Below are 112888 nucleotides of genomic sequence, written 5' to 3'. Positions count from 1 at the left end.
GAGGAAACCTTACTTAGAGGATACTGTTCACGATTTACCAACACCACATGAGGAAGGTCTGGCTAAGGCAATTGCTCCTCCTCAATATTGGATCGCCAGAATGGTTTGGTTGGCAAACGTTTTGCCTGGAATACAAATGACCGAATTTCGCCTCCTTAATATAAAAAAAGACATTGGGTCTAGGTCCACTTCATGTTTTCAGCAGAACAAAACAGGTTACATCACAAATGGCCTACAAAAAGAGAACATGCTCGTACCATCCGAAAAAAAAGTACGTTGTCGATATTTCCCACAACCAAATAGAAGGACTGGTTAGTCACAGAGCTTCGGGATTTCACTCAAGCATATTTTTGTTTTCTATTTTACAGATCTCTAGCAAGATATAAATACGTAAACCGGCAAACCGCAGCAAAAACTAAACTCTGCTTGTCATAGCCATGTTGTACACGTGTTCAACATTCCCCTGGGTATTTCTAGAAGACTTTTGAGATTGTACTTTGATAGAACGGAGGGGAGGGGGGGGGGGGGGCTTCGGGGGGTGGCTAGTGAGTTTGGCAACTGTTAGTCTGGTAGATCGTAGAATGAAAGGCATTAGTTTTCCTTTGAAGCTAGGCATGTTTCCCCGTGTGTCATGAACACAAGCTTTGGAGGGTATGGCTTTTTCCTATTCATTGCCCGTCCTCGATGGGACTTTGCCGGAACCCTTTCTTGGGCACTTGGATCTCCCCTTGCACTCCCTTTAGTATTACCCCGCTCATAGCACTAACAGGGGATGATATTTAGAAAGTTAAAATTTTCTAACTGAATTTGTGATAAAATTTAACATGCTCTAGATGATATCCACATGGCCTTTAATGTTCACTTGCTCCAGGGCAAATGATGTCTTTTGTTGGGGGCATTTTGCATTTTGTTTTACACAAAGCCGTACTTAAGTGGTATGCACATTTTTCACTTATTTAAAAAAAAACGTTGTCATAAAAAACACCTTAAAAGTTTCAAGGATTAAAAAAAGTGCCCATATGGGCAAAGTGTAGCTATCCAGGTTCAGTAGTGCCAAGAAGGAATGCATTACCACATTCCTAGCGACAGTTCCTCCTTATGCTTCTTTCTTGTCAAATTTTAATCCTTGATGTATTGTGTACAACTCATATAATACAGACGAGCCCAAAAAAGTTCATGACACTGTTGTTGTCCTTCAGGTCAGGAAGTTCGACATCATTTATTCAATCTCCTGTTACAGACCTAATTATACCGAGGAAGTTCGATGAATTGTCGAGCAGCTTGAAGTTCATAGTGCAGCTTTTTGTTGTGGTCCCCTTACTTCAGCCGGGAAGTTTTCTTTCCTCAGAATGATTTCTATTTACTCTTTTGAGGAAAGTAGTGCGAGTGGATGTAGGGAATTCCACACTAGTTTGTAGAGTTGCGAATCTTCACGAAATTAAAGGATGCATGGGGGGTCTCTTTCTGAAGTTCCAAATCTGTATCACTAAATTAACTAGCTCAGTATAAACCACTATATTAATAAATTACTTAATTTTTTTTACTTGTTTTGCTTGTTGCCCGATAGACTATTTGCGAAAATCCGGTGCCGGTTCCGGTGCCGTCATGGAGGTGGGATGCTTACGGGTTCTCGCTCTTCAGTTTATGCAGGCCCTAGCCGTCTCTTGCGGCGCTGAGTTCACGCCCTTTTGGACTGACGAGTCATGGTACGACGAAAGATTCCCGGCGATTTCAACTTGTCAGCGAAGTCATTCTTCGATGGATTTGACGCTACTACACCCGGACTCGGCTTTCTTCAAACATCACATCAAGCAACAGCGCTCGACATCATGTGACTACGAACTACTTAAGAGCCTGCTCTACCAGCAACGGATGGGTTCCGGTGCCGTCATGGAGGCGGGATGCTTACGGGTTCTCGCTCTTCTGTTTATGCAGGCTCTAGCCGTCTCTTGCGGCGCTGAGTTCACGCCCTTTTGGACTGACGAGTCATGGTACGACGAAAGATGCCCGGTGATTTCAACTTGTCAGCCAAGTCATTCTTCGATGGATTTGACGCTACTACACCCGGACTCGGCTTTCTTCAAACATCACGTCAAGCAACAGCGATCGACATCATGTGACTACGAACTATTCAAGAGCCTGCTCTACCAGAAACGGATGGGTTCCGGTGCCGTCGTGGAGGCGGGATGCTTACGGGTTCTCGCTCTTCAGTTTATGCAGGCCCTAGCCGTCTCTTGCGGCGCTGAGTTCACGCCCTTTTCGACTGACGAGTCATGGTACGACGAAAGATGCCCGGTGATTTCAACTTGTCAGCCAAATCATTCTTCGATGGATTTGACGCTACTACACCCCGGCTTTCTTCAAACATCAGGTCAGCCAACAGCGATCGACATCATGTGACTAAGAACTATTTAAGAGCCTGCTCTACCAGCAACGGATGGGTTCCGGTGCCGTCATGGAGGCGGGATGCTTACGGGTTCTCGCTCTTCAGTTTATGCAGGCTCTAGCCGTCTCTTGCGGCGCTGAGTTTACGCCCTTTTGGACTGACGAGTCATGGTACGACGAAAGATGCCCGGTGATTTCAACTTGTCAGCCAAGTCATTCTCCGATGGATTTGACGCTACTACACCCGGAATCGGCTTTCTTCAAGCATCACGTCAAGCAACAGCGATCGACATCATGTGACTACGAAATATTTAAGAGCCTGCTCTACCAGCAACGGATGGGTTCCGGTGCCGTCGTGTAGGCGGGATGCTTACGGGTTCTCGCTCTTCAGTTTATGCAGGCCCTAGCCGTCTCTTGCGGCGCTGAGTTCACGCCCTTTTGGACTGACGAGTCATGGTACGACGAAAGATGCCTGGCGATTTCAACTTGTCAGCCAAGTCATTCTTCGATAGATTTGACGCTGCTACACCCGGACTCGGCTTTCTTCAAACATCACGTCAAGCAACAGCGATCGACATCATGTGACTACGAACTATTTAAGAGCCTGCTCTACCAGCAACGGATGGGTTCCGGTGCCGTCATGGAGGCGGGATGCTTACGGGTTCTCGCTCTTCAGTTTATGCAGGCTCTAGCCGTCTCTTGCGGCGCTGAGTTCACGCCCTTTTGGACTGACGAGTCATGGTACGACGAAAGATGCCTGGCGATTTCAACTTGTCAGCCAAGTCATTCTTCGATAGATTTGACGCTGCTACAACCGGACTCGGCTTTCTTCAAACATCACGTCAAGCAACAGCGATCGACATCATGTGACTACGAACTATTTAGGAGCCTGCTCTACCAGCAACGGATGGGTTCCGGTGCCGTCGTGGAGGCGGGATGCTTACGGGTTCTCGCTCTTCAGTTTATGCAGGCCCTAGCCGTCTCTTGCGGCGCTGAGTTCACGCCCTTTTGGACTGACGAGTCATGGTACGACGAAAGATGCCTGGCGATTTCAACTTGTCAGCCAAGTCATTCTTCGATAGATTTGACGCTGCTACACCCGGACTCGGCTTTCTTCAAACATCACGTCAAGCAACAACGATCGACATCATGTGACTACGAACTATTTAAGAGCCTGCTCTACCAGCAACGGATGGGTTCCGGTGCCGTCATGGAGGCGGGATGCTTACGGGTTCTCGCTCTTCAGTTTAAGCAGGCCCTAGCCGTCTCTTGCGGCGCTGAGTTCACGCCCTTTTGGACTGACGAGTCATGGTACGACGAAAGATGCCTGGCGATTTCAACTTGTCAGCCAAGTCATTCTTCGATAGATTTGACGCTGCCATACCCGGACTCGGCTTTCTTCAAACATCACGTCAAGCAACAGCGATCGACATCATGTGTCTACGAACTATTTAAGAGTCTGCTCTACCAGCAACGGATGGGTTCCGGTGCCGTCATGGAGGTGGGATGCTTACGGGTTCTCGCTCTTCAGGTTGGTACACCTTACTTCCACGAAACTGTCGTGCGTTACGCACAACCTTGTGACGCGGCACCGGGACCAAACTTTCTGTTTCTTTTGAAGTGTTCCTTTGAATGCGTTGTTGAAGTGCTCTCTTTGAAATGTCGGGTTGTTTTATCCCTGATCATAAAACGCTTAATGCTGTCTGGCGACGTAGAAGAAAACCCCGGCCCGCTTACAGCGGAGCAGCAACAGGAGCTCCTTGATGCCCTCCGTGTTATACCGATGATACAGCTGGGGCAGACAAAGGTACTTTCAGAATTGAAGGAGATCAAAGAAAATCAGCTGGTCGCAGAAGGGAAGCTTGGTGCACTTACAGCTCGTATTGGTGGGATTGAAAAAAAGCTACTGTCTGTAAAGGAAATGGACGGAGAGATACGACGTTTTAAGGAACAAAATGAAACCGTGACTGCGCAACTTAGTTCACTCAAGATGCGACAGGATGATCTAGAAAATAGATTCCGAATAAATAATCTGATTTTCTATGGGCTTCTAGATTCCGTCAACGAGACGTGGGATGAGTCCGAACGAAGTGTTATATCGCTATGTAGCGATAGTCTTGGGATTCAAGTCGGTCCTTCGTCAATCGAAAGCGCTCACAGAATTGGTCGTTTTTCTACAGCCGAAAATAGGCCGATCGTTGCTCAGTTCTGTTCATTCAAAGATAATCAGAACATTCTTTCTAACGCGCACAAACTGAAAGCCAGTGGCTTGTCTCTTAGCGAAGACTTTTCGTTACGTGTAAGATCGGAAAGGAAGAAACTTCTTGACTTTGCTAAGGAACATAATGAAAAATTTAAACTACGCTTTAATAGGCTTATCATGGGGACAAAGACATTTGCCTATGATGCAACAACGGACCGTGTCGTCGAAAATATTCAATAGCAATCAAACACCCCGGTCAAATACCGCAAAAGTAAGCCGCAAGAACTTGATTTTATTGTTGTAAACTGTCGCAGTATCAAGAATAAATCGGATGAGCTCGCCGACCTTATTACTGTTACTAATCCTGACATAGTTATAGGTACCGAGTCGTGGTTGGATGGCACTGTTTGCGACGCGGAAGCATTTCCCTTTAATTACAATGTATATCGGAGGGATCGCAACGCTCATGGAGGTGGCGTTTTTGTACTTGTCAGCCGTCATATCAAAAGTATTGCGTTAAATTTCAATGACCCCTCCTGTGAAGCTGTCTGGTGCAGAATTGAACTGGCAAATGCAAAACAGCTAGCCGTTGGTTCCTTTTACAGGTCTCCTGGGGGCAGTGATACAAAGCCACTCGAGGCGTTATCTAATGCTTTGTCAGTACTGACCTCTGATTATGTCGTCGTAGGTGGTGATTTTAATCTTCCCAAGATTGACTGGCAAGATAAACTTCCTGTTACACGGTGCAAATCTAACCTTTACACGACTTTAGAATCACTAATTATCGAAAACAGTCTTTATCAGTTCGTGAATGCTCCTGCAAGATTTGGCGGTACGAGAGCATCTACTCTAGATCTTGTGTTTAGCAACCACCCTACGTTTGTACAGTCGGGAGGAAAAGTTTGCGGGGCACGGGAGCGCGTGCCGAAATGCATCGCCGCGTCGTCCGACGGCGCGCCGCCGCATTAAGGAGACGCGCTTTGCGCATGCGCGTCTTTCGTGCTCGGAATCATCTCTATTTCGCACGTTTCTTTTCGACGCACTCCTGATAACAGGAGTCGGCGTCAGGGGCGCGAGTTAGCGCTTCGCTGGTTGTCATGCTGTGCGTCTTCTTCAACCGCCTCAGCCACCGCGCTTTGTCATGGAGGTCGCGTAGGAGGAAGAGGGGGGGGGGGGGGGGGGGGGGGGGGTGACCAGGCGCTCCGTCACCCAGCGCGGCTGCTGAGGCAGCGCGAGGCATGACAGCCAGCGAAACGGCAACTTGCGCCCCTGGCGCCGACTCCAGTTATCAGAAGTGGGTCGGACAGAAACGAGCGAAACATACATGACTGCCTGCACGAAGGGCGCGCATGCGCAAAGCGCGGCTTTTTAATGCGGCGGCGATGCATTTCGGCACGCCCTCCCGTGCCTCGCAAACTTTTGCTCCCGACTGTACGTTCTGTTACAACAATTACGGGGATTAGTGATCACGAGGAAGTCGTCGGTAGCATTCGCTGTGAACCACTTGACATTTAGAAACCGCCCTCGAGGAAAGTATTCTTTTATGATAGAGGAAATTTTGAAGGCCTCTCGAATAACCTATCTTCTATCCTTCCAGAGCTTGAAGAATGCTCCTTACATATGAATATTAACAGTTTGTGGAATTTTTCGAGAGCGAGCTTCCTGAATTGGTTGATCGTCATGTACCGTCCAAAATTATCACCGGAAAACGTAGAGTTGATAAACCTTGGGTAAATAAAGAGCTGCGCTCACTTATCAATAAGAAACGTCGTCTGTATCAACGTTACCGCAAAACACAGCATGGTGACGTACGCGATCGGCTCGAGAGGGTAGGCTCTTATCTAAAGATACAAATGAAAGAAGCAAAATTACAATTTTTTATTTGCCTTAAAGGGCCCCTGAAAAGAAAAAAAAAAGTTTTTTTTAAACAGTCTGGTTGGAACACGCGTGTCAAAAAATGAATTTTACGCGAAAAAAAAAATTTTTAGAGCAATATTGATGGCGAGAGATTTATTTGAAGTTTTGCGCGTAAATTCCATGGTCATTCAGCTCGGCTTCTCATTGGTAGCGATGGTCATTCAACTGAGCTTCTCATTGGCCAATAGAATGAGTGACAGCTTAAATGTTGGTTTTAAAATCTTCGTGATTTTTTTAAATCGCCTTTTGAATTACATATTTTTAGGTTTAAGAAACAATCCATCGAATGAATGTCGCAATTGTTTACAAACGTTTTACAAAATCGTAACTTCCGTTCGGATACCACAACAAAACAACAAACAAAAGCTTCGCCATTTTGTTTTCTGTCGTGGTCGCCGTCTTCGCGTTTCGCGTTCTGAAGAGGGCTTGTTGCTTGTGTTAGTTAGTCAGTCATAGTAAGTACTTAGGAAGTGGCGCGGGGTGACAGGTTTTTGTTTTTCTGCTCTTCTTTGCGCGATTCGTGTGTCCCGTTTACCTCATCTTTTGTTTGTTTTCTGGCGCGCGCCAGTGTCAATGTTTGTTTAGATGTCGGTTCCCGTGGTTCCCGTAAAGAGTTTAGTGAGGCACGCGGCACCGCACTCAACGTTTAATAAAAAAAAAAATCAGTTACCACTGCGTGTCCTCGCGGCGGCTTGAAGGATCGTGCGGCTCGAACGAACTCGTCGAGGCACCCGCTTCGCCGCGGCGAAGCGGGTGCCTCGCGGCGATCGGAGCGGACGCCTTCCGGCTGGCGAGGCGTGTCCTCGTACGGGCGAAGGCCCAGCTGCTGGCAGCGTTGAAGCAACCGACGCTTCAGGTCGGGGTCCACCGCGACGACTATGTACTGTGTGTACGACCACGGTGACCACGGTACGTGCACGATACGACGCGGTATGTCGTTCGACCGGCAGACAGCCGGCCATGGGCTGTGTTCGAAATCTCCAAATGGATCCGAGTTTCTCCGGCGGATCGTATCACGTGACAGCACAGATTGAAAAACGCGGTACGCGGGTAGGTTTTAGAACGCCAAGAGTACAAAACCCTCACCCTGGGGTAAGATCGAGTCAATTTTGGAACACGGCCAGGAAGTAGCAATGGCTCTCGTGCGGGGCGCAGCCAAGCCAGGAAAGCAGCCAAGCCGATCCACTACGAAGAGGCGGGGACTACCTCTCCTCCACGCGCCCGAGATGCCGAGAGAGAGAAAAGTGGAAAGGAGGTGACTGCCGACTAAATTGCGTCTGGCGCAGTCAATATTGCTCTAAAAAAATTTTTTTTTCGCGTGAAATTCATTTTTCGACACGCGTGTCTCAACCAGACTGTTTTTGAAAAACTTTTTTCTTCTTTTCAGGGGCCCTTTAAAGAAAAATTGGTGAGTAATCCAAAAGAAGTGTGGAAGTATGTAAAATCTAATAGAAAAGACGAAGTTGGTATTCCCGCGATATCTGACGGACAGGGCACTGTCTCTGACGATCTCGAAAAGGCGACATGTTTCAACGCGTATTTTCATTCGGTCTTTTCACAACTATTTAACGGGGCTATGCCAGCCGCGGCGGAGTCTATCTCTAAGGTTATGCCGGACATTGTTATACCAGAAAACGGTGTTTTTTCTTTACTTCAGGGTCTGAATCCGGGGGCTGCGCCCGGACCAGACGGTATTTCTAACCATGTTCTGAAGAATTGTGCCCGTGCATTGACCCCCTTTTTGGTTATACTGTTTAATAAGTCCTTAGAAGCCCGTGAACTCCCTTGTGAATGGAAGACTGCCAATGTTGTTCGAATACACAAATCCGGTGCTAAAGACAGTGTCAAGAACTATAGGCCTATTTCACTAACAGTTTATGCTGTAAAACCTTGGAACATGTTATTTATTCTAACATTGTGAAGCATCTCGAAGCTAACAAATTTTTCACACCTCACCAACATGGTTTTAGGTCTGGCCTTTCTTGTGTCACCCAGTTGAGTGAGTTCACCCACGACATTTTGGCTTTTACGACAAAGGTTTACAGGTTGATTCTGTATTTTTGGATTTTCAGAAAGCGTTTGATGCAGTTTCTCATGTTCTTCTTTTACATAAATTGTCGTTTCTGGGGTTACCTATGTATGTTCTTGAGTGGCTAGAGAATTACTTATCAGACAGAAAACAGTGTGTAATTATTAACGGTGTAATGTCATCTTACGTCAACGTAACCTCAGGGGTCCCACAAGGTTCGGTCTTGGGGCCATTGCTCTTTCTCGTTTATATTAACGATATCACAAACAGAATAACGTCTAGTATAAAGCTTTATGCAGACGACTGTGTCATTTACCGTAGTTTCTGAAATGCATCAGATGTTGCGGCCCTCCAGTATGACTTGGATCTTGTCTTAGCATGGTGTGACAAGTGGAAAATGAGTTTGAACAAAAAAAAGTGTTGCTTTATTAGTTTTACCAGAAAGCCTAAGCCTTATTTATCGAACTATCATCTGGGTCATCACTTCCTTGATCGCGTTAGGAATTTCAAGTACTTAGGTATATAATTTTCATCTGATCTGACCTGGAATAAGCCCATAGACTACGTGACTAATAAATCAAGCGGTGTTCTAAACTTTATCAAACGCAATTTCAAAACTACGCCAGTCTCCTTCAAGTAGGCGCTCAATACAACAAATGTGCGACCGATTTTGGAATACGCATGGGCAATATGGGACACTCATTTTCAAAATTTAATTTATAAAGTGGAATGGATCCAGAACCGTGCAACTCGTTTTGTAACCAGTAACTATGACTTTCGTTCGGGCATCAGTAACTTAAAAAGCTTACTTAATTGGAGTCTCCTTTGCCAACAAAGAAAAATTTTACTGTTAAAGCTATTTTACGCTATTTATAATGACCAAACCGGAATCGATAAAAGTATGTATATGCAGGCTCCAAATTACGTATCATGAAGAACGGATTACCAGATGAAAGTTCGAGAAATTAACTGCCGAACGGATGTTTTTGCCCACTTTTCTTTTCCCCATACTATTTCCTAGTGGAACCGTCTGGACAGCTCAATTGTCAATTCTCCTGAAAACATGTTCTCAGTTTTACAAAACTTTTGTTTCCAATAGGTATCTGGAACTTCTATGTTATTTTAGGCTTTCTTGTTATTTCACTTGTTTGTCATGTATTTTCTTTCATGTAACCCCCCAACAATTATGCCCCATGGGCGATGTAGGTATGTGCATAAATAAATAAATAAATATGGGCGCATCCTGCGTGGTCCTTGTAATTCCTCTGTTTTCTGCTACCGCCAGTTTTATAGGGTCGGTTCTTGGCATTTTCTTTGGCTCCGTGGAGGGTGCACCATTGTTTGCGAAAAGTCGATGACAATCGCCTTTGTCCGATTGCCAGCCCCTCAGTTGAATGTGGAACGCACAATGTATCGTTGCTCGGAAACTCCGTGTTCCGAGTAGTGATACATTAACAGACTTAATCTCTGATGCCTCTTTTAGTATCGTTAACGTTAGTAGTTTGATTGTTGATGTCAGGAGTGGAGATAGAGTTCAAAATCTCCGCGTTGTGCAGCACGAGCTTTTCCTTAACTTGCTTCGAGCCGTAGTGGGTTAACACACATTGCCACCGATTCCTAATTTGAATACCGTTGCGCTTTCATGCATATTTTTATTTATGTTTCCAGCGTCTCCTTGCCCCCTTAACAATCGTGCACTACACTGACAGGTGACCTCTTGCAGTAATTTATGAGTACTAGGATCATATGAGTTTCACTGACATCAATATCAATACCATTAAAGCTTAAAATGTCTGATCTGAGATTTGTAAGATACATAGATGCATCTCACTGAAGTAGAATCATATGTGCTTGTTTGTTTTGCAGTGATTTGATGATCATGTCTCATATTATCTGATTTCAGGAGTCCAAATAACTTTTCTTAGAAGTCCAAATAACTCTTCAGTTGTATTTAGTTTGCTCGTAGTTTCCTACGGTGATTTCATTGATTGACCACCTGTTGCATATATTGAATACCCGAGCCTTAACACAGCAGTGTCGTGGTGACAGCAATGCAGAACTTACATGGCCAATAAAGTCAAATAGAGGCAGAAGGCTAGACTTGCACCTTGAGAACAGTTCATACTAAACAGCAAAGACAAGAAAGAACTCTGACTCGTGAGTAAAATATCAGGTATTGAATATGGCCACGCGCGTCGCCGAGCGAACGCGTGCGTGGCCGAATGGTTATCGCGCTTGACGTCCAGCCAGCGGAATGCCATTTTATACACGTTTGCAAGCGCAATCATCATCAGTACCGACTTAGCCTCGAACCGCGCGATGGGCGCGCCGAATGGAGGCCTACTCTCAAACTAGGACGATCGCTCCACTCTCACGATTATCGTTAGCGAGAGGTGGCGCAAGCTACCGCCTGTTACAAAGAGTACAACGGTACAGCTACTATTTATCCATCCACCGAGCATCGTCTCAAACGAGAGTCAAGGTTCCTGGTCTGTGGCGTTGCTCAGAGGTTGTCGAGGTCTTTTTCGTCGTTCTTTTGTCTGGTGGTTTTGTGTCTCTGGTTTCGCGTTCTGCCGGTTCTGCGCTCTTCCCGCTTGTGCTCGTTTCAAGGCACTTCGTGTAGACTGCACGATGGATAACTTAACTAGGTTGTCGGGAGTACACTGCGCTGTTTTCGGATGTTCAAACAATCATCGAAAGAGAAAAAAATCAAAGACAGCAGTTGTGCGCTGTCCACCAACAAACGTCATGTAATTGCGGGGTGGTGAAGTTCCACCGCTTCCCCAAGGATCCGGTATTGAAAGGAAGGTGGCTCTCCGCGCTGAACCGCAAGCATTTCACGCCCACAGAACATACTCGGGTCAGTAGAACATGTCTTTATCGTGGAACGTAACTTGATCGCTGTCGTTACCTGTTGCGTAACATTCATGCCCGATTCCAGGTATGTTCGGCCCATTTCGTGGCTGGAGAGAAGACGGACGAAAATATCGTCCCGCAGCTCTCTCTCTGGTATGCGCGTAAGGTAAATGTGACCCTAATAACACTAGTGTCTCAGTTCTGATACACACAGTACGCCCAAAACGCTTATGCTCTCTGACAGGTTGTCGTTGTCGTGATGCCAGTTGCGAACCACTGACCACAAAGGTAAGCGCTGACATGACTGAATACTGGTTCTTGGCTTTCGTCTGTGATCTGAACAAACATACTATTATAATTTTCGTTGCAGAGGAAGAAACTGTCTTCTGGAGCTGGATGTGGAATTGTGAGTTGATCCTTAGAACACACACGGGCGGATGCAGGAATTTCCTGAGGGGGGAGGTCAGGTGTTGGTCAGCGTACCATATGTTTAGGAACCCCCTCCCCCTCTCCTTCGTTTTACGCCCTAAATTTTACACACACAGAAATCAAGATGGGGGTCAGGACATCCGGACCCCCCCTCTAAATCTGCCCCTGAGAACACACATGTATTGCCTCCAGTGCCACCCCGCAGGGGGCACCTGTGAAAACAGGTGTTTGGAGAGTGGCGTCTCCACGGACCCCGAGCCATGCGGGTTCGCCCGCCCACGTCTGGCTGTGCGTGGCTTTCCCGTGTCCGGGGAAAAGGGCATCCTGGTGGTTGAGTCGAACCCGGGGCAGGTTTGGACCCTTCGGGGCCCCCCGGGGGAGGCAATACACCACTTCGGCCCCCGCTTCTCGTAGACGGGAGTCCTGGTAAGGCCCGGCCAGGATGATTCAGTCTAGCCGCCACTTCTACTATCCCCTCTCTACTTTCACTTTTGTCTGCTCCTCCTTTTCACTCATCTCATTTCTCTTCTTTCCTTTTTCAACTCCTTTGGCGGCAAGGGCTAACCTTGGGTGGCGAAAGTCCTCTTGTCCAAAACCACACTTGGTTATAGAAACTTGGCAGCACTAATAGAGTAACGTCTTCAGCCAAGCCCATCTTGTTATGAAGCGTTACCTATTCCCTTGTTGGGCTCGGTGGTGGGCGGTGCACCACAGTTTCCGAAAACCATTCCCCTCTTATGGGTTCTAAGCAAAAACGACCTGATCGGCCTCCGAAAAGAGGCCGGACCGAAGCACTATCCACATTTCTGAAACGAGACAACTCAAATGATCACTTCACAAGATTTTTCGTTCTACATTCCGATGACTCTTCTATGCCACTCTCAAGACTGTCTCCATTCTTTGTTGCTAAAGTTCTTCAAAACACACTCGGGGCAAAATATGAAGCGAAAAAGCTTTTTTCCGGTGATCTTCTTGTCAAGATTTATGAAAGGTATCGGGCTACTGCCCTCCTCAATCTGAATATGATTCATGATCTCAAAGTGACCGTATCTGCACACCGTACGCTAAACACCATTCGCGGTGTGATATCTGAGGACGATCTCATAACCAGTTCCGAAGAGGAAATCGTGGAGGGTCTAAGCACTCAAGGTGTTGTGGCCGCAAAACGAATTAAAATCCGTAAGGACGGCGAGGAACGACCTACGAAACATGTCATACTGACGTTCGAGAAAAACTCGTTGCCCCCTACCGTAAAGGCGGGTTACATTAACTGCAAAGTGCGGCCATATGTCCCAAACCCGCTTCGCTGCTTTCGCTGCCAGCGGTACGGTCACGGTTCACGAGCTTGCCGTGGTCGTGAAACCTGTGCCAGGTGCAGCGGCTCTGATCATACTGCTGACGACTGCAACCTCGACTATAAATGTGCAAACTGCAACGCCAACCATCCTGCCTACTCTCGATCATGTAACCACTTCAAAAAGGAAAATGAAATACTTGCTCTCAAGGTGAAAGAAAACATTTCCTACCAGGATGCAAAGCGCCGCCTCTCTGCTTTCCAGAGAGGATCTTTTGCCGAGGCGGTGTCCAGCAGAGGACCTGCACCGTCTAAGGTATCGGTGGCGACCCAGGTGTCTTTTTCAGACCACGGGAAGCCACTGCAGTCCTCTACGCGCAGGCTGAAGCTTGCACTTCCTGGGCATTCTATCTCAGCTGCGAAAGCAGCAAATCCACATAGTCGCACCAAGGACATAGGTGCCGCAGCAGCGACGGAGGTTACACCTTCGTCCCCGCCTCCTGGTCCCTCCCCTCAGGCAACGGAGCGAGTGTCTCGCTCCTCCTCACTGGGGAGAACTTCCCCGTCTAGGAGGCAGCACGTGCCACGTGCAACAGACGATACGGCGGGACAACGGGCCGTAGAGAGGTGTGCCGTAGAGAGGTGGCAGAATTTTCGCGAATGGACTGAGTACTGTTCATGGGTTTCGTAACTCGCAATTTTTTATTTCTATTTTATGACAATGGCTACTAACGCTTCTTTCTTGTTTGGTGATGTTGACGATACTTTTAGTTCGCAGTCAAAATGCAGTTATTATGATTCGGATACTTTTAAATACTTCAATCAACTCCGCGATAAAAGACAATTTTCTTTGTTTCATTTGAATGCGCGAAGTTTAAGAAATAAACACGAAGGTGTTGACATGTTACTCGATCAGTTAAACCATAATTTTGATATTTTAGCTTTTACTGAAACCTGGTTTTCAAACGACTACGATGTCGTTCACTTCGCGGGATATGAGTGCACATCAATATCCCGGGACAATATGAAGGGAGGGGGTGTGGCGCTGTACGTAAAGGAACACCTAGATATACATGTCGTGTCAGAATTCTCTATAATTAACCCCCATTATGAGTCTCTCATGGCAAAGTGTGCAGGTACCATAGTTGTCGTTGTGTATAGACCTCCTTCGGGTACAGTAGCCACGTTTCTAGAATTCCTGGAAAATATGCTGGAATGGTGCGCCCAAATCGGTGAACATGCTATTATTTGTGGCGACTTTAATATAGATGTGTTATCAGCAGATCCAGCCAGACAAAGGCTATTTGATGTTTTTCATTCTTTTGGTCATGAAAATGTAATTCATGTCCCAACCAGGGCGACGGAAATGTCTCAGACCTTGCTTGACCTGTGCTTTACAAACTATCAGGTGAATGAGCTAGAGGCGGGTGTTCTGCTATCGGATCTAAGTGACCATTTACCTATTTTTATTTTTTTACCCCCTTGTTCAACACAACGTAAAGAACCCACAAGTCATGCACCCATTATGTATAGGGTCATTAACGATAAAAATATTACGTTGTTTCAAAGTTTAGTCGAGGAGGAAAACTGGAGCTTCGTTCTTCGGTTGGATGATCCCGTTGCAGCATACGACTTATTTTCTACAAGAATTAAGATACTATATGATCAAGCGTTTCCTATGGTTCCATTTAAAAGGAACAGGAAGTCTAGAAAGCCTTGGATTGATGCCGCACTTCTTAGGAGAATAAAAGAACGAGATAAGCTCTTCGTCCTTTTTATAAAAACAAAACATCCGGATTATCTAGCTGAATTTAAAAAGAGCAGAAATAAACTAGGCGCTGATATTAAACGAGCACGAAATGTGTATCATGAAAATAAGTTCGCAGATATATATAATAATCCCAGAAAAGTGTGCAAAAATGTAAACGACCTACTTTCTAAGAACGAAAGAAAAAATATTTCTGAGCTTATATTTGAAGGCATGTCCTGTACAGGGGCTAAGCTTGCTGATAAATTTAATGCCCACGTTTTGATGTCCGGTGCTTCCCCTGGCAATATTATTAGTAGTTGTGATTACGAATCTTACATCTCACCGGGTATTGAGAGTTCAATATTTTTGTTTCCTACTACTGAAACCGAAGTATACAGCCTAATACACAAACTTAAGAATAACAGTGCTTGTGGTGAAGATGGTATAAAATCCCAGCCTATAAAATCAGTTGCTCACTTAATTAGTGGGCCAATCTCACATATATGTAATCTAATTCTGAGTACCGGCATATTTCCCGATAAATTAAAGATAGCAAGAGTGTCGGTGATTCACAAAGGAGGTGATAAAAATGGCCTAAATAACTACAGACCAATCTCCGTTCTTCCCATTTTTTCCAAACTCATAGAAGGAGCTATTAATGCACGACTAATACATTTTTTTAAACAAAATAATGTTATAGCTGAACAACAGTACGGCTTTCAGAAGCAAAAATCGTCTGAATTGGCGCTGCTAAACATCAAAAATAAAATAATTGACAATTTCGAGCAGAAGTTATATACAGTAGGAGTGTTTCTTGACTTCAAAAAGGCGTTTGATTCAATCAAGCATCATATTCTTTTCGGCAAACTGTCCAAATATGGAATTAGGGGAATCTCACTTAGTTTAATAAAAAGCTATTTATCGAATCGTTCACAATATACAGACATAAATCACGCGAGGTCAAATATGGGTCAAATAGAATACGGTGTCCCGCAAGGGTCCATTCTTGGCCCTCTCTTATTTTTAATCTACATAAATGACATTATAAGAGTACCTCAAACACCAGATATAATTTTATATGCTGATGACACAAACATATTTTTTTCTGGAAGAAGCGTAGAAGTACTCGAGCACGAAACGAACGCATGGCTTGAAAATTTATCATCGTGGCTTAGAGCAAACCAAATTCAATTAAACACGAAAAAAACAAAGTATATTATATTTCGACCGCGAAATAAATGTATTCAGCAGGAGATTCAAATTCAATTTCAAAGCGAAATCATCGAACGTGTTATATCACATAGGTTCTTAGGTGTTCTTTTTCATGAAACTCTAAATTGGTCTTTCCATGTGCAGAGAATAAGAACGGAAATCTCACGCTATATCGGGATTATCTATAGACTTAAAAATGTGCTGCCTCACTGGGTAAAAAAACAACTATATTATACCTTAGTTCATTCACGTCTTCACTACTGTCTCCTTGTATGGGGGACCACAGTAAAAACAAATATAGAAACCCTGCACATATTGCAGAAAAAGGCCCTGCGCTTGGTCGAAAATGCCCCGTACCGGAGTCACTCTGCTCCGCTCTTTAGAAAGCACCGAATATTGACTATTCAAAATGTTATAAATAAAAAATTGTCTTTATTAATCTATAATCAAATCAAATTAGAACCAACTGTCTTTTTCAGTACGTATCTTTGGACAGATCATCCCTACAATTTTCGGCACACCAGCTACAGAAGGCAAAAAATACGCACAAACTATGGCACACAAAAATTAGATTATCAAATACCTGTACTTCTGAATGACCACCCTGATCTCATGACCATTATTCTGGGAGGTATGTCTATACAAGCTTTAAAGAAAAACATAAATGTCTATCTATTGTCCCTTCAAAAATAACATGTTTTTTTTTTTCAGTATTTTTTTTTTTTTGTGCGCGAATGTTGTTTTTTGTGCAGCATCTCTTTGTAGAGATGGCTGGCTGGCTGCACTATGTTGTTGTTTGTGGCCCCTTTGTTTGTCATGTTTGTGCAGGCATAAAAATTGATGTGCCTCGTTGTTGTTTGTCTTACGTGGGGGAGAGTCTGGTTTTAGTTCATTGTTTTCTCTTTGTTTACAGTGTTCTGTACCGCTTATGGGATTTTATGTTTGATCTTTCATGATCAAGTAGTTTTCGTCATCTAAGTCTTTTATTTTGTCTGGACGTGGAGATGGCGGGGGGCTGTCGCCTTGTCAGGCATGTCGATGCCTTTTGTGACGGCCCCCCAGACAGCTGTATTCCTCGACGGTTGTCTAAATAAACTTTGATTTGATTTGATTTGACCTAGCACGTCGACCGCTGGCCCATCAGGTCAATGCAAGGGCCGTGGGTTGCCCCTACGATCCCTAGACAACTCTAAGGCCTCCAGTAGGCCTGCCAAGAAGTCCCTAGAAGCAGAAAAGACTGCAGAGGCAGGCGACCTTTCTGCCCCAGAACCAGATTCAGAGGATATGGAGCGGCAGACCCAGAAACCAAAACATAAAGGGAAAACACCAGTTTTCCCTCCTAAATGAAGCATCACATACATCACCCCTTTTTCCATCGCTCCTCTGATAGTTAAATTTCTATAAAGAATGACGGCGATCATTCAGTAGAATTGCCGAGGTCTACTTAGGAACTTTGATGATATCGAGTTCCTCCTGGAGCAACACCGCCCACATGCTTTATGTTTACAAGAAACGCATCTCAGTTCAAAGCATACTAACTTTCTTAGACGCTACCATATTTTTAGAAAAGACCGAGAGGATGCGTGTATTTCTGCAGGAGGAGTTGCAGTGATTGTCCCAAGGCACCTTCCCTGTTCCGAAATCGTTCTTAATACTGCGCTAGAGGCAGTAGCGGTGCGTCTCCTCCTTCACAAAGTAGTGACTGTTTGTTCCTTATACATTCCTCCTTCTTTTACATTTTCGACAAATGATTTTAATGATCTTTTACTCCAACTTCCGGAGCCCTTTCTTTTACTTGGAGATTTTAATGCCCACAACTCTCTATGAGGTAGCGACCACGTTGACGCCCGTGGTCGACTGATAGAATCAATTTTAACGTCTCACTCACTTTGCCTTTTTAACACGGGAGAACCAACCTATTTTAGCCCATCCTCATTATCATCCTCGTGTATTGATCTTTCCATCGGTAGCGCTTCCATTTTTACTTCTTTTACGTGGGTCGCAGACACTAACCCACATGGAAGCGATCACTTTCCAATTTTCTTGAAAAACAACTTTTCCCCCAAGTCCGTGCCGATGCGGACTGCCCGTTGGAAGTTCGAGAAAGCAGATTGGTCTGTTTTTACCGAGTCAACGCAGCTTGCCTGTACATCATTTGATAAAATCTCGGTGGACCAAGTTACAGAACTGTTAAGTGAGTCTATTCTTTATGCAGCATCTCTTGCTATTCCTATGACTTCTACGCATCTCCCTCGGAGACCCAAGCCGTGGTGGAATGAAGAGTGCACTGAATCGAGAAAAAAACAAAACAGAGCGTGGGGCATTTTTCGACGTTACCCCACGCAGAGTAATCTCCTCGCGTTTAAACAAATGAAAGCTCGGGCAAGATACATTCGCCGCCAATCTAAGCGAGACAATTTCCAGGGGTATGCGTCTTCAATTAATAGCACTGCAACACTAAAAGAAGTCTGGGATAAAGTTCATCGGATCGAGGGGCGATACCATGCTTTCGCAGTCCCACTTCTTTCCCACAATGGGATCTGTCCAGAGAGCCTAGAGGGTCAGGCCAATCTTCTTGGTCAGCATTTCGCTCATGTATCAAGTTCCAAGAACTCTTCCTCTGCATTTCTTCGATACAAAGAGCAAGCGGAAGCGCATGCCGTGAACACCTCAGGTGGTGTTCGCGAGGCTTACAATCAACCCCTCACACAGCACGAGCTCGAAATGGTCCTTCGCTCAACTAAGCCTTCATCTCCTGGACCTGATGGTATCCACTACCGGATGCTTACTCACCTTCATCCTTCTACGCTACTCTTTATTTTGTACCTCTTCAATCGCGTCTGGCAAGAGGGTAGATTCCCACTAGCATGGAAGGTAGCCACAGTCATACCACTTCTGAAACCCGGGAAGGACGCTTCGTCCGCATCTAGCTACCGCCCAATTGCCCTCACCAGTTGCCTAAGCAAGACATTTGAACGCATCATTAATAAAAGGCTCATGTACTTCTTAGAAAAACAAAACATTTTAGATAAAAATCAGTGTGGTTTTCGTTCCTGCCATTCCACTGTTGACCACTTGGTGCGTCTTGAAACCACAATTCGTGAGGCTTTTGTTAATAAACAACACTGCGTATCAGTGTTTTTCGACTTGGAGAAGGCATACGACACAGCATGGCGCTATGGAATCCTTCGTGACTTGTATGAAGTAGGGGTACGTGGCAGGTTGCTTGCTATCATAAAGAGCTATTTATCTGAGCGAACCTTTTTTGTGAAGTTGGGCACTGCTCTCTCCAGAGAATTTGTTCAGGAGGCTGTAGTTCCGCAAGGCGGTGTCTTGAGTGTTACTCTCTTTATAGTCAAGATGAACTCAATAGCCCGGTCTATACCTCCATGTGTGCAATATTCTCTTTATGTGGACGATCCCCAGATATCCGTTTCATCATGCAATCTTTCCATTTGTGAACGTAGACTCCAAGTTGCAGTCAACAACCTCTTGAAGTGGGCAGACGAAAATGGTTTTAGGTTTTCTCCTGATAAGACTGTGTGTGTCTGCGACTCTCGGAGAAGGGGAATCTCCGTAGAGCCTTCCTTACGAATGCACCAGACTCCCATCCCGGTAAAGAAGGAGCATAAGTTTCTGGGTCTTATTTTCGACCGTCAACTGTCCTTCATATCTCACATAAAGAATCTGAAGATAAAATGTCAGAAATCACTGAACCTCCTTAAAGTTCTGTCCCACAAGACATGGGGCTCTGATCGTCTATGTCTTTTACAAATTTATCGTTCTGTGATTCGCTCACGTCTGGACTACGGTAGCTTTGTATATGGATCTGCTAGGCAATCAGCTCTTAAGGCACTAGACCCCATCCATCATCAGGGACTTCGTTTAGCACTTGGAGCCTTCAGAACGTCGCCTGTGCTCAGTCTCTATGCTCAAGGAAATGAGATGTCCCTTGACAGACGGCGTTTCTCCCTAGGGTTTATGTATTCGTTAAGGATACGTTCAGTCGCTCAGCATCCAGCCCGGGAGGTTGTGGAGAGCACTAGATACCAGAAGACATTCGAAAACAAGCCTAGCATTATCCCTCCATTCGTGATGAGAAACAGGAATTTGGCAGAATCTATTGGGATAGGCAGTAAGCTCCCAGTTGATACAGTTGCGAGGATGGTGGCTCCATGGGATTTTAACTGCATACGTTGTGATTTTTCATTAACAAAGTTCAATAAGAAGGATACCCCAACTGAGGTCATGCGACAAGAATTTTTCGAACTCCACAAGGAACACAATTCTCATTCCCACTACTACACAGACGGCACAAAAACTGAATCATTTGTTGGCTGTGCCATGATTGGCCCTTCAGTAAGAAGTGTTCGTAGGCTTAATTCGTCCGCTACTGTTTTCACTGCTGAACTGCATGGCCTTCTGCTTGCAGTAGATCACATCATCCAAACAAGTAACTCTCGGTCAGTTGTATATACAGATTCGCTGAGTGCTTTACGGGCTCTGACATCCCTTGAAACCCCAAAGAATGCCCTCGTTGTTTTATTACAAAACAAAATAATAACGGCAACCAGGAAAGGATGTAATGTTCTATTCTGCTGGGTACCGAGCCATGTTGGAATTCCAGGGAACGAAGAGGTAGATCGTGCTGCGGGCACTTCTGGCTCCCGTGCTGTAGACATTAGGAGCATCCCGTACAGAGATTACTGTGCCCTAATTAAATACCATGTTAAAGCCCAGTGGCAAGCAGAATGGAGCCTACAGGTGTCAAACAAACTGCACATGATTAAGCCTTTTCTTAGTGAGTGGCAGAGTGCTAGGCACAGAGACAGGTTTTATGAGGTAGTCCTTTGTCGACTACGCATAGGACACACGCGGCTCACGCACGGACACCTCTTACGTGGGGAGGACCCTCCTGGATGTGAACATTGCCAGGAACCGCTGAGTGTCTCACATATCCTTCTAGAATGTCCTGCGTATGAAGAAAAACGCCTCCACTACTTTTTCCAACTGTACAAAGAGCATGTTCCTTTACACCTATGTGTGTTACTTGGAAATGAGCCACTACTCCCACCCACCCAGGTTTTTAAGTTTTTAAAAAGCGTTGATCTTTTGCACAAATTGTAGCATTATTTATAATGTATGGTCTTACTCTTATTTTATACATTTTGCAAATTACCAGCTACTAAAGCTCTTTCTTCTCCAAAATCCTCTTCTGCAATAGTATCATTTCTTGGCGCATCATAGCCTTAGCTGCTTTTGCGCCACAAAACCCCAATCTACTACTACGACTACTGCCTCCAGTGCCACAGGGGTTATGCAGGACACGATTTCTCTTTAGTTTTAGAGCTCGAACTTCGCATGCCTAAAATTCGACGTCCAGCACTATTTTGTCAGACTCCTTGCGGAGCATTTCTAATTTCCTTCTTTATGTGGATAATTACGATACATGTAAGTGGATTTTAGATTAGATCTATGTTATCTTATCAAGACACACACCTTCCAAACACCAAAAGCATTGCTGTTTCCTCCGACAAGCAAATGTCATAAGAACTACTTTGCACCGCATGTGAACAATGCGCAAAACCTGCTTTTTTCTTGAGGTGAAAACGGGTATAGTCATATGCTGGTATATTTTTAAATGTCATCTATCTATGGCCACAGTATCAGTTGTATCCTTCATACTCTAAGGTCATACCAGTCTATTTCTGAGACCATATTTTCAGTTGCATCTTTGTTATGCTGTTTAGTTATGGACTGATGGACTGTTTTATTGTTTTATTTACTCCTTTTATGTGGGTAATCACTGGTCAAGTTGCAATGACTATTTAGAAGATTTTTTTTACATGCTGCTTAGACAGATCGTTTTATTTACTTCCTAATATAAAAGGTCATCACTGGGCCAAAATATAATAAAAACAAAATTATTCGCTTGTTCGTCTTTTTTTTTTCATTTTTCCATACTGCTCACATATTCAATAATCAGTATAATATTCGGAGGTGCTTTCCCTTGATATTCGATTCGAATTCGAGATTATCAATATTTGCATACCCCGAATAAAAAGCTGTTGCATTCCTTTCAGAGCACCGACTCCACTGCCGAGCACAAGATCGCTTTGGCATCAACATCAGGGCCAGGTGCTCCTGAACACTCGGCAAGTTTATTACACAACCTAACTAATGCAAGCTGCAGCATGGTCTGCTTATTAGGATAAACATATGTGGCATGGTAACTTACATTATTGGTAGGGTTCTGTGTTTTGGGATAAATTCGAAAAACTCAGAACATTACCCGCCAGTAAAATTCTGGTCAATTGGGATTTATCCGATAAACACCGAATTTTTATGTGTCAATGCCGCTCCCCCCTTCCCGGAAAAAAAAAAAAGAAAATAGTGAAAAAACTTTTTTTTTACAATTTCATCAGCGCAGGGTCCATGTTCCTGGGTAAATGCCACCATAATTATCTTTCAAATTTCGAACCGTTGTCAAATGGGGTCTTACTGCTTGCCTCGTCAAGGTTGATTCAGGGCAACAGGTCATTGTACATACGGGTCACGACAAAAGCCACTCTTTTGGTTTCTGGTTTGAGCCATGCGATTTGTGATTTAGAGAAAGGAGAGGATATGTTTTTGTAACGGTGAAAGCTATGGACCATAAAGATTGTATAAAATAGGGAAGAGGGGCAGTTGAAACTTCTCTATTACATCCTTAACCACTCTACCTCGCGCGGCCGCGTTCTAGATTGATGAAATAGGTGGGTATGACTACGAGCTTCCTAGCCACTACCCCCTGGACTTTATTGATTCTAAGGTACCGACGTTTATCGAAGCAACACTTGTGTGCGACTTTTGTGGTGGGACAAATTAGTATTGCCAATGGCAATGGCACCTGCGCCAAACTCAACTGAAGAAATTTTAAATGATACAATCGCGTTTTATTTTTTATCTGGCACATGTTTACATCTGGTTATTATTTATTTATTTGTTTTTAATAGGAAACACTGCAAAATTAAGCTCAGAATTTCCGAGAATTGGGAATCAAACAAATATAAACTCAGAATCTTCGGCAAAAAATAAACTCTGAAAACCATCCTTTGAATTTAATGAAAAATAAACTCCGAAAACAAGGAACCCCAATTATTGGGCATAAAACATTGTTGCATTTATTTCAGAGCACCAGCTCCACAGAAGAAGTCGAGTGCATCATCGCCTTGGCCTCCATATCAGAGCCAGCTACTTCTGAACACTCGGTACGTTTAATACATACTTCAATTAATGTGAGCAGCAGCGTAATCTGCTTAAAGGGGCCCTGCAATCATATTTAAGCGTCTAACTTTTTTGCGGTTTCCACGTCTCTTGGGGTTCGGGCAAGCCAGCGGGCACGGATAGAGTTACTTAATATCATTGCGTCCTATTTTAACGGGACGACGCGGAAACCTCCTCCACATACGGGGGCGACCCGCGGTGCCGAAAGCGCGCGATATGTGAGGTCTTTGGTCCTGGCCTAACTACTGGTCAGAGCCACGAAAAGCTTCTTTTTAGTCGAAATACAAAATATAAGTGGCGCGAACCGTTTCAATTATTTTGTGAGAGTAGTTTTTGTTTAGTATTTTAGATCAGAAAAGAAACCAATGCAGTTTATAAAGTACAGAAACAAGAAATGACCCGTCGACATACCCGCCACCAAGCGGTGGAAAAGGCGGCGCATACTAGGAAGGGGTAGTGGGATCGGGCATTGACGAGCGGCGAGCGTAGAAAGGTCCCGGATGTACGCGGTGGCGCTACGGTCGTAACCGGCTTGAGGATCCTACCGGTTCCGAGCATTCCGAAGGCCTTCGGCACAGGTTTGGCTTGCGATTTGGCCGTTTGGCGGTATGGCAGCGCGAAGTGGCTCCTGTTCTGAACCGATCTTTACCCCGTATTTGCTGTCATTTGTGGCCAATGAAGTGCCGAATGAGTCTTTAATTGCGCAGCAGATGCAATGCAAGCCGCCCTGAACGCCCGCTTCATACAGCCTATCCAACACATGCTTTAGTGGCGCCCCCTCGAGCTGTTGACACGGAGTGCGGCAGCCGTGAGGGCTCGCTGAGCTCACTACCTCTCCTCTAGTTCACAATCACTCAAGCCACGACCAACGACGTCATGAAGGAGGTTATTTTTTTGCTTGTTTTTGTAATTTTAATTTGCCTATAACTTCTAAAATAAAGCGAAATTCGAGAAAAGAAAAGTTTCATTAAGTTACTACGTTCAGTCCGCTCAGGTTCGGTGCAAATTAAAAACCAGTGAAAAAGTTGTTCCAGGGCCCCTTAATGTAATAAACATATCAAGCATGCTAACTTATTTTAGTGGCCATAAAATGCTGTTGCATTCCTTTCAGAGCACTGACTCCTCGCAAGAGGTCGAGCAGATCATCTCTTTAGCCTCAACTTCAGGGCCAGCTGTTCCTGAACACTCGGTAGGTCTAATACATAATCTAAGTGACGTAAGCAGCAACAGGATCTACTTAATGTGAGAAACATATCTTGCGTGCTGGGGATGAAAAGTTGTTCCTTTCAGAGCACCGACTACATGCAAGAGGTCGAGCAAATTGTCGACAGCGATTTGGCCTCAACATCATGGGAGTCTACTCCTGAGCACACAGTAGGTTTAATTCAAAACCGAATCGATGTGAGCAGAAGCCTGGTCTGCTTAACGCGATAAGCATGTTGTCTCAATTGATAGACTGATTTTGTTTACAGGCAACTGATCATGGCTGCCAAATTCGGTCAGATGTGTGCCGCCAGGGGATCCAGCGGGAAGACACATGCCATCGCGACCACGCCTACTCGAAACCCAAAGCTCCAGCTGCGACTCCTGCTCTTCATAGTGGCTATAGCCTTGAGGATCGAGACATTTTTTTTTATACCGGTCTCCATGCAGACGTCTTCAAGGAGTTGGTGAAAGTTGTGCCACAGTTTGCTACAACAAATTTTATGATGCCTGTTGAGCAGCAGCTTTTGCTCACGCTAATGAAGTTGAGGCTCGGCCTTATATATGGCGATCTGTCGAGGAGGTTTGCGGTTTTGGTTTCAACTGTAGGGAACATTTTTCGCGCCATGCTTGCTACACTAGGGCAAGTCCTAAGGAATGTAGTGGTGTGGCTCTCTCGAGACACTATCTTCAGAAACATTCCGCGATCCTTTGAGGAGAATGGTTTTGCAGGCACTACTTGCATCTTGGATTGCACTGAGGTGTTCTTGCAGCGACCGAAAAAATTGCTCGCTCGGGCACAGACGTATAGCTCATACAAAGGCCACAACACTGTGAAGTTTTTGGTGGCTATTGCACCCCACGGATCGGTGATGTTCGTGTCCAAGGTCTACGGTGGACGAGCGTCTGACAAGCATATTGTAAAAGACTCTGGAATCATTTCACACTTTGAACGTGGCGATCATGTGATGGCCGACAGGGGTTTTTCTCTTGATCCCGAGATGGAACCGAAGGGAGTAGCACTCAACACGCCAGCCTTCACTCGAGGGAAGGCTCAGTTATCCGAACAAGAGGTGACGGAGACTAGGAGGATTGCGTCTGTCCGAATTCACGTAGAGCGGGCAATAAATAGGATGAAATCCTACAGGATTTTGAAGCAAGCACTCCCCATACAGCATCGCAAGGTTGCAAGCGACATAGTTTTTGTATGTGCAGGGTTGTGCAACCTGAAGGGGCCTTTAATCAAAAAGTAATGTTCTCCCCAACACTTTGCCCATATGAAGGTGAAAAGGTGATTGCTGACAACTGTATACTGGCAGCACCCTGGAGAAGTGGCCATGGCAGCTTACTGTCCTCATTCCACGCCTTGTCACGTGTCGTTCACAAGGCAAGCAAGCAGCTTTGGCCTTCACTCCATGGTACTGCAGTATGGGGCCGTCGGCAATCACCTGTTCAACTCTATATACTGTAAATAACTTATTTTTTGCGGGCTCAATATTTCGCTATTCAGGTCAAACCTTAAGTTTTGGAATAATTAGTGGGTTCCAATTTTCACGGCGCGGTGGGATTTCAATGTATATTTTAATCTACATTGAGGGACGAATAAGGGAGCGGACGAGCGGCTTGCATGCTTTCGCATTCACAACTCATAAGGAATGCTTAAGTGTACCTCTATCTTTTGATCAATCAAACTTGTTACTGCCAAAACTTTCAAGCATCACACATTGTATAAAAAAATAAAGAATACTGCACTGCCTGTCCGCCTCGGTCCATTACATACGTGCAAGCTGCTTGTACTCATTTGAGAGCGTTATCTTTCCAGAGTTAACGTCCTCCACAAATGCCGGCAACAGGCTCTTGAAGTAGAAGTTCTTCACTCTTTGTAGGTAGCACTTCATGAAGTCCTTGTTGTAGGGGACAACTACAACCTCGTCATGGCCCTCTGACCACACATAGAGGTGGCAGACGGTCTTTCCAGTGCAGTGCATTGCAAACTGAACTTGATAATAGAACTTGTTTCTTCCCTTTGGTTGCAGCTCGAAAATGCCATTGCCATTCTTTTTTATGTCGTATTTTCCGGAATTTAGAAGGTCTTCACAGTTCAATACATTCGGGCACTTTATCTCTAAAAGCAAGTCAATTCCATCAATGATGCCATCGGGGCTGGCTGCGAGCCATGGGAGCTCCGGACAAACAACCAGGCCCGTTTGTCGCACGGTGCAATGGTGGTCAAGCATAAATTTCCTCCTAGCTTTGGGCTCACTGCGGCGGCCGTGCTCCGTCGCTTGATTCCCTCGAAAGGATGGGTGAAGTATGTCCTTCACAGCCTTGGAAGGGTCAGTTGATGCCAGTATTGGTATTCTTTTAACCATCGACGACGTTAACCGCATGCGGCGGCTCTCGTGCCAGAGTGTGCAGTTGCCTTGGTCCGTTGTTTTTTTGCAGAGCAGGTCCATACTAGGTGCACTGATGGCAACAAGCTCGTTCTATGCCTCCCAGCAGGCAGGACAGCTGCTTGGAAGGGTGGTCGCATCTTCGTGGCTGCTGTGAGCAAGAGGTATTGCGTCGCATTGAACTGCTGAAGGGTCTTGTGCTGCTGGAGGGTCTCGTGGAGGTGCCATCAGTGTCTGATGAAACAAGGTCCCTGGTATTTTCATGAGCCCTGCAAGGGGGCCGTCTTCAATGTGATGAAGGTACTCTTCATGTGTGTGAAACTGCAGCACATCTACGGTCCCAATAATTTCTGTGTTTTGCTCATTCTTTCCAAATGAAGTGTTGTCGAGGCTTGTTGGCGTTACGTTTTTCTTGGTACCTCGGTTCCAGGCGGCAGCTTCGTCGGTGCAAGCTGTGCCCGTCATTTTGTTCACAAAGGCATGCTCCATCTTCCACAAGATGGCCCCAACATGGCTACACACCTTTGCCTGGCCAGCCATGCAGGAACAGCCTCCTGTAACTACCCGACCAGTGGTGTGCACGCATGCCCATGCCTTGTGTGGAGCAGCATTAAAGGACTGGGATCTACCCACTTCTGCTTTGAAGTAGCCCAGCTGGTCGCTTATTCTGTGGTGAAGGACAGTTCCCACGAGGCCGCTTGTCAGGTAGAGATACGACTCTAGGCTCTTGTACGCTCTGACCTCCTGAAGATCGCAGGCCTTTGAGTGGACCAAGTAGAAGACGATATCCGGCTTCTCTATGGGTGGCCACGACTTCATATTGTCCTCCCACATTGACACCTCCTTAGGATGCACGTAGGACATCGATTCTGAAAGGAATAAAAAAGACGATCCATGCTTACGACTCGTGTATGTCCAAATGTCGGTCAACATTGAATTCTCGATATAGGACAAAGAAGCTATTTTTAGCAATATTTCACTTTGTAATGAAATTTTGTTCCTAAACAGAATTAGCATAGTTCATGTTTTTCCAGACACTGCTACTCAATAATGCGTTTGTGCCACTCGTGATCACATGGGGCAGAGTTAATTAAAGCTGCATTTTAACAGTTCGTGCTCATGATTGACATTATTGAGAACGGCTTGTATTGTAAAGCGAAGTCGTTGAAAGAATTCCTATATTGAGTCTTTCTTTCTTTCTTCGCCACTGGGCGGTTTAAAGGGCAGTGCGCCTGGCACATTTTTTGCTTACCCGCATTGTAATTTTACCGAACTAATGGCAGTAAGCTCTAGCGCAAGCGAGCACGGTCATGTCTACTTAGAAACCTGCCCGACTCCCTGACTGCTGTGATTCCTGCCAGCCGAGAGGACATTCGCAAACTACAGCATAATGTAGCGCATGCCATTTAAGGTTGTTTAACTTGTCGTCTTGTGTAAAATGATTGTTGTAGTCATCCTTCTTCACCCCCCCCCCCTTTATTTTTATTTGTTAGGGCTATGATAGGTCAGTTCGGTAGGCACACCAGATGCATGGGCCCAGTGATTTCCCTACACCCCCCCCCCCCTTGTTTTCTAAACCTCAATGCCGCCTCCCGCCTCGCCAAGCCTGCCCCTCCATCTGCCTCTGCTCTGCAAAAAAAGAAAAACAAATTTCTAGACACCACATTTAATTTTAATTCCTGGGGGGACCGCTGCATGGGCCTCCGCCTTTCCACCGCACTAGCGCAGCCAGCAATAACGCTATGCTCCAACTCCCCGAGGTCCGAGTCGCGCCGAGGTCCGCGGCATGACGGCAGTTCAAAGCATGAACGGTTCGATCTCGCGGTCCTAACGTCTTGATAGGTTTTACTAATGTGAATGCTACAATTAATTATACTACATTTCTGTAAACAAAATGATTACATAAGCTTACCGTCAAGTACCAAGAAATCCAAAGAATCCCAGGCGTCGCTCGTCGAAACCATCGCCACGGCTCGCAAAGGAAAACGAGCTTGAAAAAATATATGGGTGATTTCAGATAAGATCGACCAAAGGGTGGCTGGTCGACATTTTTAAATCAACTGATGTTTTTATATGACATTGTCTAGTGTCTGGTATAAACGAATCCACACTTAGTTTTGACCAGAAAAAAAATTTGGAGACAAGAAAAATCGTAAGGCAGGGAGAGGTGGACAGTTGCAATAACGCGCACTGATGGAGGGGGCAAGTTTGAAAGTGAATAATTAAAACAATAAAATTAGGAGAATTTTAAAACTTTTTACAAACAAACTATGGGTACAACTTGCTTGTAATATAAAGTAATCATATTTATTTAAAATTTATTTAGTTTTCTAAAAATTGCCAAACATGCCTGCCCGAACGACAAATGGCAAACTTTGGAAATCTTTATCTCATGAAATAATTTAATCATTATTACATAACTTGCAGACATTATTTTACTAATATATGGCTATTATTGAAAAAATAAATAAGGTATCTGAGTGACACAATATTTACAATATATTTAGGCAAACATGGGAAAAAAATGAAACAAAGAAAAATTCCAATGCGAATAAAAAAAAAACACCACCTTCGATTTTTTTAAATTTTGGGTACCCTGTTATACTCTATTTCGGCATTCATTTCTATTAAAAACATGTTGCATCGTTGCACTGTGAAAGAAGAAACAACTCCCCAAAGTAGGGTCCTTTTTCAAAGCCTACACTTAGCAGTGTCCTATACAAGAAGTGACTCTGAGTTCCAGTTTCATGAAACTTGCACAAATCTTTTATATACATTTATTCAGATGAGGTCATTGATAAAAAGAGCGATCGGTCACACAGTAAAAGGGAGGAGAAACTATATACAGCATTTTACATAAGCGTACAAAGTGGTATCATATTAGAGACTAATGATTTGAGAAAAGATGATGCAGTGTGAAGTTGTACCTTCCGGTATATTTTACATCTAGAGTAAAATAAATAACTTTACTTCCACACACGAAAACAAAGATATAATAGTAAGATATTTAGGTTGGCTGTGTATTTACGATTACAAACAATTTCAGGTGACGGATGCCATAGTGCCTAACTGGAGCAGCTTCGATGCTCTTGGTGTGTGAATGAATCGTGGCAAGCCGATATATTTTATCCTGCTCGAGGATAATATTTTGGGATTTTTTTTATAGTGATCAGATAAAAATTATTAGTAACCACCAACAAAAACAGTAGGTTAAATACCCCGTGAAGAAAAATGTGATAAATAAGATGTCCCTGCATTCAAAATGAGCAGTCCTTGGGAAATCAAATTCGGCACTTTACGCTAAGGTTTTCCTCGCTGTACCCATTTAATAAAGTTGCTTCCAAGCAGATCCGACTGTCCGTGCTACATATACGTCACAGGTCCCTTCTGTTGATGACTTGCTGAGCCGCCACGCGTGCCAAGACTGAATGCCAGGGAAGGCGCGCACCGTCAGCCACTCTTCTTTTTTTTGTTCACGATACCGAACAACCTCATTTTCGTCCAGATATACAAGATGCACGCCTTTCAGTTTCTTTGATAGAACGCTCACCATTGTCCTGGCCGTCTGAATTGCGCTTACTGAACGTTCTCTCAGGTTGTTCAGCGTGGCCTGGTGCTTCACGAGTCCGCCAACTCCGTCACATGCATTTTTCCCATGTCCAGATGCAGAAAATAACCACTGGGCTTGGGGGCAATCGTCCTTTGCAAATTGGTGAAGCTGGTAGCGATTCTTGAAATGACTGGCGGCGCCGTCACTTACGTACGTCACGTACGAGTATACCGCAACGTTGTCTTCAACCCACTCCTTCACTTTTTCTAGAGCCAAGCAAGCGTGAGCGGCGTCGTGACACAGGTCCTCACTGATGATGGCAAAGCTGTTTGTAGATTTTCTTGTCGTCACTACACATGTAAATATCGAAACTTGTTTTTCTTTTCCAGTGATATGCTTGCACTTCGTCAGGAAGCACGATGGTCCAGTTTTCAGCAAAGTCAAAATGAAAGACAATGCTCCCGCGTTGCATGCACTGTTTTTCATCGTAGATCGCATTACCTTGCGTTTGCCGGATATGGTTGTGAAGTACCCAACTTCCAACCGTCACTTGGATGACTTTTAGGAAAGTCTCAGGTTCCAAAGTTTTTTTCACAAGGTCGCCGGACTCCCATGTTGCAAGCATAATCTCTTCATCCTCCGGGATATCAAGTTCCTGGAGTGTAAGAAACTGGCCTTTTGGGCAGTGATCACAGTCTCCTTGAAGGCACAGTTCTGTTGCTGGGTCGCACAGAAATGCCGAGTTCATTTCACCAGTGTTGAATGTTGAGCCTGTAACGTTCTCTAGAGCGGCAATACAAAGATAATAATTGGCGCAGCGCACACAAACGCACACTTCTTGGTGTGGAATACATTGGACCCATCTAGGGCGCAACGAATAAAATTTCGTTAGCCCAACGCCGGAATCGGGATGCTTGTCTTTGTATATACGGAAGGCCTCTCGTATTGAGCGTGTCATGAAGCGTTTTGGCACGAACGTTTTCTCTCCGTTGAGCATGACAGAGATGACGTCCTTCTGGTTGGGACTTTGGCGCGAACATTGTAGCTCGTCTTTCGTGAAGTACTCTAGGGCAGCAAACAGGTTCTCAGGGCTCACCTTGCACCTCGTGTAAGGATCCGGCTCATACCACACGCCATGCTTTTCCTTGAGTTTTCGGGATTTACTGATGAGGTACATTGAGGCCTGTGGAATCATCTTTTGAACCTCATTCTTCGTCAGTGTTGACGGCAGGAGTGTAAGCAGTTGACAGCGTTCCCGGAGAGAGGTGGCGGTTTCAAAGGCCTGCCGAAAGTTGTCCACCCACTCAGTGCATGTGGAGCATGTTGGTTCGGACGACCCCGATAGTGCGTCCCTGTCGTACGCAATACGTAGCCTTGAGCGTATATTCTTGACAGCAACCTGCTACAGTTCTGTCTGCTTTCTCTTGACATAGGCAGGCCTGTCCCGACTTCTTACGACGCTTGGTTGTCTCAGCGGCGACACATCTGAAGGTAGTATGCTGCGATTTAGATCTTCAATTGCTTCTTCAGCTGGCACAAATATGTCAGGGCACTGCTCTGAGCTTCGCATCGAGATCTCCTTAGTGATGTGCATGAAGCAATGGTAGCACAGGTAGTCCGTCGCACTCACTTTGGTGGAACAGTCGGGCGGAAGAATTTGCTTCAACGAGTTTAGGTCCAACTCGCCAACACTTCGAAAATTCCGCTGCTTTGGTATAGTCTTTTTGTGTTTGCAAAAGTAATCTGCACAAAACACTCGTTCGGAGCTCCAGGACGTCTTCATAATGTATACACAAATAATAGAAGTTAAACCCCAACTGATGGCATATAATTGCCAAGTGAAAGAACTACTGGGTGCACAAGTGACAAGTCCGAGGCTGAGGAGCTCACTCACTGCAAACGTACATTTGAAAAGAGAGGTCACAACTGAGGCTGTCGGCAAAGCTTGATCCACGTCAAAGGAAGAAAGAGGGAAAGTCTCCAGACAAAAAATTGTGGTCAGCGGCCTTCGAAAAAGACTTTCCGGAATCGCACTGTCGTCCCTCGACGCGCTGATATGAAAGCACCCGAGCTTCTACCACGTGGTTCATGACACAGCCTGAGCCATGTCGGCGACCGGTTCGCGAGGGGTTGGAGGTGGGGTTACGTTGATGGTCACTCGGATTAGCCCTTGCTGTACTGAGCTACCGCCTGCAGTGCCTTATCGCCGGCTGGTGTCAACAACGAGAACACACACACCCTGTCTACACCAAAACTACAAGCGTTCACCGCACACGCGTCGCCGCCGCTTTTAAGCTTTTGTGAAATTGCTTTCTTTTGCCGCGGAGAACCGCCTTATCTTAACTACGCGCCTGAAATCCTTCCAGGCGGGCGTACACAATATCAAGCGTTTCGAGAAATGCCCGTGGAGTAGAACTATGGGAAAATTCGGAGCCCGCGATGTCGATATCGTCGCCGTTGTGTTAGTACGCCGTCGCGTACTGCAGTCCCCCGGTGGGGGAGGGGGGGGGCGGTCTTACTACGATAACATGGCGACAGCGTTTACACTCTATGTATTTACGCGAGGCTCGAGTATTTGGGGATAATGCTGCCGGTTGGTGTGCCCCTTTGTGCCTGATATTATCGCCCGTGACGCCAGCGAGTGAGATGGCGACAGGCATGACTGCTCAGTAAACAGGCGTCGGCGGCCATGTTTTGCTGGTTGAAGCGAACCCCCTTGTCCTTGACAGCGAGCGGGGAAATGCGAAAAAAAGATTGTATCGGCCGTTTTGCCAGAACTAGCGACGAGTGTCGTCTGCGGTTTCCGGCAACTATTTTGCCATAATCGTGAGCTTAGCGAGGAAATGATTTTTGCTAGCCACAGAACACTACCATGCAGAAAGGGAATGCTTGAACATGTTTTTGTTCTGGATATATATCAGGGATATATATGAGAGAGAGAGAGAGAGAGATGAAGGTAGAGCGGAAGAGGGAATAGCATATAGTGTCGCAGGAGAATAAAGTAAACAAAGTTCCTAGTGGCCGATGGCTGCATGATCTTTTCTCGGATCACTAGTCCGTAATATGATACCTCTTTGTACACAGTAGTTTCTCCTTAATTTAAGTGTGTGAACGATTTCTTTAGTTATCACTGGCCTCATTTGAATAAAAATATATAAAAGATGTGTGTTGGTTTCATGAAACTGGAACTCAGAGTCAGTTCTTGTATAAAACACTAAGTGTAGGCTTTGAAAAAGGACCCTACTTTGGGGAGTTGTATCTTCTTTCTCAATAAAATGATGCAACATGTTTTTAATGGAAATGAATGCCGAAATAGAGTATAACAGGTTACCTAAATTTAAAAAAAATCGAGGGTGGTGTTTTTTTTTTTTTTATTCGCATCGGAATTTTTCTTTGTTTGATTTTTTTTCCATGTTTTACTAAATATATCCTAACAATTGTATCACACTGATACCTTAATTATTTTTTAAATATTAGCTATATATTAGTAGAATAATATCTGTAAATTATATCATAATGATTAAATTATTTCATGAGATACAGACCTCCAAAGTTTGCCATTTGTCGTTCGAGCAGGCATGTTTGTCAATTTTTAGAAAAATAAATAAATTTTAAATAAATATGATTACTTTATATTACAAGCAAGCTATACCCATAGTTTGCGCCTAAAACGTATTAGAGTTCTCCTAATGTTATCGCTTTACTTATTCACTCTCAAACGGGCCCCCTCCATCAGTACGCGTTAATGCAACTGTCCACTACCTCATGCCTTACGATTTTTCCTGTCCCCAAGTATTTTTTCTAGTCAAAACTAAGTTTGGATTCGTTCATACCAGACACTAGACAATAACATATAAAAACATCAGTTGATTTGAAAATGTCGACTAGCCATCCTTTGGGCGATCTTATCTGAAATCACCCATATATATGGCTCGTTCACGGTCGCAAAGGCGCACGAACGGATTAAAAAGGCTTCGGGATAACTACCCACCAACTAAAAGCGAAAACATGTTACTAAAAGTCAACAAAACACATAAAAGCGGAAATCGCTCACAGCATTCACATTGGGTTTGCTGGACGATTGGCAAAGTTACCCACACCAGCCCCTCGGAGACACGCCGCACGCTAGGCGGCGCCACGATCATTCAAGATGGAAGCGCCCCGTAGCCCATCTTGCAAATGTGTATATATTCTTTAAACTCGGCGTTCTTGTAAGTTCTAGAACATCGTCGTCTGATCGAGTTCCGAATGTTCTACGTGCCGAAAGGTCTACGCCGAATGTTCCAGAAATCTACGAGTGTACATAAGGGACTCCGCATGGCAAGCGGAGTCAGTCTCGCCCTAGCGTACGATGCTGCTATTACGCCGACATCGACACCCGCGGCGCTCTACTCTTATCGTCTGTTTCATTTTTGTATTGGGCACAAATTCTTCCATTCAACGTTTAGTTTCTTCAGTTATCATTGTCTCATCAATTGTCATTGGTGACAATATAAGCTCACAAGCCTTCATAGTTTGATAGGCATATGTTGACAAGAAATAAAAAAAAAATTTAACAGCTCTTAGGATGACATCGCAGTTCCCAAGCCCTATGCGATTCCAATGGCAACTTTTTGATATTTTTTCTCAGCAACCACCAAACGGATTGAACTCGGAATGATTTTATTAGAAAGATAGTAAAAAAACTGGGTAATGTTGTGGCGCTACATTTCCCGATTTCAAATTGTTTTACGGGAACTTAAACTTGCTTGTAAAAGCCTTTTTTCGTTCCGTTCTTCATGAACATTTAAAAATAAACCAGGGCCTAAATACAAATTCAGGCGCCACAATATTGAAGACCAAGACTTTTTGAACATATCTCCTACAAGATATTTTTGCCAGAGATTTTTATTGAGATAAAATTTAACTAAGTTTGTGGTCCATCAAAATGCCAGAAATCGAGCTGTCAGCTGGCGCCTCTATGAGCGTGTCGCTAATAATACCTCTTGAAATTGCGCAATGTGTTAATGCGCCCCGGACTATTTGCATCTTCAAGGTCGTCGGGTTGACGGTCGGGATTTCGAGGGAAAATTCCTCTCAAAGCATCTTTATTTTATCTTTTTTTGGCGGGCGAAGACATTTTGCGCGTCATCGCGATAGTGTGTAGAAGGTTGTCCATCGCCCCAGCGCGTTCTGTGCTTTGTTGGTGTTTTAGGGTCGCACAAATGCGAGTGAAAGTTTTCTTGTTTCTCTTTTTTGTTCGGCGGCGAAGATATTTTGTGGGTGGGTGGGAGTCATTACTTTTCAATCGCCAGAACGCGTCATTGGGAGGATGTTCCGTTCTTTGTTGGCGTTTTGGGTCGCGAAAATGGAGGGGAAACATTTCACGCTTCAAGCGGTCCTTGCGTGAGTCCTGAAGTTACCAAATGTAGGCAGAAAAAAGCTACTGAAGCGTCAAAGGCTCGATACTGTCGTACCACTTCTTTCTGTTCGAAGTAGGAGAGGTGATTTGATTTGGCGATTTCAAATATTCTGCAGAGATGCATTTAAGATGTTTACATATTTTAAATGCGGAAGAAACATACGTGAGTTCGTCGATTTTGTTTTAATTTCGACATCCGCTTTGCATATCAGCTTGTGGAGGCTGATTTCTACTGTAATAAGACAAACATTGCGAAAATTCCTTCAGTGAAGCTAAAAACAGAACAAGCATTTTGGTAGTAGCGCGTCACACGTTTCCACTTGGAAGTTGTGAAAGTCTCGAGCTGAAGATTTTTTGTTTAACCCGAACCAAAACATTCTTGATTCAGTATTTTATGAAATAAAGACGAATGTATTAGACAGTTACCCGCACACCTTTTAATATCGTGTTCGTCGATTGCACGTCTTGGCTGCGATGAGCCCTTGGTCGTTGTCACTATGGGGCGGCCAAGAAAATCTCACTGCAGAAATGGCGGCGTAGAAAAGCTCAGCGGAGAGAAGCTTCCCGGTGAAATGCTCACCGCAAAACCGACAAATGCGGAGAAAAGCTCATTTACGAAATAATTTGTTCGACATTTAAAATTTAAAATTCTCGTCATTGTTTGCACTGCGGTGTTTATATTTAAAGCTCACGTCCACACTTTGCTCACCGCTCATTCTGCGCTTTTTGCGTGTTCGTATTGCTGTAAAACAAGGGTTTCTCATTCAGTCTCAGAAAAATAGCTTACTTTCTAAAACAAAATCGGCAAGATGCAGACGAATCCACAGTTTTGCAGAACGCGTACAATTAAACAAGTGGGGAACTCATTTTTTAGTTATCATTTACATGTAGACAGGACATTGCCTCAAAGTTGAGCACTACGAACAGCAACAATTGCGGACCTCCGTCTCGGCACCGCCCAAGTAGCACAACACGCCGGGTTGGGGATGGGGCGGTATTGGCCTGCCGGGATACCGATACCGGCCAGTACCGGAAACGCCCCAAGGGGCGACATCGGCCGGGCCCAATGCCGGAATCCGGCCGGTACCGGGAACTTATTGGGAAACCGGGATGCCGGGAATACGGGATGTTCCCAGCGAGCTCCCGACACAGATCCCCGGCATGGAACCGGTGGTACGGTAGGAAACCATCAGTGTGCCAGCGTGTTTCCGGGTCAGAGCCAGTCCAATTGCGGATTAGTCCCAGCGTAAAATCAGATCAGTGCCAGCGTAATTGCGGGTCAGTGCCCGAGAAATTGCGGATCAGCACCAGCGTATGCGTCATTCAGTGTACCCAGCATAGAACCAGCAGAATGCTAGCTGTGTCAGGCTTTAAAGCCCAGGAATGACATCCTACTGAATTTTTGAACAGCTAACTTCTCAGTAGATCAAATTGACTTAAATGTGGAAATGCTAAATTTCTCAGTCCGAACTATTTTATTGGTTTTCATATCTTTTATAGGTGCTGACCGTTTTTAACATGTTTTTCGGACTTGAATTGAAAAAAGCCGGTTTAGTATTTGTGAAATTTTAAGAAACAATTCTGGGGGAACAATTGACTTTCTCCATGTATACAGTATACTCATGGCAATTATTGTATACTCGTTGAGACGACATGTCCCATTCATCTGTCGCCCAGATGCATATTGTGGGTAGTACAAAAAGGGAACATACAAAATGTTTTTTACCGTGACATTCTTTATTGTGACTCGTGCATCCATAGCAGCTAGCTCCTCAGCCAGAGTGTCCCTCATCGTCAAAGGCGGTTGGAACCACCAGTGGTGTGTCCGTCTTTTTAACTCTATTGCCCTTGCCCGCCTCCCTGCCCGTCAGCCACTTCTGCACCGCGTCCACGCTGCACGAGTGCAACTTTGTATGGCACCTGTAAAGAGAATTGTCAGATCACACAGATTAGTTGAGGGATAGGGGAAGCCAATATCTTGCATATTAGCTACACACAAGGTGCTGTTCACACACTGCAGTTTGTGAGCGTTTCCTTTGTGTAAATATAGGTCCCTCACCTAGCCTGCAATTCAAAGGTGACAGAAAGAGAGTACCACAGAGGTGGAGATTGTGGGTTTGGCTACCACGCTAAGGTGCAGATTCTATGGAGGCATATGGCTATTTCACGCAACATCCTATTCATGTGAAATAGGGGGCGAGAAGGGGTGGGGCGCAGAGACGAGTGGCTAAAAAAAGAGCAAAACTTCCTCAACTGACACTCTACAGACCAAGGCCTCTAAATGGTCGTCATTAGATTTTCAACCTGGAAACTAACAGGATAACAAGACAAGACCAACAAAAACCTTTTTTCACAGTTCCTTCAAAATGCTGCTCTTCAGTATGAAGGTTCCGAGAATGCTAACACAGGAGATATTCATAATAAAAATGCAAATCGAATTTAAAAAAAAAACAAAAAACGACAGGAATGGACGACTTAAATTTTGCATATCGCAAGACTTAACGGGAAACTGAAGCTGTTTAGTATTTGAGGAAGAACACCAAAATCGTCTTGATATGGCCTTCAGGATCACGAATATCGAGTTTATTTTTTCAATCTGGTGCATGGAGGCTGCAGAAATTAATTTCTAAAGTACAGCTGAAGCCCCTCCTTCCCGGGGCGTGACGTCATGCTGGGAGTTTTCGGAATTTCTGCTCTCGCTCATCTTCAGCTCCTGTCAAACCTATGCACGTGAACTCTTGAATTTGTAAAAAGGTCAGAAATAGACGCCACAACTGGCGTCAGTGTGGAAAAATACAACTGGCAAGCTTGCAATTGCACGCGCCGCCCACACGAGCGACACGTGCTTGGCGCCCCAAAGATCCTAGTACGACGTCACGACTGCTCTGAGGCTTTTCGTGTTTTCTCGCGTCTAGTTACACCTTCGGGGAAAACGAAAGCGATATTCAGATTCACAGGACAAAAATATGCCAGAAGTCACCTATAACTCGTTTTTTTGTCAAGAAGTGTTTCAGTTTCCCTTTAATTGTCAACATATTTCCAAGATTGTGCTTGTCTATTGAGCTTCAATAGAGATACCATCAATTTAATAGCTAGTAAAGAATATGCATTACCGATGACCACCTTACACATCATGGCGTCCTTGAACCTTGACTTTCCTTGGTAGCCCAGAAGGGCCTGAGAACTGCTCCTGGACTTGCTTTGAGAACAGGCGTCCACCACCTCTCGCACCACCTTCTGCAGGTTCTTGTTGTCTCCTAGAGACACGAGCTGCTCCTCCTAGAAAGACAAAATGTGTTCTCAATATGTCAATGAAGTTATTTATATGCTGATACAATGGTATGAACATGTCTCAAGTAAGAGAATGTGAATGCCCAGGTAAATGCAGCAAGCCACACTATACATGCATCAAAAGGTTACAATATTTACTAGAGAGAGAATAAAAAATATTAGAATATATGGCAACTCTACCTGTCTTAAACGAAACCAGAAAGATTAAAATATTTCCCTCCATACTCCGCTGAATCTCATTAGTCAGTCAAATTCGTTGCAACGTTCAAATTGTGCAAACGTTTTGATGGATCCTCTTTGCCCATCAGCATCCACTCGGTAATTTTAATAATGTATGTGGTTCTCAAAACAGTGCATTCAAGACCCTGCACATCTTGACTTTGTTAAAGCTTAGTCTAGCTGCCGGCTAGTCACCCTGAAAATTTATCACCTATTTTACGACTTTACGAAGACTGGAATTGAAAAAGGCATAAAAAGGCAGGAATTGACCAAAACCGTCATCATAGTTGCAAAAAATGGCAACAGCAGCACAGTATGAGTAGTTACCTTTCCATATTTTTGTTTAGTGCTGACTCAGTGGTGGCCCTGTAGGCCAATGAACCAACTTACTCAGCTCAAGCTCGCCTCGTGTAATAATCGCTTGTGCGACTACCGTATGCTATGCCTGGAGACACAGCTGCGCATGCACTCACACCCCCTGAATAAAGTGGCAGATGCAATGACAGTTACTCTTTCACCTTGGAAAATTTGATTTCCTCTCATAGGGTGACCTTCGGTTAGGACTGGTTAACATCTCATTTTGGAAATGCACCACTAATATAAAGTAAAGATGGAGTTAATTAAGATTTATCTGGCAACCCCTTACAAATTTGTTTGGGCATACGCATATGGTGGGCACACTCAAAAGAGATTTTAGACCAGGCTAAAAGTTATTTTCAAGCATGTACCTTTACTTCTGTAGCAGATGCCGAAAGCACAAATGAATTTATCGCCCTAAATATTTACATCTCTTGACTATAGCCTCAAGTGAGAACAGGAACGAAACCAAAAGAAGCCCAATATATACTACAGCATCTCGATCCTTCTGTCAAGCAAGCATTAAACACAAAAAGCACGCAGGCAGGTTTGTGCGTGCTCCGCACACATACTCACGGCGAGAGTTGTTGCAGGTGCGGAATTGAACTTCTAAGGATAAAACGGGCAGAAGTGTCGTAACAAATCAGCATGATTTATGATTATTTGCAGGCCGACATATTGTAAGCACCCAAAGGCAAATGTGTTGGGCGATTTTACTTCCCCCGTTGTGAAATGTTTTACTTAAAGATATTTCAAGAAGTGGCAGTTGAAAAAGACTTAAAATGCCATTCAATGAGGATGCACATGAAGGCCTCTTGTCTACACGATCTTCGGGTGGAAAGAACTGTTCAAAAATGTAATGATGCACAAATATTTAATATTTGGTGGCCACCGTCCAGCATTTCTCCCTTCAGTAGCCTCTATGAAACGCAGTTTAACAATTGCAAAAACTTTACGCAGGCTACTAAAGCTGACTTGCAAAACGTGCAACTGGCGTTGCGTCACCTTGACACAATTCCATTGCAGGGTTCAGTTTAAGGGTACCCCTTACAATAAATAGCCTTCCATTGTGCATTGGCTGTGCATGCACTCTGCTGTTATAAATAACAGAAGGCCCGTAATGAAGGTAGCGCAACTTACTCATTTTTAATTTGCCACTGACTGTGCTTAAAACATAGTTTGGGTGGGCATCCATTTGAAATATTATGGTAAAAGGCCCAAGTTAAACCACAAAGTAAGAATATCAGCCTTATACCCGTCAATATTGTGCAAAAGAGGACACATAAATACCGGCAGTGTCCTGTTGGTGAAGTTCTTCAGCTGCGCTTCTGCAGCACTAAGCTGTTCCATGTTGCGGAGAGGCATCAGGAACAGCTCGGGTAGTTCAGGCCTGGCCAATTCCTGGGGCGTCGCCTGTTCCCCGGGCCTCGCCTGCTCTCCCTGGTGCTTGAAAGACACCACGTGCCCGAGCACCTGCCCAACAGACTTGCAGTTCCCTGTTCTGCTGCTGTAGGTGCCCATTCTGGATGTGCAGGTCTATCACGGCCTAAGCAGCTGAGCGTCGAAGGCTGCAAGATAACCAAGGCATAAGAAAGCATTATCCATTTTGCTGATCAACATTATGCATTGATGATGCGAAGAAACTTTTTCAGAAACTTGGGTTTCGGGAAGTTTTAGAAGAACGCTTGAACCTTCAGGTGTTTCGGATGGTTTGGGTAGCTTTGGAACAGTTGCCAGACACAGTGAGTGTTTCAAATTTTTGTAAAAATTTAAGAGACGTTATAATTTGTATGCAATATTCATAAATTTAATTTAAAAAATGTGTTAATCAAATAAACTTTCTAAAAAGGAGACACGGCCCCAATTTTCAGAACTTCACAGTTTTGGCTTGTATGGTCAAAATGAATGCTCCCACAAAGTTTTATGATGTTTTTTGACAATCAAAGGAAATAAAAATACTGATTCGTCGGCGACGCACGCGAGACGCGCTGCGCTTGGCTGCGATAAGCACCAGTTTAAAAATCTGATATATAGGTCCGTGCCTATTAGGCCTAGCTTGGTGCCTGTACCCTTGTTGGAACTGCCATTTTCTGCGCTTTCAGGACGGCCTCTTTTTTTAACTATCAACCGTCTAAGAATGGGAGAGAATCCCGTTAAGAACACTTGCCCTGGTATAGAAAACGAAATTGGCTGCAAGCGGCTGCTCTGTGGTCACATGATACCTCGCACCTAGGCAGATGACGCTTTAGAATGAATTGGCACTTCCAAGTAAAGCACAGGTAATCAATTGTGCCCCTCGTTAAATAGCAGAAGTTCCCAATACAACTTTGTTTTCTATCGTTTCACTTGCAGCATACAGTGTGTAACAGATGATCCACCTTTCTTCGGTTCTGGCAGCAGACGACGCAGCGGCGTCTTGTTTCCCGCAGCAAATGACACTCTAGGGCAGACAAACCCTCCCTATTTACTCACGTTAGCAGGCGACGTGTCTGTTAAAGAAAGGTCAGCTCCCTCAGTACAAGCCTGACGAGATCTCAATCTCACAAAACACCAAAATCGGGCCACTGGTACAACATTTCAAGGTACAAACAGAAGCTGCACAGCACGGCGCCGAAACGAACTTGCTGCACCTAAAAACAAGCATCTAAGCTGTCCGTCTAAAACCTCTCCAGAGTAGGACAGCACCACGGTCGGTCTTGGCAGCATGCAATGCTTTCCCACAGCATTACGAGAAAGTTTTGTGACCAGTAGCGTATTGAAGGACTCGGTCACTACTGTAATTGTGCATGTGTCACTACGAAGATTATGGAGCTAACTAAATTGAGCAACTGCACGCAAGCTAATCTGGTCAAGCATGCTAACAGAGGGCAGATCAAAAACGTGTATTAGCACATTATCAGGACTTTAGATGAAAAGGAACAGTACAAAATAATACTTACTGCATTTCTGCAAACTTGATGCTCTGAACGAAGGCCAGTCAGGGTCTGGTGCTTGGCCCAGTCGCACACGAGACAAGATGTCCGCCCCAGGCATTTTGCTTGGCCACCCGCCGTTGTTTCATACTCACGTCGAACCACAGCAGAGGGACGGACGCCACCGTTATTTCGTCATTCTCTTCGATGAACAGTACTCCTCCTCACTAGAATAAAAGGCGTGGTCAGACATGATGTTCATTCAAGTTACTTCACACTGTCAGGTCTTCGCAACCTTTACCATATATTATAATAACTCCATGGCTATATCCCCATGCACGGCCACAATGAAACACGACGGCGTCGCATTCCGGTATACGCCAAGTAATAAAAGTAGCAGTAAAAGAGAAAAACGGTGCTCATTTCACGTAAAGGTCTGTTTACACCATGCTTTGTAGCTTTTTACTTGCAACGGTTTCATGATACCGAGGTTTCGTGCAAATAGCTTATTTACATCCAGTTTTTCAAGCAATGGCAATGGCGTTTCGACTATACTCCGTTCATTTTTAAGCTGAGACTAGAAGCTCCGCCTTCAACGCAAGCTTTCTGCCCTTGCTAACACAAGTGTGATCACGCAGGCACGCGCAACCAAAGCACTGCAGAAGCCAGCGAGCTCGCACTGAAGGCGGAGATTCTAGTCTCAGCTTAGGGGCAAACGGAGTATACATTCCTTGCATATGACGGCACGCTAGGTAAGGACGGGGCCCTGTGCCATGCCGGTGGTGGACTTCACAACGCGCGGTTGTGCTTACCAAGGCGTAGGATGCCGCTAACTGCCTGGACATACTGTAGAATACCGTGCATCCGCCCATTCCACATTAAGCACCCATTACCAAATTTGTGAGATCTGAGGAAATACGCACAGTACATTTATATGTAAAATTGACGACCGGACAAGCACCCGTCCCCCATTTTTTTGCGATTATTTCCAAAGTTTGAGTGCACGCTTGCCCGGTATTTAACGGTACTTTGTATTTTCATAGAAGGAACCTAGTTTTGTTTGATGTGAACTCGGAAAAACGAGCCGAGCTTACGAAGATGACAGTTAGCCAGTACGTGCGGAATTTTTCAGCATTGGTGCGATTGCGCTACGAGCAGAAAGTTTCGATATACCGCTAAGTTATTGTGCAAAAAAAAATGTTGTGTCGAAAAAAAAAAAAAAAAAAGTTGTATTGCGTGCCGCAAAATTTGACGAGCGGCTCTAGGAGTCGCCTGTAGAAAAATTGTTACGACTTTGCGAAGTATGGCAAACAATGCAAGGTTACCGCCATAATCTAAAACCTGATGCAAGGATAAATAAAATAACGGACAAGCGTCTCGCGGACGGCACAAACCGATGCCCCGCCAGCAGCGTCTCGGCGAGCTAGCATGCCTCCACCAACACGGCGCGGTCGCCCCCGGAGACCGCCTTGATCACCGGACACCGCGCGGTGCCAGCCGCCAGTGCTAACCCCCCCCCCCCCCCCCCCCACACACACACACACACACTCACTCACGGATTAAGCGCAACGATGGGATGACGAGCTAGCGGGACGGTGAGACGACGCTCCTGATGCCCGACTCCTACTTCTATCTTCTCCCCTCACCCTAACCCAAGTCAGTGACAAATGCGCCTAGCGCGCGTACACGATTGACTCTATTTCCCCCCCCCCCCCCCCCTTAATTTCACTTCAACGCTTACAACAACACACGGAGGCCGCCGCCGACCGGTCACCGAGTATGGACGAACGTCTCGCCGGGCTAGCGGCGCGACATTCGTCCATACTCGGGAGCCCCGAAGGTGCGCTCGAAGCGTGGAAACAGCGCGATGCGACGAAAGGCAAAGGGCATCTACACTACGAACGGGCAGAAGCCGATGCAAAAACGTGCGCGAACGTAAACAGAAAAGTGCCGCCGCTCGCCACTACGAAATAATACGCGGCCGCATCCCTTTCCTGCTGCTCGTAATTTCTCTTACTTGACGGCTGCTCCGTCTTGCGGGACATGCCGACGAAACGATCGTCGGGATACGGCGAAGGGCCGTCAACACCGTCGAGTCAACCACCAGCAAGCGTTGTTGAGCGGAAGTTGGTTCACTAGGCCTACATACGACGAAACCGACAGAACACGAACATCAAAATCAAAGCACAGGCGGTAAATTCGAGCGACTTCTGCCCCGCATAGATTTACATGCAGCGCTTTCACTCGCCACCACGGTCACATACAATTCTTCAACCCTGGAGCCACCGTACCTGAACCATGCCGCGAACCACGCCAACGTCCCGCTCGCCATTTGTGTTTGCTCACCTTGTCCGGCTTTGGATTGGATGCTGGATCGGCTTTCTAGCAAAGTCTACCAACAGCTGGCTCGATGCTGGATGAGGTGTTTTCTAGTTTAAACACAAATTCGCAAATATATAATTGTGCTACTGTGCTACTCTAAAAAAGAAAAAAAAAAAACGGGGGCAGGAAGAAATACGCGACGTTTCGACAGAGAGCCCTCTGGGAACTAGTTGGCCACTCAGTTTCGGTTTCGATTGAGCAGTTTCCTTTCATGCTATCACGCCGTGACCGAATGCGCCGCTTGAGTTTTCGATTATCTGACTTTTGGCGAATGTACAATACATTCGAAAGTACAATACATTCATTCATCGGGTTTATATAACTGTAGGGAAAAATAAATTATGTCTTAACGTCGGGGTCACCGTTAATCAAGTAGTAACAATCAACATTTTTGAACCGAAACTGTTAAAAAGCGAGGGCAGACGCTATGAAAGCGGTGGCAGCGCGTGCAACTGGGTGGATCGCTTACTGAGGCCGACCGCTCAACGACCGCTTGCGCGGAGCGCTCGGCATCTGCCTGGGCAAAAGGCTGGATCGCGCATCCCCGCTTGGTCGCTGCAGCTGCAGCGCGAGAGTGAAGCCACCGATCGGCGATTTTGCATGTTGAAAAATCGCGTTTTTGGAGCGTTGCGGAGGCTGGTGGCAACATGCTGAAGACACGTTTTCTACTCGTTCGTACTCATTCGTCGAAGAAGCTCTTTAAACCCCTGTGTAAGCCCTGAGACTTGCCGTTGAGAACATGTGGAAATTTTTACGGAAACGCAGTGCCGCAGTAAAAATGCCCAACTCATCGAAAGCAAGTTTCGCCGCCACGATGCAACGCGCGGGTCACGAGTGACCCGCGCGTTGTATCATTGGACTTTTTCCATAATGCAACGTGCGGGACCCTTGTGACGTCACACGTGACGTCAATTGTGACGTCATTATAGGAAATGTCCCATAATGCAATGCGCGGGTCACGAATGAGACTGCACATTGCATTATAGGACGTTTCCCATAGGAAGCGAGCAAGCCGGCCGTGTCGCGGCGGTCGCCTATTGTTCGCCGCGACCTGGCGGTTGCCGCCGCAGGAGTATCGGGCATCAATGACGACGAACAGCACGGCGGACAGTGTCCCCGCCGTGATTACGACGGAATGTAAGGCAGTTACGAGTTTGGAAAGTTCCTTCGGAAGCCGGTGCCGCCGGCTCAGAATCATCGCGAAGTAATAGCAACGAACAGCACAGAGGACAGTGGGCGACTAAGAATCCGGAAAGCTTCTTCGGTAGCCGGTGCAGAATCATCGGGGGGAAGCAGTGGCGATTAGCAGCACAGCGGACAGTGTTCCCGTGGTGATTACGACGGGGTTTAGGGCGGTTACGAATCGAGAAAGCTTCTTCCGTGGTGCCAATATGACGAAGAGAAAACTGTTTCATGAATCTGGCCGCGTATGCGACGTGAAGGAGGTCCGTTTCGACGACAAGTGGATGTCACGGAGCGCCGTACTGTGCAAACAAAATTAAGCGCGCCCGCAAGAAAAATTTGTTGGCGTTGAGTGGACTGCGGTTATTATGTACGTTTATTTCTGAATCAGCTTGACAATATCTGGGCGATATTTTTTCGCGCCGTTCCGCGATTCTCTTTACTATCTTCCTGTAGGCTGATGGAAACATCCAACGGTAGGCTTAGGAGGGCTACCGCATTTCGCTTCTCGATTCCGGTGAAGTATTTGCTGCATACTTTAGAGTTTGCCGTCGGTGTCGATGCTGTTCCATCGTCGCTAGAAGAGAAAAAAAGTTAATTGTATTATTCGTCAGCAGCTTAAACAAAGCGCGAACTGGAAGGTAAGAAACACCACTAACCTGTATGGACGCACAAGTCATACCCAGGTCGCGCAGTATACTCCGCCTCGTACGGCTTCGAAGGGACGATGTAGTACTTCGTGCCGTGCGCGATCTTGCCGACCACGCAGCAATTGTTGCGGCTTTCTTGGTGCGGAATAGCCATCTCAGAAAATACAGCGCTAACCCACTACAACGCACAACCAACGCAGCGACTGACAAAAGATGCCCGATGCAACGGACCCGTTTGCCGCTAGGGGCGCCCTGGTCGGGGCCTGAATTAGATCCGCACGGTTCCTATAACTCAACGCGTGGTTACGCCGACCCGCGCGTTGCATCATGAGACGCTTCCCATAATGCAATGCGCGGGTCACAAATGAGACGGTGCGTTGCATTATGGGACGTTTTCCATAACGCAACGCGCGGTTACGCCGACGGCGATGTTGGCGTCGCCGTCGCCGACCGCGCGTTGCATTATGGGACGTTTCCCATAATGCAACCCGCGGTTACGCCGACGGCGACTGCGATGGCGACTGCGACGGCGATGCCGCTCAAGCCGGAAACGGGCGTCTAAGAGCTGCTCTCTAAAAAATTAATAGATGTAAACCAAATTAAATTTTCATTCCACAGCCATGATTGATACCGTCTTTTTTAACAAAACTGAAATAAGCCTTTGTTAGCTGGTTTAAGGATGACGCGGCGTTAATACTAGGCCAAGGATAATATTAGGTGTCATCTTTTAGCATATTGAAGACATATGTCCAACATAATGGTTATTTGTAACCATCATATAGTTTCTATATCAGCGAAAAAACCATGTCGGTTACATATCAAAACTTGCATGGCTCGAATGGCATGTGAAAGCAGGGAGAAAATGTTGTCGGTCAGTCAACGAAAACTCCGTGGCTGAACTGGCCGGTGATTACAGAAAGAAAACGATATCGGCCAGTCGCCGGAAACTCCATGGCTAGACTGGCCGCTGACTACAGCAAGAAAACGATGTCGGCCAGTCACCGGAAACTCCATGGCTGGACTGGCCAGTGACTACATCAAGAAAACGATATCGGCCAGTCACCGGAAACTCCATGGCTAGACTGGCCGGTGACTACAGCAAGAAAACGATGTCGGCCAGTCACCGGAAACTCCATGGCTAGACTGGCCAGCGACTACAGCAAGAAAACGATATCGGCCAGTCACCGGAAACTCCACGGCTAGACTGGCCGGTGACTACAGCAAGAAAACGATGTCGGCCGGTATCGGGAACTTTCCGGCTGTCGCTGGCCAGTTTAGACAACGAGTCCCCGATATCGGCCGGGATCGGTTTCTTACCGGCGTCCCTGGCCGGGATCCGCCGTACAGCTCCCGGTACTGGCCGACGTAATCCCAGTATCGGCCGACATGGTGTGCTACCTGGGCGCACGACCCCTGACCTCTCAAAAAGTACCAAGTCCGTCTTAGGCCACATCACCGAACGAGGGCATTTTTTAGTACGAAGGAAAAGAAAAACGGAACATAATATTGTTGCGTGCGCAGCTGGCTAGGTAGGCAGCGCGCCCGTGGCCTGACGGTTACCGTGCTTACATTCGACGCAAATGGCCGATGTTCGATGCCTGGTAAGGGATACACTTTTTTATTAATTGTTTCTGTAATCTCGCGTTATGGTAGGTTCTATAGCCCTGTTGTCTCGAGGTTAGCTGATTCTGCCGCCGAACCTTCTACGCCAATTGTGCTAGGAGCCCATGCGTGTACACAAGGGGCTCCACGTGGCGAGCAGCACTCAGTCTTCGATCCTGCTGTTTCACCAACATCGACGCCTGCGACGCTAACCTTCTATTTTGTTCACCCGGTTAAACGTTTAGTTTCTAAAGTTATTCACCGCGTAATCAGTTGTCATTCATGACAATATATTTATCCTTTGGGTGCAAAGAAGAGACACTGTTTACAAAAACGAGAAACGATCTGGCCAGAAACCATGATGTTCCATAAAACGGCGTTCTACTAAACGGCTTCAATGAAATTGGGTTCGAATAAATGGCGTTGAAATAAATATCTTTGATGGAACAGAGTTCGACAAAATATCGAGAGCTGCAAAGAAATAATGTTAGATCGGTTTGCAAAGGTGAGCTTTTCTTCGCATGTATCAAAAGTCTGGTGAGCTCCCCTCCGCATCCGCCGGATTTCTGTGAGCTTTTCTCCTCCGGAGAACAGCGCAATACCGAGAAGCTCACGGGAGAAAAGCACACCGCAAAAATGACAGATGCTGAGATAAATCCATGCAAGTATTATACTTTAAAATTTAGTATTTGTGACTGTACTCCGGGGGGCCCGTGGGGAATCCAAAAGGAGATATGTACAAAATTTGTATAGTACAGGCACCAACAGAAACAAAGAAGCAGAAGTCCACAGTTATGCAGGATGGGAACAATTAACAAAGTGGTAGACACGTATGTTTTTCTATGAAGGCATTGCCTCAACGTTGAGTTCTATAACGAAGAGCCCTCGTCATTGCACCCGACGACCACAGAGAGCCCCCAAATTGTATCAGGACCCATCCGCACCAGAAATCATAAGTTGTTATAAAAACAAAAAAGAAATACGGAAAATATTGTTGCTATTGTCCATATACCAAAAGAATGCCATTTCCGAAAACGAAAATCATACGTGAGTTTCCACCGCATTCATCAAGAGGCCGATAAGCTTTTCTCCGCGTCGGTCGGTTTTGAGGTGAGATTTTCGTCTGTTAGCTTTTATTCCAAGAATCGTGACTTTGGCATCGCCCTGAACCTTTTTTTTTTTCTTTTTATATTGTAACCACAAAAAGATCGCAAGTGCCTGAAAGACGATGCCGGTTTTCAGTCATTATATTTTCACAAAGCGAGGCATCTGAGGTTATGTTGCGCACTAGAAGGTCAACCGCACCCGGGACCGGACATTTCACGGAACGCCGTTTCATTGAATGCGTCATAAGTTTCTGCCAGTATTATTGAAAATTTGTTCTTTCTTTGAAATCATTGAATCTTGCAAACTAAGAAGTAATTTCTCATTGTCCTTTCGTACGCGAGACGCTTAGATGGAACGACGGAGGACACGCCTGGAGATGCAACCAAGCGGATAGATGCAGGGTTTCCCCCACCTCCCCCCTCCACCAACCCCTATTATATATATATATATATATATATATATATATATATATATATATATATATATATATATATATATATATATATATATACACTCTAGAAAATGTCTGTAAGTCTACTTTCACGCACAACACTCGGAGAGCCAATCACCGCACCTAACGAAGGCAGCTCAGCGAATGACGATGCCGACAGATATGTTTAGACCAAAAAACGCAGTCTGAGTTGTGATATTAAGCAATGCAAAACGTCACGCTTGCATTGCTTAATGTCACAACTCAGTCTGCGTTTTTTGGTCTAAACATATGTTTCAATATAGTCATTCGCTGAGCTGCCTCCGTAACTCGCGGTGATTGGCCCGGCGAGTGTTGTGCGTGAAAGTAGACGTACAGACTTTTTTTAGGGTGTATATACATTTATATAGGTAAAGTAAGGTAAATATAAAAACAATGGACCGGGAAAAGTTAATAAGTGAAAGATGCGTACTGTCGGAGTTACTAATTCGAAGTTTATTACGACGTTTCGAGCGGGGACCGCTCTTCATCAGGTATATATATATGTACACATCGCGACACTGTTAGCGCGAACACGACATCGGCGCATTTTCGCATTTTACTTCTAAATAGTATTAGCGAGCACGAAATTTTAACGCTTACATTATAGAACTAATTGAGCTCTTTCCGTAGCAATAATAACTTGGATGAAATCACTTGGTTTCAAAGAGAAAAACTGGAAAAACCGGCGATCGCTTGTTCGCGCTAACAGTGTCGCGCTCTGTACATGTGTGTATTTTTGGTTAGCAACGTTTTTTTTGTTTTTTTTTTTTATTTTTTGTTTAAAACTACAGGCCAATTGTTGCCATTGAAAGTTTCGGTACGGGACGACCACTTTTTCCATGAAACGGCGTTACCCAGGTAGCACACCATGTCGGCCGATACTGGGATTACGTCGGCCAGTACCGGGAGCTGTACGGCGGATCCCGGCCAGGGACGCCGGTGAGAAACCGACGCCGGCCGATATCGGGGACTCGTTGTCTAAACTGGCCAGCACCAGCCGGAAAGTTCCCGATACCGGCCGACATCGTTTTCTTGCTGTAGTCACCGGCCAGTCTAGCCATGGAGTTTCCGGTGACTGGCCGATATCGTTTTCTTGCTCTAGTCACTGGCCAGTCTAGCCATGGAGTTTCCGGTGACTGGCCGACATCGTTTTCTTGCTGTAGTCAGCGGCCAGTCTAGCCGTGGAGTCTCCGCTGACTGGCCGACATCGTTTTCTTTCTGTTATCACCGGCCAGTTCAGCCACTGAGTCTTCGGTGACTGGCCGACATCGTTTTTTCGCTGCTTTCACAGGCCATTCGAGCCATGCAACTTTTGATATGTAACCGACATGGCTTTTTCGCTGATATGGAAACTATATGATGGTGGCAAATGACCGTTAGGTTGGGCATGTCTTCAATATGCTAAAAGGTGACACCTAATATTATCCTTGGCCTAGTATTAACGCCGCGTCATCCTTAAACCAGTTAACAAAGGCTTATTTCAGTTTTGTTAAAAAAGACGGGATCAAACATGACTGTGGAATGAAAATTTAATTTGGTTTACATCTATTAATTTTTTAGAGAGCAGCTCTTAGGCGCCCGTTTCTGGCTTGAGCGGCATCGCCGTCGCAGTCGCCGTCGGCGTAACCACGCGTTGCATTATGGGAAACGTCCCATAATGACGGCGTGTGTGACGTCACGAGGGTCCCGCGCGTTGTATTATGGGAAGCGTCCCATGATGCAACGCGCGGTCGGCGACGGCGACGCCAACATCGCCGTCGGCGTAACCGCGCGTTGGGTTATGGGAAACGTCCCATAATGCAACGCGCCGTCTCATTTGTGACCCGCGCATTGCATTACGGGAAGCGTCTCATGATGCAACGCGCGGGCCGGCGACGCCAACGTCGCCGTCGGCGTAACTACGCGTTGAGTCATGAGAAACGTCCTATAATGCAATGTGCAGTCGCATTCGTGACCCGCGCATTGCATTATGGGACGTTTCCTATAATGACGTCACAATTGACGTCACGTGTGACGTCACAAAGGTCCCGCACGTTGCATTATGAAAAAAGTCCAATGATGCAACACGCGGGTCACTCGTGACCTGCGCGTTGCATCGCGGCGGCGAAACTTGCTTTCGATAAGTTGGGCATTTTTTACTGCGGCACTGCGCTTCCGTAAAAATTTCCACATGTTCTCAACGACAAGTCTCAGGGCTTACACAGGGTTTTAAAGAGCTTCTTCGACGAATGACTACGAACGAGTAGAAAACGTGTCTTCAGCATGTGGCCGCCAGCCTCCGCAACGCTCCAAAAACGCGATTTTTCAACATGCAAGATCGCCGATCGGTGGCTTCACTCTCGCGCTGCAGCTGCAGCGACCAAGCGGGGATGCGCGATCCAGCCCTTCGCCCAGGCAGATGCCGAGCGCTCCGCGCAAGCGGTCGTTGAGCGGTCGGCCTCAGTAAGCGATCCACCCAGTTGCACGCGCTGCCACCGCTTTCATAGCGTCTGCCCTCGCTTTTTAACAGTTTCGGTTCCCATTGCTATCTTGCTGAAAGCTTGAAGTTCTGATCGGAACTTCATGCTTTGACAAAAATGTTGATTGTTACTACTTTATTAACGGTGACCCCGACGTTGAGGCAGTATTTATTTTTCCTTACAGTTATATAAACCCGATGAAGACAACTACAAGTACTTTTGTACGAGCCGCAGGATGCAATAGACCCTTTGCAAAAATCCCAAAAGCCCGCGCGCGCCGCGCTTCAAATAATGGGAGTCTTCGGTACGCCCCTCCTCCGGCTTCCACGTGGCATACTCGAACAGGCACAGGTTACCACGGCAACAAAGCAGCCGAGTTAGGCCGCTGGTTGGGCGAGCGACGTTCCGACGGCTGCCCCTTTCGTATCCCTCTCCTTTGTACCGGTTCTGTCGTCTGCTGCACCAACGCTTTGTCGAACCTGGTCGAAACCTGCCATGGTTGCGGTGCAAACTAGATGGATTTGGTGACACTTCAATACGTGAAGGTAAGTTCCGACGAATAACGTATTGGAATGAGTTCACCTGTCGCGGTGCCTTTACGCTGCCACAGATACGGTACGCCGGCAACGACGTACGACTCGGCGGGATGGCTGCAACGGCTGCTGGCGGTAGCTGCCGGGACGCGCGCGCAGTCGCAGAGGCGCAACGAGAAAGCGCGTGCGCGTGATCTGTACCGAGGGTTCCCAAAATTTCCTGCCGTCGTGGCGCTGTACGTTTTGCGAAGGGTCATTAAGCAATACCAAACACGTATGCCGCAAAGCGACCGTCATCTCCGAAGGCGAGTTCCATCTGAGGGGAATTTGTCTTATTGTCTTCTAGCAAACGACATACCTAGCTCTTCATCCGAATAGGTGCGCACAACGTCTTCGACGTAACGCCATATCTTGGGCCTCTTCGCTGGCAAGGCGAATGAGTCGGCAAAGACTTCGCCGAGAACGGCTGCCTCGTCGTCACTCGAGCTGGAGCTAAGCTGGTATCTTGTCGCTGTCGCTGATTTCGCTGCTACTGCGTTTTCTTAGACCTCCTGAAATTAACTGCAGCGATGTCAGCGCCGCAGTATGCTCGAGCCAGTCGGTCATGACAAGAGGAACGAAAGCAAGCACAGCAAGAGAGCCCACCCAGCAATCGAAACAAAAGAACAGCGAAACTCCTTCATTCCCCCGCGGCAACGTTGATAACGAAACTGAAATGTTGCGAGTGACTACAGATCGTACTCCCCCGAAAAAGGCTGCGCGGAGAACTACTCCGGGTCCGAGCGGTCTGTCCGAGGAAGACTCGGTTCAGGCGGCACATTCGTTTCTTACATCTTTCTGCATGATCACAATCAAAACATCACGTGCACCCTATATTCAACCAGAAAGGGTCACTACATTTAACTCTTACGCGAAATCATATAGGCACATTCCCACACACAAACCGTTTTAAGAAAGCAAAAGTCGAGCAATTGTGTGAAGAATGTCGCACCGTTCGCCGGAAGTGCGTCGGACGGGCGTGAACCTCTATGCGGTGTGCCAAAGGAACGAAATTATTCAAAGCGCATTTGAGGGTTGCTAATGGCCGTAATATTTATATGTTTGCTTTCTTTCTGACTGAGTATGCCGAGATAATTTCAAACACACCGTTCAGACACAGATCTTGGGCGTCAGTAAAAGCTCGTCCAAAAAGGCTTAGCGAAGAGTAGGAGATGCTTGTTAGAGCCTCTGTCGTAGCTAGCCGACATCAGCGTTTGCGAAAACCTAATTTCCTATCAGCGTAAAATTTGAGTGGGCGATATATGATGACACGAGGAAGACATCATAGTAATTTGTGTGCAGTAATTTGTGTGCAAGGAAATTGCCCCAGTTTTCGTTTTGTTTCGTTCGAGAATGAATGTATTGCACATTCGTGAAAAGTCAGATAATCGAAAACTCAAGCGGCGCCTTCGGTCACGGCGTGATAGCATGAACGGAAGCTGCTCAATCGAAACCGAAACTGAGTGGCCAACTAGTTCCCAGAGGGGTCTTCGTCGAAGCGGTGTGTATTTCTTCGTGCCCCGTTTTTTTTTTTTTTTTTTTTTTTTTTATAGAGTAGCACAATAGCACAATTATATATTTGCGACTTCGTGTTTAAACTAGAACAGACCTCATCCAGCATCGAGCCAGCTGTTGATAGACTTTGCTAGAAAGCCGATCCAGCATCCAATCCAAAGCCGGACAAGGTGAGCAAACACAAATAGCGAGCGGTACGTTGGCGTGGTTCGCGGCATGTTTCAGGTACGGTGGCTCCAGGGTTGAAAAATTGTATGTGACCGTGGTGGCGAGTGAAAGCGCTGCATGTAAATCTATGCGAGGCAGAAGTCGCTCGAAGTTACCGCCTGTGCTTTGATTTTGATGTTCGTGTTCTGTCGGTTTCGTCGTATGTAGGCCTAGTGAACCAACTTCCGCTCAACAACGCTTGCTGGTGGTTGACTCGACGGTGTTGACGGCCCTTCGCCGTATCCCGACGATCGTTTCGTCGGCATGTCCCGCGAGACAGAGTAGCCGTCAAGTAAGAGAACGTACGAGCAGCAGGAAAGGGATGCGGCCGCGTATTATTTCGTAGTGGCGAGCGGCGGCACTTTTCTGTTTACGTTCGCGCACGTTTTTGCATCGGCTCCAGCCCTTTCGTATAGTGTAGATGCCCTTTGCCTTTCGTTGCATCGCGCTGTTTCCACGCTTCGAGCGCACCTTCGGGGCTCCCGCCCGAGTATGGACGAGTGTCGCGCCGCTAGCCCGACGAGACGGCGATCGGTCGGCGTTGCCTCCGTGTGTTGTTGTAAGCGTTGAAGTAAAATTAAGGGGGGGGGGGGGGGGAGATAGAGTCAATCGTGTACGCGCGCTAGGCGGATTTGTCACTGACTTGGGGTAGAGTGAGGGGAGAAAAGTTGGGGAGAAGATAGAAGTAGGAGTCGGGCGTCAGGAGCGTCGTCTCACCGTGCCGCTAGCTCGTCATCCCATCGTCGCGCTTAATCCGTGAGTGAGTGAGAGTGTGTGTGTGTGTGTGTGTGTGTGGGAGGGGGGGGGGGTTAGCACTGGTGGCTGGCACCGCGCGGTGTCCGGTGATCAAGGCGGTCTCCGGGGGCGACCGCGCCGTGTTGGTGGAGGCATGCTAGCTCGCCGAGACGCTGCTGGCGGGGCATCGGTTTGTGCCGTCCGCGAGACGCTTGTCCGTTATTTTATTTATCCTTGCGTCAGGTTTTAGATTATGACGGTAACCTTGCATTGTTTGCCATACTTCGCAAAGTCGTAACAATTTTTCTGCAGGCGACTCCTAGAGCCGCTCGTCAAATTTTGCGGCACGCAATACAACTTCTTTTTTTTTTTTTTCGACACAACATTTTTTTTTGCACAATAACTTAGCGGTATATCGAAACTTTCTGCTCGTAGCGCAATCGCACCAATGCTGAAAAATTCCGCACATACTGGCTAACCGTCATCATCGTAAGCTCGGCTCGTTTTTCCGAGTTCACATCAAACAAAACTAGGTTCCTTCTGTGAAAATACGGTGTACCGTTAAATACCGGGCAAGCGCGCACTCAAACTTTGGAAATAATCGCAAAAAAATGGGGGATGGGTGCTTGTCCGGTCGTCAATTTTACATATAAATGTATTGTGCGTATTTCCTCAGATCTCACAAATTTGGTAATGGGCGCTTAATGTGGAATGGGCGGATGCACGGTATTCTACGGTATGTCCAGGCAGTTAGCGGCATCCTACGCCTTGGTAAGCACAACCGCGCGTTGTAAAGTCCACCACCGGCATGGCACAGGGCCCCGTCCTTACCTAGCGTGTCGTCTTATGCAAGGAATGTATACTTCGTTCGCCCCTAAGCTGAGACTAGAATCTCCGCCTTCAGTGCGAGCTCGCTGGCTTCTGCAGTGCTTTGGTTTTGCGTGCCTGCATAATCGCACTTGTGTTAGCAAAAGCAGAAAGCTTGCGTTGAAGGCGGAGCTTCTAGTCTCAGCTTAAATATGAACGGAGTATAGTCGAAACGCCATTACCATTGCTTGAAAAACTGGATGTAAATAAGCTATTTGCACGAAACCTCGGTATCACGAAACCGTTGCAAGTAAAAAGCTACAAAGCATGGTGTAAACAGACCTTTACGCAAAATGAGCACCGTTTTTCTCTTTTACTGCTACTTTTATTACTTGGCGTTACCGGAATGCGATGCCGTCGTGTTTCATTGTGGCCGTGCATGGGGATATAGCCATGGAGTTATTATAATATATGCCAAAGGTTGCGAAGACCTGACAGTGTGAAGTAACTTGAATGAACATCATGTCTGACCACGCCTTTTATTCTAGTGAGGAGGAGTACTGTTCATCGAAGAGAATGACGAAATAACGGTGGCGCCCGTCCCTCTGTTGTGGTTCGACGTGAGTATGAAACAACGGCGTGAGGCCAAGCAAAATGTTTGGGGCGGACATCTTATCTCGTGTGCGAGCGGGCCGAGCACCAGACCCTGACTGGCCTTCGTTCAGAGCATCAAGTTTGCAGAAATGCAGTAAGTATTATTTTGTACTGTTCCTTTTCACCTAAAGTCCTGATAATGTGCTAGCACACGTTTTTGATCTGCCCTCTGTTAGCATGCTTGACCAGATTAGCTTGCGTGCAGTTGCTCAATTTAGTTAGCTCCATAATCTTCGTAGTGACACATGCACAATTACAGTAGTGACCGAGTCCTTCAATACGCTACTGGTCACAAAACTTTCTCGTAATGCTGTGGGAAAGCATTGCATGCTGCCAAGAACGGCCGTGGTGCTGTCCTACTCTGGAGAGGTTCGACGGACAGCGTAGAGGCTTGTTTTTAGGTGCAGCAAGTTCGCTTCGGCGCCGTGCTGTGCAGCTTCTGTTTGTACCTTGAAATGTTGCACTAATGGCCCAATTTTGGTGTTTTGTGAGATTGAGATCTCGGCAGGCTTGTACTGAGGGAGCTGACCTTTCTTTAACAGACACGTCGCCTGCTAACGTGAGTAAAGAGGGAAGGTTTGTCTGCCCTAGAGTGTCATTTGCTGCGGGAAACAAGACGCCGTTGCGTCGTGTGCTACCAGAACCGAAGAAAGGTGGATCATCTGTTACACACTGTATGCTGCAAGTGAAACGATAGAAAACAAAGTTGCATTGGGAACTTCTGCTATTTAACAAGGGGCGCAATTGATGACCTGTGCTTTACTTGGAAGTGCCAATTCATTCTAAAGCGTCATATGCTTAAGTGCGAGGTATCATGTGACCATAGAGCAGCCGCTTGCAGCCAATTTCGTTTTCTATACCAGGGCAAGTGTTCTTAACGGGATTCTCTCCCATTCTTAGAGGGTTGATAGTTAAAAAAAAAAGGCTGTCCTGAAAGCCCAGAAAATGGCAGTTCCAACAAGGGTAAAGGCACCAAGCTAGGCCTAATATGCACGGACCTATATATCAGATTTTTAAACTGGTGCTTATCGCAGCCAAGCGTAGCGCGTCTCGCGTGCGTCGCCGACGAATCAGTATTGTTATTTCCTTTGATTGTCAAAAAACATCATAAAACTTTGTGGAAGCATTCATTTTGACCGTACAAGCCAAAACTGTGAACTTCTGAAAATTGAAGCTGTGTCTCCTTTTCAGAAAGTTTATTTGATTAACACATTTTTTTATTAAATTTATAAATATTGCATACAAATAATAATGTCTCTTAAATTTTTACAAAAATTTGAAACACTCACTGTGTCTGGCAACCGTTCCAAAGCTACCCAAACCATCCAAAACACCTGAAGGTTCAAGCGTTCTTCTGAAACTTCCCGAAACCCAAGTTTCTGAAAAAGTTTCTTCGCATCATCAGTGCATAATGTTGATCAGCAAAATGGATAATGCTTTCTTATGCCTTGGTTATCTTGCAGCCTTCGACGCTCAGCTGCTTAGGCCGTGATAGACCTGCACATTCAGAATGGGCACCTACAGCAGCAGAACAGGGAACTGCAAGTCTGTTGGGCAGGTGCTCGGGCACGTGGTGTCTTTCAAGCACCAGGGAGAGCAGGCGAGGCCCGGGGAACAGGCGACGCCCCAGGAACTGGCCAGGCCTGAACCACCCGAGCTGTTCCTGATGTTTCTCCGCAACATGGAACAGCTTAGTGCTGCAGAAGCGCAGCTGAAGAACTTCACCAACAGGACACTGCCGGTATTTATGTGTCCTCTTTTTCACAATATTGACGGGCATAAGGCTGCGATTCTTACTTTGTGGTTTAACTTGGGTTATCTGAAGATTTATGCAAATGGGGTTGGAATGTGGACTGAAGCCTTTTACCGTAATATTTCAAATGGATGCCCACCCAAACTATGTTTCAAGCACGGTCGGTGGCAAATTAAAAATGAGTAAGTTGCCCTACCTTCATTACGGGCCTTCTGGTATTTATAACAGCAGAGTGCATGCACAGCCAATGCACAATGGAAGGCTATTTATTGTAAGGGGTACCCTTAAACTGAACCGTGCGATAGAATTGTGTCAAGGTGACTCAACGCCAGTTGCACGTTTTGCAAGTCAGCTTTAGTAGCCTGCGTAAACTTTTTGCAATTGTTAAACTGCGTTTCATGGAGGCTACTGAAGGGAGAAATGATGGACAGTGGCCACCAAAAATTAAATATTTGTGCATCATTACATTTTTGAACAGTTCTTTCCACCCGACGGTCGTGTAGACAAGAGGCCTTCATGTGCATCCTTATTGAATGGCATTTTATGTCTTTTTCAACTGCCGCTTCTTGAAATATTTTTAAGTAAAACATTTCACAATGGGGGAAGTAAAATCGCCCAACATATTTGCCTTTGGGTGCTTACAATATGTCGGCCTGCAAATAATCATAAATTATGCTGATTTGCTACGACACTTCTGCCCGTTTTATCCTTAGAAGTTAAATTCCGCACCTGCAACAACTCTTGCCGTGAGTATGTGTGCCGAGCACGCACAAACCTGCCTGCGTGCTTTTTGTGTTTAATGCTTGCTTGACAGAAGGATCGAGATGCTGTAGTATATATTGGGCTTTTGGTTTTATTCCTGTTCTCACTTGAGGCTATAGTCAAGAGATCTAAATATTTAGGGCAATAAATTCATTTGTGCTTTCGGCATCTGCTACAGAAGTAAAGGTACATGCTTGAAAATAACTTTTAGCCTGGTCTAAAATCGCTTTTGAGCGTGCCCACCATATGCATATGCCCAAACAAATTTGTAAGGGGTTGCCAGATAAATCTTAATTAATTCCATCTTTACTTTACATTAGTAGTGCATTTCCAAAATGAGATGTTAACCAGTCCTAACCGAAGGTCACCCTATGAGAGGACATCAAATTTTCCAAGGTGAAAGAGTAACTGTCATTGCATCCGCCACTTTATTCAGGGGGTGTGAGTGCATGCGTAGCTGTGTCTCCAGGCATAGCCTACGGTAGTCGCACAAGCGATTATTACACGAGGCGAGCTTGAGCTGAGTAAGTTGGTTCACTGGCCTACAGGGCCACAACTGAGTCAGCACTAAACAAAAATATGGAAAGGTAACTACTCATACTGTGCTGCTGTTGCCATTTTTTGCAACTATGATGACGGTTTTGGTCAATTCCTGCCTTTTTATGCCTTTTTCAATTCCAGTCTTCGTAAAGTCGTAAAATAGGTGATAAATTTGTAGGGTGACTAGCCGGCAGCTAGACTAAGCTTTAACAAAGTCAAGATGCGCAGGGTCTTGAATGCACTGTTTTGAGAACCACATACATTATTAAAATTACTGAGTGGATGCTGATGGGCAAAGAGGATCCATCAAAACGTTTGCACAATTTGAACGTTGCAACGAATTTGACTGACTAATGAGATTTAGCGGAGTATGGAGGGGAATATTTTAATCTTTCTGGTTTCGTCTAAGACAGGGAAGAGATGCCATATATTCTAATATTTTTTATTCTCTCTCTAGTAAATATTGTAACATTTTGATGCATGTATAGTGTGGCTTGCTGCATTTACCTGGGCATTCACATTCTCTTACTTGAGACATGTTCATACCATTGTATCTGCATATAAATAACTTTATTGACATATTGAGAACACATTTTGTCTTTCTAGGAGGAGCAGCTCGTGTCTCTAGGAGACAGCAAGAACCTGCAGAAGGTGGTACGAGAGATGGTGGGACGCCTGTTCTCAAAGCAAGTACTGGAGCAGTTCTCCGGCCCTTCTTGGCTACCAAGGAAAGTCAAGGTTCAAGGACGCCATGATGTGTAAGGTGGTCATCGGTAATGCATATTCTTTACTAGATATTAAATTGATGGTATCTCTATTGGAGCACAATAGACAAGCACAATCTTTGAAATATGTTGACAATTAAAGGGAAACTGAAACACTTTTTGACAAAAAAACGAGTTATAGGTGACTTCTGGTGTATTTTTGTCCTGTGAATCTGAATATCGCTTTCGTTTTCCCCGAAGGTGTAACTAGACGCGAGAAAACACGAAAAACCTCAGAGCAGTCGTGACGTCGTACTAGGATCTTTGGGGCACCAAGCACGGGTCGCTCGTGTGGGCGGCGCGTGCAATTGCAAGCTTGCCAGTTGTATTTTTCCACACTGACGCCAGTTGTGGCGTCTATTTCTGACCTTTTTAAGAATAGCAAGAGTTAATGTGCATAGGTTTGACAGGAGCTGAATATGAGCGAGAGCAGAAATTCCGAGATTTCCCAGCATGACGTCACGCCCCGGGAAGGAGGGGCTTCAGCTGTACTTTAGAAATTAATTTCTGCAGCCTCCATGCACCAGATTGAAAAAATAAACTCGATATTCGTGATCCTGGAGGCCATATCAAGACGATTTTGGTGTTCTTCCTCAAATACAGAACAGCTTCAGTTTCTTGTTAAGTCTTGCAATATGCAAAATTTAAATCGTCAATTCCTGTCGTTTTTTTTTTGTTTTTTTTTTTAAATTTGATTTGCATTCTCTATTATGAATATCTCCTGTGTTAGCATTCTTGGAACCTTCATACTGAAAAGCAGCGTTTTGACGGAACTGTGAAAAAAGGTTTCTGTTGGTCTTGTTTTCTTATCCTGTTAGTTTCCAGGTTGAAAATCTAAGGACGACTATTTAGAGGCCTTGGTCTGTAGAGTGTCAGTTGGGGAAGTTTTGCTCTTTTTTTAGCCACTCATCTCTGCACCCCACCCCTTCTCGCCCCCCGCCCCGTCTCGCCCCCCATTTCAGATTAATAGGATGTTGCGTGAAATAGCCATATGCCTCCGTAGAATCTGCACCTTAGCGTGGTAGCCAAACCCACAATCTCCACCTTTGTGGTGCTCTCTTTCTGTCACCTTTGAATTGCAGACTAGGTGAGGGACCCATATTTACACAAAGGAAACGCTCGCAAACTGCAGTGTTTGAACAGCACCTTGTGTGTAGCTAATATGCAAGATATTGGCTTCCCCTATCCCTCAACTAATCTGTGTGATCTGACAATTCTCTTTACAGGTGCCATACAAAGTCGCACTCGTGCAGCGTGGACGCGGTGCAGAAGTGGCTGACGGGCAGGGAGGCGGGCAAGGGCAATAAAGTTAAAAAGATGGACACTCCACTGGTGGTTCCAACCGCCTTTGACGATGAGGGACACTCTGGCTGAGGAGCTAGCTGCTATGGATGCACGAGTCACAATAAAGAACGTCACGGTAAAAAAAAATGTGTATGTTCCCTTCTTGTACTACCCACAATATGCATCTGGGCGACAGATGAATGGGACATGTCGTCTCAACGAGTATACAATAATTGCCATGAGTATACTGTATACATGGAGAAAGTCAATTGTTCACACAGAATTGTTCCTTAAAATTGCACAAATACTAAACCGGCTTTTTTCAGTTCAAGTCCGAAAAACATGTTAAAAACGGTCAGCACCTATAAAAGATAGGAAAAGCAATAAAATAGTTCGGACTGAGAAATTTAGCATTTCCACGTTTAAGTCAATTTGATCTACTGAGAAGTTAGCTGTTCAAAAATCCAGTAGGATGTCATTCCTGGGCTTTAAAGCCTGACACAGCAGCATTCTGCTGGTTCTATGCTGGGTACACTGAATGACGCATACACTGGTGCTGATCCGCAATTTCGCAGGCACTGACCCGCAATTACGCTGGCACTGATCTGTTTTTACGCTGGGACTAATCCGCAATTGGACTGGCTCTGACCCGGAAACACGCTGGCACACTGATGGTTTCCTACCGTACCACCAGTTCCATGCCGGGGATCTGTGTCGGGAGCTCGCTGGGAACATCCCGTATTCCCGGCATCCCGGTTTCCCAATAAGTTCCCGGTACCGGCCGGATTCCGGCATTGGGCCCGGCCGATGTCGCCCCTTGGGGCGTTTCCGGTACTGGCCGGTATCGGTATCCCGGCAGGCCAATACCGCCCCATCCCCAAACCGGCGTGTTGTGCTACTTGGGTAGATTCAATGTCCTGAAGAAGTACGCGTTTCTCGTTTTTTTTTTTTTTTTATTGCTTTGCTCGACGACATTTCGGGCGCAGAATTGAAGCCCCCCTCCCCCCCCCCCCCCCCACACACACACTTTTTTTTTTCTTCCTAAAGACAAATCGGCAAAACACAAGGAAGGTTCAGACTCCTCGGAACGCAATACAACGACGCATACTTCAGCCACAAGCCAGTGGTCCCCCTCTAATTATCTTTGAGAGTAGCGTTCTCCGTATGGACAGAACGAGCGGGTTGGTATAGGATAGAAGAAAACGTGCATTAAGACAACCAGAGGAAACTACTTACTTTCTCCAAGTGTCGATTCGGTGCGGTGCACCTCATCAAGCAAGCCTTTCTTAACAGGGAAGTTTTTGGTATATTCTAGAGAAAAGGCTGCCGCAAAACGCTTTATTGGTAGCAAATAAAGCAGATACAAAATCGTTATTTTAATGACAGCACAACAGTGCTACCATGGTCAATGAACTTGTTTCGTCATCTTCAGCGTCAAGACATTTACGAATTTGGGAAAAAAATATTTAGTTTCAAATGGTAGTGGTAGGGGTTTAAGAAAGTCTAATTTGAACAGATTTCCTGTTGCAAGGGATTTTGGAGCGCTTCTCTAACTATCTCGTCTGTTGAACCTTTGCCACCGCTTGTTATGAAAAAAAATTAAATTTCCTTAAGTGTTGGAAAGTGAGCATTACCCTACTGAAAAAAACCATTTGAAATTCAAACGGGTGGCAAACTGGTCGCCCGTTTGAATCAAACTTGTCGATCCGTTTGGATCAAACGTCATTATGGGATACGGGTACCCGTTTGGAAACGGTACCCGTTCGAAACGGTACCCGTTTGATACAGGTGCCCGTTTGATACGGGTGCCGTATGGTACGAGTACCCATTCGACATGGCACGTGACCACACGTTTGAACGTGCCATTCGAATTGGCAAATTATGCGCTAGCCCTAAATGGGTATCGTCTGGGAGGTTGGTTATCTTAAACACATTTAAGACGTCCCGAAACTCATAAACGTATTTATAACATGGAGAAAACACGTAGAACAAATGCACTCGAGTAGGTGCTTGTAAGTGGACAGGAAAACCGACACAAAAGATTGTTTTCAATTCTCCTCGAAGTTTATTACCTCTTCTGTAGACAAGTACAAACGTGCAAGCGATCTGTGAACACTATACAGGTAGACTTTCGGGGAAATTATTCTCCTGGCTGCCGCGCGAATAGGCGCTGCATAATTCTTTAGATAATCTAGAAGAGTACGCGTAGAAGAACGGTCAATCGTTGCCAACACGTAGGTTGCAGTGCACTTACCATAACAACAGCGGACTTGAAAGATGTAATCCGTGATATTTGTCGACACGGTCAAAGCAGGACAACCACACAAACACAAACGAGAGGGAACGGCTCCTTGGAAGTTTCAACACGATGCGGCGCACAAGCTGTCATTTGCCGCACGCAACCAAACCGTGAGAATTTGCGACTTCTTTGAAGAATCGCTCGTTGCCGACATACACGTGGGTCTTTTCGAACACTGATAGCTTTGGTGCACATCCAATACGTTGTCGAGAGACATCCCAATAAGACCGCAGGGTTAGGCGACAGATTGAAGCAGGTAGGACGAGCGAACTTCGAGCAGCAACTGACAACAAGCAGACAAAGAAAAAAGCGGCTGCAAGGCGCGCCCTTCCGGATCTCGATGCTTATCAGCGTGTAGCTCGAGCGCTGCTGTGGGTCACGTGACAGGGGTGACAAGAGAGGAGGGAGGGGGCGAGGTCAAGGCGCTGGGACAACCGGCACAGCCCCTCTCCCTCTCCCCAGGCATTCCAGGGAGATGCGTTTTTGTAGTCCCGAAGAACAAACGCGCGCGCGCGCGCGCGCTCGAACTTTGGAAATGGCGGCGGGGCGGCCAGAAGCTCGGCTTGCGCCCGAGCGAAGACAGTACTCAGAGCAAGTTCGTAGTTTGAGTGCTGCAACGGCGGGCGTGCTCTCGCAATGCTCGATGTTCTTGCAGCCGCGTGTACGCGCGCTACCTTCGCTGCGTCTTGAATTAAAGTGAAACGGAGTCTAGACGTACATTCTTTCACGCGGTCGCGTCTTCTGCGAGAGAGATTCGAGCTGAATAAGTAAATTGAGGCAACAAAGATGGACAAAGTATTAAAGGTCTGTCAAAAATATCGGCTCACCAACGTCGCGCGTTTACGTAAAACAAAAAAAAAAGGTGTTAGATTTAGTTGCAGTATAATCGAAAATCAGCGCAATTGAAATATAAATAGAATTACTTGCATTACGCGGACGATCTGAAATCGATGAACCGGCGCTCCCAGCCTTCCGGAAAACGTTGGATGCCACGGCTGAAACGCTAGGCGTGCCCCCGCCGCCGATCTGTACGTTCAATATCAAACGGGCTCCGGAGAGCCGTTTGATTAAACCGGTGCAGTTTGCAACATGGTCGCCGGTTTGAGCAAACGTGCGACAACTTTGCCCAAACGAGTCGCCCATTTGCCCAGACGAGCGACCCGTTTGCCAAATAGGTGACCGTTATGGCTCATACGGGGAACCCCTTTGAGCCATACGGGCGACCCCTTTGACAAACTGGTGACCAGTATGGTTAAACGGTTACCGGTATGGACCCGTTTATTTTCATATGGCGTCAAATGGTTTTTTTCAGTAGGGTAACCTTTCCTAACCTTTCAGAAACAAAGTTTTCAGAGCATGATTTAATATACTGAGGGCAATTTTTATGCCATTATTACAACATTATATATATATATATATATATATATATATATATATATATATATATATATATATATATATATATATATAACGGGCATGGTGGCGGGAGGCCGAAGGCGTGGGTATAAAACTGAGAAGAAAAAAACCCTTAGTGAAAAACAGCAACAACGGACGATTTAATCTTCGACGTTTCGGCCGGAGTCCGGCCTTCGTCAGGAAGAAGTCTTCCTGACGAAGGCCGGACTCCGGCCGAAACGTCGAAGATTAAATCGTCCGTTGTTGCTGTTTTTCACAAAGGGTTTTTTTCTTCTCAGTTTTATATATATATATATTATAGATAAAATCAGTGTTTGGGGAGTATTGCATCGTGGAAAACATGTTTCAGCAAAACTTTTTTTTAAGCTTCGAGAGAGCATTGAAGCCTTTTCACGAGGTGCACTTATCGAAAACGAGCGAGTGACACAGGCACGCCAATCATTGGGGTAGGGAAATGGGCAAGACATCAATGCTTAGGTGGTGTTCCAGCCTCCAGGTTTGGTTTCTTTTGTACAATGTAAATATGGCTTGTCACTTATTTTTTTTTTCAACTATACTACTCAGCACAGAACAAAGATATTCATACAAGGATTCCATAGCGCGTTTGTAGTAAACAAAATGCATTTCATGGGTTTTCGCTGAAATTGATCTTTATTCAAGTTCACATTTCTAAACTCTAGACAGGTTATTGGTTTGTATACGACAGGAGCTCTTCCTAAATATCATCGTACGACGGTGTAACGTGCGGATTACAATGCCCATTTAAACTAGACCAGTTGGAGCCTAGTAGACCCTATTTAAAAACAAATAGTGCATCACATGCCGCCACTGCTAACGATTTCGACACTAACTGAAGGTATCACTTATGTACTTTTGTTTTGAACGATAATGTAAAATGACAACAACGTAAATATTGAAAAAGAGCAAAACCGAATATATTGGCCTGCCACGTTGAGCACACTCATAATTTCTAGAAGATATTAAAAAGTAACACAATAGACACAATACAGCCACACGATTCTTTTTGTTTTTCTCTCGTAGGTGTTCGACGTTTAGAACTCGAAACCTTTTCGAAATTAAATCGTTAATTAGAAAAGTGGCTCTGGTAAAGGGCTTTTACTTTCCGGCTGCGAAGAACGTAGTCTTCATCAGTTGAGCTGGTGGAAGCCACCCATGCTTGGCACTCTTCAGCTATAAAATCTGGAAAATAATGTATTTGCCGTTAAGCTCCGTTGAGATTCTGCGATGCATCAGTACAATTTTCCAAAAACTAAAACGACTCTCATTCCATGAAAAAAAACGAACCAGACTTAGCGCTCGATCAGTTCCAAATAAAAAGAAAACATGGGTTTTTACCCCCAAGGTCCTTAAACCCTTCCTAAAATATTTTCGCCGAGAAGTGTTTTTATGGCATGAGCGTCGTTTGAACTTTTAAAATGGACATAAAACTAGTATAGAATAATTTAGTAAAAATAGTATTTCTTGCGGGTAAACGCTTCACAATTCATTTTATGTCATTTGAACGACATTGAGTTTTCTACATATTGATAACTGTAGTATGTTTTTTATTTTTAAAAATAAAAATATTCTAACAAATGCTGAAAGATTTGCACATTTCTCAATTATTTATTATCTCTTTACGCCAGGCATTTATAACTATTTTATTGAAAGCCCTGTAGATGTATTACAGTTAATAAAAATTCGAACCTTTACAACAAAATATTTAACATATCTTATTTTTTTAACCAAAAAAAAAAATTGACGTTGAGCTTCCGCGTCGCAACATGACATTGTTCCATAGCGCCTCTCGACCGCACAACACGCCAGCTGACGCGAAAGCTCACAGAAGAGCTGAGGCAAGAGCCGACACTACAGCTGGGTAGCTTTGCGCGCAGGCAAGGCAAAATTGCTGGCCGGGTGTGTGATTTTCGCGGAAGGTTCTACGCGTGCACATTTTTCCTTTACTTAGAATTGCCTGGCTTATGCACTCATTGTTTACAGCTAAAGACGCGCCGCGGTCTACCGCGGTACACTCTAAAAAAAGCCCGTGCGTCTACTTTTCTGCACAACACTCGGAGAGCCAAATATTCACGTTTGAGCGCGGTTCGTTCCGTAGCGGCAAGCGGGTGCGTTGCGTTGCAAAGAGCGCTTGCGCCACACTTGTACGCACAGTTGTGTTGACACGCAGTCAACCGCAGTCAAGAGCCAATAAGAACACGCTATTGTCGCTAGAGGCTCACCAATAGTAAGCGAAATCCAAGCCAACATGGCGGCGCACAGCGACAGCGTCGAAGCGTTCGATCTTGGAACGATTCCGCTGGCTCCCCCGACGTTTTGTAAGGCTTGAGCCATCGCAGCCTATACTCCGTTTCACCTTCAGTCCGAGCGCAGTGGACGCCACGAGCCATCCCAGCCGATCCAGCGCCGGGAGAAAGTCGCGTGACCTGCCGGTGGGGCGGAGCGACACAGGAAGCTCAAGGTCGCTTGACACTCCCTCAACGCCGCATTGGCTGGGATGGCTCCTAGCGTCCGCTGTGCTCGGACGGAAGGTGAAACGGAGTATAGGAAAATACACTCCCCACCGCTCCTCAAAACGAAAAAGCAAGTTCTGCGAGCGGAGAACCGAATACGTCTCGCCGAGCCGGCCGAGTGGCGCGAGCGATCACGTAACCCTCCTCTCCTCTCTCGGCTTCTGATTGGTCGAACGCACCGCAACGCTTCGGAAAGTTGAGCGAGTCTCTACTCGCTTGCGTCGCGCTAGGGAAGGGGCGCGTCGCACCGCAAGCGACCGCTCCTGGCCGCAAGGACGCCGCAACGCACTCAAATGCGTTCAAACGCAGTCTGACTTGTGACATTAAGCAATGCAGAACGTCACGCTTGCATTGCTTAATGTCCCAACTCAGACTGCGTTTTTTGGTCTAAACATATGTTTCGGCATCTTCATTCGCTGAGCTGCCTCCGTAAGTTGCGGTGATTGGCTCTCCGAGGTGTTGTGCGGGAAGGTGAACGCACGGGCTTTTTTTAGAGTGTAGCTTCCACTCGTCCTTCTTTTCGGCTGTAACGCAAACAAGAGCGAAAATGGCGTGATAATCGTACGCGCCGCCACCGATTAGCGGGGTCGCGGCGCCCATTACACCGCTGTCAGCTTTCCTCACTCCGAAACCTGATGCCTAATGGTTATTCCATCACCTGACGGGGACTCCTCCTATCCAGGAAACGCCGTAACGATAGAGCGAGATCCCTACTGGAATTTTGAAAAGAAAGGACAGACCGTAAGAAAGGGCAGAAATACGAAGTCTGTTGTCTGAAACGACCACTGACTAATTGCAATAAAAAAACTGCCCCCAAAAGTTATTTTTCTTTTTCTTTTTTGCTGTAGTACGATGTTATTTTGATGGACAAAGTAGGTCCTTCAGCAGATGAAGTCATCGTGCGTTTCGTGTGAATGCTGATGAGCCTAGGTAGAATATTCTGATTGTTAGTTTTAAACTAGGGGCATAGTCGTGTCGTGTTTGCTCACTGCTAATTTGTTACCTGACGGACACAGATCGAAGGTTCCTTTCCCTTCACCCAGGGCCCCTGAGGGAAGAGAAAGGAGCCGTTGATCTTCATCTGTCAGGTCTTGTAAGTAAATGAGGGACCGCCTTTGGTCTGCGTTATTTCGTGGCAACAACTTGCACCGAGAGTGCTCGGATGAACTTCAGTTTCGGCGAACCAACCAGAAACTTTGATGGTACGCACTTCACATCAAAGGATGCACGTTCATTGAAACCGCGTGGCGCGGGAGGCGCTCTCTTGAGTCGTAGACAGACTGGCTTGACCCTAACAAAGCTGCCAAGCGGGAGCTGGGAGAGCCGTCCGGCGACCCCGGTGATGTCACGTGACCCCGGTGACGTCAGGTGGCCCGTGTGAAGTCACGTGAACTAGGGGACGTCACAAGGGTTACGTGACCTCACGGTCACGCCGACGGCGACGCCAACGCCGCTCGGAGCGAGGACTAGCAGGCAGGATGACGAGGTGAAGAGGAGGGAGGAGGGGTATACCCTCCCCTCAGTACCGTCCCCTCCTCCTCCTCAAGAGCTGCGCTCTGATTCGGCGTTACAGGGAGTTGTTAACGGCTTTAATTTTTTTTTTTGTTCAAGACTAAGGATACTTAGTCGGTTGTCTTCGGTGCCATGTCTTTGTGCCGGGTGTCATGTTGGGGAGTGTCCAGGCCGTGGCTGAGTTCTGCGGTAATGGTCCATGTCCTCTCCCGGATTTAGACCCCATGTCGCGAAAGGCAAAACCCGAGACGCGTTCCTTTCTGATGGACATTTTTGGAACATTGACTATTAGGTGCTCTCAAGCTATCGTGCCTCTCAGAATCTTACTCGTCTGCCTCCTCCTTTTTTAATGATGGAAACTCTAAATGTACTGCCGTACATGCACGAGCTTTTTATGGCGGTTGGCGAGTAGTGCCGGTGTGTAGCGTATTAACTCTGACGTCGCTCTACTGCTTTAAGACTGCTCTCAAAATGCGTCACTTTGAATGAAATATTTATGTAAGCGTGTAATTTAAGGAAATGTAAAGATTAAAATTGTCAGTTATATCAATGAATTTCATTAACATCATCACACTGTAAATGGAAACGAGGAGTAGTAAACTAATTTTCACAGTAAGGAAAACATGGGGCACAGACTCAAGCTAGCCGATTAAGTGTTCAAGAAGGTACTATAAAAGAGTAAATATTATCAACGCCCCTGAGACCATCTGATCGAAAACATGAGTTGTTTTAAATTCGTGATTTTTACCGTGTCTTCAAAAGTGAACAATTTATTCTTACCTTGAATTGACACTGAATTGGTAGCTGAAAATGTGACTCGATGTGTTCCATCTTTGCACTTCCAACTTATGTCGTAAACGTCTCCCTCCCCTCGATGACCAGGTGGTTCGCTCCATTCGATAACAGCTGTTCCGTTTGGTAAAACCGCCAGCATTACATCCGTTGGCTCCTGAGGCGCTGCAAGTTTTATTTTAAGATAACAATGATCAGCCATCAAAATACAAATCTTTGAAATAACACCTGCTTTGAATAGAAACATTTACGTAGATTGACCTGGTTGTCGAAAACCGCATAATATTCTATTTTTTTTAAATAGTGTTATACATCTGCAAAATACGAAGTGTTTTTTTTAACGGACGCAATAAACGAATGTAGTTGATTATTCAACACTAATATTCATCAAATAACAAAAAAGAAATACATATTTGTAGTGACATGCATATCCGCGGATTATCTGCGGATATCTGCAGATATCCGCAGTAAACCGGCGGATTCGAATAAAAGTTAGACGGATTTTGGCTGATTGCGAATCGGATCCGGATGCCAGGGGCTGCGGATGCGGATATCCGCGGATCCGGATCTAAATGTTTGCCCTGTGGCATTCTGTCCGTCGATTGACGTTTCATCTACAGATCGTTTCGTCGACATGTGACGTTTGATCGAAAGACTTCCCGTGTTTGTTTCATCGAAAAACCAGAAACGTTTCGTCGCACACAACTTTGCTATTTTCGTAACAAACTTTTTGCGTCTCGCCTGGATTACAAGGGAGAGAAGCGCATGGTTTGGTTAAGCAGGCCTTAGTGAATCGCGCGCTGGCTTTTAGCGGCTTGGTGCAGAAATACTTTGCCAACGAAACGTCGCAGGGGCATGTGCCCGCAAAACGTGCTGCGTCGACGAGCCGTGGGTCCATGAAATGTATGTCCGTGAAATATTGTTCACGAAACGTACTTCCACAAAACGCGTTTCGAAGAAACGATAAGGATCCTATGAAAGATCTGATTCTTCCTGAAGATCGCTTCAGCCAGTGCATTTCATCTTCTCAGAAATGCTATCTATATAAAAAAAAAAATTAAGAATGCAGGGCATCAATCGTCCCGAGAAAGCTAGTTCTTTGGCAGGGAAAGAGCGGAAAACTTTCTCCGGCCAAAGAAAACCTCAAACGAACAAGTCACAAGAAAGTATAAAAAAAACTCCCCCTCTCCGCAGAGAGTGGTGTGGCCATGATACCAAAAACAAAAGAAGTGCTTCGACAGCGAGCGCGACCCTGTGGCGCCACGGTTTGCAAAGTTTCGGGATCAGCGGCGCACGCACATAGGCAGCCCGTAATTTGCCTGTTTCTATTTTGTATGCTTAGAGTTCTAGCCAAGAAAGTCTGGTAGTTTGTATTCGTCCGGTTACGACACCGGGGCGCCAGCAATGCCAGCGGCTGCCGCGCGCAACCTCCGTAGCCGTCCCAAGCAAAGAAAAAAAAAAGTTTTCTTTTCATATATATGTTTCGGCGTCTGCAAGCCGCGATCTTTCTCGTACAACACTTTAGTCGATCCGATCAGGCCTTGGACTGTGACTTAGCGGCGCATCTGCCCGCTGGCTGACACGAAACACCGCGAGACTCGAGGCGGCCGCATACGCTCTGTAACACCACAGAAAGGATTTTGTCTTTCCGCCACTGCTTCTCCTCCTCTCTTCCCGAACTTTTTTGATCTTTATTTTTCTGACATTTTTTCTAAACGTTGAGACTTCAGGGGAGAGTTAAGAGACCACAGGTGAAAGCTTCCGATTCTGCGTGCGGCGGGGAAAAACGCGGTTGGCGTGATTTCCGCTGATTTTGCTAGTATAAATGTAGTCGTAACCTCTGGTGGTTAGTAAGAACGTCGACATGTTTCCACATTTTGCGGATGCGGTTCGGATACGGATACAAAGTGTGCGCAGGGCTCTACATATTTGTAAGTTTATTAGTTTTGTGATGCCGCATAGCTGCCAACCATGTACTTTTACACTTCAATATAGAGCCACTATGATGTGCTCAAGAGAATAACCAAATTAAAAAGATAAATGCGCCTTAATGCAAGTACAAAAAGGTTAAAAAGAAAAATGGTAGTGATAATAGGAATCCTTCGTAGGTCACCGAATATCGAAAAGTGTTTCTACTCTCGCTCTTCAGTTGACTGAACAATACTGTCATTGCTCCACCAAATATGTGTGACCGACGTAATGATATTTCAGATTCAACGCTTAACAAAATGTTTTATATTTTAACGGTATTATATCTACGCAAACTATTCCGTCACCTCTGCCGCAATCTTGGTTGTTGAACAATAGCAATAAGTAAATTACAACTACACTGAAAAAAAAATAGCGGACTCGTAATGCGTCTACGTATCATGACCTTCAACTAAAGAGTATGATCATCTTGCATTGACGGCGGCCTCGGTATATATAGACTTAAACTGATATCTGCGTATTCCACAACAGAACAAAGGTCCTAATATTTTGCACGCACCGGCAGACCTATGACGGACGAATTCACTAGCGGGCAGCTCTTGTAAGCCTTTGTAGTAATTGATCAGAAGACAGAAGAAAGTCGACTGTCAAGGGCTCATCTACATTTCCCTGCGAACTTTATTTGGAACAGCTAAAATTGATTTCATCTGCAGACTTGACTGAGGGAGGTGAAATGTAATGCTAGATAAAAAACATGATGAAGTCTAACATGAAATTAACTGAATCGGGGTATCTCAAACAAATAGCTCTTCATTAGCGAAGGAGAGCGACGGATGGCCCTTGCATTGCATGAGCATCAGGTTGCCGAACTCTGGAGGTCTTGCCATATTTTTTGTTGAATGAAATAAATATTTAAATGTACATCGGTGGTTCTCAACGATATTAGTTGGCTGGCTCTAAAATTGGACATTCTTATTCGTATCCAGCATACTGAAAATGGCGTTTATACTTGCTCCTTGCGGTAACAGCCGCGGGTGTATAGCTGTTTTTATTGCCATTTTAAAGCACCATTATACCGCGTCCTTGAGAGGAGAGAAAACTGATTTTATTTCCTCGTCAGAAAAATTAAATATGCATCGACAAACACTCAGCCCTCACCCAGTATATTTTACTACTCTTTTGAACCAGATGGCGAAGTTTTGTAACATCATGTTATCTGATTTAATGTTCAATTCAAGTTTTCAAAATGTTAAGTAAGAATTTGTCGACCAGCAACGACGCGAATAAATAGAGAGGAATGGCGTCTACCACAGGGTGCGGGTCCTATTTTTCCATGAAAATGTCTAAAAATGTGTCAAATTTTGATGATATACCACTTTTTTTACTTTGGTATTTTAACAGGTGCCGCTACATCTTGGTCATGGCTGAGCGTTTGACTATGCAAACTTTACTTCAAAGTTTGAATGGCACCATCCTTTGCGCACAAGACATGGCGTATGAAAATTTGCGTGCCATTTGTCTCTGCTTTTATATATCCATCTTTACCTTTTTCAAAAATATGTGGAAGATGAAATGTTTGTATTTCTCACAAAGTATCAGGTAGGGGAATGTGGGCACCCGACAGAGTCACAAGGCAGGCCATATTTTTTGGTAACTTTGTCCTTTTTGGCGGACTCTTGCTCCTCCAAGGTTACTAAATCTATTATTTTGTTCAATCATGCATTAAGCAACCATAAAAACCATACAATGAGGTAAGCTAATGTAGAAAAAAAATGTATTGCAAAAATTTCCGCAAATTGTTTTAATACAAGTGAGCCAGGTCATTTCTGACAAAAGTGGACAATAAACATCAAGTTGATTAAAAAAAAAGGTAACATAAATCATGATGTAAATCGTGATCTAAAACACACAGGCTTTGCAATTATGATTTAGATTATATCTTTCCCGCAGAAATATATCCCGAATACATTTTATTGATTGTCTACTATTGCATATTTTCATTGCACACTTGTTTTGTGCTTTAATGAAAGAGTCATGGAGCGAAAATGACTGTAGGAGGCACCAGCGTAATTATTTGTATGTGCAACTTAATGTTGAACATCTTCATATGTTGCACTTTGACAGTCATATACTGACCCACTGCGAGTAAATGAAAACGTGAAGAAAACCAAGACAAGAAAACCAGTCATATGCGAGCACATTGTAGAGCGAACGAACAACCAAATAAATCTCTTTCACCCACTACCAAAATATTCTGTTTTCTTTTTTGTTTGTAGTAGGACGGGTTTATAGAGGCAATAATTGGTTAATTAAACTAAACTTTAGCAATTAAAACTTTTATCTCAATATTTGAGCAAATTAGAATAATCAATATGCCGCGTTTAAAAGGAAATATAGTGATAAAAATTGTTTGTTTTCTAGCTCCCGGTATTTCAATCAAATGTGTCGTATTTAAATTGATTAAAAAATATTTGTATGAAAGAAGTTTATTTATTTGATTTTTTTAAGAAAAAAGTTAAATGTTTTTAACCCGTCTCGAGATCATCGCTTTAAAAGGCAGCGTCATTCGCGATATCAATTTATGAATTTTTTAAATGTATTTTTACGTTACTTTGCATAACACCGTGGTGAGTGGTTTGATAAAGACATATCCCTGGTTACCAGCGTGCCCAGCAAAGAGCTTCGGTGAAAGCCAAGACACTGTTCACTCTGCGGCACGTAGACTGCGCACTCATTTTCCACCCCTATTAAAAATGTATTGCCATACAACAGACAATATAGGCTTGCAAGTTGTAAATCATGTTACCTAGACAATAGACAATGTAGACAAAATTTTTGTGACAAAATCCCTCCGCAACGAAAAATGAAGTCTCACAAGACATGATGTTGTCGCGTGATATTAAGGAGTCTAGCGAAACTTCGACGCAAAGTGACACCATAGCGTCGCTTGACGTCATATGATGCCACGGTAATACACAACACCGACGTGATGATCAGCTGTGATACCTCTCCAGTCAAATCTATCTTTAAAAAAAATATAATCTACCTCACATTATCTTTTTTGTTGTAGCGTGATTTGATAAAAAATAAAATCATGAGCCATTAAACCATGTGAAGGTGGATAACCAGCGAAGCTGTTTAGCACCCGACACAGATTTGACGGAATTTTAAACAAAGATACCAACACATTTATTATCTTGATCGGCGATCATCGTCACAAATGTTACGCACACACATTTATTGTTGTCTTCATCGGTGGTCGTTGTTTCGCGTCGGCGACTATCGCCGCCCCGAGGAGCTGGAGGAACCTAGACACGCGCGACAGGAACGCCACCCCGCGGAAAGTAGACACGCGCAATGGGACCACCGCGCCGAGAGAGCGGAAGGAAAGAAAACTAGGTACGCGAGCGCTTGGAACAACGACAAACAGAGGGCGGTGCGAGCGTAGACATGGCCGGCGCGGATCGCACAGCGGCAAATCTTTAAGAAACCTTTATTATCTACCTGAAAGCCTACTGATCTTGAAAATGGTGCCTAGTGATAACTAATCTACTGAAAAAACCTACTGCTTAATTACACAAGTGCCTAGGAGAATGCAGGCCATGGTGTTCCACGCGCCGCACGTGCCGGCGCCAACAGCAGTAACTGTTCTAAAGCAAAAGCCTAAAACAAACGGCATCTTGCACACGCGTTCGTTAAGGATTTATTTTTGTTATTTACTTCCAATCTTTTATACGGGAAAGGCGTGTGCGTGCGGCGCCGTCGACGGTGCGAGCGTAGAGTTTTTGTTGTCCCACATAAAAAATCCACGAAACCCTCGCCGTAAAGAGCTTGGCTGTAAAAAAAAATGTGATGGTAAAAGAAACAGCGTATTCACGCTTCCATGGCGCTCTCGCTTGTGCGGATTCGAGCACTCTTCTTCTTGTATAAAGCCGATCGGGGTGTTAGAGGGAAATGATTGTAGCAGATAGGCATTAGATTACATCTAGGAACAATATTCTTACCGTATAAGCTTCACTAAAATGGGCGCATCGCTCACCTGCTTTGGCTGTAGAAAAATCTGTTGAGTTGTGTGCTCCACAACCATAGTAGTTACATCCTCTCACTGACGCCGTATAGAAGGTTCCTGAGTGCAAGTTTATTAGCGTCACGATTCCAGACCAATGAGACGCTGACCAGTTGTAAAGGCTGCTTATTTTGCAGTTATCTTTCTCATCGGTGCAGTTTAACCAGGTCGTGTGGTTTTGTGAGACCTGCGGGTACATGTAAAAATGTATTATGAGACGTGAAAGAACTGAAGTTCATATACACTCGTAATATTCATTATGAAGTTATAAATGAAACGTTTACGTGAAACTTAAACTATTTACAAAAAGATATTGTAAATATATTTTTCAACTTGCCTGCACTAGAACAGTTTCGGTGTCATCAAACGTCCAGTTTAGTGCTGCAGTATTGACACTGCTTCCTAGAAGTCCTATGGATGGTGCAGCTGGAACTAGATATGAAGAAGATTTAGTAGGCGCTTTTTATGTGTGCGGCCATAATCATTAAGGTATCAGAAATACCACTTCCTAATTCATGATAATATAGACATTATATATAAAAATGTTTAGAATTTCGGCAAAAATATATGACTGCGTTAGCATATCTGAATAGTTGTCCAATTGTATTTCATATATCAACAACAAGAAAGTGCAGTAGATTGAAAATGGGCGTTTTAAATGTTGTATTTTATATAAAGTATTGCCAATTTCATTTGAAAAAGTAATGAATATTTCTGTAAAAAAAATTGAAACATTATCAATATTGCAGAAGCTCACAAGAAAAGAAAAAGTATGTCGGGAGCAGGAAAATAGAACTACGGGAATTTAGAATTTAACCATGTTTTCACAACCTACATTATGTGAAATTGAGTATTTTTACAACTTCGATCATTTCCCTCAAAAAGTTACATTCTCGTACAATTAAGTGAAGTTTATCTTTCCTTTTGTTACACTTCAATTTTGGATTTCAGGTATCTGCTCCACTATGTTTTAGCACTTCTAATAAACAGAGCACGCATCTATAACGAGACCCTTGCGACCTGCTCAAGGATTGCAAGGCAAGAAAAAACACAGTGAATTAACTGCCGCTGAACGATGCTCTCTGAGCATTTAAAATTATTAGCTTTAACAAAGCCTAACTAAAATATGATCGTATTATATTAAAAAAGAATTTGCTTAAACTCAGCATTTTAATGTTTAGCTTTTCAATTTTGGCAATCAAATACGTACGTGCTTTATAAATGAAGCAACTATAATAAACCCATACGGCTAAATGATTTCACAGATAATATAAAAATATTAGAAATCACGTGCGCAGGCAAAGTCGTTGTTGCAGCGCGATAAGAGAGTGCACAATGAGTCTGCAGAGCGCAGTTAATATCGTGACCCATTGCAGTTCTGGAGGTACGTCAAGAACCGTACAGCCACAGCTGCATCGACAACAAACATCGCTGACTCATCTGGAATTTCGATTAGTGAACCCGAAGATGTAGCGAAAGTGTTTGCGAGCTATTTTGCCTCTGTATATTCTTTAGCCAGAATGGTTTATCTGCGCCTGACGTTGGTGACAGTGGTAGCGATTGCCTATCAATCCCATTATTTGAAATCGCTGACATTAAACTTGCAATCCAAAAACTAAAACCCAAGTTATCGGTCGCATTTGACGGCATCCCGAGTTTTATTGTCAAAGGATGCTCTTCCATTTTCACACCCATTCTAACGCATATTTTTAACCTTTCATTATCAACTTGCACTCTTCCTTTGATCTGGAAAAACGCGATAACCATGCCGATACATAAGAAAGGAAGAACAGATGATCCAAAAAACTATAGACCCATTTCATTATTATGTCCATTTGCAAAGGTTTACGAAATAGTACTTTCGGGACATATTTCGAGCTTTTTTATACATAAGATCCTGCCCTCACAACACGGTTTTGTGCGCGGAAGATCAGTGGAATCAAACTTGGTGTCTTTTCTCAATTTCGTTTCGCCTATCGTGTATCAGCGGGGTCAGGTTGACACTGTATATTTTGACATGTCTAAGGCATTCGATTTGGTTGATCACTCGCTACTTTTACAAAAGCTGAAATCGTACGGTATGAGCACTACACTATGCAGATTGCTTCACAATTATTTGTCCGATAGACAGAACTTTGTACGTATCCTCGGTCATCTCTCCCGGCCTTTTGTCACCCTGTCTGGTGTTCCCCAGGGGTCTATCCTTGGACCGATTCTTTTTAATGTTTTCATAAACGACCTTCGCTCATGTGTTATACACTAAGAAATCCTGCAATACGCCGATGACATCAAGTTATTTAGGCAGATAGTATCTGTAGAGGGCTGTGTGAAGCTAATGGATGATGTAAAATCAGTGAGCAATTGGTGTAGTCTCAACAGGCTGACACTTAATCCCACTAAGACTGTTGTTATGTCATTTGCTAAGAAGCTAAGGCCTTTTCATTTTTGTTACGAACTCGGCAATGCCCTATTGCAAAGGGTGGATTGCACTCGTGATCTTGGTGTTTATATAGACTATTCTCTGTCAATTTAATACAGATGTCAATAACATTGTCAACGGGTTTTTTCGTACGTTAGGTGTCAGATCCAGAATTACAAGCGAGTTTTCCATGTCGGCCTGTATTATGCAGTTATACTTTTCATTAATTAGGTCTAAGCTAGAGTTATCAACAGTTGTGTGGAATTCTATTGGGCGTACGCACCAAGAGTCGATTGAAAATGTCCAGAAACGTGTTTTTTTTTCGAATTTTTTACGACCGCTATGTTGGTTGCACTGTTTACTTTGAATATAGAAGACTTTTAGAGCGATACAATTGTTCTACTCTGAGTGCCAGACGACGCGACAGAGATCTTCTATTTTTGTTCAAATGCCTTCACGGAGTCATTGATTGCCCTGACCTAACTTCATCGATAAATATTCATGTTCCGAGAAGATTTCTGCGAATTTCTCTTCCATTTTATGTTAATGAATTCTTTCGAACCTGCCCCATGACACGTATTCAGACCTTTTATAATACTTTCAATGATTCTTGCATTGACATTTTTAACCCATCTTTTGCAGCGTTCAAGTTTTCTCTCGCAAATCTATAAACATCTTTGTAGCGTTCAAGTTTTCTATTGTCAATTTGTAGAATTATACTTCTTTTTGCTGTATGTTAACTGTGAATCATTATCAAGGCTTCAAGCTGTTCATGAGCACAAAAAATAAACAAATGAATGAATGAAATACCTTGTAGAATGGTTTGAGCTGCAATGCTCGTAGATGGCCCGCAACCTTGCTTTGTACATCCTCTCACATATAGGACATAGGAGGAGCCGGGTTCTAGCTTACTGAGAGTGAGGAGTCCCTCAATGTATAGTTGTCTCTCTTCCACTGGACGTCTCGTTGAACTTAAGCAATGATTTGCATCGATACAATCAAGCCATGTCTCATTGTTTCGAGAAACCTGCGAATCGTTATAAAGTACATTGATCTCAATTAATTTCCTCATTACTACAATTAAGTGCTAAATATATCTAAACTTTCTAAATAAGTTTGAAGGAATAGGGGTCTGAGGTTTATCAAATAAAGGAAGGTATCAAACATTTATATGGTCCGCTCGACTATAAGGACACATCAAAACCCCAAAACAATCGTGACATAATTAGGAAGCACATGAACATGTCTCAAGAGTTTGTTTGCTTACAAGCGATTTGTTTTAGTAATTGCATCAAATTAAAAACGTCAGATATTGCTTAGAAGAGGTGGAAAATTCCCAGCAAGTAATAGTGCCGAAATAAACTTACACCAAGCTATTTCCTTTAACTAAGCCGTAGAATTACATGTCGAATAATTTATTTTATACAGTATTGACTTCTGTGCAATGTGACACAATCACCGCGAAAAAAGGATGCAGTGTGGAAACAACTTTTTCAACGGCATCTTTAAAAAAAAATATTGCTTTGTTTATCAGAGTTGAACGCTGAGCGGTAAAATGTTTGAAACCTTTCAATTACTATATATATATATATAAACATATTAAGTTGGGCTAGTTTGTGGTTTATCTGAATTGAACACGTAAAAACAGGGACAAGGGGAAGAAGAGACAACACGTTGCATACTCGCAACTGAAAGTTTAATTTGAAAAACACAGACATATAATTTTATATATAGTTGTATAATTTGTACATTCTATTGCTCAATAAAAATGATTTCTCTATTGCATAGTTTGTACTGTGCATATCTGGCATAAACACATGCCGCCAACATTGTGCTCTTTATATGAAATGAGTCCTCAATACTTTTGATAATCGGTTACTAAACGAGCGATTTGCCTTTCAGCTATTTTTTTCTTTCATGCAGCATGCCTTGCTAGTGCGCATTATGTTTGCCTTAAATTGGGTGTGCCATGCGTCCCAATTGTGTTTCTAATGCTTCTCTTACCTTACTGGGCAACATGATGGCAAGATGGCTTTGCAGGGGGTGCCCTTACAGGGTCATCTCTCTTCGTTTTTATCGGTGTGTTTAAAGAAAAAAAATTGAATGCAAAGGTACGCGCTTACGGAAGAAACTTCAAATGCCAAAAACAGCGGGGGTAACTGCTCTCCCCATTTTTGATTGCCTTAATAAAAGCCAAATTTCACAACACAAATTTTTCCAGAAAACTACAATTTGAGAGCAAATTTTACATCACCGAACTCATTAAGGCGAATCAGTTGCATTTTGTTTTTGTTTTTTTTATAAAGTGTACTTTGTAACATACGTGTCATATCCACGTACCTCAGTACATTTCCTTATGTTTCCGTATCCTGTTGCACATGTCTATTGAAGGGTCGACGTCCCTAAATTGGAGCACATTTAAAACTCAATACATACTTAAAATATCTCATTGCATAAAAATTACGCAATTTATTTAGCGAGAAAGTTTTATTTGGTACCCTTTAGGCGCCCATTTTTTAATTACGCAAAATAAAGGTACTTCAGGCGGCTATAATTTTATTGGAAATCTCAGAGATGACTCTGGGGTCCTAACCGGCGGCGCCAAACGGAACCAAGGGCCAGGAACATCACAGCCTGCTGCAATTGGTCAAAGCTGCGCTGCTGACCAGCCACTGAGGCGGCGGTGTAAAGGTCCTTTGATCCCGCTTGGTCCTGCCGCTTGTATTAGAAACCCTGGTGTTACTTCAGGTAGTCTAATGTGAGGATGACCAGAGGTTTGAGATGAGCATGGTGAATATACATCACTTTCGCTCAAAGTGGAGGCCTAAGAGATAAACAGATTTATATACTGCCACCTAACGTACAATCTCACAACTTTGATATCAGATTATTGTTCCAATAGTTTGGTATAAAGGATCCCCGCACATTGACATTCCAGAAAGCTAGATGTGCAACTCACCTGAACAACTTCCAGAGTGCTGTTGTCAAAACGCCACTGCACCACCACAGAGCTTGCCGTGTGTCCGCCATATTCTAGAACCGGAGCTGATGGAGCTTCAGAAATCAAATCAAAAGTTAACTTTGCTCAATTTCTTCAAAAGAAAATGCTACTAATATACACCGACGTATTGAGGCGCCAAATACGTTCGCTGATCAATATAAGTAGAATTCAGCTGATTAAAGCCAGAATATAAATCGTCGATGTGAATTATACTTTACAGGATGGAAAATTGAGCTAGTTTCTACGGTAGAATAGAGTAAAGCTGCGCGAAAAGTCAGCGGACGAAAAACAGGAACTGACAGGACCAAGCGATAATCCTCTTAGTTTCCGGTCAGCGCCCGTTGTCTTTTGATGTTGTTTTAGAGTATGCGAATTACTGGTGCGGTGTGCAATGCGCATTCAGCGTTTCCTTTTTGCGAAAATATAGTTCGTGCCCCGTAAGCAATATCCCGAGGAAAAAGGTAATCGGGGAGGATCAAGTCCAATCCCATAAATTGAGCGGAGAAAACCTAGATCGAACGTCCGGTGGTTGTCGTGGCACTGAGATTTCTTTTTTGCGTTTTGCTCTCACGCGCTCTCTAATACAGCTGCCTTGTATTCGGCCATTTATGTAAGTTTTATAAGCTCGACATTCTTGTGTGTGCTGCTGTCGGTGCAAATATATCGCCCGCCCCTACTCTTTAGCAAGTGATATCATGAGAGATCTAAAGAAACCAACTAAACAGTACACTAAAAAAGACAGTTGGGCTGGTTGGTGTACGTTCATGACAAAAAACAGCGCGAAAACCACAAGAACACAGAGAATAAAATTACAATCAGCGCCTTGTCCTTTGTGGAATTCCCCGTCTGTGTCCTTCTGATTTCCCCGCCGTGTGTCATCATCGACCAAACAGCCTCACGTTCATGGACACTGCAGCTACTATATAGTCACGGATGGAGTGAGGGAGGCAGGTAGACTTTTTCGAAAGGTGGGTCTCCATTAGTGGTTCGTTTCTCTCTTTTGTCTACTGGCTGCACGTGCACACTAATGGAGAACCCTAAATGTTATCGCAGGTGAAAAGCTCACCAAGTGGCACAACTATTCGGACTAAAACTAAGGCTTTTGTCTGGCAGATTAGTGTCCTGAAAGCACTCAAAACTAGGATGTATTTATCAAAATATGATATTATTTTCCCAGATTCAGGGTATTTTGGCCCTAAACTGCCAAAGAAGTGCCATAGTTGTGCTTCTGTTCATGGTTGCTTGGTTGTCATATGGTTTATTTTGGGCTTTACTTCTTCAGCCAATTTCAGGATTAAACTTTGCTACTACATGTTCAGTCTTCACCTTCCAACTGCTGACCCAAATTTCTCAAGAAGAACTCTTTACTGTTTTTTGTAATAATGTTTTTTTTAGCTTTTTTTTTGCGAGCATAATTTCTTTTTATGCGAGACTAGCAGCACTCTCATAATTTAAATATATGATGTTACCGCTATTATATCCTGTTCTCTCACACCTTTTCTTCAACAACAATTTCGAAAAAATAACCGGTATATAATAGTGTTAAGTGAAAGCCGCACCGCCATATTAGAATTTTTTTAATTAGGTATAATCACAATTTTAATAGTTATATTTATTTTAGTCACCCGCATGAATGGGCATCTTGTCGTATAATTTACACTATTACCTGATCAGAAATGAGACTCTGTAAACAGTGCCTACATACCTTGAATAGATCATCAGGCATTCCTTTTTTACGTAAGGAATGAACTCCATATTGAGTTATACACCATAGAAGCATTCTCATTATTTAAGACTATCATATTAGCACGGATGAAGGCGACGAGGGATGAATATTGAACTTAGAATAAAGGTTAAATCGGCGAACTTATTCAAGAAACAAAAGGAAGAACAAAACATCAAGAAAGCAGCAGCGAGCTAAGACGGCGGCAGCACGGAGCGAAAGTTTTCGGCGTGACAGCTGGCTGGAGCGAGAATGAATGTGCCTTGTCATCGGGAGGGTTTGATTTAGTCGAAAAAGCCTCACTAGGCTCCTTATCTACTACAATAGGCTTCTCAAAGATTAGGCTTTTAATATTGGGTAGTGAACTATCCAAGCAGTTCGAATTTTGGCGATGTATTAGCAAATGGCTGGCGATGGTCCTTTGGCCAATGACCAAAAAGTGACATTCATCGGCCAATGCTAGACCGATGGCTGATGGCTAGTGGCCATTGGCCAATAGCCAGAGAAAGGCCAGTCATCGGCTGATGGCTATTGGCCCTTGCCCAATAGCCTTTCTCTGGCTGTTGGCCATTGGCCAATAGCCAGAGAAAGGCCAGTCATCGGCCAATGGCTGACCACTGCCTGGCCTCAGGCAAAAGAACCATTGCCAGCCATTGGTCGATCTTTTGACAAACCTGTGGTGCTTGGAAAGGGCGAAAATGACTAGGCAAGTTAATTCTGGCCATCTTATCTTTTCTTCTTTTTTTTTTTGGGGGGGGGGGCGGAATGACTAAACACAAATCTTCTAGATGAACGGAGAAGCCTTCATTCTCGGTCACGCAAGCGGCAATATGCCAAAGTGTGATATTGTTTTAATGCATCCAGCAATATCTGGCCGAAGCGCAAAATTTCATATAATAATCATAATAGCAATGCACGAGTATAGAGTCATGACTCGTTTATATGGACTTCGTTAATATGCATACGCCGCCTTATTGACACCATTTTCGGACACAAACTGGAAAAATACAAGCATTTTTGTCTCGTCATTATGGACAACTCACATTTATGGACAATTTTTTATTGAGGGGGGGGGGGGGGGTGGGGGGGGAACGGAGGTGTCCATATTAACGAGATATCAGTGTAGTTTTGGGCGTCAATTATTTTACTGTACACATAAAACAACAAAATCCTGTTTTACTCACTTAAGCTCCATGTTCGAACTGTTGCGGTAGCAACCGGTGCAATGTCGTCCATTCCCAACCCGTAGCTTTTGAGCATTGATCCGACGTGAATGAAGTAGAGCTTGTCTGCATCCAGGTTCGTTAGTGTGGCAAAGGTGTTCATTGTTTCAGTCATGAAACATCTAAACTTTGCGTAAACACAACACCGTAGCTCGTATCCGTAATAGACGTCGTACGTCGGTTCTCGCTCAGTCCACTGCAAATATATCGACGATGGACTGGTGGCCTGTATCGCTGTTATCGTTGACCCGATCAGTTCTGGAAAAAATAAAGGTTTTATCATTGCTTCCCCTTAAAAAGGCCATGGATCAGAATTTATAACGCTAGTATTTCTGTAGGTTTATCGCTTTATAGATTCAGCATAATAATTATTTAAACAAGAACAAACAATCCGAAGTAAGTTTAGATAACACCTTTGTAATGCGCTAAATATTTTTTTATACGACTCTCACTTTAACATTATTTGGATTATGTTTTGCTCTTCCATCTGCCCAGCGTTTATTTCACCGGTAATATAAAGATTTCGCAAGTCGGTGCTTTAGTACAATTTCTATTTTTTTTTTTAATATGTGTAATCTTAATACAAATCGTGCAGAAATACGGGTTCATGTCTCAATAACATATAAATATAGTACCGCGTAAATTATTACAGAGGTCAAAACTGAAAGCCGTTTTACAGCGACAGCTGCAAGCGGTGACCACCCGGAGAAAATATATGGGTGTCCTTCACGGAAACTCCCAGTGACGCCACTAGTCACATGACTGTTTCCTGCCATCGCCGTAGAGAATAGACAAAAATAAATGTCTGTGTCTGTGGAGCCGGATTCTAAACAGCGACCTACAAACACCTGCAATCGTTTTTTCTGCATCAACCACCTATCCAACAGAACTACCGACAGAAGAAGTTTCCTAGAATAAAAGGCTGTATGCATCAAGCACCGTAGGTATACATTCCCTTTCTACTTTCGATGGATACGTCTTCCGCATCTTGCGCACAGCCTCGAGCGTGCACGCGGCGCCATATCATGGAGAAGGGTAGTTAGCGCTTGATGGAGGTCGGGCCTTCAAAGGAGACGACCTGCAGTTCTCACATTGTCAGTTACTACGAGGGTATTTACTGGACGCCACATTTGAGGGCGCTGTTCAGAACGCATGCTCCAGAGCGAGCTCACATTTTTTTAGGCTGCTAAGTGGCAATCTTTATGGTGTCGAATGCACGTTGTAAACAAACTGTGGAAGCTTGCCATCTGCACGTGTTCAGCAGTCGAGCACAGAGCTGTGGCCGTCAGTGAATACGCCCTATACGGCGATACATTGAGGGAGAGGATGGGAGGAGAAAGCACGGGGACGTCAGACCACAAAGCGCTGGTTGGAATGAGTAGTGGGGTAGACGCAAAGCTGGCTGACTATTTCTCTACAAACTCTTCGAACGCATTCGATTGCCGAACGCCGAGGTCCGGCGTTTCGCGTTCGCGCTCGAACGCGTTCGAACAAGGAGTAGAGACGAAAGCAGCCGTAACTTTGCGTTTAACCTCTAATCGCTCCTACCAAAGATGGGTGTTCTGACGATCCCGTGCACTCTCGTTTCCACGTCACACTCAATTTCTCGTCCCATGGAAGTTTCTGACTGCAATAATACCGCTAGAAGATGAGGTGTGGTGTCTTTCCCCTTCGAACGCCATCACTAATCAACACTAGTGGCTCCACGCAGCGCCACCTATTTTGCGTCAGCTACGTCGACAGCGCGTCTTGCAGCGTTCACGAGCCCAACGTTAGCCCGCGGCGACGCTAAGACGGAAGCGGCTGCTGATGTACGGGGGCTCTCGTCAAGCTGAAAGGCCGATGACCAGTTCGCGCTTTCCACTTTTCTCCCACTTCGTCCTTTTACTTCTTCTACCCTGTCCACCGTTGCTTGTTTCCTCCTCCCCAGGGTGAGGAGGATCTTCTGCCTTGCAAAATCTCCTGTCCGGTCGTCGGCCTTTAGGCGTGTTTGCAGCTTAGGGCGGGTGGGGGATTTATTAACGATGACGGGTCATGAGCATGTCTTGCCTTTTGGGTGGTTTTAAGAGGCAATCGACACCCCGATCGTGGCACGCCGTGTGGCTAAGCTTCGGGAAGTCTATGGCTGATCCGAACAACGTGAATTTCAGTTGTGGCGTACCGAAGAGGCCCGTTTTATAGTCCAAGAGTGAGTCAGGTAGGTGAGCAGAATCGAGAGCGGACGCAAAATTTACGTGAAAATTCTTAGAATCATGTTTCGGAGGCGGCGCAAAAGCGACAATGGCTCCGCTATGCCAGCGATTCACCCAAGCGGCCAGCTGCTTTCGCTGTCACGCACGTTACGCGGGCGAGGAATCTGCTTTAGACTTCTATAGGACAGAACGTGGATTTGGGAATTGGGGTGACGGTCACAGGAATAGAATTCGAGAACTTTGCCAAACTCAAACACCCTTCGCACACAAAAAATAAAAAGAAATAACTTTTGACATCTTTGTAATGTTCACTAATAACGCGAAATGTTAAAAAAGTATGCTTCTCTTCTTTTTTATTGACTTAAAAATAGAACCTGTCCTCTGTGACAATAATTTATCTGGTACGCAGGACAACTTTAGTTGCATTAAATTTTATCACAAGAATACAGATGATGCTAGGTTTTAATTCTAAAATATTTTTATTAACAGAAGGTGAGATACAATTGCCGTTTTCTCCATGTATTTATCAGGAAAGGCGGACTTTAAATGAAGGGATAATTGTCGTGCCAAGTTCACTAATCAACATAAAAAAGAGTGTTTGACTACTTAATTATTGCTTGTTCTCAGTCAGGATGCAAATGCAGTATTGACATAAAAGGAATGACTACTCGAGGCCACCACAACTTGAAGAACGTGCACTAGTGCAAATATTGTTTAGATATTAATCGTTGAAGTTCAACCGTTTTTTCGCTTATCTTTAGAACAACGTGCGTAGAAAGAGCGCATTAAGCCCTGCGCACAATGTGGCTGGGAAGAGTTACGTAGAACCTCAGGTCTCGTCGCCACTTGTGTCGTCGGAGCACTGATCAAAGACACGGTGCCGAGATAGTGGCGACTTTATTTAAACGACCAAGACACTCTTCCAAGCATATTTCTTGCAGGGCTTAGTACCCACATCTTGCGTGCCTCTCTAAATCAAGAAAAAAACGCAAAAAAATATCGATTACAATCTTAAGAACCATGATCTTCTCGAAAATTTGTTTACTAGCTTTTTAAATTTAATGACCGTCAATCCTCCAAAGACAAAATGAACCTAAATGCCAATAGTTAAAAACTTAATTAGGTGAATGTAGTTAATAAGTGTACTTAAATGTTCTCTTTTTTCAATTCATTTACTGACACTTAAAGGTCATGAAGACGTTGCATACCGTGACAATTATTCTTTCATCTGATTTCCGCTGAGGCTGATGAAGATGAAGTCTCTACTCGCGTAATAAATAACCATCCATTTTTAAGAAGTATGTTTGAATCAAAGTCAAGCATCTGCATATAAAGTAAAAATCCCAAACAAATACCTATTACACAACTATAATGTCGTGATACTGAGTTAAAACTTTTTTTCCAAAACTGCCTTTGAGTTCAAGGATAAAAGCTAAAAGTGTTAATTTCAACAAAACATTTCTCAAAAAAGGCCACTATTTAATTGTATTTTGTATGAAGAGTTTTTGAAACGGCATAAAACAAGGGAATAAAATAAAAGCTTTGGTATAACTTTTGGATCTACCAATCTGTGCGTTCAAAAATATTATTCTACAGCGTGAGCGAAATGGATTGAACGCAATTTAAACTGACCACAAAAATCTGTTTCTTAACTTATCGCGGTGAGATTTACTACAGAGGTTCCTGAAGCTGGTGGAAGCTTTCGCTAAAATTGAGGAAAGAATGGCTTACCTGAGGAAATCAAGAAAAATCAAAAACTATGTTTTCCTTGTACTTTAGATATACACTAAAAAAAACGATGTCTCACTGTGGCTCTTATTTAGCCAAAATTAAATGAAAAATTGGTGAGTCAGTTTTATTTATTTTCCATTTCACTAATTTTTCAATCGTTGTAAACGCCAGATTAGCCCACAACGAGTTTCTGATGATTTCAACTCAACATTCTTAGCGATGATTTTTCCATAGACAAAACCAGTTTTTATTTTCTTTCGATTCAGAAGATTTCGTGTATTCACGCTCTCAATTAATTATTGCACTAGCTTCAAGCACCTCTGTAGTAAAATGCAACGCGATAAGTCAAAGAACCGATTTATGCGGTCAGTGTAAAATCCGTTCTACCCATTTCGCTCACGCTGTATATTAAGATGCGAAGCTAGGTCTTAACAGTTTGTTTCTGCCAGATTGTTATTTACTCAATGAAGCTTACTTATACAAGCCAGTAAGTCTCAAAAGATTCCGGGGTTTTTCGGCCGATGTGTACGCTCATGACCTCCGCTACCTGACAATAATGGGAAAAACATTTTCGTCTCAATAAACAGATACTATTTTCATGTATATATATATATATATATATATATATATATATATATATATATATATATATATATATATATATATATATATATATATATTTCGAAGACGACAAGGTTTAGACCTGATGCTGCTCCGCGGCTTTTGGCCGACTTTAAAGTAAACACCGAGCTAGCTTTGAAAAATCCGGTTTCCTTTCAGGATCTTGTTGGGGCTATATTTTTGGACGCTAATTCTCATACAATCCGGCATATTACTGACGAATATGTTTACATTTAAATCTAAAAATGGAAATAAAAAAACATGTACCTATCTTTTGGATTGGAAGTCAACGGTTTATAGATATTAGTTTCTGCAAACTTTCTGAAATTCTGTGGAACTAAGGGCAGCATAAATTATTATTAATGATGAGCCGAGTTGCCGTAAAGAGATAGTTTGGATTTTTCTAGCTATGGCTTCGCCGCGCACGTTAAGCTTAATGAGACAGTGGGCGGGTTGAATGTCTGCTATCTTCGTTTGTTTTTAAAAACAAATAACTCTCGGATTTGTTGCGGGGGGGGGGGGGGGGGCGGTGGGGGGGGAGGGTGGTGCGGTGTTCGCTAACGCCGTCACAAGATGCTTTCTTTAGCACGATTTCTGTACTACTACTGGATCTAACAGGCTAAATACTTGGTATTTGTATCCCTCTTTTACAACCTAGCATGGAGAGGTCATTCCAGCTGCTGCAGTGACCATCTTAGATTTGAGTAGACGACAGTAGATATTTATTTGGGTAACCTACAGCGGACACTATGTTTGGGGAGGACCGTGTGTATACAATTTCATAAAATATCTACTAACGCAGGTTTATTTGAACGTTTATTGTTACCTCAAAACCAAGTTAAATTGATTTAATAGTTCACTCTTAAGGTTTATCAAGTCATCTTCATATTGAATGGAGGAACTCTTCTTATTTGGAGTTTTTGTTCACAAGGAGAATACCGAATGCTCTTGACAGAATTAAGAGCCTTCTACTCATGTTTGCGTCACTGAATTGGGCCAGATCTGCTGCAATAATTTTCGGTAGAATAATTTCAGGCATTTCAGGAGTGACTAACTGAACGAAGTCATCTGAAATTACCGTTGTTTCAAGCTCTGTGGGCCTGAGGTTGTTTAAGGAGGGTTATATTAGAGCGATCTACCAACGCCGGGACGTGCCGGCGTTGGTAGTGCCGGGACACTACCCACATGTCGTCACTGCAGGCATGCCCCACTACCTCTACGCGACAGAACAGAACTGAATGCTGCAAGTTTCGCCAAGATTATAAGGCCATGTCACTTATAAATGAACGCTGAAAAGAAGGACAACTCCCTCAATGTTATGTTAAATAAATAGGTTAGCATCAAAAGTAATTTTATGATACTCTTTAACTGCACTTTCCGGCCACATTAAATGCTTTCGTAAACCTACGTTACCAGATATTTTATGTAATTGTATATACTTTCCCGAACTGTATGCTAGCTTATATTTTTATCGGAAAGGGGGAAACAAACATTATTAGATCGAAACAAGTTTGCGAACAAATGTTTTCGCCTGCTGTAAGCAGCGACGCTTAGAAGAAGATCAAATATCATTCCAGGACTGCCGGCACATTGAAAATAATTTGTTCACCCCCATTTTCAATTGTGAAGTTGATACATTATAAATATGTAAGAAAACATACATATTACAAAAATAACATCCCAAGTGCGCATCAGATTTAGCTTGTGTAATTCTCTCTTAATTCGAACCCAACATCAACTTTGACATGTTCGTGAGACTTTATTAATTTATTGGCATACAAAAGGCGACCAAGTTCGTAGCTTAAAGGACAGCTCTGCCAAATTTCGAAGATATCGGGATAATAAGTGATTTCACATTAAAAAAGCAGTAACAAAAAACGACATCATTTGCCTCGCGAAAAATCCGATCTATATTGTTAATACCTGCTTTAAACACGAGCAGAAATCTGAACTGAAACTTCGGCTCCGTCTGGCAACATTGGCCTTGGGCAGCCAAGAACATGGCTATCACGTGGTAGTTGATGTCACGCGATCTACGACGGGCTGGATAGGGACGGGCGTGTGCCGGGAGCAAGTGTTGTCTCCAACGCACTCTTCATTGCGTTTTCGTGTCTTCGACGACGTCTCCGCAACTGCGGCATTCGTCTGCCCATGTTGTATCCGTAGTGTGAACGAAACTCCGGGAGACAATAATCGCAAACGGTGAGATGACGACGGCGGGGACGGTCGGCGCAATACGCCAATCACGTGGACACCGTTGAGCGCCGGGACTGAAAGTTGCTGAAGTCACCCGTTACGCTTGCGCGGAGAAGTAAAAACAAACAAAAAGGGGGAATGATGAGGACGTTTAGTTCAACGTTGGCTACGCCCGCGCCATAGCTTTGACTGCGGCGTAGGTTGCGCTCAATTGGTTCCTCGAGTCAGCCGATTTCGGCAAGTTGGCGCGTTGCAAAGTTTGCCGGACCGTTTGAGAATCATTTAGACAGAACTTGGTCGTAATATTTGACGAGTGGTCTTCCTAGGTGATACTGAGGAAACCTACATATATATCTTTTTTTTCAGAAACAAAAATGATGCGGAGTTACTCTTTAAAATTAGACTATACATATATTATCATTTTAAATATACGAATTTACATGTCGACATTCTAAGCGCCCTACATGCTAAATACTATAAAAAGTAGAATTCGTTTTTTTTTTTTTGAAAATTGGTGTTGAAACACGTACGTTTAGAGTTTTGTTTCGTATTCAAAAGGAGGTTTGCAATGATAACTTTATGTTACTACTGTGATATTGCACTGGTTGAATAGGTACTTCTTTAGGCTTTTGTTTCATTATAATTTACATCAAAAAATCAAATCAACGAAATTTTCCGCATCCATAACAGCTAAATTACAGTCAAAGAGGCCGGTTCTGGACTTCGTACAAAAGCAGATAAAAACAAGAACTTTGTGTTATTCCTTTTAATGTAGTTTAAAAACCACGTTAAAAGTTACTATGTTGTGTGGAAGGTGACACCCTGATGACGCTCCCAAATAAGCAAACTGTGACAACCGGTTGTTTCACTGTGGTTTTGCTGTGGTGCAGTGTTTCTTTCATGTTGTAATTCACTCATGTTTTGTTTTGTTATATTGTAATGTAAAAATTCCTATTTAGCTATCATTTTAGACATTTCTTGCATTTCGCAATCGCTATATGAATTCCTTTGGTGCCTGCGTCACAACTGCTGGTTTGATTGGCTTGATCAGATAAAATTAGCGCAAACGACAAGAGAAGAGAAAGGTGAGACAGGGACAGCGCGCTTGGGTCCATTTATGATATCACAGCTTGTTAGTATTGTCACGATTCAACATTTCCTTTTGTTATACAAATTAAGAAATTATTATTAATCCCCAAATCAGCCTTTAGTCCCTAAAGCCAAAAAAAAAAAAGAAAGACGTTTACAAATCCCTGTGATACGAAATTGGAGCACAGCTCTCGAGGAAGAGAAATGGAGGGGCCGAAGGGCAAGGTATGCCCTTCTTCCTTTTCCGTACCTTCTCCTCCTTCCCCCTTCCTCCAATTCAGTTTCCCCGATAAATTTAGCGGAGAAAATGACATCACATGACTTGGTGTCACGTCACCTACGAAAAAATTCAGTTGCTCCGCTACGTTTAATGTGAAATTCACGTCACGCGACCTCAACACCAATTCAATTCCCCGCTAAATTTAGCGGGGAACTAAATTGGTGGTGAGGTCGCGTGATGTCAATTTTCCCGCTAAACATACCGGAGAAACTGAATTTGTCCGCTAAATGAGGCGGAGAAACTAAATTTCCCCGCTACATTTTGCGGAGAATTGAATTGGTGTTGACGTCACGTGGTGTCAATTTTCCTACAAAATTTGGCACGGTTACGCCGACACCGACGCTGTCGCCGACAGCAACGCCGACGTTGACGTTGGGAAACATGAAAACGGGCGCCTAAGAGCTGAGCTCTAAAACTGGAAAACGCAAAATTATGACGCAAAACAATTTTCACTATCGGCTTAGAAAAAGATTTGCTCGGCATCTATTTTGCGGTAGTTGTTGATGCATGATCCCCTTTTCCTGAAAGACTTTAAATGAAATCACCCATATAGTTATTACATTTTAGCCCATCTTCTATGGGAGGCTACAAAGATGATAAAATATAGAGCATACTTGTTGTTTTGGTGATCACCCATGTCTCGATGGGGGCAGCGCAATTGTTATTCGGCAAACAGCGTTGAATTAAAATAGTAAAATTTTTGAGAGGGGATAAACCAGTTAGGAGGGCCGTTTTTTGATGTCTATCTGAAATGTCATGGCCGACAACAGCGGACACGACTGATGTTGGGAAGGCATCTTGTGACCCACGAGGAGAACATGTCACCTGTGGAACATAAAATAATGCGTTAAGAATAAAGAATATACTGTACAATACATTACACTTTATTCAGTTTCTTTTTCACACGTTTATACGAAGCGTAAAAAAATAGGCCAATTTATTATTGATGCAACCATATTTTATTAAGTCATTTATTTTAGCGCACTGACAGCGAAGAGGCAAAACACGGTTGGTAGGCATTTTCAAGATATAAGCGCACCTAGCTATTGACATTGCTACCAAGTGAACTACACATATGTTATCAGTTTGCTGCTTCAGAGAATAAGGACATCTGTAGATAAATTTCGCCAAAAAAGAGTTTCTAAAACAATCCGTGTTAAGGCACTAAGGCGCATCAAACTTTTATGTTGCGTTCTACATATGTTATCAAAGTTTTCATATCTAACTTCTACCAATAAAGAAAGGACGATGTAGGAAGTAAAAAGAAAGTGCTAATCTGGTTTACTAATTTCAAAACAACTCTTTTATTTAATAAAGAATATGCACATACAATAAAAAGGTACACAATGAAAACTGCACTAGCTTTTCAAGTGTACAATTGATTAGCTCGTGTAGTTGGCGTTCCTGAATGACAAGCTTTATATGTTTTACTCGGTTATTATGCGTAGTTGCCAAGATGTTGGGTCTCAATTTTACGTTCCGGAATTTTTACGGGCAAAAACTAAAGTTTAAGTCATGGGAGCACTTACGGTAGAACCGCAAATCAATGGTTGGCTGCGTCGGGGGCGTCACGTCTCCACATCGTGCGTGAGCTCTTACTAAACGAGATACACCTGCTCAACATATCTGCTTTACTAACTTGCCGGTTAAAAAGAGCAGGGTACGTCATGTCCCGAACATCTTATACTAGCTGCGCGACCTGTGAGATCACGCTGTTATCCAACATGAACGCCAAACAATCTATCCCGACCCAAGAAGCACGAAACGAAGTCACGTCCTGCCTTCCAGGGGACTGCCAGCGACTATGGCATGCCATAGAAAATAAGCTCCCGTGTTAAGCTCAGACACCAGCGATAACGCAGGAGCTTCTATGGTATGAGAAGGCTACGTATACAAGTTGGCTGCAGCACCCAGCACTGACCTCTCTCCACTCGCTAAGGCGCTGTGAACAATTTTTTTTATAGGATCTACAAAAAATGTGTTACTTTTTAACGCCCCGTTGCGGTTGTGAGCGGTGAATGGATATATATTTTTACCAGATATACACTTTTAACGAAAATTATAATTTACTCGAGAGACAGCAAAATTAAATAATATAGCGACCACAATTCTGTGATTACAACCCACACGTTGTGCACAGAAAGATTCATTTACGTGATGCCCTTAAGATATTGCATGCAGATCGTAATGTTCGTCACAAATTTTATGCACTGCTTAAAATGGTTAAAACGCGCAACAAACACGTTCATAAAAAATTCGTTCCAGTTACTTTTATCTTTCTAACGATACTTCGGGAACACTTTATGTTTAGACAAATATATGCTTAGTTGTAGTGGGGGAAGTATACGGCTGCCGCCTTTACAATGTTATTTCTGTGTGCTCTTTATTATCGTGAATTCCCAGTGCGACTTCCAGGATCACGCAGTCTTACACTGAGAATAGTAGTGTGAACTTAAAGTAAGCTGTCGGTGTGTTCTCCACGCCCTTGAAACTTCCGCTGGGGGCGCACAAGGTAGCTGCCGCAAAGGGAGAGCGTAGATGGCGTTTGTTTCTCATGTACCGGGCATCAAATAAACACCCTACAAATTGACCCGGCCTGATGTCGTGAAACCTCAATACAAATAGCTACGTGATATTAAAATATCTTGAGATATGCGGTCGCAATGGGCTCTCAAATTGAAAGCTTCCGCTCTTTCAGTTTTTAAGAAAACAAAGTAACATATTTACTAATGCGAAAGCATTAACTGTCCCATGGAACGAACCGGCGTTATCAGGTTTTGAAGCCTCGCCAAACGGCACCTAAACTCCCTGTCCGATGGAGCGAAGTCTGTAGTCAGTAGCAGCGAATAGATGGGTAAATTTCTATTGGCTGGCTCGAGTCATAGTTTTAAGGAACGCCACTCCACGGAGGAGCCCCCTTCATGGCGCTGCGGAACAGGTTAGCGCGCGCTCGCCGGACGCCCCGCGGGGGGGGGGGGGGGGGGGGGGGGGGGGGGGGGGGGGGAGGCAACGGGTGTTTTCTTTTTTTTTTTTTGGCGCCGAGGAACTTGGCGGTGCCTCAATACTCACGCCGCAATCCTCAAAGGAGCACTAAGAGACGTTGAATTCGACATTCATGCTTCCGCATTCACAACTCATACGAAGTGCTTAGGTGTCATATGAATTTTTTAAATCCGAACTATAAGAATATCAAACAGCTACGTTAGTATTCATTTAGCTGAGATTATGTAATTGCAGCTGCCCGAGCACTAACTCACTTAATACAATTGCACAGAGCAAATGAAATCCGCATTTATTCCCAACTTCCTAAAAAACACGGTGTTATATTTCTGTTACAAATTTTTACCTCTGCACTACGCACCCGATTGGGGCTCTGGTGCGGAAAATACGTCACCCATTCCTTGTTAAATTATCGATGTGAAAAGTATAAATCACTGTTAGCCCAAACAAGCCATCCTCATTTTTTTATTGTTATTCTTTGAGTATTCGATGAGGAGGACTCATGAAAACTAATATAGTGATAGAAAGTCCTAAATACAGGTATTAAACCTGAGAGGAAAATTATATCCCCTTTCGAAGCAAAACGCGAAAGAGCACCAAATTCGTGTTCGCGCCAGCAGCGTCGCGCAGTGGGCTACATAGGAAAAAACAGTGTAGAAAATAGTCAGAAATACTCACGCTAAAGGAAAAAACAGTGTAGAAAATAGTCAGAAATACTCACGCTAAAATGTGCATTCGGCCATGTGGTTCGCCAGGTGACGAGGGCAGTGGTAGGACTCAGTGGGATCACATGCAAATTTCGTGTTCCTGTCGCGGAAACAAACAACAAAATATAGAAGATACGTGTTTAAGTACTTTTGAATATTGTTCATTTTTATTATGTTGTCTTACTTTGATTATTTTTATTGTTAAAAGGATACACTATTTTAAAGCGCCTGATATTTTCTTCCTGTACATTGACCGAACGGTATGAAAAACTTCAGTTGTGTTAAAAAGTGAGCAAAATACGTTTACTTATATTTGCTAGCTACATATTTTTTCAGCTTATTTTCCGCAGAATATTCTCCTAGAACACGTATTTCTCTCTGTTGTTTATGTAGCCCAACCCAACTATATCGGGGGAAATGGATTAGGACATCTAAAATGTAATATTAATTTGTGTAATTCTAGAGCGGCTCTTTTAAAAATAATTTGAAGCGGCTTCTTTTCCGCATAGCATATGGGAGAGCCAATAGGCGCAATCTGATTAGAAAACTTGGCAACTGACAGCACACAGTTTCACTGAACCCAGTGCCACCATACAGAATTTTTTTGGGGGTGTGAACACAATTTTAGTCACATCATTCACCGAGCTTCCCCTGCAGATGGGAGTGATTGGCTTTGCAGGAGAGCAGAAGCTCTAGGATCCTTAGGGTATACAGTGACCTTGGTACTCGTCCTTGGTTTCCATGAATGTTCTGAGGCACGCATGACGTGCGATCTTTAGGGAAGAACTGAAGACAAACATCGCAGTGGAAGTTCACGTTTCATGATAAAATTTCGCTTCTAAACTTGTTTCTAACTAGCTGCTAATTTGAAATTTGGGCACAAGGTATAAATAGCCGTTACAAATTTAAACACCATCAAAAGTAGCTGCAACAAAAAATGCACAGAATGGGCAGTCTATTTCTTAATTAATATATAAATAGTCGAATAGTTAAAAACAGAAATTTAAACGGCAAAATATCTGCTCACAAATTCTGCGAAAAGTAGATGTATTACTTATGGGGTACAGCACGACACCGTGAGGTGTTTTATTTAACACTCTAATAATTTATTTCACTTCCTGCTGAAAATGACCTTTATCGGATACATTTCAGCTTTTTTTGTATCGCCATAGGAAACATTTGAACTAAAATCGAAAGCTTCGCCGCTACGTGACCTTAACTTTCACATTTCCCGCAAAACTTAAAAGGGAAGTTCTTCCGCTATTCATTCTCGGATAGTGAAAGGGAAATTTATTATTGGTGGTACAGATATTAATTAATTTAAATTTAGCATATGTCAAAATAATTAAAAGAATAAATAGATATATTTAACAATTTTCTGGGTTCACACCTGACCGCGAAACATCAAGGCGTCCTGCATGCTCTTTTAGGGAAATGACCACCCTGTGTTTGCTGAGTTGCGTGGTATATTCAATATAGGTGGCGGCTTGCCTCAGATATGTACCAGCGTAACTGATTGAAATATTCGCATAATGAAAATATAAATTCAATGTCTTACCAAGGTACTTTGAGGAATCTGTTAACGGAACTTCCGTGAGATTGCCTGGCAGTTGATTGGCAAAGATACCACTGAAACTTCCTGCAATTTAAATGCGAAATTCTATAATGTATTCATGTCAGGTCTATTGTTTCAGCAAACATCATGCATACAATTAATATATAGTTATTTAAATATTATGAATAGCAAGACGTAAGTAATTATAACAGATCTAGGAGTTTCGAGTTTGGTATTTTCAAAAAAATTATTGAATGTCTCTAGAATGTAAGCTGCTATGCAAATTAATATATTCAAATTTTATTAAAACGACCACAAATTGGTATATGGCTGTTGCAGATATACACTTTAGGAATGGCATGTGCTTTCTTCCCCTCGGTGAAAGGCGAAAATCAATCGTGGCCATCAGCGCAAGAAATGGAATAAATCAAATTGCCCTCTAACCCCAACTCGTAAAAAATATATCAAGCATTCAACTGTTAAAGAAAAGTCAAGGTTAATGCAAATTACCAACATAAACTAATGGCGCCATTTGACGGCCCAACTTGTCAGAAATAACCCATGTGGCCAAGAAATAAAATTTATAAACTTGTGGTGCCCATTTTGTATCAATCTCTAAAAACTGTCCGATTGACATTTCTTTAGTGTTTGAAAAGATCATCCGAAATTAAACTTAACCCAATCGTCTAGACATTACACCAGCAGAAGGATATTTGCAAAAATACAGCAAAGACTTTTTGCATATAACTGTAATTCTTGAATATACATCGTTTAAGGTCTAAACTACTCCTCGCAGTTCCCGTTGTGTCAATTACTACAGTTTAGGGAGCCTACCAAGACACTGAAGGATAGATAACACACAGTTTTTTTGGCAGCCATTTGGCACATTAACCGCCCGTGCATGGCAAAAAATGACGAAGTGGCAAAACATGTAACAAAAACAAGCAGCGTATTAGCTCAACAACTCTTGTTGGGCTAGTTGAAGCATAATCTTAACGAAACTAGCATGTGGTGCATTTCCTGTGTCATAATCAATGTCCTGGGTCCGGCGTTGTTCTCGTGTAGATCAGGCCCTTCTACTATGCCGAGTGCATTGCGCTGGGTATTCCCGGCCCCCAGACGGAGAGCTCTAAGGAATCGCTATGCCGGTAGCGCCATAAAGGCACATTGGAAAAACTTTCAGAACGCCGACGTGACGATGGTGATAGGGCTGGGGCGTGAGAAAGAGGGGGTCGTCAACTCGTCCTTCCAGAAATTATAAATGAGTTTCAACTGAGTTTTCAATGCATTCTTATCGTACACCTTAGACACTTACTTGAAACTCGTTGAAAATTTATGTAAGGGCGCTTTTGCCAGATGACTTCCTTGTGCCAGCGGCGACAGCGATGTGTAGAAAGTGAAAGCGCGGCCGCGTTATCGCTGTCTTTCTGCTATCACGTGAGATTTTGGGTACGCACGACGGCAAATTTCGCCAGAGAGGGCACTGTGGTAGAATATTGTATTATCCTCAAAATTGAAAAGATAATAAGCTACATCTTAATGGCCAAATGGTATGTCAATATATACAAAACGTTTCAAAATATTTACTAAAGTCCCTGACAGGATGCCAATAAAAGGGCGTGCCTCTTAGGTACCCAGCCTGCAACAAGCGCTCCTTGCGCTCCACCGTATTTTGGCTTCCAGTGCACGTTCGATGCTCGCGAGACACCTGACTTTAAGTATAGCCTCATTCTTATTCACAAAGCCTGGTAGTTCGACGATGGAGCCATAGCGTGTCCAGTAGCAGATTCGGAGCGCAAGGATCTCGTAGCACCTCTCCATTCATTCGTTGTCTGCCGCTCCACCTTTCTATTTCGGCGCCCGCTTCTCGTAGCGATCTGCCAAGCTTTGTCAGTATATAGAAGGCTATGCTCAAAGGTGGGAAGCTCGCGCTGGAGACGAGACAAACTAAACTTCCTCTCGTTCTCGTCATACGACTGAATATAAGAGTCTATTACGCATCGCGCAAAGATATTTATTACGGAATGCTTTAATATTAGACATAGTGTTTTATTTTAATATCTGATATTGTTGAATGTAAGCAAATTGCTAGTAGTCGAAAAATATTTGGCTCATAATAATATCAATTGTATTAAATCGAATCTCGTTAATTCTAACTCGAGGGGGATTGAAATTTTTTTCGAATTAAACGATGTTCGAATTAACAAAAGCTCATTAAATGGAGTACTTACGTGCAGCGCTGTGTTAGGCGGCGCATGTGCACTGAGCTAGCACATGAGTGACGAGTTCCAGGACATTTATTTTCACCGATCACAAAGGGGAGTAAGTAACCCATGATGCGTGCCTGTGCGCGGTTCCTCAGTTGTGAATCAACAAATATCGCTTGTAGCTTGGAGACCAGCTCTAACGCAGCATCCGCATTCTCCTGGCAAGAGAAGTAGCGCGCGGTGGTGTCCTACGCTTCGAGTGCTCTTCGTGAAGCTGCGTTTCTTTGCTATTTCCGTCTTAAAAAGTGCGCCTTGGTCAACCTCTTGCAGCACCTTTACCTTCGTCTTGAGTTCCTTTGGTGGGCGGTACGTGCCCGGGCTCAAATTACGCTAGGAATTGAAATAACGTCAGTCGCGCGCCCACCGAAAACACGCCGAACCGCGGCAACATGCGAGGTCAAGGCAAGAAACGGACCTGTCGCACTCTCGCCAAAAACACGCCGAAAAGCAGCGGCGCAGCAAACGTCAGTACAGTTGCGCGCCCACCGAAAACACGTCGAGCCACAGCAACGTGCGAGTGCAAGGCAAGAAACGGAACTGTCGCCCTCCCGCCGAAAACGCGCCGAAGAACAGCGGTGCAGTATCGTCACCGCGCAAGAGAGCACCACACCGCTCATCGCAGCATTCAAGGTCACCACGTGATCGGTTGTCATGGTTATTTGGAACTGGAGACGTTGGAGGCGCTGCCGTGCTCGTTAGCCCGCTCCTGAAGGCATGCTCGGCGGCGCGGGATGTTAGAATCAACCGGCGCGGGCGTTTAAGCCTTCAAATTACCGGGCGTTTTCGCCCATTGAAATACATATAGTGTAGTCGGGACCACAGCGTCAGTTCGAATAAACCGAAAGTTCGAATTCAGCGTGTTCGAATTAACGAAATTCGACTGTATTTAATAACAGCTACATATAGATTTCCCGCTTTCAGATCAGAGAATATGCGTTTGCATTAGGACGAACATGCGTATATTAGAGTGTGTCCGAAATCTCAAGCATCACATTTGTGCCAGTGTCGCCTTACGTTATGAAGTGACTTGAGCGTTGACAGCTATTAGTCCCGAGAGCGAATACAAGCTTCGCTGCGGTCGCCCCGCCGTAATTTGGTGAGGTGTACCGCGACATCAGGGAAAGCAGTCCGCATTGCGATCTGGCATCCAGATTGCTAGCATTGGCCTGTTTTGTCACGACCGTAGTGTTCGGGATCATGCTGGCCTACTGTTGAGTACCGCAATGCAAATCCCGAAAAGAAGCCGGTATTAGCCTTCAGCGCCCGAAGACGTCGAGGTTAAGAAAAGCGTGGACAATCAAACTAAGCATAGGCACATACATCATTGGCCATTGTGTGCCTGAAGCAATTTAAAGAGCGCGACCCCGGTTAGCCCGTGTACAAGACGCTGGATAAGATTTACAGCGACGGCACAGAACGTACAGACATGTCCAGGTTCCCGCTAAATTTAGCGCAACGACGGGCGTCACATGGCCTATTACCAATCGAGTGTAAACAAAAGACTTGACGACAAAACAAAGATCTAACATAAAATAATTTATTCGTCAACAACGTGCACAATGCTAAATCAACGCAACGTCATTTCAATACTTGATCACCGTATGACGCACGATAGCCACAAAGTCAACCGATCGTCAGCGCCATATCATCGAATAAGCAGCACAGCTGTCGTTTCTTACACGCTTCACGTCATGTGATTATAGAGCAATTTTTTTTTCTTGCCCTTGTATTTGGGATGTTTTGAATTCTGACCTTTGCAGCATGGCCTAGAATATCTTTAACATGTTGCTTGATCCGCCTGCGACCTTTCTGCTTCTCCGTTTTTGTTTAGAAGCAGATATGCTAAGAACCGAAAACCGGAATAGTATATTAAATTTAATCAAACCGTCAGCTAATATGCAGAGATGATCAACGGCCATTGAAACTCAACACGAACCTGTTTCATTTATAATAACTGTATTGCCTTCAATGTCGCGCGTTGGAGAAATAAAATAAAACAGCTTTTTAGACATATCTGACGATCACCACTTTAGGAGTATTCCTCTAATGTTTTGCGTTAATTCGTGGTAGAAGGCGCTCAGACGTAATTGGTTGATAATGCAAGAACTATACGAAAGAAAAATTACATCGGAGCATAGCCTCCTTTATACTGATAATGCCTGCCCAATGGATGGCTTCCCCATGCTTCGTCGTCGTTGCGCCTGTTTCACATATTTGCTACTAGAGGCGCCAAAACCCCATACAAAAATGCAGACGACGCTTCTCCGCTGCCCGCTGCTACTGTCCACTGTGCCGCCATTTGTGAATTGAATACATTCGTAACCCGTGCTACATAGCTAGCGCAAAGCACCATCAGTATAGTTTTCATATATAAAAGAAGTCTTATCCTTTCTTTTAGCTTTCACTTCTTGGTTTCGTTTCAATGCTGAAATGTTACCAGACCTCTGGTGCTTGTCAAAGCGACTACAGTAATAGTCAATCCAAATTAAAAAGGAGACAGACAGGCTGGCGAACGTTCACGACGTTGCAACAGCAACCACTTAGCGTTTTTATTGCTTCTAGAGCAGAGCCGGACAACATACGGCCTGCGGACCACATGCGGCAGTCAAGGGATTTTTCTCAGGACCGCGAAGAACTTTCGCTGATCGAAATCCGGCGCACCCGTCGGCAACGCTCTGACCGGGGACCTTAAAACACATTTTCAATTTTCTTTTTAATTTGTTTTAAGCTCACAGTTGTTTTTTATGTTTTTGACCGGTTTTTTCTGGTCTGCATTGCTTTTCACGGATGCAGTTATAGAGCTTTAACGATTTCCTAGATAGTGGCTTGATGAAGATCTTCTTGAGGTCATGCTTGTCAGTCATGGATGCAGAGTAGTTTGTGAAAATTGACCTGAAATACTTAGTACACAGAATTTGCAGGAAATCTTTGTAATGGTTGACATCTTTATCTGCCTTTGCGCATTTCAGAGCCCCATGGTGCATAAGTGTATCTAACGCAGTCTCAACAGCTGCATGCAAAGGCTTTCTCAGCATATTTCGTTTTTTCAGTAAAACCTCTACGGAGTTCTTCAGCGCACTACTAGATTCTCCGATGGATAGTATAGTCCTCCCCTGTCCTGGTGCCTGATGAGGAAATCACTGTGAGCCGTAGAAGCATGTTTAATGACCAGTAGGAAGCAGTCACTGCAGTTGACATGTTCCTTCACCACCCGTGCCAAATATCCACCTACTACTAGATGACGCCACACGCACACCGTGTGGCGTCACGGTGTGCGTGCCAGGAGCCGCAGACAGCCTCGTGCTATTGAGCTATGCCGGCAATGCCTAAGAGCTCTAGAGCTCTGCGAGTCGAACAACGACCGAAAGAAGTTACTCGTGTCACAAAAACATTACGTGATCACCTGACTTATTTGAACACGCAAGGTCACGTTACCGCACAACCTAACATGGAAAACTTGCATTATCACATAGCTTAACGTGATAACGTAGCTTACGCTAGCTACAGTGAACTGTAGTAGCAGACAGCGAACAAGCGTCGTCTGCTTTTCTGTAGGGGGTTTTGGCGCCCCTAGTAGCAAATATCTGAAGTAGGCGCGACGACGACAAAGAAACCATTGGGCAGGCATTTTCAGTATAAAGGAGGCTATGATTGGAGAAATTAATAGTGCGTAGCAATTGAGTGATAATAATGTTTCTGTGTTATTAATTGAAAACCTTTCGCTTACAAAACTTTCCCGGCAGGATTTGTTTTTATATTACCCCGAATTCTGCAGCTAAGCCTTACCTGTGTTCAGAACCAATATGACCAGCAGGTTCATGATTTATTACTTCTTCCACTCCTATAAAGACAAACATTGTTATGCAGCTTGTTACGACAAGGTCAGGGGCTTCTTATTTACAATACTTGGCGAAAAAGCATAGTTAAAAATGTTATGCCAACGTTTAAGATGCATTAAACATCGTAGCATGCTCCGACACACATGTCAATTCCTTTTGACACACTGAACTCCACCACAAAAAACCCGAACTCCTTATTTTTCTTACCAATACATTCTTTCTAAAAGACAAGCCAAACTCCAACATATAGTCTTTTATACGTATGTCAATGCCAAAAACGACGTGTTTTAATGTTTTATTATAGTTTAACAGCTAGCAATACTGCAAGTGCATAATCATGGGCTTGTAACACAGAAAAATTAAAAATAAAATTTCTAAGAACACAAACTAATTATGAAAATAACGGCAATATAAATAAAAATACATCTTAATGCAGTGGATAAGTGCAGCCGACACAGTATGTTCAGCGTGATTTGGGTGCTCTCCATAAATGTAAAACGAACAGGGTGTCACGTCAACGGTGAAACTATGGTGCCTGGAACGCGCCTCTGCCTGGTGTGTTTTTGTCGTGTCCTAGAAAGTGGTTTCTCAACTAATGACTTGTCTAATAACTTGACCTAATAACTAATGTCTAATGGCCTCATAGAAGCGTCATGCTGTCCCCGGTTGCGATCGTGGTGGTGGTGTGTATGGAAGACGCCTGTACTGCCGCAGGTCACTCTCCAGTTCAAAAGTGCACGGTAGTTTCGCCAGATTGGAGTTGGGACGCTACGACCACAGCGACAATTGCGTTCACTACTGCTTTTCGCAAACATTTATACGATCAATCGCCAGAATCGCGGCCCCCCCATAACATTCCCACTTCTTACCACTTTCGAGACGTCGTCTGTTGACACTTCGGGACCAATTTTGATGTATGGGTGGGAGAGACGCTAAACATATCTGTCGGAAACGCGCTCCAGTCACGATGCATCGAGTAACACCGGGAAATTATGGCGTTGCATGACGCCACGGTATCGCGCAACGGTCGTGGGTTACACTTCGTTTCGTGTAAGTGCAACGCCATGGTGTCGCATGACGTCAGGACGTAATATAACAGTGTCAGGTGACCTCACATTGTCATATCATGTTGTCAAGTGATGACCATCGTGTTTATAGCGTTACGCAAACATCGTCCGCCGAACTTAGCGATAACTATATCAGCTAAATATGGCGGGCTTTTTAACGTTCTTTATGAGGTGTTGCAGTTTTTGCTACGTCAGGACATACTTTACTCGGGTGTCCTAGCGCGTAAACAAATCGTATGTGAAAACATTAGCGAACATACTATGCTGCGTAATTGTCACAGAGCAATGCATTCTGGAAATATTTACATCAATTTGAGCACATCTATGCACACTGGATTCACAACCACCTCTGGTTTAAGGCTGCGCGATCATCTCTTAACTGTGTATCGATACTAGTGAGTTATTTTGCCACAACAAACGAGCATCGCATATCCGAGAATGTCTGGCAGCAGGGAGACACCTATATACTACTCGAAAATTAAAAATGAATCTTGATGTCACGATGTATTTTAATTAACTGCCGTAAATAATTGATTATAAAAATAAATTTTAGCTTGATGGGATCCATTTATCCTTTGCTTTTGGTCGTCAGCCCACCAGACGAATTTATCTTAAATGTATATGTAGTCATTACACATGACCTCCGCTTCTTGTTTCTGCAAGTATAAACATTTCAATACCTGGCTAGGCCACAATCTCAACCTTCGGCCAACAAAAACCAGCCTAATTACTTTAAAGAGCCGGCAATGAAATAAACTGTTTTTTGCTGCTCGTGTTTAAACAAGAGACGATCTAACTTGCTTCAATTTCAACTGTGAAGTGAAATGTTTCTTATACGAAGGCCACTTTGCGAGGGATTGTGAAGAGGACCTTTTCTCGCGAGGCATATTGAATAGAAACAGAACACTTTCAACAAGCGTGTGCCTTCATTCACATGATGAATGAACGAATGAATGGTATTGACTGTGCGCTTTCGTTAGAGCGGTAGCTTGTACAATCAAGACTAAAACATCTAGACCCCACACCTTTACATTTTATTATAAATTATTCTCTCGTTAAATCACCTATCGCATAAATTCTGTGCATGGTCATGTATCTCTCGTATTTCTCTACCAGTATTTTAACCAGTGTTTCTTTTAATTATTATTGTTCGTTATTCCGTTCTTTCGTAATGAGAAATGCTATTACATATAAAACTTAAGTAGTAAAACATTTTCATGTCTAATGTTTTCACGCTCAAGTCAGAGGGCTTCTAGCGCATTTTCAGGCAAACATGACTAAATTTTAATTAGTTAAAAATTACAAAGTCCCTTAGATTTGTGAGCTTAGTATTTGTTATATTCTTGACGTAATAAATTATATTAAGATTCGTGGTACTGAAAATATATCTTTTTAAATGATCCGGACCTGGGACAAAATTTTACTTTCAGATACTAGTAGTTCACACAATATCAGTAACCAGTGAACCCTAGCCTAAAAAATAACAAGAATAAAATCATCCTTTACCGAAGATGCCCTCTGATCCCAAATTATATATGAATAAAAAGGACATGAAATATGTTCGTTGATTTGACCACGAATCATAACCAAAAAAGCATGAGTATGCTGCACAATTTATAGGATATTTTCACTTTTGTTGTTTGATAAAAATTCAAATAAGATAATCGGGAAAAAGACACTGTGGCATGAAATATAAATCGATGTCGTGTCCTCTTGTTGTTGTTGTTTTTTTTTTTTGTTGTTTTTTTTAAATACCGGGTCTTGGAAAGCACATGTTTTTCTTGTTCGAACAGTTGAACAAAATACGCAAGTCAACCCCAAATCGATTTTATCGAAATTGGGAAGAACCTAGAAAAAAAGACACCAAATGTGAGCTCCCTTTAAATAAGACAAATTGAACTTTCGCGAGACGAAAATGTCTTGTGAGAGCATTATTTTCATGTTCACCCGAATCACAGATCCTAGTAAACTGTGCGCGAGACTGCTTCTTTTCTCACAGACACGCCCCTTATATTGTATCCTGTTGTCTGAACCTAAACGTTTGCGAAGTGTACGGGTCAAGCGCATTTTTCCTAAGCTTGAGGAATCCCACATACTTGGCCTTATTTATTCAACAAAAGCCCCAATCTACATCGCCAGTTTTTGTCCGATACTCATAATGTTCACCGAAAAACGCCGAAGCTGTGGAAAAAAATAAACTCCGAAAGGCACCTCTGGATTAAAAAAAAAAGTACACGGAAACATTCAATTCTAGTTTGAACAATAATCTATGGATAGAACAAACCATCAATACTACTACGTATATTCTTTTGAAAAAACAAAAGGCTTTCAGAGTCAGTCTGTAAAACGCAGAAAGAAAGGACCTACTCACGCTGTTCAGTGGAGATTTCGTCTTGCGTCAAGCGAGCCAAACAAGGAAGTCGCTGAATTCATGCCACTTCCCGCCTAGCGGACGACACGGTTTAGGAGTGAGCATTGGACACGATTCAGAGACGCCACTGCAGCCTTCTGTATTGTGGTACTTCCAGAGAACGCCCGCATTTGTTTCTCTATTGACAGAAGCACCACTTTTGCTGACCTTTATGGAAACGCCGATGGAACCTTTATTTTTTTTTCACAATGTGTGATCTGCACATTTTTTTATGATGGTCTATGTTAAAATTGTTCCGGATTTTTATATTCGCCGACAAATGTTAAAACGTATGTAGATCATAGATGGTGGTTTTTTTTTAACTTCTCATTCATTCTTCATAAATATGCAATGCGTTTGGGTTTCTTGGTAGAGATTAATTAGTCAACGCCCTACTTTAAGATATACAGCTTGTACACTACCTATATAATCCGAAATTGGGCGTTCCACGAAAATTGTTTTCTCAAAGTATTGCGCTGAGATTTACTACGGAGGTGCGGCTAAGTAGTGTACGCACGGAGTTAAAATATCAGCAGATAAACTGACCTCGTTCAAAAAGATTATTTTATAAAAAAATAAATCGCAGCAATTAAAGCCTTATTGTAGATTTCGTAAAAATATTATGGAAACGCGCGCACAGAATGCACCAATCTCGTCTCGAGTAGGTACCGTATTAAAGGGGCCCTGGAATCTCATTTACGCGTCTACCTTTTTTGAGGTTTCCACATCTCTTGAGGTTCGGGCAACCCAGCGGGCACGAAGAGAGTAACTAAATATCAGTGCGTCATATTTTAACTGGACGACGTGGTAACCTCCTCCACCTACGGGGGCGACCCGCGGCGCCGAAAGCGCGCGATATGTGACGACATCGTGACGTTTTTGGTCCCGGCCTTACTACTGGTCAGAGCCGCTAAAAGCTTTCTTTTTTTTAATCGAAATACAAAATAGAAGTGGCGCGAAGCGTTTTAATTATTTGTGAAAGTAGTTTTTGTTGTGTATTTTCGATCAGAAAAGAAAGAACTGCAGTTTATAAAGTACGGAAACAAGAAATGACCGGTCGACATACCCGCCACCAAGTGGTGGAAAAGGTGGCGCATACTAGAAAGGGGCAGTGGGATCAGGCGCCGACGCGGGAAGCTCCCGGATGTATGCGGCGGCACTGCGGTCATATGGGCTCGAGGATCCAGGCGGTTCCGAGCGTTCCCAAAGCCTTCAGCGACCAGGTTTCGTTTGCGATTTGGTCGCTGGGCGGTTTGGAAGCGCCAAGTGGCTCCCGTTCTGAACTAATCCTTACCCCATGTTTGCTGTCGTGTGTGGGCAATGAAGTGGCATGCCGAATTGGTGTTTAGTCGCGCAGCAAATGCAATGTGAGTCGCCCTTGCCGCCCGCTTCATGCAGCCTATACTGCACATGCTTTAGTTGCTCCCTCTCGAGCCGTTGACTCGGAGTGCGGCAGCCAAGTGCTCGCTGAGCTCACTACCCCTGCTCTAGTTCACGCCCACCCAAGCTAGGACCAAGGACGTCATGATGGAGGTTATGTTTAGCTTGTTTTAGTAATTTTAATTTTCCTGTAACTTTTAAAATAAAGCGAAGTTAAAGAAAAAAAGTTTCGTTTAGTTACAACGTTCAGAGTAGTTCAGAATCGATGCAAATTAAAAGCCAGTAAAAAATTCGTTGCAGGGCCCCTTTAAGCGTTATCGACATGACCGTTTCAGGGTTTCCGGCCGTGAGGGAAACCCTGAGTTGCCATCTGGCGTTGAAAAATTTCCAAGTCATATCGTATAATAGGATGGGCTCCCACATGGTTGCATGACCTATCCATTCCACCACAGCTGTGTTGTTGTGTTGTTCAACGATTGTGACACAGCTGTGTCACAGTCGTTGAATTTCATGAACCTAAAAACAAAGAATTTTTTGCTTAGCGACGCTGCAACGTCAATGCGAAGGCGCGTCCTGAACGTTCTGCGCGTTTTATTATGTGAATAAAGCGAATTTAATGTGTTTTGCTTTTCAGGCTTAACGGAAAATTATGTTTTGAAATGAGTTTAGTGCCTTAAGAGGTTCACATTTCTTTGATTCACGTCGGCTCAAAACGCTTTAATCGGTCTTCTCCCTATTTGATAATCTTGATGATCCGGTGATAATAACAAAAAATGAAAGACGTTTACAAATCTCTGTAACGCGAAATTAGAGCGCAGCCCTTCAGGACGAGGAGGGGATGGTACGAAGGAGAGGGTTTGCCCCTCCTCCTCTCCTTCTCTCCTTTTCCTCTCCTTCTCACCTCCTCAACCACTCCGCTCATCCTCCTCCTCTCCTCCTCCACGTCCATTTCTCCCCCTGCTCCTCTCGCCTTCTCCTCCTCCTCTGAACCCTCCACTCCTCCTCCTGCGTACCCTCCCCTCCTCCTCCTGCGTACCGTCCCTTTCTCTCACACTTCACCAACTAAATTTACCTGAAAAATGTACGCCACACGACTTCAACACTAATTCAGTTTCCCCGCTAAATATAGAGGGAAAATGACGTCACGTGACTTTGTGTCACGTCACCTATGAAGAGATTCAGTTTCTCCGCTAGATTTAGCGGGAAAACTGACGTCACGTGGCCTCAACACCAATTCAATTTCCCGCTAAATATAGCGGGGCAACTAAGTTGGTGTTGAGGCCATGTGAGGTCAGTTGTACCGCTAAATTTAGCGGGGAAACTTTGTGCGCAGTGTTGCATTATGAGACGTTGCAGACCTACACACCAATGCGGAGGGCAAGTTCGTCTGCTTCTTGCGCAGGGGGTAGCGGTGACGTCAGAACGCCGAGCCCTGATTGGCTGATCGCGACCCCCTATCTGAGCGTCGTCTGCTCCTTTGCAACGTCGTCTGCGTCTGTCTTACCTTTCCTGCGACTTTCGGAAGCGCAGAGGCCAGATTCACGAAACGATCTTACGCCAAAAATGTGTGTAAGACAAAACAAGAACAAATTCGTATTCACGAAACGAAATTTTCGTAAGTTTTCGCAGGTTATGACGAAATCCTACAGCAGCTCCGAAGCTGTCTTACGCACTTCTTACGATCAAATCAGCATGGCCGACAGCATGGCGGTCGCGACGACCCACGGACGTTTATTTTTCTACCTGCGCTTCTGACGCGTCCCGACTTCAAGCAGCAAGAAAAAATTAAGTACTTGAAACAGACCACGACGAACAAGAACGCTGGATCCACAAACACCCGGGAAAGTATCCAACGGCCACGATTCCACCGAACGCGACCAAACAAGCTGGGCAGTTAGGCCTATACTTCGTTTCAGCTTCCGTCCGAGCGCAGTCAAACCTACGTGTGGCCAGAGCCAATCACACGCCGGCAATTGGTCACGCGATCTTGCCTGCACTTTTGTATCCCTCCGCTGCGCCGCTGGTCGTCCGCGCCGCCCGCGTTCGCCGAGTTTTTCGTCTGCTACGGGTGTATCAACGCTATCGTCTGCTACAGGTTTCACGTTCTGAAATTTAGTCACAGGGGATGTCAGTACGTAGGCTGGCCGCTGTCGTCTGTGTCCGAGCTCTCCACCCGTCTGGAATTTCGGCATAGTTTCGAGATTTAAGTACTCATTGCAAGGCGCCCGATGACCCGGCCGTTGATGTTTTGTTGTAATGTCTGGATATACAAGAGCTCGAGGCGCAGTCCTTTTCACCAGTTTCTTGGCGTTCACTGTGGTCGGTAGGTAAAGGGGTGCCCTGATTTCGCCGTGTATCTGTGAATTGTAGTGGCCCGGGCGCATTTCTTGTTTACAACACATTCGCGGTACGACGCGGCCGGAGTCTCCTGCCCAATTTGAAAGTAGACGTTCACCGCGACCGCTCGCGCCTGACGCCCAAACGTGCCTTTGCGAAAGGGCGTTCTGAAGTGACTTGGTGACGAAAGCAGCGAAGCACATTATGAGAACGAAATCACACAGAAGAACCGAGCTTGACCGAGCGCTGCAGCCGTGTTGCCAGCGGATGTACGCGCTTTCACCAAACGACATGAATTTACATATGTTAGTAAAAACATAAACTTCAGATATTTAATTCCTTTCGTTGCAAAGCATTATCAGCAGTACACATCTGAAATGTTGTGCAATGTTTACGCACAAAACAGCTATTTTTAAAAATACTACTTTTGCGGTCTACTTTTTGGAGCGTAGGAATGCTCTTCTCGGAGTTGTGAACCGTCCCTCAGCCTTTGGCTGCGCTCAGACGGAAGCTGAAACGAAGTATAGCAGGCACTCCGCGACTCGGCGACCGTCTGCCCACGACCGGCTGGCGTGCTGAATGGATTATGCCCGCGCGACCCTTGTGAGCCCCTCCCGTATTATACTTTGATCGCTGACCTCAATTTTAGATTAAGACGTCAATTTCTTCCTCTTGTTGTCTCCTTGCTTCCCGAGGCAACGGTGACTCTCGCCGGTGAAAAAGCGGTGAATCTCCGACAGACGCAGGAAAGGTAAAGCAGCCATCGCTATGACTAGCAGACGTAAAGCAGACGACGTTAACTGCGCCAACCCGCCGACGCCGTTAAAGAGTGAGGGGTCTCGCCGCACAGGAATGGAGGGAAAAAGTATTTGGGAAGGAACTTGCGGACACTAACACGCTCACTATCGTTTCTAAGCAAACAAACCTCGGCGCCCCGGGACACCTCGCCAGTGAGTCCTTTGACTTCCCTCCTTGATGCGCGTCTGCTAGTTGTTAGACAAAAACAACGTACCGCTCGAGTTATTTCGTCTGCCCTCTCTAAAAGGCGAAGTCGAGCTCGCTCGTAAAGACCTGCACTTCCGAAAGTCGCAGGAAAGGTAAGACAGACGCAGACGACGTTGCGAGCAGACGACGTTGCGAAGGAGCAGACAATGCTCAGATAGGGTGTCGCGATCAGCCAATCAGGGCTCGG

The 112888-nt window shown here is 44.3% G+C and overlaps 2 protein-coding genes across 2 annotated transcripts; one reads left to right on the top strand and one right to left on the bottom strand.

Moving 5' to 3' along the window:
• The first annotated feature begins 23136 nt into the window (after positions 1 to 23136).
• On the top strand, positions 23137 to 25797 carry LOC121837290. Its single transcript, XM_042292881.1, has 4 exons — positions 23137 to 23325; positions 24453 to 24530; positions 24632 to 24715; positions 24814 to 25797. The coding sequence occupies exons 1-4, from the start codon at positions 23179 to 23181 to the stop codon at positions 25795 to 25797; spliced, it is 1293 nt and encodes a 430-aa protein (XP_042148815.1). The 5' UTR covers positions 23137 to 23178.
• Positions 25798 to 26316: 519 nt separating this feature from the next.
• On the bottom strand, positions 26317 to 93873 carry LOC115312451. The gene is made up of 9 exons (XM_042292880.1): positions 93749 to 93873; positions 84987 to 85283; positions 82038 to 82132; positions 79889 to 80105; positions 76997 to 77091; positions 76633 to 76846; positions 28850 to 28927; positions 27357 to 27806; positions 26317 to 26669 (listed from the first exon to the last, which is right to left on the bottom strand). Exons 2-9 carry the CDS (start codon positions 85138 to 85140, stop codon positions 26317 to 26319), a joined length of 1656 nt encoding a protein of 551 aa, XP_042148814.1. The 5' UTR covers positions 85141 to 85283; positions 93749 to 93873.
• Between the last annotated feature and the right edge of the window lie 19015 nt (positions 93874 to 112888).

This window comes from Ixodes scapularis, unplaced genomic scaffold (genome assembly GCF_016920785.2).
Source record: "Ixodes scapularis isolate PalLabHiFi unplaced genomic scaffold, ASM1692078v2 PGA_scaffold3__209_contigs__length_174095766, whole genome shotgun sequence".
Lineage (NCBI taxonomy): Eukaryota > Metazoa > Arthropoda > Arachnida > Ixodida > Ixodidae > Ixodes > Ixodes scapularis.
Note: the sequence above shows the minus strand (reverse complement) of the source record. Positions and strands in the feature narration are given on the sequence as shown.

Bases quoted from the DNA above. Each gene is read 5' to 3' on its own strand.
- LOC121837290 (XM_042292881.1), top strand. From the start codon at position 23,179: ATGAAAAATAAACTCCGAAAACAAGGAACCCCAATTATTGGGCATAAA. The intron at 24,531-24,631 runs GTAGGTCTAATA...TGTTCCTTTCAG, and splicing joins CAGCTGTTCCTGAACACTCG to AGCACCGACTACATGCAAGA. The intron at 24,716-24,813 runs GTAGGTTTAATT...TTTTGTTTACAG, and splicing joins AGTCTACTCCTGAGCACACA to GCAACTGATCATGGCTGCCA.
- LOC115312451 (XM_042292880.1), bottom strand. From the start codon at position 85,140: ATGACTGAAACAATGAACACCTTTGCCACACTAACGAACCTGGATGCA. The intron at 27,807-28,849 runs GTAAGCTTATGT...TATTCCTTTCAG, and splicing joins GGATTTCTTGGTACTTGACG to AATCGATGTCCTACGTGCAT. The intron at 26,670-27,356 runs GTACCAAGAAAA...ACTTGCTTTTAG, and splicing joins AGCTGCCGCCTGGAACCGAG to AGATAAAGTGCCCGAATGTA.